Below are 103,036 nucleotides of genomic sequence, written 5' to 3'. Positions count from 1 at the left end.
ACAGTCAAAGGGTGGACTGTGACAGAATAGATCATAGGTCGGCAATAGGCGGCCCGCGGGCCAGATGCGGCCCGCAAGCAAGAAACATCTGGCCCGTGAGGTTGAACTATAATGAAAAAAAAAATCGGACTGTCCGTCTCAAAAATGCTCTTTATTTAGAAACTTAATTTTCCAAAACAGAAAAATTTATTAAAGATTTTTTGATAGAGCCACGGGCTGTTAGATAACTGCTAGCTTCTTTATTCTGTTATTTTTTTTTTATTCGTTTTTTTTATTTATTTAACAAACAGGTATATCATTAATAGCGCCCCCAATGGTCAGTCCACAGATTTCACCCACATCAGCCCACTTGAATGTCTGCTTGTCATTTTAAGAGCGCCCTCCCGCCACCGCGCCCGCCAATCCCCCCCCAAACCCCCCCCTCCCCCCCCCCCCCCCCCCCTACCCATGTGCTTGTGGCCAGCCATGTAATGGCTTGGAAAAAATCTGGCCCGCGGCCAAACTTAATTGCCGACCCCTGGAATAGATAGTTACCGGGTGGACAGTGACAGGATGGACAATGACAGGATGGATTTTAACAGGGTGGACAGTGATATAATGCACAGTGACAAGGTAGACAATGACCGAATGGATAGTCACAGGATGGACTGTGACAGAATGGACAATGAAAGGGTGGACAGTGACAAGATATACAGTGATAGGATGGACAGTGACAAGTTGGACAATGACAGCGTGGATAATGACAGAATGGACAGTGACAGGATGGACAATGACAGTGGGGACAATGACAGAGTGGACAGTGATAGGTTGAGCAATGACCGAGGGAACAGAGACAGGGTGTAAAATGATATGGTGGACAATGAAAGGGAGGACTGTGGCAGGGTGGAAAGTGTCATAGTGGACAGTGTAATTGTAGACAATGATAGGGTGGACAATAAAAAAGTGGCCAATGACAGGGTGGATAAAATTTTATATAAACATGGTATATATACAGTATTTCTAACACCTTTTTAATTACTGTAGTAATTTACCACAACAGGATGGACATCTGAAGCTTTATCTCAGCTAAATATGGATACAATATGAGGTATGAGATATTAAGTAAAATTATTATTTTTTTATTATTAATTGTTTACGTACAGGATACAGGATATACATACAGGCTATTAGAATCATAGCATAAAGATATAACATAAACAAACTCTTTAGCTCCTTGAAGTCAGGTACTGTGTAAAAGCAATGAATAACGGTTTGGGACCACTGGATAAATGTGCATTTATGAATATGATATATGCCATAAAATACTTATCATCATTGGAGTTTTCACAATCTTGGGCTGAAAGGGTGGACAGGAAATTCTTTAAAAATGTTTAACTAGCTTGATTTTTTTATTTTATTGGCTAAAATAATAGTTTAAATGCTATGTTTTAAAGAACATCTACAAAAAATATTGTGTATTAAATTAAAAATGAGTATGATGTGATAATGTAAGTCAATTTATCCTGATTATTTATTTTTTATTTTCTACAAACATAGGAAGGCGTATCAAGTTCCTTTTTTAATATACTTTAAATTCTTTTGGGAATAACTTTTTATAAAAGTACCAAAATTCTTTTAACCTTTGCTGGCACTATTCCTCATGTGTCACATTAAGGAGTTTAAGATAAATACCCAAAATCCTTTTTTTTTATTTTGAATGTCAAAGCATATGACATGGTGTTACGCCATATGACGAATCACACCACACAACAATCTGTATGCAAAAATCAAAAATCTGTATTAGCTGCATTTAGCAAAAAATCAAACTTGGTTTGGCAAGTGACTGAAATCATTTTCAGTTACAGCAGAATCATTAACTAATACAGAATACATTATCTAATCCACTTACTGTATTCAATAGATGTTGCACTTTTTGTTTTAACCTGTCAATTGTTAGCCTTGTGTTTATAATATATGCCTCTACTGGTTTTGTGCTCAAGCTGGATGTTTAGGTGTGCTACAGTGGGCCGCAACTGGGTCAGACTGAACTTTTACTTTCGCGTTTAGGAGTAACTAAGTCTGAGTAAGTAAAGTGAGTTAGCATGAATGACTGAGTGTTGCTGTATAAATATAACATTTGTAAATAATATACTATACAAATGTGTTAAACTAAAGAAATATTTAAAGCACTCCAAAGGTCTCCACACAATAGCCCATTTTAAAAAAAGGTTATGGCGTCACACCATATGACATTCATTTTTGGGACAAAATGTTTTAGTTAATGGTGGCTTTAAAATATTATCTCCAAACTTTTAGCTAAGCAGATTCACAAGTACAAAGGAACACCTGGATTATCAATGTATGATTGATTAAACAGAAAATAAATTAATTTGCTTGTTTTTATTCAAAATCTAACTTGGTCTAAATTAGTCACGCCATATGATCTTTTTCTTGCTTGACTGAAAATTGTAAAAAAAAATATATATATATAAAAATAAATAAAATGTTAATCCCATGAATGCTCTGTAAATTCATATAATTTATATAACATTATGCAACATCTCTATAAGAGCTGTAACAATGTGCCATACACTCAACAGCAGCATTACTGGATTGTCACTGTCTGGTCACACATAAACAAATATATTAAATATACATACGTATATAAACATAGATATAATGATAATGATGCGATTTCTATATTCCTCGTATGCAGTGTAAATGAAAACAGACTTAAAGTGGTCTCAGAATAAGTTTCTATGAACATTTTAAATTCTCTTTAAATCCTTTAGCTTTGTTCAGTTTCATTGACACAAAATGAAATAAAATGTCCTCCTTAATCAGAGACAAAGACACAAATTCGTGCAAACTACCATAAAAAAACTATTTTACAACCATCACCATCATTTTACACCACCAAATGCTGTTTAAAGCCTGTCCACTAGATGGTAGTGTTGTGTAATTAAAGCCCACAGTTTTTACTGCATAGAAATAGATTTTACAAAATTGATAAGGTGTTTTCGTGCTATGATAATACGTTTTTTTTTTAATTAATTTAAACAATCACAAATTATCTTATTGCTTGCTGAATCATGCTCCCTTCAATTTATTTACGAGATTAGAGCACATGAACACGACCAATGTAAAGCTTGTCCATCCCAGCAACAGGGATAGAACACGGAACATCAGAGGCGTGGCGACGTAATCGCAGGCGGTACAGTTAGTTCAACCTAGCAACCGTTGCTCAGCACGTAAGCTGGTAGTAACGGTAGTAAAGTTAGGATAACACAGGGACTTTGAGGTGATGGAGGTAACGTTAGCTCTATTACATGAGAATGATGAGCAGTGGCTGATAAAATAGCAAACGGTCAAGACTGAGAAGTGTTGGATGATCAGCAAGTGTATATTTTAGGCTACATCATTTTATTTTAGATATGTAGGTTAAATGTGTGTTGAAAAGCTGCATAGTTTGAGTTCGTAGCCTCTATGCTGTGGCTCAACATGTTTTAAAAAGCACTAAAACAAGTGAGATAACAGATTTTAAAACTGATAAATGATGAGTTAACTTAAATGCCCACACTGAATAAGAGTAAAACAGTGTCAAATGCTTTCAAGAGATAGTTGCATACTTTTGGGCACTTTGCACAAGGAGAAGCTGTATGGGAGAGTGATGCGAAATAAGCCATTTCTGCAAGCACGCCACAAACAGAGTCGCCTGAGACAACTTTTTGTATCCTTCCCCTGAAAAACTATGTTGAACAATCTTTGTTTTTAGATCATTTGAGAGTTGTTTTGATGAGCCCATGATGCCACTCTTCAGAGGAGATTCCCCTACGGTGGCCGAGAAAGCCCAGCGCAGTGCAAATTGAAAAGCGCTGCAAAAGCACAAAACACATCCATCAAAATTACAACACAGGCGCAGCAAATAGAAAAACGCGCTGCAAATAGAACCACAACACAACGGAAGTGAGTCACAACACAACGCAATTTTCCCGGGGGACCTTAAAAGATGCTGTACCAGCTGTATACAAAGGACAATAAGTGGCAAACAAGCTTCTGAAAAGTAAGTTATGTTTATTACCTGTGATTACCACGGTTGTGTGCATATTATTAAAAGTTCTGCTTCACAAAACGCCTTGTTTGCCACTTATTGTCCTTTGTACACATAGTGAAGTCCGAGACGTTACTGAAGACGCAGCTTAGCTGGTACAGCATCTTTTAAGGTCCCCCGGGAAAATTCCGTTGTGTTGTGACTCACTTCCGTTGTGTTGTGGTTCTATTTGCAGCGCGTTTTTCTATTTGCAGCGCGTTTTTCTAGTTGCTGCGCCTGTGTTGTAATTTTGATGGATGTGTTTTGTGCTTTTGCAGCGCTTTTCAATTTGCACTGCGTTGGGCTTTCTCGGCCACCGTAAGATTCAAATAGGAGAACAACTTGCAATTGGCCACCTTAAATACCTTTTCTCATGATTGGATACACCTGGCTATGAAGTTCAAAGCTCAATGAGGTTACCAAATTAATTTTGTGCTTCAGTAAGTCAGTAAAAATAGCCCACTAAACATTAGACGTCTTATGGACGTGAAGATCATGTCTATATTGCGTCGGTCGGTCCAAGACCAATTCTGTACGTCTACACGACGTGCAAACTAGGTCCGCTATTTGGACGTCTAACTATGACCCCACTTGGACGTCAATATGCAGTTAAACATTTGAACGTCGGACTAGGTCACTTTTTTGGACGTCATGGGGACGTCTAATACAGGTGCAGGAAATTAACATTATTTAAGAATATATTTATTTTTAAATGTATGTCAAAATTGTTGTTATCAATATTGTTAATCACTATGAATATAGATTATTTATGATTAAGCATCATTTATTTCTAATTATTTATTTGAGTATTATATTTTTTATCTATTTAATTAATTAACGAATGTAGGTATTTATTTACGTATGTTTTTATTTTTATTTGGAAATGCAATTTATGTGGAAAATTGTTAAGTTGATTTCAACCAGTCAACGCCACTCTGATTTGCTGAGACCGCACGTCATCATAAACTCCACTCTGATATGCCGAGGCAAAACACACTCAACATTTTTTGGCTGCTGCAGTAGCTCAGCTCAGCTCATTCAGTTCAGCTCGCTCAGCTCAGCTCCGCTCCGGACCGGACTCAGCTGCCAAGCTATAAGGTAAGACGATATGTATAAGTTAATGTATTTGTAGTGTTAGTTGTTTTAGCTCTGTGGTCTTAAATCATCTGAACCTGCTGGTGTTGCCTCTCTTCCCAGGCAGTTAGCTAACTAGCTAGCTAGCTAACGATAGCTAAACAGTGGCCATAGTTAAAATGGAATTGGAATTACTTTTGAGAACGACCGTAATGCAAATAATATTTACTGTAACCGAAGCTTTAACGTAGAAGCATTGTCCGGTCATTAAGTCAATGCACTAACCAGAGCTAGGCTGATAAGCCAATCTAAGCTATATCAAAGAACCGTCTTTGGCTAAATTCGCTAAGCTAGCGTTAAGTTATATAAGTTTGTGGCACCCACAATTAGGCAACTGGGGGCAATATCAAGTGCATTTTGAATAGCCTGAAGAAGTAAGTTTATGTTAATATTACATAAATAAGGCAATTTAAAATAGTTTGTTGTGGGAAAACATTTATTAAAATAGCTTAATATGATGTGTGAGAATTAAAACAGCACGATAATTCTGGTCAGGTGTTAAATGTGTATTCCTGCCTTTAGCTTAGCGTTAGCTAAGCCATAGCATGAAGAAGTAAGTTTATGTTAATATTACATAAATAAGGCAATTTAAAATAGTTTGTTGTGGGAAAAAAAAATATTAAAATGGCTTAATATGATGTGTGAGAATTAAAACTGCACGATAATTCTCGTCAGGTGTTAAATGTGTATTCCCGCCTTTAGCTTAGCGTTAGCTTAGCGTTAGCTAAGCCATAGCATGACGAAGTAAGTTTATGTGAATATTACATAAATAAGGCAATTTTAAATAGTTTGTTGTGGGAAAAAATTAATTAAAATAGCTTAATATGATGTGTGAGAATTAAAACGGCACGATAATTCTCGTCAGGTGTTAAATGTGTATTCCCGCCGTTAGCTTAGAGTTAGCTAAGCCATAGTGTGAAGAAGTAAGTTTATGTGAATATTACATAAATAAGGCAATTTAAAATAGTTTGTTGTGGGACAAAAATAAATGGCCATCTTCAACATTTTCTGAGATTTCTAATTTGTCTTTTTCTACTTGTGCAGATGGAGTCATGAAATGTGACGGGACAGCCACCGAGGACTTCATACTTCGGAGCATCTCAAACATGCACCACAAAGACGTGGAGGACACACCGCTGTCTCTCAGGACCTAGAATCTTAATGAAAGTATAATGATGTTAAGGGAAGGTGTAATGGAAAGGGGTGATAGTGTTGAGGGAAGGTGTAATAGTGTTGAGGGAAGGGGTAGTGTTAAAGGTGTAATAGTGTTGAGGGAAGGTGTAATGTTAAAGGTGTAATAGTGTTAAGGGAAGGTGTAATGCAGGGGTCTCAAACTCATTTTTGCTGAGGGCCACATTGACATATTGGCTGTCCTCTGAGGGCCAGATGTAACTTATAAATATAAGAAAATGTAACCAGATGTAATACAAAATGAATGTAATTACTCCTTAATGTTAAATAACTCTCAATATACTATTTATTCAATCAAATATTACAGTTGCATGGAAAAATGTTTGCTTGTTGCTCTATTAACATAAATCCTTTTAATTTGTCATGTTATGAAATCCAAAAACTCCATCAATCAAGAACCAAACTATTCAAGTGAATAGAAATTACATCAAGTACAAGTTATATTAACTTTGATCAAAACGTTTGATACTGAAATAAGGCTTAATAAATATAAAATCAAAAATTGTGAGCTGTGACAGATTTAGCATTTCCTCAGATTTAGCAGTTCCTCATCCAACCACTAGTCGGAGCTGCAGCTGCAGCACCACAAGCCCGCAGTCTTTGCTTAGTCAGAGCTACAGCCCAGCCACGGGCTACAGGACTCAGCTGAGCCAGTCTGGAGCGTTTTGAAATTTTTTAAGTTCTTCTGTGTATGAAATAAAATAACCCCACTAACCGGATAATACAGCTCTCTACAGTTCATCTTTCAGCCCAAGCAGCTAACAACAGCAGTTTAGAGCAGCGTCACGGAGTCACTGCTCGGATTACATTATAAACAGGTCAGTTAGCGCGCTGCTAACCTCAGGATGTTTATAACTACGGAGTTTAGTGGACACACCACGGCTGCAAGGTTAGACTGTTGAAGGCTACTGAAGACTACTAAAGCAGGCAACGCAGCGTAAGCAAACAAAAAACACACACACCAAAATACAAGTTAAGATAAAATATGAAAACGAACATAATAAAGCATAAATAATTAAATTGAATTGCGGGCCAGATGTATGTTTATTTTGTTAACCCGTGAGGGGCCGTATGAAACCGCGTGGGCCGGTACTTTGAGACCCCTGGTGTAATGTAAAGGTGTAATAGTGTTGAGGGAAGGTATAATATTGTTAAGGGAAGGTGTAATGTAAAGCTGTAATAGTTTTAAGGGAAGGTATAATATTGTTAAGGGAAGGTGTAATGTAAAGGTGTAATAGTTTTGAGGGAAGGTGTAATAGTTTTGAGGGAAGGTGTAATAGTGTTGAGGGAAGGTGTAATGTAAAGGTGTAATAGTGTTGAGGGAAGGTATAATATTGTTAAGGGAAGGTGTAATGTAAAGCTGTAATAGTTTTAAGGGAAGGTAAATGTTTAGTGAAATTGTTATGGTGTGAATCTAAGGTGTATGTTATGTTGATGTAAAATAAAGGCATTAAACCCAAATGAGATTTACTCATTATGTTTATTATTATATTAATGTTTCCCCAAACAGAAAGGGTCAATTTAAAATCAACAGTGGTAAGATGGGGGTAATTAATTTATCCCTTGCTTTTACTGGTTCTTTGCAGGTTGACATGTTTTGGAAAAAGTGAGAGGGTTGAAATGTAATTTATTTGTAAAGCATATTGTGTATAACTAACGTGCATAACTAGTTCCAGAAGGTTGTGAACCTAATTGTTTGGCTTAGCTTTGTATGCGTTTCCAGTTATCTGCTGAAGCTGGAACAATGGAACAGTTGCCACCGTCTGAAATGGCTCTACAATTATGCAGGGAGCCTCAAAGTAGTTGGTCTATAAAAGCGTATACATGTAAATTTCACGTAGAAAAGACGTCCACAACGACTTAATTTAAACTAGAATTAGCCCTTATCCGGAGGTCTGGGGGACGTCAATACTGGACGTGCAGAAGACGTCAGAAAAAAGACGTCGTCTGGCGTCACAGTCTGCACCTTCAGGAGACCAAAATTGGACGTGCAAAAATGACCTAGAAAAGACGTCGTTTCAACGTCTCTTTGTTTAGTGGGAGTTAGGAGTATTCAAATCAATAAAATGATAAGGGTGCCCATACTTTTGCACCAGTCAAATTTTGGTTTAATGCATATTGCACATTTTCTGTTAGTACAGTAAACCTCATTTCAATCCTGAAATAATATTGTGTTCAGTTATTAAATATATCAAACTGAAATGGCTGTTGCAAACACCCAAATATTTAGAACTAAAAATGATTAAGATTAATAGGGGTGCCCAAACTTTTTTTATATGACTGTATCTTATATAGTGTTATGGGCAATAAAACATAAAAAAAAAAAAAAATAAGAAAAGACATGATGTCCATTGTAATTTATTCAGGGTCTAAAATGAAAAAAAAAACAAAAAAAAAAACAATGGAATGACACCTTTAACCTGCATTCACCCCTGATTCTTTGGCTGTTTGTATAGACCCCCTGTCCCTCAATAGCTCTATTTGGCATCCCACTGAATTACTTCAACTTATCTGACTATAACTTTAATGTTTTATCTTTTACATTGGAACTTTCTATTGTCGACGTCAACCAGTGACTTCAAGGCCTCGCCCACCGAGTCTCCAAGTCTAAGATAAGAGTTTATTAGCCGCTGGGGGTGTCTGGGCTTGGCTCTCGCCATTGTAACTTACACTGGGGCGGGTAGTCTGGGCTCTCTGCTCGTGCCATTGATAACATTTCTCGGCCGTAGGAAGAGAGAGCACCGCCGCCCGGGCGGGTAGTCTGGGCTCTCGGCTCGTAGTGTTGATAATGTTTCTTGGCCACGGGCAGGGCTGGACTGGTAATCTGGCGTACCGGGCGTTTGCTCGGTGGGCCGACAGTCCTCAGGGGCCAATGCTGTTGGAAATAGTTATAAATAGAAATAACAGATTTTAAAACTGATAAATGATTAGTTAACTTAAAAAGTAAGTGTATACAATATAAAAGTAATATTAGCAAAAGCTAAGCCCACACTGAATAAGAGTAAAACAATGTCAAATGCTTTTAAGACATAGTTGCGTTGCATGAATTAATAAAACAGCCCGGTTTGTAGCCTGATACAAATACATGTTATAGCTGTTTAAAGGAGGAAGCACATTTAACTTAAAGAATTTGAATTGAGCTGTTATATCAGAGAAATTCAGAAAATACATATTAGATATGAATAAAAAAATACGATAAAGAAACAATTGAATTAAGCAGAGCAGACAAAAAAATGGTGGAGTTAACAATAGACAAAACAAAAGACTAAACTTCTTATATTTAACATATTTATATATGATGCTTCTCTGTAACCTCACATACAGAAATTACAAGTCGGTTGGGCTCCGCTAATTATGAGGGGCCGGTCTGAACCAAAAATGCCAGGGCCGATTTATTGTCCTAGTCCAGCCCTGGCCACGGACAGAGACAGTGCTGGGCTCTGAGGTAAGCGAATTTTAAGGGTTAACTTTATCTAGAACTCAGTGCTATATCTTTATAACTAAGGCTGTATCACTGAAAACATTTTGTCGTTTGAGTTTTAAAGCTGTAAAATTGACTTTGGGGGAAGGCAGGTAGGCGTTCTCTGCTTCAGTGCTGTTAGCCAATCAGAGGCGATATATTTGCATGTATGAACATTTATGAGCAAGAGCCGAAACCTACCTTTTTTGAGAGACCTAAAATTTAGTGAAATATATAAATATATATATATTTACCACCCCTAGTGGTGGTGGTGGTGGTAGTGTACTGAGGGGGCAGGGCAGGCTCTCTGTACTCCGCCTCTGGTTGGGTTGGGGCTGAGGAACTGTGAGGTGACTATGGCACTTTCGGTTTCCTCTTTTAACTGTTGGACACGGGCGTTTCCTACCGGCTGACCTCGACCACAGAGCCGCGGGTTTACCGGCTGTGTAAAGTCCCTGCGCTCCTGGTTTCTCTGGTTTTAGCTCGGTTTCTCCGTCCCGATGTCCGGAGCGCGGCTCTACGCGCTGCTGATCTGCCTGGCCGCGCTGCTCAGCCTGAGCCACAGCCGCACACGGACCTACCATATAGGTATCCGGGAGGAGGAGTGGGACTACGCTCCCGGAGGAAAAAACTTCATCAGCGGTCTGGATATCAGTGAAGATCAGTGAGTTATAAACTGTTTAATTAGTTAGTTTATTAGTGTCTGTATAAAAGAGTGTGTTTTCTGAATGAACAGGACTGTTTATAATGAATTATGAACTGCTGTAGTATTCAGTACAATCTGATCTTTATCTAGAGAGAATGAATCTTTTTGGGCTTCCTAAACTTTTGCCCAAAATCTGATTTATCTACAAAAAATAAATGAATAAATAAATAAAAAACTTCATACACAGACAGTACTGAACTCCTCTCTGAGTTCCATTAGTTTTTGTTGTTTCTGGTTTCTGTTTTGTTATTCAACGCCCTAAATTTGCAGTTTCGTTTTCTAGAAGTCATAATGAAACTGTGTACTGTGAAGAAAAACATATGGAAGTATTTAGTAAACAAAAAAGTGCTAAACAAACCAGCATATGTTTTATATTTTAGATTCTTCAAAGTAGCATCTCTAGCTTAGATGACATCTTTGCAGATCTTGGCTGGATTTTTTCAGTCAGCTTGCTTCATGAGGAATGGCTTTCAGTTTAACCACTGCGCTGAAACTTGTCAAGAGTTAATTACTTGAATTTATTGTCCTTCTGATGTGTTTAAGAGCATCAGTTATAAGAGCATGGTTATATGCAGAGTTGGTATACAGTCAATAGCCCTATTTGAGTAATGTTTTAAAGACCCCTTCTACCCCGTGCATTACTTGTCTGATCTGATGTCCTCTGGGAAATGCTTCAGGTTAATCACATTATGGACAAACGGATTAAAGAACAGCTTCTACCTCAAAGATATAAATGAACTGAAACTGCCAAACACCCACACTGACTGTTTTGGGAAACTGAGTAAATATCTGCCCCCTTTCTTTTCTTCTACAGTTTACAGTTACTGAACCAATACCATGGTAGACATTTGATCTGGATTCTTGTTTTTTCTTTTTGCACAGCATTGTGTGTAGTAGGCTTTTGCGTTAGCAGGTATACTGCAAAAAAATCCAAAATCTAAGGACATATGTGAAAGTACATATGAGAAAAGTGTGCTGTAGTGTGTGTGTGTGTTTGTGTGTGTGTGTGTGTGTGTGTGTGTGTGTGTGTGTGTGTGTGTGTGTGTGTGTGTGAAAATGCTTTTTTGTTCAAAACACTCAATGTGGGTGTTTGGTAGTTTTCAGGTTATTTATGGCTTTGAGGTAGAAGCTGTTCTTCCATAATGTGATTGGCCTGAAGCATTTCCCAGAGGACAGCAGATCAGACAGCTGATGCATGGGGTAGGATGGGTCTTTGAGTACCGGTATATTGTAGAGCTGCATGATATTGAGAAAAAATTCTATTGTGATATCTTGTCATCCCACAAAATACAAAACTGGAAGGAAAACATAGGAGAATGTAGGAAAACAAAGACTCTGGTTCAAAGTTTGTTTTAAAATGATTTATTAGTTATTTTTCTGAAGAAGTGTGATCATGAGATGGTTGCATGTGTCATCATCACAAAGCCTCATTAGACTATTCCAGATGTGTGACCCACAGACTACTAAGAAGAAGTCTTAATAGAACAGTCTTATTGTGGGCCCCTCTGCTGCAGCCTATAGACTTTGGAATGCAGCTACTGTATTGTCAGCATGTATGGAGAGCCTATTGCAGGGTTTCTACACGTGGAGGCATAATCAGGGACTTTAGCAGATCTTTAGCAGGTGCATTTGATAAGAAGTGCTCAGAGGTTAACAACTTACCGGTTTTTAGTGTCAGAAGGACAGTTTGATCTGTGAGTTTTGCTGAGACTGGAAATGCTGTTTTACTCAGGAAGTAATAAGGCTGGGTATCACCACTAATTCTTGGGTCCCAATTCCACTTAATATAAATTTATCTAGGAATATTTCTGTTATAATTACAGGTTTTGTTCAGATATGAATGAGATTTTCAAATAACTAATGTTGTGATTATACAAGTAGCACTTGGAGCCCCATACTCAACAGAAACAAACCAAAGCACCAGGAGGTAACACTTTTACTTGGATGGTCCATTTGATGGCCTTTTCATTCAACTAACATTCAACTAAAGGTCTTTTAACGGCAACTTAACCATATGTTGAATGTAAATGATTCAAAATAGAAGATAACCCTACACCTAACCCTAACCTTAACCACCTAATCAACCCTGAAATAAAACACGACACTTAACCCTAACCTTAACCCTTAATCAACCCTAAAATCTAACCCTACACGAACACTATCCCTTACCTTAACCGTTAATCAACCCTAAAATCTAACCCTAACCCTTAATCAACCCTAAAATCTAACCCTAACCTTAACCCTTAATCAACCCTAAAATCTTACCCTACACCGAACCCTAACCTTAACCCTAAATCAACCCTAAAATCTATTCCTACACCGAACCCTAACCATAACCTTAACCCTTAATCAACCCTAAAATCTAACCCTTACCTTAACCCTAAATAAACCCTAAAATCTATTCCTACACTGAACCCTAACCATAACCTTAACTCTTAATCAACCCTAAAATCTAACCCTAACCTTAACCCTAAATCAACCCTAAAATCTATTCCTACACGGAACCCTAACCATAACCTTAACCCTTAATCGACCCCAAAATCTAACCCTAACCTTAACCCTTAATCAACCCTAAAATCTAACCCTACACCGAACCCTAACCTTAACCCTAAATCAACCCTAAAATCTATTCCTACACAGAACCCTAACCGTAACCTTAACCCTTAATCGACCCTAAAATCTAACCCTAACCTTAACCCTTAATCAACCCTAAAATTTCACCCTACACCTAACCCTAATCTTAACCCTAAATCAACCCTAAAATCTAATCCTACACCGAACCCTAACCTTAACCCTTAATCAACCCTAAAATGTAACCCTAATCTTAACCCTTAATCAACCCTAAAATTTAACTCCACACCTAACCCTAATCTTAACCCTAAAATCTAATCCTACACCGAACCCTAACCTTAACCCTTAATCAACCCTAAAATCTAACCCTACACCAAACCCTAACCTTAACCATTAATCAATCCTAAAATCTAACCCTACACCTAACCCTAACCTTAACCATTAATCAACCCTAAAATCTAACCCTACACCTAACCCTAACCATTAATCAACCCCAAAATCTAACCCTACACCTAACTCTAACCCTAACCTTAACCCTTAATCAACCCTAAAATCTAACCCTACACTGAACCCTAACCCTTAACCTAAACTTTAAATCTAAATCTAAACTCAGTTCTAAAATGTTAAGATTGGAGTTTGGGTTAGAGTTGGTTGTAGGGTTACATTCAATAGAGAATTATTTACTTTTACGCTATAGATCAATTGCATTTAAAAGACATACATTGAATGTTATGTGAATGTTAGTTGAGCATCATCAAATGCAAGCAGGCACCAGGCAAAACCTGTTGTGCAGTGAAAAGCTAGTGCTGTGTTTTGTTTCATTTTAATGTCGTCATGATGTCAGGTCTCTGGAAACCACCTGCTCTTCTCTCTTTGTTGTTAGGTATGCCTCTGTGTTTCTGGAACACAGTGAAACACGAATTGGCAGCAAATATAAGAAAGCTGTGTATCGGCAGTACACTAATGAGCAATTCACCACTGAGATTCCTAAGCCAGAATGGCTGGGCTTCCTCGGACCAGTGATCCGTGCGGAAGTGGGTGATGACATTGAGGTGCATATGAAGAACTTTGCTTCTCGGCCTTATTCAATTCATCCACATGGCGTGTTCTATGAAAAAGACTCTGAAGGTACAGTTCTCCTTTTTTACTTTTACTTATTCTGTAATATATCTCAGAGTTGAAATCTCTCAAATTTATATTTTAATATAACTAATCATATAGTAGCTTACTTATATAATGACCTACATTTACTGTTGTGGCCAATGTTTCTAACCCAAAGATCAGTAAGTGTCATAAGTATTGCGTATGTTTTTGTTTTTCCACGAGAGCAGGGATTTAACAACCATATAATGTAAAGTAATGTTCAATGCTTGTATGTGCTAGCTGCTTGTAATTCTCTTCAGGTTAAAATATTAACAGTTAAGCTTATGGTAGGAAGTCAGTGTGAAAAATTATTATAGAGTAACATTACTTTGTATTACTCTGAATGTATTATTTTTATTATTATTATTTAATATATAATTATAAAATTATATAATTTTATATTATATAATATTGTCATGAATCTAAACATTATACAGGGTGTGTGAAAAGTTGCAGGACACCCTTTCATTTTAGTAACGCAAGTGAAACTAAACGAAAGGTTATTGTAGGTCATTTTGTATAAACCAGAAATGTAAGACATGAAAAAACAGCAGCTCTCCAAAACTCATTATCACACACAGACTTTAAATCCCATTTATGCAAGAAAAAAAGCTTATGTTGAAAGAAACTATAATGGTTAAACAATTTAGTTACATATTCCACGCTAATTATCTCAATAGCATCACCTTTTGAAATCCACACTACGGTTTGACTTCAGCCTTTGTCTGATCTCTTTTGGGTTAAAGCCTTTCCAGCCTCTGCATATATTGCCATAAGATCTCAATCTCAATGTAGAGAAACAACTCCAGAACATATCAGACCCTCGCTTTTGGATACGTTGCTAATAAGAGACTATTTGGTTTTGGTCTTTGTCTTGGTCTGGAGCACACAGAATCAGAGCAGAGTGTGAAGGTTCAATTAGCAGGGTAAGAGCACAGTTCTGCTCAAAATATTGCAATGCACACAACATTATGGGTGACATTTAAGAGTTCAAAAGAGGAAAAATTGTTGGTGCACGTCTTGCTGGCGCATCTGTGAACAAGACAGCAAGTCTTTGTGATGCATCAAGTGCCACGGTATCCAGGGTAATGTCAGCATACCACCAAGAAGGACCAACCACATCCAACAGGATTAACTGTGGACGCTGTAAGAGGAAGCTGTCTGAAAGGGATCTTTTACTATACCAATAGTCCATTTTACATCAGAGTTCTCCTTTAAAATGTTTTAAAATGTAATGATAGATAACTGCTAATGAAATTTGCTACTGGTTATTACTGTGTTTTCTAGGCGCACTGTATCCAGATGGCACATCTGGTCAGAACAAAGCTGATGATGCTGTGGCTCCAGGTCAGAGCTACACGTACAAATGGAAGGTGAAAGAGGAGTTTGCCCCTATGGAATCTGACTCCACCTGCCTTACCTGGATCTATCACTCACATGTGGATGCGCCTAAAGACATCGCAGCTGGACTCGTTGGTGTACTGCTCACCTGCAAGAAGGGTAACTCCCAGACTCACTCTTGTTTGCACACAAACAACATATCCCTGGTAGGGCTGTGCCATATTGTATGATACGCAATAATATCGCTAAAGCTTTTGATTATTGTAATCGCAAAGATACGCTGAAAAATCGTGGTCATATGGACCTTATGGACCATCAGGGTAGAAAATTTAATAAGTTAAATAATATCTAATAATATCTATCATTATCATTTAATTATCTACAGTCCTGGATATATGAATTTCATTCTTAGTATCATGACATCATGAAAATTGCAATTATGCGTGTCATGTATTTCCTGTAATTTTTTGGATATATAGTTTTATTATTATTTGTTTATATATTTATATATTTTCCTGACCTGTTTCTCTGTCCTTTCCTCTGAGCTGCTGTAACATTGCATTTCCCCATTGTGGGATTAATAAAGGATGGTCTTATCTTATCTTATCTTATATTGTGTTCAATAGTATCTTAAAAATATTTAAATATTTAAAATAAAACTTTCAGATTTTGTCATATTGCCAAGAATATCGTTGTCACAAAAATACCTTGAAACATTGTGAAACTATTTTTTGGCCATATCGCCCATCCCTATTCAGTGGGATCCTAGACTCCCATATCTCCATTTTTGAAAAAACTCTGGCTATTTTTTTTTTTACATTTGTTTTCTTTACACAACAGAACAGTACAAGGTTACTGTTCTTTTCATGGCTTTTATTGGGAATTAATGAGGGTACCCCTGATTTCCCTCAGTTTCACACTTGCACACAGGCACATGCCATCAGATATATATATTCAATATCGTAATCAGCATGATGTATTTTTGTTTTTAGGCACTCTAGACAGCTCTGGACTAAAACGTTCTGATGTAGATCAAGAGTTCTTTCTGATGTTTAGCGTGGTGGATGAAAATCTCAGTTGGTATCTTGATGACAACATCAACAAATCCTGCAATGCCACTGAAAGAGCATTTCTGGAAGAAGATGATTTCCATGAATCCAACCTCATGCACTGTAAGCTTTAGTTATTTTATTAATTCAATAACTGTATTATTATTATTATTATTATTATTAATATTAATAAAAACTAGTAATGTTAATTTCCTAAAAGAAATGAAGAAGGCATGTGTGTGCATTAGATTGTTGCTAAGGTGTCTCCAAGTGGTTGCTGTAGTGTTGTAGGTGCCATTTGCTAAGGTATTCCTGATGGGGTTGCTCAATAGTTGCTATGATGATAATGAGTGATTGCTGCGGGTTTGCATGGTGGTTGCAAAGACGTTTTTATGGTATGTTTTTTTAGCAAACCTGTTGTGATACTTATGTTATTGAATAAACAATCAAGCACAATAAATATATGTAATCTTAAAGATGCATTAAGGATTTTATGTTCTGTAGTAACAAATAACATGATCGGGATTTATCTTCAGATGTTAAGGAAACATGCTGAGTTTAGGTACTGGCAGTTCTTGTCAACAGAGCTTCAGTCAGTATTTTTTTTATGTGAACTGTGTAGTACGCATGGAAATCTGTGTGGGATGTAGCTTCTGATTCTGCCCACCGCAATTCCTCCAGTCCCATTTCCACAATCAGGGTTTCCTGGTATAGACAGCAGAACGCAAACAGTGTGCTGAAACCATGAAAACGCGTGAGCTGGCTATTTTTCTGCTGAACAGGTAATCACTGAGTTTTAGTAAGGTAGCTGGGTCATTTTATTACCACCATAAGCATAGTAGAGATGGGCATTTTGGACATTGAAACGTATATGTTCACTGATCAGCTACAGAGTAAGGCTCATGTCACTTTCCACTAGGTGTCAATCTGGCAACCCGTGTAAGAAAAATCTATCCAGTGTTTGGAAATTCGTCTGTAGCCATTTCACACACGCAATCCCATATATTAATGATATTTTTGTAAGAAATTTGTAGGAAATCGGTAAAACAGAGTGCACTGAAGTGCTCTTGGAGTTAACCATAATAATGCAGAACATAGTTTAGATAGATAAATGTATTGGCATTTTTAGTGTGTACTATGCGTCCTTCCTTTTTTTGACTTCACAATAGAGTTTCGCTAATTTTCTGTATTCTCTTCCAGCAATAAATGGATATGTATATGGTAACCTGCCTACATTGTCTGTATGCATCGGAAAACCTGTGTCTTGGCATCTTTTTGGAATTGGAAGTGAAGTTGACATCCACTCTGTCCACTTCCACGGCCACACCCTACTCGATCGTGGTCATCGTAGTGATGTCCTGAGCCTTTTTCCTGCTAGTTTTGTCACTGCAGAAATGGTTCCCAAGACACCTGGGAAGTGGATGCTTAGTTGCCAGGTCAATGATCACACAAGAGGTAGGTGTGTGTGTGTGTGTGTGTACTCTGCATGCAGCAGTGAAAGTGATTGATGAGTGATTGATTGCGTGATTTTGAATTTATGGAAATTATGGTATTTACCTCCAATATCCTGTGTGTTTGGGTGCGCCAAACCATGATGTCTATACAGTAAAAAAGTATTAGGACACCTGCTCATTAGGGGTGTTTTGAGATCTTGCACAAGATTAAATTGGCACAATAATTCTTATCAGGTTTTAAATGTGTCTTTTGAGACTTATGCACGGGTTGCCAAACAGCATCGCTGGTCTGCTTACTCCCACACAAACACGTTGTTCTTTGGTCCGGCGATCTCACCCACACATTCCCTACTTTACGATTTAAACTGCAGTGCAACGCAGAATTGCAGACACATGCAGAGGCAATGTATTGAGATTCGGTCATAGGTTGCCAGGTCTGTATAGAACCCTTAAAGGGGATTATCAGATGAATACAAAACACTCACAGGGGGGATTCTTACAATAGTTCTAAGGTGTGAAGAGACTCGTGTGAGCTGCAACCCTTGCATACTGTTCAGTGTTTTACTACATGTGATAAATCGAATATAATTCATAATCACAGAAACAATAGTTTGACATCCGTTACAAGGTAAGTTTTTGTCTCATTCTCGTCTCCTGAGATCCAAAAGATCCTAAAGATATTAAAGAGGTTTATCCTACTTTTGCTTGTACCTGTTTCTTCTGTCTAGAGAATGCTTTCTGTTACATTTTTAAAAGATTACTGTGAGTATTTGTTTGCAGTCAGTGACATGAGCATTATTGAGGTCACGGTGTTGGATGATCACCAACCCGTCTTATGCCCAACCTGAGTATCCAAAAAGTCCTGGGTGGAGCACCATAATTTCAGAGAAAACAGTTCCACTGCTCCACAGCTGTACACCGTTATACCTCTCTAGCCCACACCTTGCATTGTATGTGATGGTTTATGTTTATCAGCTCCAGAGTGTTCTATTCTATTCTATACAGTAACACTCTGTAGGCAGTATACAGGCTGTGTGTGTTTAATGTTTTGTTTAATGTAACACCGTTTCCTATCATTTTTTGTTTTGTTGTTTTTGTTCCCTTTACAACCTCCATGATGAGCAGCAGGTATGCAGGCCTTCTATCAGGTTTCCCATTGCCAGAATCTGTCCTCAACCACAGTGTCCTCTGGCCACGAGAGGCATTACCACATCGCTGCGGAGGAGCAGATGTGGGACTATGCCCCTACTGGAAAAGACGCATTCAATAACGATCAAGCACTGAATACAACACACAGGTTAATATACACATGCAGATTTATTATCTTACACTTAATAAACCTGACAGTTTATCACACAGTTGTCTTGTTTAGTGCACACATGTTTGACTGAATGACTGAATATCATGACATACTATCATCACATACGGTAGGGCTGCACAATATAAAAAAAAATTACATTGCACATGTTCTTTTTTTGACAACATATATCGCGATAGTAAACAATGCAGGGCCCTTGATGTCACCTGCCCTACCCCACTCGCGTCCGGACCGATCAAGAGCTGAGTCAGTGGCAAGCACTCAAAACCTGTGGAAAGCAGCAAAACAACAGTAATCGGCATTTCAATCAGGCATTTAACATGGCTTTCTAAAAGGTAAATAAGAGTGTTTTCTGGGATTAAAAGCGTAAATTGGAAATATCTGCGCTGCAAAACTGTGCTGGACTGAGGTGCACAGCTTTCGACACGTGCGTTTACAAGCACATGCCCAACCATGTGGATGGAGGCCATGCGGTTACCTCGTGTTTACTCCTGCCACCACTTGCGCTCCCCCTCCACCTCGCGCTTCTCAGGCAGCAGCAGCCGGTCACTTACACAGACACAGAGACAGCGCTGTGTATCTACTTCTTGTGTCAAGAATCAAAACATTGATACATGACGTGTTTCATTGCCTTAAGTGACATTGCACATCCTGCGATATGACTATTGCACATGCGCACATCATGATGACGATGCTTAAACAATATATCATGCAGCCCTAACAAATGCTTAATCTGAAACTTTATTGTGTTAGTTTTTTATGCAAGTTAATCACTTTATTAGGTTTGGCCCCAACTCCCACCTGTAACTCTTTATTTTTACAAAGTTACATTTACACTGAAATCAAATATTTCTCTCATTTTTGCACACACACACACACACACACACACACACACACACACACAGCTGCTGGCATGTTTTCCAAATTGGAACATGAATCTACACTAGTGTTTTTTCTTACATTAAAGCTTCCTCCTGTTTGATGCTAAAGCTCTGTGTTAAACTTTTACTCATTTAGATTATTGATCATGATTTTAATCCAGATTATTCACAGATCATTGTTGTGATTGGTAAATATTTAAACTCATATTTTATTGATATTTAAATATCCATTATTAAAATCTTCAGTCCTAAGAAAGAGAAAAGTGTGATTAATCACTGTGATTAATCTGATTCTTTTCTGAACCTTCAACTTGCTTAAATTTGGGTTGCCCAAACTTTTGCATGCCACTGTAGATATTTAGCTCGTACATCTAAATGCTTTTTATAGCCAGCTGGGACTCTTTTACTTCTTGTTTATAAGATTTCCTCCATTCTTACACAAAAATGCCTTCAAGTTCTGCTTTCTTGCTTGTACTGTTTCTTTTAAATCTTTTAAATTAGATATTTCATGAAGTTCTGTTCTAAGATTGTTTAGCAAATATATCGTTATTTGTTATGGCCAAAAATACCAGTTCATCCACTCCCATACCTTTGTAAATGTTGTTTACAAAGGGTGTTTTTACACCAGCACTAGTTAGTCAGGTTAAAATGGACTCTGGTTTGTTTGCGCTCTTAGTGCTGTTAGTTTCAGTTAGTGCGAAAACAGTAATCACACTCAGGTGTGGACCAAAATAATCGCATTGAGACCTGCTGGTCCTTAACCAACTGTTTGTTTGTAATGAGAACGTGATCTGATCTTTATCTGACCCAACTGTATAATGCTACTCATGTTTTAGTTAAACAGCTGTTCAGGTGCAGTTTCACCAGATTTATTACCCAGAAAATTACTACAGCTTTAAATAATGCCACCTCTGCTGCTACTCCATGCTAAATTACACTAAAATATGTGCTAGTCCTGAACACAGGACATTCTTACTGTATTTATATATTATTATTATTTATATATATTGTTAACCACACCTCAAACAGCTCTGACCAATAAGCAGAGAGAACATGCTCACAAGGTTGTTGCTCAGGAACTTTTTTTATTTTAAGGCTCTTTTACATTTTTTTACTCTAAACTTATCTGAAAAATAAGGTAAAGCATAAAAAAACCTTTTCGTAGTTACATTGTCCTTTGGAGATCAGTTCATCTTTTAATCCCTTAACTGTGTTTATTCCTGTAAATCTGCTTTGTAACAACATCAATTATACATAACATAAGGGCAATATGAATAAGTTTGGTTTGATGTTGCAAAAACTCCCTTTCACCCTTCTTTTTGCAGTGACTCCGAAGAATTCTTCACAAAAGAAGGGGGAAAGCTGGGTGGAAAGTATTTGAAGGCCAGATACGTTCTGTACGCTGATGACACGTTTACAACTAAAATGCTGCCACATGGTTCAGAACAACACCTCGGCATTTTGGGTAAGGTGTCTGGGTATACAGAGTAACAGCAATCTTTCCATTTTTCTATTTTGTATTTTATTGGTTGTTATTTGGAAGTATATTGTTTTTGATGTATGTTTAATGCCTTATTCCCATTGCAGAAAGACACTGAAACCCATAATGGCCCACATAAAAAAACACTAAAAATCTGATCAAAACCTGAGCAATAGCTTATACAGTATATAGTATAGGTTTCTGTTGATTTTTATGGTCAGCATCATCAGCTCTCTCAGCGCTCAGATCCGTATGTAAAGTGTTTGATGTTAGGGTTGTTCTTACCAATGATTTTTTGGCTCTTGCTGAGGAACAGTATCACCATTGTCTCTTTGTTTAAGAAACTTCCCTATATCTGGTTAGTTTGTTTTTCTGAGATTTCTCAATCTGATGCTGTTAGTTTATTTTGCAGAAGTACTTTGTACTTTGGCAACATCACGGTGGAAAAAAGGTCACTGATGTGCACACTAGCATGGCAAAAAAAGACAAAGCACCCTATTGGCTGGCCTTCTCATAAGGTTAGAAGTAATCTTATGCCTGTGAGGTTGCCCTGTCTTGCTGTATAGAATAATGTGCCCTCTAGATCAAGAAATTTGTATAAGTGTCAAAAGAATTTCCATTCATTACTCAGGTAGAAGTATAGATACTAGGGTTTAAAATACTTCTGAAGAAGTTGAAGTATCAACTCAATAATACTCAAGCAAAAGTATTGGTTTCAAAACAACTTAAAGTACAAAACTAAAAGTAATGTAAGGGGAAAAAATACCATTAATGACAAAAGCTTGCCAAAGCTTCCCTAAAACACATTTTTTTAAAGCCATAATAACTATAATGTTATATTAAAATGTTAATATTGAAAATTTTAATTATTTTCTACAGGTGAAAAAATATTATGAAGTGTCCATTATATTATATATTATATATTATAAACCTATTCCATCCATGTAGGTTTTTTCCTGTTTTAGACACACCCCCTTTTAAATGTACAGGCCTTTTGTTGTACAGTAGGTGACCTTTTAAATTATTTGCCCCTGCCCTTCAAACAGCACGAGTACACAACTATAAGTGGCAATGAATGGAGTCCAAGCCAGCAGATGCGTAGGGTCATATGATATAAAGTTCTAATTATAGAAACTTTTGGACCTCCTGGTTTGGCCAGACACAGTCAATCAAAGAGCAGCTATCCTGCTGTCTCCAAATAGACCACTGAATCATGTTGTCATTTTGTAGTCGGAGCCATGTTATTTATGCCTATATGCCGCACAGTGGCAGGAAATGGCAGCGGACTCGATTCTGCACTACACCAGCGAACTCTGGCCAGGTCACGTTTTGAATTATTCTTCTTTTTCACAGAGGATCATTAAAGTATTTAAACAGATGAAAACACTTTCAGTCTGGTGATGTTGAGCAGTGTAGTCTGTGTTCGAGTTTTAAAAGGCAGATAATAAGGGAGGTTCTCAGTTCAGGAGCAGCTCTTCCACGCGGGATTAGGATTTAATTGCGGTCAGTGGTTTATACTAATTACAGCACATCTGACCCAAATAATCAACTAACAACTAACTAATCAACTGTCGCTAAGGCGAGCTGAGTGATACAGCAGGAAAAGTAGCAAGCTAGCCCAGCTAACCATAGAGTCTAAAATACTTAATGTAAAAAGGCTTAATGTGTTTTTTTTTAACGTTCTCTCAACTGTAGCTTAAAGCTAGCATTTTTCTCATTACGACTTAAACAATCTTGTAATTCGGAGGATCCAGTGTTTTTTAGGAGGTAAATGTGCACAGAATAAAACGTATTGGGGTCTGAACATATTTATTTACCACAGAATGTGATAGAGGCCAGTTTTTAAAAGCCTATTAATTTTCCTCGTGGGAAAAAACGCTTAGACATGGAAGCCTACAGCAGGGCTCCAGACTGCGACTAAAATGGTCGCAAATGCGACCAAAAATATTTTTTTGCTATTTATAAAATTAATTAAGTCGCCAGTGGCGACAGGTGGCAAAGTAGGGGTTTTTGCGTTTATTTATTTATTTGTTTATTGCTTTTTTTTGGTTGTGTTTATCGGCGTAACTATACTACGGCGCCCAATCATATGGACGTTTTTGCCTACCTCAAAAAAAGCCTTGCTTTACCTAAAACGTAACTACCACAGCAGCGTAGCTAAGCTGAGCTTTTATCCATTGGCGCGCAGTTTGCACTGGAAAATGCAGACGAAGATGAACATCCAAGAAAAGTACACACAGACATTTCAAAACTTCTTGGCTGCAGGAGTTTGCGTGGCTCAGGTATGACAACATAAAGCAGACAATGTACTGCGAATTCAGTTCGAAAGTAAGCAAAGATATCGCTGGAAACACGGATTTTTAACCAGGAACGCATCGTTTAAAAAAAAGAAAAAACACGGAGAGAGTCGAAAGCATAAAAATGCACGCGACTGTTTTTTAGTGTGCTCCGACAAAACCTCCCTTAGCTCGCGCATGTGATAAAACTGAAAAATGAAATTTAATAGAGCCTACATGCACGTGAGAAACTACCCCGTCTTGTTAATAATAAAAAAAATGGACTGGATGTGTCGAAAACGTATGATAATGACTCAGCTTGTGCCGAGTTTGTAGGATGTAACGTTATAGCAGACAACGTCAAAGCGCAGATCGTGACAGAAGCCCAGAAAGCTAAGTATATCTCTGTAATCACTGACTGTGGGACTGATGTGCCCGGCAGTTTTACGTAATCGCTTATTGAAGACACGTTTCTGGTGGTCTACCGGTGTACCGGTGTTTTGTCAAGTTATGCTACCCATCAATACGTGCTTCCTAAGGCACTGCGCAAGTGCAAACCTACACGTTTTCATAATTTCTCGTGTTTTTTTATAACAAATCTATTTTTTTGTGCATAAAACAACCTGGACTCACTGTCATTGCACAAAAGTGTAAATACAAATTTATAATAATAATAATAAAAAATACAATAATTTATTAATTATAATTTAAATACAAAAAAGCAAAAGCAGTTTGTAACGAACTCTCATTGCCTTAAATTTACCATGATACAGTGATTTATGTTATAAAAATATACTAACACTACATCTACTGGGGTCCTCTACTGCAAACATGCTCTAACATTGAGCTTCTTTTGAGTTTTTATCGTTAAATATACACTAGGGTAGCACGGTTTGACAAGGTAGCACAACTCGACAGAACAAGGGGCACTCTTTAGAAGTGAGATAGGAAAACATATTCTCTCATTTCATTGTTTGCCTCAAAGACTGGAACTGGCAATCCTGAACACTCAAAAATCCCTTCCAATTAGCCCCAAAAGCAAGCCTAAGCTGAAAGCAATGGGTGTGGAGTTGGGGTGTACCATAAACACATGTGCACCTTCTGCAGTAAAGACTTTATTGGCATTATTGTTTGGCACTTGGAAAAAAATATTGGCGCCCAAATTATTTATTGTAGGAGCCACTGGCTCCTTAAACATTTTTTTTGTCTGGAGCCCTGCTACAGAGGACTACAGAATGACGCACTTCAGTGGTCTATAGTCTATTTCCATGCCTTCCGTCTGCTCTGTTTAAATAGCAACAGTGTTTGTGAATATATATACCGATGAGCATAGTAGTCTGGAAATGAGGTGTGTTTAGGAAAATTTCTTGTGTATTGCTATCTTGGCAACGAAAAACACAGGTGCAGCACTGACTGATTTGAGCCCTGACAATAGTCAAGCGTCAGATGTTTATTGCTATCTTGGCAACCAGGTGCAATGGGCGCACTCAACGTGCGTACACCCCTGCTCATTACACATACACACACACAAGGACATACAGCAGGGTACAAACCCAACTTTACTTCAATAATTAACAGAATACAAAATAAAGCAACATTGCTGTTCCTGTAAATTAGCTGATCGCGCACCTTCACAATGTGAATGTGCCGGTCAGTTTTCTTTGCTGAGAGAAGCACAGAAGCACTGTACCATTAAAATACCAATCCGCGAAAGTCAGATCATACCTGGTTCTTAAAGGAAATAGCAAAAGACACAGTGATTGGATTATTTTATATTATGCCCAAAACACACCTGTCGTTAATTAAGAGAATTAGTATATCCCTTTTGTATGTTTAGAGCTAGCAAAGACATACTGACACACCCTAAATCAAGCTGGGTGGTTCATGGTTCATCTAAAGATTGCAAGAATAGGGCACAGTAGCGCAGATGAAGATATCTCTTGTCTGTGTGTATGTTTTTATACTGGCCTTTTAACAGTTGCATCTTTTCTACCTTCCACAGGTCCAGTCATCAGGGCAGAAACTGGAGATGTCATAGTGGTAACATTTAAGAACAAAGCTAAGCGTAATTACAGTATGCAGCCTCATGGTCTACACTATGATAAAGCTTATGAAGGAGCCATGTATCAGGATGGTGAGATATAGACACACACACACACACACATGTACAGACCCAGCCAAAAGTTTGGACACACCTCTTCTTATGTTTTCTTCTTTTTTTTAATGATTTTTTAGATTGTAAATTTAATATTGAAGACTATATTAAATTAAAAGAATTATTCTCTAAACAAAAAGTTTTTAACAAAACAGAATATGTTTTATATTTTAGATTCTTAGCACATTTATCTTTGAGGACAGATCTGTACACTCTTGGTATTTTAATCTCCAAGAGTGTACAGATCTTAAAGAGTCTTCATGAGGGAGAATGTGGAATATGGAATAGTTTTCTCATACTCTTAAAAGAGTTCAGTTCCTGGAGGTTCTGAACTAGTTGCTGCTTTTCCTTCACGCTGTGAAGCTCCAGCTCATCACAGTTCACCATCTCAGTTGATTAGGTTTACGTATGTCAGCGGATTGTGGAGCCTTTGTTTGTCTTTACTACGTAATTCCATATGTGTCCCTTAATTGATTTCATGTCTTTAATATTAATCTTCAATGTATAACATAAAGTAAATGAAGAAATGTAGAAAAACATTGAATGAAAATGTGTGTCTGTCCAAACATTTGATTGGTACTTTAAACTACCTAAGTTTACTGTTTTTATAGCTTCATTAACATACATTTTTAAAATGGGAACAGAATTAACATATGAATCAAAATATATTCTGTTATTTTGAGTACTAACATAAAATATCGAAAAGTATCTGAATTCTTGAATGCAATAAGAAGTAACACCTCCTTAAGCAGCACGTAACATAATTCAGATGTTTTGGAGTTGGAAGCATTTTGACCCATTTACAAGTTTGCGGCCGTTATGTCTGTCTTTTTTATTGAATGAATTTCAGAGTTCGACTTGGCCTTTTCAAAATGCCGAATCTCTCTTTTAACTTTTTATTTGTAGACCTTCGTTTGCTTATGGTGTTATCTTGATGCATGGCCCATTTGCACTTCAGTGCATATTGCAGATGCTATGACATTCTGCTGTAGTTTGTTTGTAAAACCCGCAATACTTAGTTCCAAGAGTGATAGCAAGACACTGGTACCTCAACAAAATATCTTGTGTTTGTAGGTTTGTAGACACCTTAAGGGATCATACAGAATAGATCAGATTGATTGGCCGCTAACCATGTCTTCATCACGGTGTGTCGAGTTCAACTAAACGATTTATGCTACTGCAGTTTAGTTTAATGTTTTTATGTATTTTTCATGATTTATACAATCTGAGCTTACTGACACGGCAACACAGACAAAAAGAACTATTTCACCAGTAAAGAAATTGCACAAAAAACTCACAAATAGCGTATTAGCTTTGATTTAAAAAGCCTGTCATATGTTTTTTTTTTAGCTTAGCTACCCAGCTACCAATTTGGGCTCTATTGAATACCAATCGTTCTATCATTAGAAAATCTGCATATATGCTTTTATTAAGGCAGCTAGCCATAAAGCTGTTTATTTTCTATGTTTACAACAGGTGGTTTACTTACAGGTTTAGCAAAATGAACTGCAAACCACACAGCCTTAAAAAACAAAATTATTTGGGATTAAAAGCTGAAAATGAAAGTTTTAACCATCTAGAAGACATTCTAGCCAACCAAGGAGAGCACCCTCAAAGAAAATCCCCCAAAACACCACGGGACTCGACAACCGAAAGTTGAAAGTTTTAATGGATAAGCTTCCTACTGGGGAATTAAGAGCTAATTTGTTATGCTTAGTTATGCTAAGCTAATCGCCTAGAAAGGATTCTTACTGCACAAGCTAAGCTTTCAATTCAGAACTAAACACAGGCTGTGTTAGTGATAATTAACTAGCTAGCTATTCAGTCGCTGAATTGGTTCTCAAAATGGTGGCTGTATATTCAAACTAATTTTAGCAGCAAGCTAGCTAACATACTAATTTTAGCAGCAAGCTAGCTAACATACTAACCTTAGCAGAAAGTTAGCTAACTTACTAACGTTATCGGTGAGTTAGTGATAATTAACTAGCTAGCTATTCAGTCGCTGAATTGGTTCTCAAAATGGTGGCTGTATATACATACTAATGTTAGCAGCAAGCTAGCTAACATACTAATTTTAGCAGCATGCTAGCTAACATACTAATTTTAGCAGCAAGCTAGCTAACATACTAACCTTAGCAGCAAGCTAGCTAACATACTAATATTATCAGGGATCTAGCCTTACTAACCTTAGCGGCAAGTTAGCTAACATACTGACATTAGCAGTGAGTTATCTAACATACTAATGTTAGTGGCAAGCTAGCTAACAAACTAACATGAGCATCAAGTTAGCTAACATACTAACATTAGTGGCGAGTCAGCTAACATACTGATGTTAGCGGCAAGGTAGCTAACATACTAACATTAGCATCAAGTTGGCTAACATACTAACATTAGCGGCAAGTTAGCTAACATACTGACGTTAGCAGTGAGTTAGCTAACATACTAATGTTAGCGGCAAGCTACCTAACATACTAACATTAGCGTCAAGTTAGCTAACATACTAACATTAGCGGCGAGTTAGCTAACATACTAAAGTTAGTAGTAAGTTAGCTAGCTTACTAACAATAGTGGAGAATTAGCTAACATACTAACGTTAGCATTGAGTTAGCTAACATACTAATTTTAGCGACTAGTTAGTTACATTACCAAGGAGAGAACTAATAAATTATTTTCTATCAAAGAAATTATGACTACATTTTTAGGTCTTCAAATATATTTATTGAGGTCTTATAAATGATTAAAAAGCATTAAATTTGACATTTAAAATGGTGCAAGAACCCTGATATATTATGATATTATATGAAACCCTACAGTAGATTAAAAAGCTCTGCCTTTGTTCTCTTCAGGTTCTCAGAAGAGAGGAGCCAGCGTGGCTCCAGGTCAGACGTTCACCTATCGCTGGCGTGTGATGGAGGGTCCGTCCCCTAGTGACCCGCCCTGCTTGTCATATCTGTATTACTCTGCTACAGATCTTGTCCGTGATACCAGCTCTGGTCTGGTGGGACCTATACAGGTGTGCAAGAAAGGAGTTCTGGATGAAAGTGGTCGACAGGTAAACAACATTACCCCTTAACATAACCTTTAAGGTCTAAATAGCTGACAACACAAGTGAGTACCTCACATTAAACATGTCCTTTGCTTAAATGTATAGATGTATAAATGTATATATGCTTAAATTTACCCAGAATAACAGTTGTTGGAAACCAAAATCATCAAATCAATTCATAATGTAAAGCAGTGTAAAATATGCAAATTATAACCTTATTCACTTTTCTGTTAATGACACACTAGTAACTCACTAGAGGTCACTTTTTAGGATTTTGAGGCATTGCTCCTCCCGTTCCTCCCATCACAAAGTGGTAGAAAGTAAAAGGTTCTGCTCTCCTTATATAATGGCCAGTGTCCTGGTATCTCCTCCATGCTTTTGAGACTGTGCTGGTAAGAGCTGGACCATTTGTGCAACCTGAAAGGGCTGCAAGTACTGCCTCATGCTACTGGTAATGACAAGGACTAGAGATGAATTTTAAAGGACAATTCTTTACAGTGTAGCTAAGAAATACAATTGTCCTGGTGTTAAAATGTTGGCAGGTTAGGTACTCTTCTGAAGGAAAAAATAACTTGTAAAGTGTTCTCTCATATGCCCTTTCTAGTGAAAAAACACATTGCAGTGTTCTTGCAATACCCATCTTTGGGTGGATTTTCCCAAAGTGGTTGCATTTTGAAGCAAGTACTAATAGTATTGTAAATAAAAAAAATGGAAGCTTCATAGTTACAATGTGTTTCCTAGAAATAGCCTATTAATATCATGTTACTCTTAATCATGAAGACTGTTTTACCTTATATGGGGCATATAAGGCAAGATTTCGGGGCCCTGTACTGTGTACGAGGTGCCCTTTTTATTTTTTCTTTGTTACATTGTATACATTTAATCCAGTTAGTTTTGGTTTCACATTGCAGTTTAGTGAGCTGACTAAATAAATCTATTACATCCTGTTGTCATCAGCTACATGGACGGAGTCTCTTTAAACCTCATATTAATATTGGTTTGTAAAATATTAGTTATGAGTTCAGTGAGTTGCTTTGCCAGGTGTTGTGGTAAATTCCAGAAGAATAAGGTGTGGTGGGGAAAATAAAATTACTGACAGAACAAAAGTCTGGATCAAGCTGAGTGAGTAGCAATTATTTAATTGGAGAAAAGACAGAATACAGAATAATAGTATTTGTATCCATTTATTCCCCCTCAGGCTATTGCCTTATATGGTAATGAAAGTCCACGTATCCTTGCACATCACCTGTCCGGTCTCGACTGGTCCGGTCCTGTGCATTCCTACAGCCTGGGGTGAGGGTGAAGCTTACACTTTAGTGACACGTAGCTTCCAGAACCTTCCAGAACAGATAGTGCACTGGTCAGTAACTTGTGCCACGTATGTTTTATGGTTGATGCCTGAGGGATGTGTTCGTGTGGTCACCTGTCCCACACGCCCATGTGAGCCACGTACGCACATTCTAATCTCTGCAGCTTGTCACGTATCTCCAGTCCCACTTACATACATGATTAAGGAATAATTTACCCTCCTTGTTGATTATGAATCACCTTAAATACATACATTTCCATCACAAAGGAGAGCGTATTTGTCTGTGGCACCACCTGCAAAATCATTCTGTTTTTGTGGGATTTCTTGCTGTTGCCTTTTTGCCTCTGACTTGCACCAAAGCAGCGCAATCACTTATGGTCCCTAACTGTGCAAATTGATATACCTTAAGTTTAATTGACTTTGTGTCCCTACATTATTTGTAGCAGTGCAGTGTAGCTCACTTAATTAGGCTAAACAACTCGAATGTATTTCTTTAATTTATGTAATATGACCTTGCTACACAAAAGTTACATGTGCATATTTGTGTGTGTTTGTGTCTCTAGCATCTAGGATCTGAGGTGCAAAAGGAGTTTTTCCTGCTCTTCACAGTGTTTGATGAGAATGAAAGTTGGTATTTACATGATAACATTGCACGATTTGGGAGCAATAAGACAGACCCAGAAGACGAAGGATTTATGGAGAGTAATAAAATGCACTGTAAGAAGTTGATGCTTATGTTTACTTGTGTACTTTTGTGCCTAATTCCTCACTTTGTTTTGCACAACATTTTGTACAGCATTATTTTTGTATTTTTGAACTGTCTTTGATCTACTTCTGTTCATCCTGTATGTGTGTGTGTATCTGTGTGTGTGTATCTGTGTGTGTGTGTATCTTAGCGGTGAATGGTTTAATGTATGGGAATCTTCATGGACTGGATCTGTGCGAGGGGGACCATGTCGTGTGGCATACGCTAGGCTTGGGCACTGAGGTGGATCTCCATGGGGTCCATTTCCAGGGCAATACATTTCAGCGTGATGGCACCACTCGTGACACACTAAGTCTGCTCCCTCACACCAGTGTCACTGTTTCGATGATTCCCAACAATGATGGTAAGTGTCTCTGCCTATTTTAATCCCTTGCCATTTTCTTTACTGCAAAGTGGGACATGCTGGCTAGAAACTGCCAGTTGTAACACAGAGTAGTAACTCTGTGCTGGATTAATTTTGTTCATGTAATATCTTAAGTAGTTTTTTTTAGAAACAAAAACAAATGCAAATCTTCCTTTAATAACTAATGGTTAGACATATTGAGTGACTATGAAAAATTGTATTATCTGAATACCCTAGGGAAGGTAGTCCTGGTAGGCAAGACTGATGGTGAATTCGTGGTGGGTGAACATGCCCATTACGCCAGACACTAATTGGAAAGGTAACTGGAATTCAATAAACAGGAGATGCTCTGTAAATAGCAGTAAAAATATAAAAATAATGGCTGCCGGCTAATAACTGTAATTTTACAGGACATTTTTTTTACAGTGTATCTAAGAAACAAAATTGTCCTGCTGTCAAAATTTTGGCAGGTAAGGTAGGCTTTTGATGGAAAAATGAAATTTGTAAAATGTTCTCTTAGATGCCTTTCCTAGTGAACAATTATTATTGCAATATCCTTGCAACAATCATCTTGGGATAAACTTTCCCAAAGTGGATGCATTTTGAGACAAGTACTAATAGTATTGTGAAATCAGAAATTTAAAGGTTCATAGTTCCATTGTGTTATTAATATCATGTTATTCTTAGTCATGAATACTGTTTTATCTTAAATGGGGCATCATAAATGTTAGCACACTGGTGGGGCCATGTACTGTATACTAGGTGCCCTTTTTATTTTTTCCTCATTAGATGGTTTACATATAATCCGGTTATTTTTTGTTTCACATTGCAGTTTATTGAGCAGACTTAATCAATTTATTACATCTTGTTGTCATCAGCTATTTGGACGGAGTCTCTTTAAACCGAGTGCTAACCCTTCGCAGCACAATGAGGGTTAAAGATTATTCTCCATTTTCATTCCATTCAATTTGTTAAAAAGTAAGGGTTAATCTATTGTTAAAGTAAATAAATTAACTTTCAGTTTAAGCGTTTGTGTTCTGTGTAATGCGCCTGCACACTAAGGGGAGTTGAGTTTCAGCAGAATACCAGTTCTGTCTGGAATGTTCTTTTGGATTAAACTTAGGTCCACACCGGATAGGTGTGAAAGCCCCTTTAAAAAGAAATGAAGTCACAAAGCAGACTGTGGAAGGAAGAACTCCCTCAGAGAGAGAGGAAGAGAGTCCCTCAGAGAGAGTCATTTAGAAGAACTGAAACTCAAATATATAACCTCCTTTATTTGACCACAGATAGCAAGAAACACACAAAACTAAACTGAGCCTAATGCTGACTTCTGAGCATTCAAAGTTTCACATAAGCTAGTATTATATTTCAGTAATTCAGTATTATTAGTATAGTTAGTATAGTTCATTATAAGTATTCATTATAATTAATATAGTATAATTAGAGATTGAATCTATATTTTATTATGTTTCAAAGAGTAAATGTATGATACGTATGGCACACCCCATGTACTCACTGCTTCAACTGTGAGTGTTTTTCAGTCAAAAACATGGCTATAACAGCCCACACTTGAGGTTAAAGGCAGGAACATCCTGTTATGCAAACCTTTTGTCATCTGTTTCCAGGTGTTTTTGAGCTAAGCTGCCTTACCACTGATCACCACCGTGGGGGAATGCGGCAAAAGTACACAGTCAAGCAATGCTCACCGAGTCCAGTGTCAAAGGCTGTAAACACTAAGCCTGACAGGACTTACTATCTGGCTGCAGAAGAAGTAGAATGGAACTATGCCCCAAACAGGACATGGGAGTTGGAGAAACATAATACCACTGAGGAGGACAGGTTTGTACCAGTGCCAGTGTGAATATAACAGAACCAAATCATTATTTTTTTTACTTAAAAAACTGTGGTGCAGAACACTCAGCCCCATACATATATCTTTGTCTAGGCTTCTATTAACTGCACGTCTCAAAATTAAGGGAATGCATCACAGTATAACCCAAAGTCATTTATGGTATAAATGAGGTGTGCTTAAAAGAGAATACTTTAGCAGTTGGTGCCAAAATGAGTACTCTCACCTAATCCTTCCTGAATAATTATTCTCTAGTAGTGTCCTCTGCTAATGTCCTTCTCACTTCTAGAGAGAATGAGGTAGAATGCGGTTTTATTGTCAGAATTCTCTGAAATGTGTCTTGCGCCCCAAAACGGCTCTAATACAAGTATCATCAATATCATACACGTCACATTATACAGTTAAACAGTTAAAAATAAAATATACAATCACACCCAAATAAAAAATCAACACCATGTGTTCTGTCCATTGACTCACACCTTTGATTAAGCTTGATTAACCTGTTCAACCTTTGTGTTATTTTTGGTACTCTATGTCGTCTGTTTGAAGGTAAAAGTACACATTTTTCATATAAAAAGTGTTGAATCAGACAATATGCTCCTTGCTAGTCTTTCCATTTCTTTCTTGTGGGTTACCTTAAAGTGATCCTCTAGGGACTGACCTACAATTCTGGAGCAAATTCATATCAGTCTGAACAGTGTAGTCTTCAACTTCACTTGTGTGCTGTTGCAAGTTCACAGGACACACAGGCCATTACACAAGAGGCCTTACACCCTGTGCTTATTGATATCTTACATCCCAACAACATCTATTTTCACCTCTTACATGTGTGCTGTTTAAATAGCAATTGTGCTTGTGATTATGTCTATGCCAATGGCTGTGGTGGTCTGGAAGTAAAGCGTGTACAGGTAAATTTCTGCTGTATTGCTATTGTGGCAACGGAAAACACAGGTGCACCACTGACTGAATACAACCTAGACAACGATCAACAGTTAGATGTTCATTGCTATCTTTGGTTTCGCCCAAGACAGAATCAGTACAAGCTTTTTGTGCATTTTGTGTACTTTTCCAGGCATTACGATAGCAAAGACACACTGGCACGCCCTAAATTTAGCCACACACTGTACGGTTTACGGATCGCCTACAGATCACTAAAATAGGGCCCAAGGCGTGCATCTTTTAATCAAAGTGTCAGAAACAAACTCCATGAGAGCCCAACATCCTCAAGTAGCCTCATTGGTGCCGATTGTCTTCACAGATAAAAGCTGGTCCACATTGAGCACATGTGACAAACATGAAAGGTTCTGGAGATGTTGTGGTGAACATTATGCTTCCTGCAACACCATCCAGCATGACCTTTTTTTGTTGGAACAGTGATGGTCTGGGGAGGTTTATCCTACAGTACCCTGAATGCTGTTCATGCTGTATCCATTGTCAGACCTTACACTGGTGCAGTGGGCCCTGGGTTCCTCCTAGTGCAACAATGCTGGGCCTCATGTGGCCAGAGTGTACATGACGTTACTAGACAATGAAGACATTGATGCCATTGACTGGCTCTCGTGTTTCCGTCACTTTATCAGTATCAGTGAGTCCCTGATACTGAACACCGGGAAAACATTCATTAGGAGACCATCCACCATTAGGAGACTGTCTCATCAGAAGCATGCCCAGATATTGTTGGGAGTGCATACAGTCATGTGAGGTTGATACACTACTGGAACATCATGAGTTTCTGTGATAAAATTTGAATAGTCTAGGATTTTTAGTGTTCCAGTCCTCCATGGGATGATGATTTTGATTTCCAGTAACTGTCATTATGTCACTTTGTTCATAACTAATTTAACAATTGATTTCAATTTGTGTTATTTGATTGTGTGTGATTTAAGTGTTTTAATAGAATTATTTGACAGACATTATGACTCTTAAACACTAAATTCAAGTTTGGTCTCCCTCTTTCTTTCCATTTTATTTTATAGCCTTGGTAAAGTTTTCCTTGGAAAATCAGATCATCAAATTGGCCCTGTGTACAAGAAGGTGGTATTTCGCCAGTACACGGACAAGACCTTCACAACTAAGAAGAGAAGGAGTCCTGAGGAAAAGCATCTAGGGATTCTGGGTACTATGCAACCTCCGATCTGTAATCTCTTAAGTGAAAACATAGCTGTTGTTATTTATGTGCATGTAATAGGGCTCCGTTTGCTGCATCCTGTGGTGCCTTATGCATTCATGGGTGGACGTCTGCCAGCTCACTTTTACAGAATTGGTCAGTCGGCACACTCCTATAAGAATTTAATAATTTAATAATCAGAGGTTACATATTGACATTGCTCACTGTCAATGTGTAACACAATAATAAGTTCTATTCAGATTAACAGTGAAATACAGGTTATGCTGGCAAAGTCTTAAGGTATTAAATTCTCTCAGATATTAAAGGACATACTGTTTAGAGCTTTCAGTCAATACTGTATTGTTGTACAAAGTATATGGAGGAAAGCAGCAGAGGTGTAGTAGCTGTGGTGGTTTTCTCTCCTGTGGTGTTCTGATCATTGTAGAACAGGGTGAAAGGAGAAGAATAATAAAGTATACAGAGAAACAGATACAGAACTAAAGTCTGTAATTATAAAACTACAATAGATGAGTAATGAGTTGGTCATAACATTATGCTAAATCAGTGTATATCTATATCTACGTGTGTTTCATGATATTCTGTATTTTTTTGTGCAGGTCCCATCCTCAGAGCGGAGGTTGGCGAGGTGGTTCAGGTTGTATTTAAGAACAAAGCCAAACAAAGGTGGTATTCAGTTCATGCTCATGGAGTGAAGACCAGTGAGGCTCATCTGAAACCTGTTTCCCCAGGTACACAGCTATATTACTTAAATTTTGGCACTAGGAGTGGAACAAGGTCACCCAAAAGCAGTGTGAAAGACTGGTGGAGAGCATGCCAAGACTCATGAAAGCTGTTATTAAAAATCTGAGTTATTCTAACAGACATTGATTTCTGAACAACATAATTTTTTTTGGAGCTGTATGCATGATGTGTGTATATGGCCAGGGCTGAAGCTTGTTGGTGGGGTTTGGGGATAGAAGGTTATGTGGTAGAGCGCCTCCCTGCATTGAGTTTCTGTAAAACGGGTTGTCTGTGACCCGAGAACTATGTTCGTTATATTTTGCATACTATGCATTTTTTTAATCAAATCAAACTGTTTTATATACATCTTTTTACATATTTTTTATATTTTTCCTACTTTTCCTTCCTGTTTTACATGCTAAAGAATATGTGTGTGTGTGTTCTAGGTGAGGAAATAAGTTATAATTGGACTATCAGTGCAGGTCCTGGCCCAGCTGAATCCAACTGTACAACCTTCGCCTACTACTCATCAGCTAATTTCGTCAAGGTATGATTCCAGCTCCATAATTGGAGCACATAGACTGTAATGTTGACAACTGATTGTAATGTTGAGAACTGTTTAAATCTGTTACTAATTTATTACTTATTTTGTTTGCTTAATGAAATTGCTCTATTTTCCCCACTAACACAAAGCATGTTACCAAGATTTATCATTATACAAAATATCTAGACGTTTCATAAACATGATTTGATTTCAGCAGTAGCTGATATTACATTTTAAAATACACCACCGCCACTATTGCTAACTTGGAGCTGTAACAAGCTGGCAATTTCTGTATTGTCGCAGGTAGAAGTTTAAATTACTGTACCGTTATTCAGAAATACAAAGTTAATTACAACATTTATTTTTTAAACACCTGGTTTCTAAAGCTGATGTAGTCTGTTACTCACATAAATGGCTTCATAGGTTGAGTGTTTGACCAACAGTCAAAGCTCATAAGAGTTTCAAACCTTATGTTACACCTCATAAAATAACTGTCATAAAAGTGTGCCATTTAACAATGCAGTAATTTACTGTACAGAAATATCTAGGTGACTTTGATCTTGGTGGAGATCTCAAGACTGCTTTTTTTTACTAAGGAAAAAAACACCTACAGTGAACATATCTTCATATTTGAACGCAGGTAGATGTTTGCATACTTTCAGAACTGTTCTTAAAAGTTAGTACATCCCACAAATGTTTGTATATATTTTTATTATATATTTAAAATATATAAATACTGTTTTATTATATATTTTTCATGGGACATCGCTAAAGACATGATACTTTGACACAATGTAAAGTAGTCAGTGTTCAGCTTGTATAACAGTGTAAATTTGCAGTGCACTCAAAATTCAACACAGCTATTAATGTCTAAACCGCTGGCAAGAAAGAGAGTACACCGCTAAGAGAAAATGGACAACTGGACAGTGGATATTCAACATGGTGGCACTTAATTGCAAGAAAACTCTCTGAGGATGTGAGAAACAGAATTCTTGGTCTAGATAAAAGTGATCTAGACTTTAAGGAGAGTGCTAACACCCTGAAACTGAGACCCAGTACGATGGGTAAGGTTATACAGCAGTTTTTCAGGATGGGTTTCACTCAGAACATAAAAGTAAAGAGATCGAGTACACATGCTTAGCATAATATTCAGCGACTGGCTTTAAAAAATAGACACGAGCGCTACCAGCATTGCTGCAGAGCCTGAAGAATTGTGAGGTCATCCATACACCACACACTGCATCAACTCTTTCTGCATGGCACTGTGTTAGAAGGCAGCCTCTTCTAAAACTGACGCACAAGAAAGCCTGCAAACAGTTTGCTGAAAACAAGCAGTCCAGTAGCATGGATTACTGGAACCGTGCCCTGTGGTCTGACAAGTTACAGATTTACTTATTTGGCTAAGATGGTGTCCAGCATGCCCTGTTGAGGAATACCAAGATAACTCTCCCTTGCTTAGAGTCAAGCATGGTGGTGGTAGCATGATGGTGTTAGACTGTATGATTGCTTCCACTACTGGGAAGCTGACCTCCTACATGTACTGTGATATTCTTAAGCAGAGCATGATTCCTCAGGATCCCTCCAGAAATTCAGCTGCAAAGCAGTTTTCTGACATAATAACAACATCAAACACACCTCCAAGATGACAACTGCTAAAGCTAAAGGTAAAGATGACCCTATTAAGCATCTGTGGGGTATTATCAAACAGCAGGTGGAAGAGTGTAAGGTCCACCAGCTTCATGATGTCACTGTGGAATAGTGGAAGAGGATTCTAGTGAAAAATAATGCTGGACAATAATGGTGGCCACACAATATATTGATACTTGAGCCCAGTTTGTCCATTTTTACCTAGGTGTGTACTTACTTTTGTGGGCAACAGTTTAGGGCCCTATCTTATTCCCTGCCCAAGATGCTCATTGCGACCTTACACCCTGCCAACAGTCTATATTCACGCCTTCTGCTTGCATCCTTTAACCCTTGTGTGATGGACCCGTTTTCATTTTTCATCAAATGATACTAAAAAATATTTTTTCTAACTCAAACTCATTGGCATTGGCTCATTTTTTGTGAAAAACATATATCAAAACACATTTTCAATAAACACACACTGTACACCCCCCATCCCCACCCCCTAACAATTTATGTTACATACAGTATGTTTGGCCAAGGGCTAATAAACATTGCTTCATTTGTAAATTTGAAACTAAACAAATGTTCAACTCATATCTTGAGTTTAATTCATTTTCTTTTACATTTTATTAAAAAACTAATTAAAAAAAGAGTAGCACTTTTTGAAAGAAATGTAACATAAGAAAGGTAAAGGGCAAATATTAACCATGTAAGCTGTTTATATTGCTTGCAATTTAGGTGAAGCAAGCATGTGTAAAGCATTTTAATGTAAAATTGTTTAATTTTGCTGAATTAAATACAAGTAACAAAGTAAACGAGTAACAAAAATATGAACACCACACAAGGGTTATATAGCATCGGAGCTTACAAATATATCTACTCTGATGGCCATCGTGGTCAGGGCCTGTGTTCTGGTTAATTTCTGGTGTATTGCTATCTTGGCATTAAAAAACACAGGTGCACCCTTCACTGAAATGAACCCAGACATCAGTCGACTGTCGGTCATTTATTGCTATCTTGGCAGGTGCACTGAACGTCATATCTTTAGTGTTGTCCCATGAAAAAATATTATTTTTTTACAAAAATACCGTAAGATATATGTCTGTATATATCTGAGTTTAGTCTAATTTGCTTCTCAGATCTGATCTGTTGAGACGAATGTCAGCACTGTTATTTGCAAGTGATCAGACCAGGTTTTTGTATATAGATCTCACAAATGGGGTTGCTGTGGTTTCTGTAATCTTCCCTGTTTAGCTTCTTCATTGGTCAAGAAAATTGCTTCACAACCAGAAATCAGAAATTCAGTTTGAGCATTCAAACCATCCAGGCTGAGACACATCTGTACAATTGTGACCTTATTCACATAATCACATTTCCAGCTAGCTCCAAACATTACTTGTGGTTTCTGTTCACACAATCAAAAGTCTGGATACAATGTAAATATGCCAAATATCGTATTTGGGCTGGCAGGCTAAACAAAGCCTATTTGGTGTAGTGCTGTTTTCTATTGTTGATGTGTTTATCTGTATGTGTGTGTTTACTGTTGACTGGGACAGGATTTGGCGAGTGGTCTGGTTGGGCCATTGGTGGTGTGCCGTAAAGGGACTCTTAAGGAAGAAAACCGACGAAATGACGTGGATAAAGAATTCGCTTTGCTCTTCATGGTGTTTGATGAGAATGAATCCTGGTACCTGAAGGAGAATGTCGATACTTATATCAAAAATGCCCCTGAAAACCTCACTGATGATGAAAACTTTATAGAAAGCAACATGATGCACGGTTAGTTTTGTATGTGTGTGTTATAAAATAGTAAATTAAACATATATACAGCTCTAGAATAAATTAAGAGACCAATATCAAGTATGTGAACCCTTTGGGATTACTTGGATTTCTGCATAAATTGGTCATTAAATGTGTTCTGATCTTCATCTAAGTCACAACAATAGACAAACACAGTCTGCTTAAACTAATACCACACTCAAAAAAAATCAATGTTTACATGGTTTTATTGAACACAACATGTTAACATTCACAGTGCAGGTGGAAAAAAGTATGTGAACCTCTAGGCTGATGACTTTTCTAAGAGCTATTGCTGTTTTTAAGAAGCATTGCTTGATGTGAATCATGCCTCACACAAAAGAAGAGCTCTCAGAAGACCTACGTTCAAGAATAGTTGACTTGCATGAAGCTGGAAAGGGTTACAAAAGTATCTCTAAAAGCCTTGATGTTCATGTGTCCTCGGTAAGTTCAGCACTGTTGCTACTCTACCTAGGTGTGGTCGTCCTGTAAAGATGACTGTAAGAGCACAGCGCAGAATGATCAATGAGGTGAGGAAGAATCTTTAGTGCCAAAGAGTACCTGGATGTTCCACAGCACTACTGGCTAAATATACTGAGGACTGATGAAACCAAAATGTAGTTGTTTGGAAGGTACACACAACGCTATGTGTGGAGAAAAAAGGCCCAGCACACCATCATCAAAACCACATTCCAACTGTGAAACATGGTGGAGGGGGCATCATGTTTTCGGGTTGCTTTGCTGCCTCAGGGCCTGGACGCTGTCATCAACAGAAAAATGAATTTCCAAGTTTACCAAGATAATTTGCAGGAAAACGTAAGACCAACTGTCCACCAACTGAAGCAACTGGACAACGACCCAAAACATAAAAGTAAATCAACAACCGAACGGCTTCAACAGAAGAAATACTCCTTCTGGAGAGTCCTGACCTCAACCCAATTGAGATGCTGTGGCCTCAAGACCTCAAGAGAGCGATTCACACCAGATATCCCAAGAATATTATAGCTGAACTGAAACAGTTATGGGAAGGGGTTGTGACTGTTGTGCAGGTCTGATCTGCAACTACAGGAAATGTTTGGTTGAGGTTTTTGCTGCCAATGGAGGGTCAACCAGTTATTAAATACAAAGGTTTACATACTCTTCCCACCCCTCGCTGTGAATGTTAACATGTTGTGTTTAATAAAACCATGCAAACATATAATTTTTGTGTGGTATTAGTTTAAGCAGACTGTGTTTGTCTATTGTTGTGACTTAGATGAAGATCAGAACACATTTAATGATTCATTTTTGCTGAAATCCAAGTAATCCCAAAGGGTTCACATACTCTTTCTTGCAACTGTACTCCTGGATAGTTCTGTCTGAGCACAAGTGACTTTGTCTCTTATTTATAGTAAGGGCTGGAATGACTTTTTGCGCTTTTAATTAATAAGGATTTATAATGTTTTTAATTTTATATTGTGCTGATTTAGGCATTAATGGAAAGCTCTATGCTAACCTGCATGGTCTGGATATGGATAAAGGTGATCGTACTGAGTGGTATCTAATAGGACTGGGGAATGAGATGGATATGCACACAGTTCATTTCCATGCTCAGAGCTTCGTATACAGGGTACATATTCATTACAGTCATTCACATCAGAATTTCCTCAAAACCTTCACACATAAGCATCTCCCTCTATCATCTCCCACATTCTCGTTTCCTTCTTTTTACAGACAGACCATTCCCACAGAGCCGACGTGTACGACCTGCTGCCTGGAACCTTTCAGACTGTGGAACTGGTGGCAGGAACCCCTGGGACATGGCTGCTCCACTGTCATGTGACAGAACATATACACGCAGGCATGGAGACCACCTTCACCATCCACGGTCAGCAGCGAAGCCTCTTTCAGAAATCTTGTCCTGGGCTTTTGTATTGATTGGAGACAGACTTTAGAATTATTTAAAATAGGAACACTGCAGTCAGCAGTAAAGTAGGACAAGTTAAATAAACAGAATTCAATTTTAGAGTTAGAGTTAATTTAACATTGTATGGGGTCATATGTTAACATAGATTGACAAATTTTACCTCCAGCGTCTACAGTCTGAAAGTGTTAACTTAAAATAACATACAACATTTATAGTTTATAAGTTCAGGCAATTTTAATTTTAACTTATTTTGTATATATATACTTTTTATGAAACATTTGTTAAGTTACACCCTATTACTTTCCTTATCCAACCTCTAAACCACAACCAAGAAGAAATAACTCCACAACCAAATATTATTTACCTACAAACACACACACATACCACAGCTTCTGTGATTGTCCAAAGGGTGAAATACATTTTCATTTGACCTTTTTTCTCTCTTTATTGCAGAAAAATCCTCCGGAAATGGTAAGATATTTGAACGTGTTTCATCGATGTATATTTGTGGCTTTATAAAGACCTGCAGTAGGAAATATATTAAATATATAAAAATACATAACACACACATATAACCCTCGCCCCTCATCAAACAACATAACCCCCCCCTAATAACCTCAAACAATAAATGAAGGGCAGCTGCAGTGCATGTAGGTAGTGAAGCAAAATCATGACTTTGAGCATCTGAGAGAGAAAACAAATAATGTTTGCTTTGAAAGCAATCTTGGTGTATAAATATGCAAAACAGAGGAAATCAGGAGGGGGTTGAAAATAATTGACCAAAACTGTAATTTAATGTGAAATTAAAAATTGACATAACTACAACAGACAGACACTGCTGTATTGTGGTAAAAAAAAATCTCAGCTTGTTGTGTGGACCAAGTATAAATTATGGGATGCATATGCTTTTATGCAAAGTGAAATTTCCACTTGATCAAATAACTGTTACATCAGTAATCCTCAGCCAACAATTAGGCTACGTGTAAACAGCAGGTGAAAGTAGCCATAATCCGAATTTTTTGCCAAATCTGATGTTTATTTCTCTTCACAGTATGTTTTTAATATGACCTTTGTCTGACATGCATCGTACAAAACAGAACTGTTTCACATGAAGTTTTAGTTTCATCCTTGTCAGAATCTCAAGCTATAAATGAGCTCGAGCTGCACCTGAGAATTATTACTGAGAATTAGCTCAGGCCTTGCAGTAAAATGGTTCATTTTTCAGCTACAGACAGCCAGTCATTTCTATAAACTTTGTTATTAAGCTTTTTATTTAACTTTGACACTGTCTTGAGGCTGTGTTTGACCATTTAATTAGTAACACCGTGTGGTTAGCCTTAGAGCTTAACCTACATGTTGTATTGCATAGCATAGTGTATGCATTGTTGGATGATTTGTAACAGACATAATATTTATCAATTATGTCTGAATGTCTGAATAGTTCAGGATTCTTCTTGACCATTCTTCTTGTATTGAAGAGGAAAAGATACTATTCTGGAACATTTAAAGAGCTTCTGTGATTGTCCAAAGAGTGATATATATTTTCATAACTTTTTTACTCTCTTCATTGCAGACAAAGGAAATATAACTCACACAAATTTATCTACATTTCACTCATGTACTCGTGTGGCTTTATAAGGATCTGCGGTAGAAAATGTATTAAATAATGCTCCACCAGTGGGGCAGCCACAACAAACCTGTATTTACCTACACAAATATAACACAACACACACACACACAACCTCAAAACAACATAAACCCCCCTGAAATTTATAATTGATCAAATCACTAATTCAGCAGTAATCCTCAGCCTGTTCAGAGTACCTTTGCTGAGGCACCAACACCAATTGGCTACGTTCACACAGCAGGTGAAAGTGGCTCTATGAATACATAACATTCATTTTAACCATTTCATACATCTACTTTTCATCCATGTACTTGTATTTCTTTATAAATACCTGAAGTATAAAATGTATTAAATGTATACTTTTTTCTGTTTTTTGCAGGTCTGCAGTTTTGCTGGAAAACACTGCTGTTCATCATAGTGGCGATTTGGCTCCAGTGAGTCAACAGAATCCAAAGATGGCTGAAGCTGGAGACCAGTCAGACTCTACCCTTTATGTAGCTCTACGATAGATATAAGTAGTGAAAATAAGAAATGGAAACACTACTTCTTAAATCAGAATGCTCTGCATGAAACCCTATATAGTAACACAGCACAGGAACAGTCCATCAGTGCATTAAGACACTGATCAGAGGGCTTATCGCATCTAACTTATCTTATACACTAGTCCACGCTATACTCATCAGGCTTAATGCACCTTCTTCTTTTTCTTCTTCTTTATCCTCATCTGAGTTTTAGGAGCTACAAGCGTAATGTGAATAATCAATAGTAAATTCAGTGATTAAGATTTAAGACTTTGGGCCCTATCTTACACCCTGCACAAGACGTGTCACAATGCTCATTGTTATCTTACACACCACAACAGTCTTTTTTCATGCCTTCCTTCTGCATTGTTTAAATAGCAACAGAGTTTATGAATGTAATTACGCTGATGGGCGTAGTGGTGTGGAAATAAGGTGTGTTCAGGTACATTTTTGGCGTATTGTTATCTTTGCATAACACAGGTGCGCAACTGACTGATTTGAACCCTGACAACAGTCAGCGTTCATTGCTATCTTGGAAGGCAGGTACGCATGCACGCGCCCCCGCTCTTTACATACACAAGGAGGTGCTGCAGTGCATAAAGGAACTAATACATAAACAGGAGAATACTAAATATAATAACATTGCTGTTCTTGTGAAGCACTAAAATAACAGTCTGCCCAAGGCAGAGCACACCTGGCTCTTAAAGGGAATAGCAAGTGACACACTGATTGGTTTATTTCACGTTACGCTCAAAACACATCCATGACATACCCATGGTTAATTTACAGAATTAGTACATGCTTTTTTAAGCAGCGCAAGGTGTACTTTTCCTGTCGTTATGATAGCAAAGACACACTGACACGCCCTAAATTAAGCTGCATAGTGCAAAATAGGACATTTTATATCTTTCAAGTATTAAATAGATATCTGTGAATACAAAGCACTGGCAAAAATCTAGATGCTGTTTGTGTAATGTAGTGTTGCTGAAATGATTTTATATATTTCTCAAATGGATCAAATGTCTGAAATATGTATTCGGTTAGATTTAATTATATTCAGCTTTATTGCCATTGTTCAAAGTACAAATGTAGAGCCAGTGGAATGCAATGATCAGCAAAATGTGCAAAATGCAGTATTATTTACATGCTGTACGTAGGCATATTTCTGCTTTTATTCAGGTAGTTTTTTGAGCATATTTGCTCTGCTGTGTTTTTACTTCTTTTTGCATATTATTATTCAAAATGTTACATTTTTGTTCTGCAGTAACTCATCTTTCCAGTGTTTTTCAAAAATACATAATCTGACCCAGATTACACTGTTGCACACTTCATTATTTGAAATTTCATACATATCTATTTACACAGATATTTGCATAGCACCATTTTAATATGTCCACACCCTACATGCATATGGCCTCAGAACACACATACACAAGAACAACTAGTTTGAAGAACAACTAAATATTCATTAGTAATGCTACTGTTGTTGTGATTTTAGTGCTCAGGCTTTAAACTATTTATTTTTAAACTGATGTGTATATTGAAACTGAATGTTTTGTGAATGATTGCACTTTCTGTCTGTATTGTGATGCCTACTGATTTAATCCTGAGACATTTCAATAAAAAGTAAGAAAAAACTACATAAATAACAGCCTTTAAACTATATTATTATTGTGTAATTTGTATGATTGCATTGTATAATGTATGATTTGTATGATGTTCTTCTGGATTTTAGATCCAGAAATAAATGTATATACAATTATGGTAATTTTTTTAAACACACCCTCTCATTTAGTGTTTTTACTTACTGCTGAATGAAAAGAACACAAAGGCACATTTCACATTTGCCAAAAAAACATCTTGATGATCCACAGGATTTTGTGTTTGGACTGAGGTGACAAAAAAGTGGAACTTTTTGGAAGGTGTGTGTATTGTTACATCTGGCGTTAAACTAACCCAATTTTAGAAAAAGAACATCATACTGAATGTAAAACATGGTGGTGGTAGTGTAATGATCTGGGTCTGTTTGGCTGCTTCAGGGCCTGTAATAGATAGAAGCAGGAATTCTGCTGTTTATCAGAAAATCCTGAAGGAGAATATCCGGTCATCTGTTTGTGACTTCAAGCTTAGGTGTACTTGGGTTCTGCAGCAGGACAATGACCCAAAGCATACAAACAAGCCCACCCCTGAATGTCTTCAAAAATTTAGGTTTTGGAGTGGCCTAGTAAAAGTCTGATTGAGATGCTGTGGATGAAACAGGATGTTTATGCTGGAAAATCCTCCAATGTTGCTGAACTAATACAATTCTTTAAAGATGTGTGGAACAAAATTCCTCCACAGTGATGTAAAAAAACTCGTTACCAGTTATCAGTAAAGCTTGATTGCAGTTGTTGCCGCCAAGGGTGGAAAACCGAGTTATTAGATTTAGGGGCAAACACTTTTCACTTTTTCACTTTAATAAATAAAATTATTATTTAAAAAGTGTTTTTTATATTTACATAGGTTATTGTTGCCTGATATTAAAGTAAATGTTGTGATCTAACTGATGTTAAATGTTACTTTAGACTGTAGACTGATTAAAACACAGTGGATCAACACCAGCAAATGACATGACTTTCCAAACCATCACTGATCATCAGTAAACTTTATATTTAATTTGTAAATCAAGGAAGCAGAGTCTGGAGGAAGAGTGGAGAGACACACAGTTCAAACTGCTTGAGGTCTAGTCGAGTAATGTGAAGTTTCTACAATCAGTGATGGTTTGGAGAGACATGCCATCTGCTGATGTTGATCCACTGTGTTTTATTATCAAGTCTAAAGTCAGTGCAGTTTTGTTTTCCCGCAAAATCTTACAGCACTTCATGCTGAACCTCTGCTGACAACTTTTATAGAGATGTGGATTTCATTTACCAGCAGGACTTGGCACACTGCCAAAAGTACCAATTGGTTTTATATTATATTCTCATTTTTGGAGATACTGATTTTTGGGTTTTCATTGGCTGTAAGTCATACACGTTCTGTGTAATACACCTTTATATTACATTTTAAACTGAATTACTGAAATATTTTTTATAATATTCTAGTTTTTTGAGGCGAATCATACAGTCTATGGTTGAACACATGAGCGGTGTTATACTGGTCCTGGTCTGTAGGCGGCGGAATAGCGCAGTACCCGTGGAGAGCGGGAGGAACGGACAGAGTTGCCAGGTTCGCGGGTTTTCCGCCAGATTGGGCTTGTTTTAAAATTCCGATGTAAACAGATTACAAGGTAACAATTACAATGTAACCAGAAATTGAAGGCGATAAAAAAAAGGTTAAAGAGGAGAGAAGAGAGTTTATGAGGAGAAAGAACAGAAATTAGTAAGTAAAAGTTTGTTTTTGCTAATTATGTTACTATTAACGTAGAATGTTCTTGACTGGGATATAAAAGGGTTATAAGAGCAATATTGATAATAAATCCCTTATATACAAAAGACTAAGTGTAACACTCATAGTTGTTTTGTCTCCTTTGCTTCAAATGTAAGACACACATATATTTTGGGCTAGTTTAAGCTTTTGAAGGTGTTTTTTTAGACTGACTTTGAGCTGGGTAGTTTTGTTGGACCTGGCAACCCAGATAACAGGAAGGTAAACAGCTGTGCTGAGCTGGGGGTCAGTCCGCGGTGTGTGTTGGAGCTGCCGGGGTAGTTTCTGTTTCAGTTTACTGATCTGATTATTAGTTTATTGATCTGGTTATTAAGTTATTGATCTGATTATCAGTTCAGTCCCCGCGGTGGAGAGATGGCTATAGCCCACGCGGCCACGGAGTACGTGTTCTCGGACTTCGCGCTGAAGGAGCCGGGCTCTGAGAGCCGCTATAAGGGGCTCCGGCTGGATCTGGCTGTGGATAAGATGGTGACCTGTATCGCGGTCGGTCTGCCGCTGCTGCTCATCTCCCTCGCCTTCGCTCAGGAAGTGTCTGTCGGTGAGTTAAAGCTGCTGTTAATAGGTGTTCTGTCCGGTTATGCTACCCGTCGAGATCTGCCGCCAACAAAAGCAGTATTCAGCCCCCCACCCCCCACTAAACCACCAACCCAGCACTGTACGAGGCTGAAGTTAGCTTCTTCAGATTATCCGTTCCACCTTAAAAATTCGAAATACCAATAATGCGCCGGTAAAGAGCGGGTTTGGGCCGAACGAGACGAATTTAGCATTTAACCCTAGCAAATCCGTCATATAATACAATGTTCATAATGTTTTTTCTTTATTTTTAGATGTTTTTGCTGCACAGAACACTATTTGAGAGCTGTTGTCCATTAAAATAGACCATGAACCTGACAATGAAGTTTGGAAAAACAGTAGTACTTAATTATTATATTAAATATATTACTTAAATATACTTAGCTTAATTATTAGAGGCTATTTTTGCTAAGTTATTGTGATCTGAAACACTTTTAATCATGTGTTTCGGGATGGTTTATGAAATAAAAAGGTCAATAAAAAATACTACACATAGGCTTACAATGCAGCAGAAATAAAAAAAAAGTAATTATTTTAGGTAATTTAATTTATTTGCTATATAGATTTTATAATATATTATTAGAGTCTCATTTTTTGTGCATTACAGACAGAAAACAGAATTCCTACATTTTTCCCATCACTGGAGATAATTCAGGTCTGAAAGGGTTAAGGAATGCTCTGCATATTTCTAGTTGGAAAATTCCAGTAGGAATATTACTGAACCTCTTTTTAATTGTGACACTCTGAACTTTGCATTAAAAAAAATTAAGATAACAAGGAGAGTATCATAATAAAACATGATACAGTAATATTCCTCGTTTTTTAGGCTAGTCTAATAGTTATGTTTTCATAATTTGGTGTCAACTTCAACAGACTATTTGATTGTCTTGAGTTAAGGCAACTGGAAATACGCAGAACATTAAGTTTATTCTAAATGTAAATTTCTTTACCTTTTCAAACCTGAATTATTTTCCGGTTATGGAAAATATATGAATATATGAGTCTTCCGTGCAACAAAACATTTGAGAAAAAAAAAAAAACAGGATGTTCATTGTAACTGAGGTAGAGTCTGAAAGGGGTAAATGCCAAACTCATCTTGCTCGGCCCAATCCCACTCTCTACTGGTGCATCATTCGTATTTTGACTTTTTTAGGTGGATCTGATTAGGACACTGGCGATTAAGAAGAACTTCAGCCTCTTCCATACTGTTCAGATAAGATTTATTTATATATCTCAAGCTAGGATAGTTAAAAAGCAGCTGTACAGAGATTTAAGCTACAGGCCCAAGCTTCTTTAGAGTAAACACAAAGCAACAGCAGCAGGGAAATCTCAGGTCCCTCAGAAGAAATCATGAGTGGAATCAAGACTCAATAGTGGAGCCACAGTTATATAATAAAACTAACACCTAGACATGCAGACTGCTTCTACTAACATTAGTGAAAGAATGGTCACTCTCAGGAGCTCAGTGAATTCCACCTATGAAACAAATCCTGTCTTTTCTTTCTCCTCCGACACTTGTGAAGTCAGCCACCGCCTCTTTTTGACTTTTTGATTACCCTGCGCGCTCGGAGGAAAGCGCAGTGACTTGGTTCCGATACATTAGCTCACAGATGCTTTGTGTTGATCGACATCACCCTTTGGAGTGATGAGGACAAAGAACACCATCTACACACCCAGAGAGATCAAGGCAAAGGTGTTATGCTCTCTCAGGTCTCCAGCAGCAAATGGTAAGCTGCATGATCGGGATTCGAACCAGCAATCTCCCGATCATTGTGGCAGAGCTTAGCCCACTGGACCACTCGGCGACCCACATGTCCAGTCTTGGATGAGGCTGTGTTTGGTGGTTGCCAGGAGAAATGTACTTGTAAAGTTTGGTGGAGGGGGGATTATGGTGATGTTCTTAGTTTTCAGAAGTTGGAAGGACTTGACTGGCCTACAAAAAATCCTAATCTTAACCTAATAGAACATCTTTGGAAATAAATGGAGTGGAGAATGTGAGCCAAACCTTCTCTTCCAAAGTCAGTGTCTTGACCTCACAAATGTGCTTCTGGAAGAATGGTCAAAAATTCCCATAAACACACTACTAAACCTTATGGAAAGCCTTCCCAGAGGAGTTGAAGCTATAAACATATGTTTTATTCAGTATATAGCTTAAACACTATTTACAAATATTTTCAGAGAAATTGGAAAATATTGATTAGCCAACTAGACTAATGACTAATGACCATTTCTGTCATGCCCTTCAGCTCTGCTCCCTATGGGTGTGTCTCCTCTTCTAATGCATGTTTTACCTCACCTGCTTAAGTCTGCTTACCTGTGAATGTCACCCTGTTGCCCAGTCAGTACTCTATCATAACAAAAGTTCCCATAGCAAGTTACAACAGTGAACTAGGAAACATAGTTACCAAAGCAAAGCTTGATAACTTAACTGTATCTGTAAATACAAGTTATAAGAGTAAAATCAAATAAATAAATTACATAATACCAAAAACATGCAAGTAGTCTCTAACAATTAAAAAAAAAAAAGCACATGCAGTAGTCAGTACCCTCCGGCTACCCAAAATCTTATTGTCTGCCCCAGAGGCCACTCCAAATATATAGTCACATCATTAGATCTGGCCTTGGTGTGGGTCAGGTGTTTAACCTCTTTGCTTTCAATGGGATTTTGCTATCCTTCAGAATCTTGACTCCCCTTTTCTTTGCATTTGTGTTCCAAAGTCCTTATAGACAAGTCTGTTCACTCTATGGGATGTTAATTTTCAATTGCGCAAGACAGTAATATCTAGTAATTCAAAACCAGCCTCAAATTGGAGAGCTTGTTTTGTCTAATGCATTTGCACAGAGCTCCAGATGAAGGAGATCTTTCCCTTCTAGCATGCTTTTACTAATGCATAGCTTACACTGCTGTTAATTGAGTCCCAATTCTGATTTTTTTAAACCGCAAAAACACATTGAATCTCATGTTTTTAACTCCGATATCATCTGCTTCAGTATGGGGTACTCCAATACAAATCCTATTTGTGACAATGTGACTCATGTGACATTTACAAAAAGGAGAAGAAAAAAGGCTGTGAGGAGAAGGTAAAATGGATGTGAGTTGACAGTAAAGCGCACAACAGTTGTAAATAAAGGTTTCAGTGGTGGGATAATGTGATAACAGAGCTCGTAAGCATTTAGACTGATATCTCTGTTGGAATAATATCAGAAGACTTGTGTCGCAACCACTTGGTTGGACAAGGCTGCTGCATCAAAGGAAAATAAAATGCTAGATAATAAAGTTTATAGAATGGACTGGCTGTCCATTTTGAATATAAAGCCCTATTACAGCGAGGCTTGAGTGAATTTTTGGTGATGTGCCCAGTAGGGGTGGGCAATATTATATCGTATATAATATATCGTGACACATTAAAAATCCATATCGTGATAATAGAGATGTTCTGTCTTAAAAGTAGTCTATTATTTACTGTGAAGCTTTAGGTGTATTTATTGTATAATTGTTTTAGTTTGCAGTTTATATGCATTGCATGCACTAAATATTCTGCAATATTTTTGCTGCATTTTATTATTTTATGCTATTATTTATTTGGCCACATTATGATTATTCTGTTTATATAGTATTATACTATATTCCTGAAATGAATGAATTATTTTAGTTTTCCTATATCGCCAAGTATATCGTTATCGCAAAAATAGCCTGAAATATCAGTTTAACAGTGTGGACTGTTCAGACAAATGTCAGATATGAGTCACATTAAAAACATTCTATGAACAGACAAATAAACATCAGATTTAGTGAGAAAATCTGATTTTGGCCACTTTCCCCTGCTATGTGAATGTAGCCTTACTGTCATACTAGCCAGTTCTTTTCTGTGTTCCTGGTCTTTCAGATCTCACCTTGACCTTCACCGTTCCCTTGTAGTGTCATCATGCCATCTTAACATTGTGCATTCATTGCCTTTCCTGTTTTTGCTGTTTTATATCTTAATATAGTTGCATGAGCTTTGCAATGCTCACAGGGGACACTGATTACTTTTTTAATAGTTTTATGCTATGGAAGACAGAGAAAATGAACTTTACGACGTGTTTGTTTAGGTCCAGAGACTGTGTGCTCTGCTTATCAATTTAAAAGACTGTTTTGTTCCTCAGGTACTCAGATCAGCTGTTTTTCACCCACTGCTTTCTCCTGGCGGCAGGCGGCCTATGTAGATTCCTACTGCTGGGCAGCTGTGCAAAGACAGGAAACTGGGGGGCTACCGCTCTCACTGCACAAGGTACTTTATTCAGACAGCTTGCTCAAACACACTTTAATCTTTAAAGCATTTACATACCAGTGGAAATATATACTTGACTATACTCCTTTCACCCTGTCCTTAAATGGTCAGGACCCCATAGGATAGACCACCACTGAACATCTATTATTATTTGGGTGGTAGGTGATATATTATCAGCACTGCACTGACTGTACTGTCATAGTGGTGGTGTATGAGGAGTTGCTGGTACGAGTGGGTCAGACACAGCAGTGCTGCTGGAGTTTTTAAACACCTCACTGTTACTCCACCATATAGATAGTAATTTCAGGAGGATAATAAAGTATGTAGAGAAATAGAAGGGGGGGACATTGCCCCACATTTTTTAAAATTAGTTTGTGTTGCTTCCAACCTGAGCTGTAAAACCTACAATGCATTTTATATTGTTTGGTATAAACAATTTTTGGTAAAATATTGTTGATTAAGAAAAACTCAAAGCATCCAAAGTTTAAATGCATTTTGCCCATATTTATCTGATCTAATCAGTGAAGAAAGACAGTTTAAATAATTAATAACATATTTATTTATTCTCTCTCTTCCTTCCCCCAAAGTTTTTCCCATATATTCTTTTATTAGTAGCAGTGCTGGTGTATCTTCCAGCTTTGTTTTGGCGTTTCACAGCTGCTCCCGTTCTCTCCTCTGACCTGACATTTATTATGGAAGAGCTGGACCGCTCCTACAACAGAGCTATCAAACTGGCCAAAAGTCTGTATTCCAGTCCCACACGCCTTGACACTCAAAGGTATAAACACACACCAGCCTCCTCCAGCTGTGCAAAAACACAATGTATACACACCTACAAACATACACATTAATACACTGCATTGCAATGTATCACACCTTGTGTCAGCAGATCCATTGAATATGAATTAGATCTAGGGCTGCACAGTATGCCATTTCAGCTTCATTGCAAGGTTGGTATTGCACATGGTAGGATGTGCAATGTCCAATGCGGCAAATTAAATCATACACAGCGTGCTATAACATGTTTGAAAATCTGCATTGATCTCATATTCCTTGTTAACTTGCGGTTTCTGCTAGTAACTGACGAACTTACCCTGTGCAGCAGAGGCAACTCTTGGTCTTTCTTTCCTGGGGTGGTCCTGATGTGAACTGGCTTAATCATAACGATTTTTATGGTCTTTTCAGCAGCACTTGAGGATACTTTCATGATTTTTTTAGAGTGTTTTTTCATAATATATATTAGAACATTAGCCAAATAGGGCTATTCACTGTATACCAACTCTAACTCTTCACAACTTTACTACTACAGGAAACGTTTGTTTTTTGCTGCCAAAGGAGGTTCAACCATTTATTAAATCCAAAGGTTCACATACTTTTTCCACCCTCACTGTGAATATTAACATGTTGTGTTCAATAAAACCATGCGAACATATAATTATTTGTGTGGTATTAGTTTAAGCAGACTGTGTTTTTCTATTGTTGTGACTTAGATGAAGATCAGAACACATTTAATGACCAGTTTATGCAGAAATCCAAGTAATCCCAAAGGATTCACATACTCTTTCTTGCAACCTAGACTTTTGTGCTTGATGGCATTTTTCCCCCCTTACATTACTTTTACTTTTACACTTTAAGTAGATTTGAAACCAAAAATGTTTCAATGTGATTTAACTGTAAATTTAATTGGGTTTGTGTGTGTTCCTTTTCACTGCAGCTCTATGCCTGATCTGACGGAGCACTGTTTTAGGTACCCTCTAGTGGAGCATTATCTGAAGACCAAGCACTCTAGCCGGGGTTTGCTGGGCCGCTATTTGCTGTGCAGAATGGTCACCTTGTTGGTGCTGGTGCTGGCCTGCATTTACCTCTGCTACTATATCCGGCTCTCTGCAACGGACGAGTTCTCCTGTAACATTCGCAAGGGGGTCCTTCTGAATGACACCTCTGTGCCCACAGCTCTGCAGTGCAAGCTGGTGGCTGTGGGGGTGTTTCAGCTCCTCAGCTACATTAACCTGTGTGTGTACCTGCTGCTGATACCCGCGTGTATCTACGCTACATTGACTCCTTTGAGAAGCTCGGCTGATTTCCTGAAACCCTATGAAATGCTGCCTACACTTGGGGTGATGGGGTTCGGAGCCAGAGCCTGGGATGATCTGGCCATGTACCTGCTGTTTCTGGAGGAGAATCTGAGTGAGCTGAAAAGTTATAAGTGCTTAAAGGTGTGTGTGTGTGTGTGTTTATGCAAATTTTTTTATGAAAATCTCAGGAACAAATGTAAATAGACAGTTCACATTTGAATATACTTGTGTGTGTGTGTTTATGTGTAGGTGTTGGAACACCTAAAACAAGGCGGAGAGGATTCGTTTGATATATTGGCCATCCTGCAGTCAATGGTCCAGGTTAAAACAGACGCACCTGATGGAAGAATGCAGAAAGTTTCACAGATTTCAGACACCAACGAAACCAAAGACGAGGCGGACGGCCAGAAAAACTGCATGGAGATGAAGGGTGAGGAACAGAATGTCTGTAACTAGGCACTAAGAGTGGGCAATATGGCCCTAAAAATTGTATATATATATATATAAAATTATATTATGTATAATATAATTATATATATATATAATTATATTATATTATATTATATCCAATCTGAGCAAAAAATCTGATTTGAGCAATGTGAACGTAGCCATAGTCTATTTTTGACTATGAATAACATTGCTTTAATAAGTGAGCCCAAGCCTAAACAGTTTTTTCCCCAGTATGTGTGTAGGCTTAGCTACATAGTGTGTGTGTGTGTGCGCGTGTGCGCGTGCGTGCGTGCGTGTGTGTGCGTGCGTGTGTGCGTGCGTCTGCGTGTGTGTGCGTGCGTCTGCGTGTGTGTGTGTGCGTCTGTGTGTGCTTGCGTGCATGTGCTTGCGTGTGTGTGCGTGTGCGTTCGTCTGCGTGTGTGTGTGTGCGTGTGCGTGTGCGTATGTGCGTGTTAGCCGTACTATTTTATAATACATAAACCTACACTAATTAAGGGGAAAAGCTGTTGTTACAAAATTATACTTGCTGTTTTTGAATGATGTTCAGCTTATACAGTTTATTTGTTGTAGATATTTCACAAGCTTGGCTTATTGTTTTTTTTTTCCAAGCTAATTGTATCTAATTTGGCAGACAAAATACAGCTTTTTCTGCAATAAAACCTATAAAAAAAATACTACACAATAGGCACCTATTGAGTAGTTAAATTATAGTTGATATCAGTATCAGTACTCTGTATCGGCAAATACTTGAAAATATGATTTGAATTGTTGTGATTAAAACAGTTTTTTTAAGCATCAGACATTACTAATCAAAATATAATTCCAACTCTGTTATTTTCTGTGATTAATTTCACTAATTTAAACATTTTATTCTTAATATTTTTAAATATTACTGTGGTTTTATCCTAGCTGTGTCCAGCGAAAGAGTGATCATATTAATTTGTGTTTTGGCTTTCCCAGAAATATCTCCTCTCCTGCCTGACGCACAAATAAAAGAGCCTGGGGTTCTGCGCCAGAGGGTCCTCTAGTTTGTTTACACACACACTAATGTGAGTGAATGGTGACGGAGAAAATGTGACTGTAGTCTGGAGAAAACTGGATTAGGACTTCTGAACTTCTCAGATGTGGACAGATCAGGCCACGACATGCTGGTTCTGCACTGCATGTCTGTATCTGTATGTGGATTTTTTTTAGGAGTATGATAATTGAAATACAATGTGCATATACATGTTATTTGTATGAGCTGCTGTTGAGACTCTTATGCCACTCAGAGTTTTATATTTTTTATGCTTGTGTGACTTGGGAAATGGTCATGAAAAGCTATTTTCTGTATATGGTACATTGGGGTGTTATATACCACTACTGACAACAACTTAGGGTATTGAGTGGAACCAGCAAATGCAGGGGTTTTTAATCTGGGGGTCCTGACAACCAAGAGGTCCTGACATTGTCGTTGCTAGTTAAGGCTGTTAGATGAGGATTTTATCCAGAGTTATTCGTTCAATGAATCACATTGACTTACTTACTGTTCTACTTGACTCTTTTACTTCACTTGATTCAGATTCACTCAGTGCACATTTTGGATCTGCATGTCCAGCTTTAAAGTTGAGGGTTTCTTAAAAGGTAGAACTCTAAGCAGGAATCTAAATCTTTCTCAAAAGCAGTGCTTATATATAATGAGTGAGTGTAGACACAAGGGGGTTGTCATAATATTCTGGTTGGACTGTGTAGTAAATGCAATGTGAATAAATGTGAATTCTGTCCGATGTGATACAATCAGTGTCCTACATCAGTGTATCTGAACAGCTGAAAAACGCTGAAATTTATTTCTCAGCTCGATTGTGTTTAGGATGGAACCAAATTTTTTTGTTTTTATGGGATTATGCCTAGTGTCGCGTAATCACAACACAGCATTTTAAATGGAGATTTTTGCCATTGAGAGGAAAACATACTAAATATACTATAGGCTTAAGCTTTAAACCAAAGGTGTTTAAAAAAACTGAAAAAAATATTATACAGCAAACAAGAATACATCTTTTCTATTGGCTCCTGGCATCATTTATTTATTTATTTGCATTAAGGGGCATTAAAGTCCCCACACCCATAACTCACCATCAGTGTGCAGTGTAGCCAACCAGGCTTCACCTCCCTTGAGTATTCAACTAATACCTGAGAAAAGGGATTAGCTTAAAGGAGAACTCCGGTGTAAAATGTACTTTTGTTGTAGTAAAACATGATAAAAAGTATTTACTATTGATGAACAGCACACCTCCATTCTCCTGCAGCGTTTCAAGATCCAGAAATTTTAACAGTTTGTCCAAACACCCTTCAGACTGGGTGACGGGGCATATTTTGCCCTGATAAATCGCTTTTTACATAATTATCCAGCTCAAAGTAGCTCCACAACTCTTTTCTAGAATCCGGAGAGCCCTGACATTTAAAACGAGGCATTAATAAACGTGCACAAGAAGCTAATTAAAAAAACACTGTTTACATCCTATAACGCTAGCTTCAGCTCCGAGCGCCGCCATTACTGAACTGAAATTGTCATAGACATATATATACATAGACACCGCATGGCATAGCAGCTGGATTATGCCCCGTGTCACCCAGTCTGAAGGGCGTTTGGACAAACTGTTAAAATTTCTGGATCTCGGAACGCTGTGGGAGAACGGAGGTGTGCTATTCATCAAAGGTAAGAACTTTTTATCATGTTTTATTACACCAAAAGTCCATTTTACACTGGAGTTCTCCTTTAAACTTGAAAGTCTGTTAGAAGATAGAGCTGGAAGTGGGAATGTATAATATAATGTACAAAAACGTGCAACTCCAAAATTTCTTTGTCAATCAGGATTTTCAGAACAAATACAGAATCACCTCACTATACTCAGTCGCAACTGTTCCTGAGCCTGTTATTAAGCCATGTGTGAAACAGCGATGTGCCTCAGTTCAGTACCAGCCATCACATTAGGTAAGATAAGTAAACTTATCTAATTATTGTTCTCATGTGTTTTTTTTTTTTAAATAATCGAAATCTGTACTTCAGTACTGGGGGCAGGGGTCTGCACATTTAAAAACAGATTAAGAACCCCTGTAGTAATGTATTGCTGGTTCATTACTTTATGAATATAGGAGTAAAATGTTCAGTGTTTACCTTTCCTCAGTAGAACAGACTGAAACACATCATGTTCCGTTTAGGTACTGTCATCCAGTAATCCTTTTTTTTCTTTTTGATTTCCAAGACAATCCTGTTGATGTTATTTAAATATGTCGGAAATGTTCTGCCTTTACACTTTACTAAAAAAAAAAAAAAAAAAAAAAAGATTGTACTCAGGTGTTACAAATGTTCTGTAATTGCAGCTGCCAATTTTCTTAACTTTTTAATGTTTTTTTTTTTTCTTGTTATTCTTGGAGTGCATGTGTTTTTTTCTTTTTAAAAGGTACTGGTTACATTTTTGGTATGTTTTCTTAATAAATTTTGTATGGGATAGGTAATATCCCATACTAATACTAATACTAATTGTTACTACTTAAATATCTATACATATTTTTCTAATTCTATATATTTCTATTACTTTTTTACTTTTTTTATATTCAGCACAGGACAAAACATCTGAAAATGTGATCTGACCAGATAGGTCCTTAATGAGACAAGGCTAAAAAGAAAAAAAAAACAATTCATTTAATAATTAGAATACTAAAGAAGAAAAAGAAGAAGTAAAAACACATAGGAAAACCTCGAGAAAGTTACAAGATAAGCCAACTTTTTGGAGTCTGGTTGATTAAGGAAGATGACAGCATAGCTAACTTTCACTATATTGCCAAAATTCACAAACAAATTTATGAAATTGAATGACATCACATTCTTAATCCATTTGTGTTTTATGATGTTGGCCCACCCTTTACATCTATAACAGCTTCAGTTCTTCTGGGAAGGCTTTCAACAAGGTTTAGGACTGTGTCTATGGGAATTTCTGACCCCTGGTTCTTCCAGGAGTGAATTTCTGAGGTCAGACACTGACATTGGACGAGAAAGCCTGGCTTGCAATCTTCACTCTTATGAACCCCAAAGGTCTATCGGGTTGAGGTGAGGACGTGAACCTTGTTTTGTGTTCCTGCAACATTAGGAGCATGAAAATCTCTTGGTAATCTAAAGCATTAAGAGTTCCTTTCACTGCAACTTCTGAAAAACAACCCCACACTCTAATCCCCCTCCTCCAAACTTTACACTTGGCACAATGTAGTCCGGATTGCCAGACAGAAAAGAGGAATTTATCACTTCAGAGAACACGTCTCCACTTCTGCAGAGCCAGTTACTCTCACTTGTAACTGGATTAGAACGGGGAGTCCAGCTGGTTTGGTTGAAATCTGTATCCATCATGTAGGTAATCTGTGTGTATGGAAAAATCAGGTTTGAGCAAGAAGATGGGTGCTCTTCTGATGTGGTAATGATGTAATAGTCTGATAGTATTTCTACCTCAAACTACCAGCCTAGTAGTTGTTAGGATTGGGATGGGGTTGTTCTGTTATTATTTGTTTTATTCTTTTCTTTTCTTCTTATATTTCACTGCTGGATATTTATATGATTCCTTTTAATAAAATTTGCAAGCATTTAGTGAACCGAACTTCGTTTCTCTCTTGGTCCTCATACTTTTCTCTGGTTGGTTCCCATTGTGTTCATTGAGTTTGTAATGGAGCCAACAGAGATTCATCATATAAAAAGTTAATCTGCCATATTGACCTAAACAATGTTTATGCCCAACTAACCTACTGCAATGGCTAAATGATCTTTCTAATATAATTTTTATTAGACTGCGCATCTGCATACTGAATAATTGTCGTTGTAATGGTTAAATGTATTCGGCTCCAGTGGTTAATTTAGTGCAGTTACTGGAAATTGTGTGCACTTTGTGCTTAAATTATCAGCGGAAAACAGTGCCCTCTGGTGGTGAGTCTAGATACAGCATGTGCTTTGTGTAAATGATGCAGATCTAGGTGGCAATAGTTTATCAGTCAATCGGGGAAACCAGATTCGTAATTGTAATATAAATAAAAGCCTGTTAATGGAAATTAAATCAGCCTACGTAGTGGTTAATTTAAACATCAAATGAAGCCCAACTACACAGCAGGTAGACAGTAAGAGTCAAGTTTGGGCACACCCTCTTATTCAACGTTTTTCTTTCATTCTTTATTAATTTATTTTTCTACGTTGTAGATCAATATTAAACACATAAAAACAATTAAGGGACACATGTAGAATTTCGTAGTAAACAGTAAAAAAGTGTTTCGCCTCCACAGTCCCGATTTAAACCTGATATCCTGAGATTGTGATTTAAGGTGATTTTGGGGTGAGCTGGAGCTTCACAGCGTGAAGGAAAAGCAGTAACTGTTGTTCAGCACCTCTAGGAACTCCTTCAAGACGCTGAGAAAACTCTCTCTCATGAAGACACTGAGATTAAAATTCCAAGAGTGTGCAGATCTGTCCTCAAAGATAAATGTGCTACTTAGAAGAATCTAAAGTAAAAAAAAAACAGATTGTGGTTTGTTTTACACTTTTTGTTTATAGAATAATTCTGCATGTGTTCCTCTATATCTTTAATATAGTATTTAATGTTAAATTCACAATGTAAAAAGGTCATACAAAGAAAAAAAAAACACATTCAATGAGAAGAGGCGTGTCCAAACTTTTGACTGGCACTGTATATCAGTTATTAGTTAGTGTAAAGGCAGAAATTGCAGTAATGACAATGCTGAACACTCACCCTCAACTCATCTGTGCATAAATCTATCTATAAATGTGGTTATCTATCTCACCCCAAAACAGGAACATGCATGGCTGGACACACAGAGAGTGATGGAAAGAGGTGCAGAACACGAGGATGACCAGGAGGTTGATTATTACTTCTAACATATTTGAACATTTTTTTACATTATTCACTACTTCCGCTGGTATTTTTTTTTTTAAACTACAACATCAACAAAAAATGTTTTTATAGTTTTATAAGCGAAAAGTTAATACACACTGCACACATTATTACAACATATAAAATATGATTATATATTATATTTTATTTATTTAAAGTATTAAATATCTCTGAGAGGTGAATTTCATTGGAATGCCCTTATAGACAATAGTCAATGGGAAAAGCATGGTTTATTCCTTTTAAATTCTGTACCTCAAACAAAGATAAATAAATACGCTTTAAGATTACCTATAACATCTATGGAAAACCTGGTTCAACTTTTATTTAATTGCAGTGTGGTCTATAACTTTTAGAAGGAATTCTCCTGTGTGTAAATGTTGTTTTGACATCAGAGACATAATTTATTACTTTGAAAAAAAAAAACCCCACATCTCTTGAAACTGCAGTTTTTTTTTTATTCTTACTGTAAAGTATTACATATATTTGTATTATTATTATTTTAGCTGAAGTAGAATATATCATTAAAAAGTCATAGATTGAATTGCCTAAATATGCAAAATTTCTATGAAGCTATGATGGAATTTTTAACCAACGAATGTGAAGAATTAAAGCAGGAAGCAGTGTATTTAGATGTTTTTTCTTTGTTTATAATAACTAATAATTTATTAGAATATATATATATATATATATATATATATATATATATATATATATATATATAAGTAAGGTCTAGGGTTGTGTAATACAGTTGGTGCTGGGTTAGACGGAATGTGTAAAATAAGCAAGGTCCAGGGTTTATACAATAAAACTAATAAAATATATCTTATCTTATTTGTTTTGTATTGTTGTGTTATATGAGATGTACACAACAATTTTTTGTTGCTTTTTTAATATCGTTTTTTATGTGTGTGTGTGTGTGTGTGTTTGTATAAAACGTCATTAGTGTGCGTTTCCCCCGCTTCGCATAGCTTCGCTTTACTGTGATCTAATATACCAAGCGCTGATCTACAAATCATCTGCGTCGACGGTTGAAGTTCACGGACTCGTTAGGAACCCACAGCTCCGGCGTACACACAACAAACACGCGCGGTTTACAGATCAGCGGTCAAACCCAGCGACCTAGCTTGGAGCTGCGTTGGTGCATTGTGGGAAATGTAGTTTAGAGGAAATTCACTTAAAGCAATGTGCGAATGTTTTTGTCACTTAGTTACAGTAGTGTGCGTTATTACTCAGTTTAAATCGGTAGTAATAAATCTGCAGGCGTGCTGTGTTGGTGGTGGACGTGTTTGTTTGAGAAATGCGTGATTTGATATCACAGAAGACTACATTTCCCGGCTCGCTACGTTTCTACAGAGGAGAGGGTACGTCCCTGAGACAGTGCAGGCAGTGGGTCTCGGTGGAGGAAAATAGCTAACCGCTTCCGTGTTGTTCTGTGCGGATCATAACAGCGAGCTAACTGCGGGATTACGGGGACTAGCAGCGGGCTGGAGGATGTGTTTATAACCCGCGGAAGCAGGGAACTCACCGGTGAAGCCAACATGTCGCAGACACAGGGGACAAAGAAACGAGACAAGCGGATTTTATCCGGTATCTGCCCGGATTCCAAATGCCAGGCGAAGCTCTTCTTCCCTCCGTACGGATCCATTAGCATCGAGTGCACCGAGTGTGGTCAGCGCCACGAGCAGAAGAACCTCCTGAACGTGGAGGAGGTGACCGACCCCGATGTTGTGCTCCATAATCTGCTGAGAAACGCCTTACTCGGGGTTACTGGAGCTCCCAAGAAGGGCACGGAGCTGGTGAAAGTGATGGGTCTGTCCAACTACCACTGCAAGCTGCTGTCACCCGTCCTCACCCGCTATGGCATGGACAAACAAACGGGGAAAGCCACCCTGCTGAGGGAGATGAACCAGGGCGAGATCTTTGACTGCTCTCTCCTGGGTGGAAGGGCCTTCCTGATCGAGCAGGAGCATGTATCTACAGTAGGGTATGGTAAGGACCGGTCTGGAAGCCTCATATACCTCCATGATACTCTGGAGGAGATCAAAAAAGCCAATAATAACAAAGAATGTCTCATTCCTGTCCATGTCGATGGAGATGGCCACTGTCTAGTCCATGCAGTGTCTAGGGCACTAGTGGGTCGCGAACTCTTCTGGCATGCACTTAGAGAAAACCTTAAACTCCACTTCAAGCAGAACCTGGACCGCTACAAAGCTCTTTTCCAGGACTTCATCGACAATGCAGAGTGGGAGGACATCATCAACGAGTGTGACCCTCTCTTCGTCCCTCCGGAAGGTGTCCCACTTGGCTTAAGGAACATCCACATATTTGGTCTCGCCAATGTCCTGCACCGTCCCATAATCCTTTTAGATTCTCTGAGTGGTATGAGAAGCTCAGGGGACTACTCAGCCACGTTCCTCCCAGGTTTGGTGCCTGAAGAGCAGTGTAGAGGAAAAGACGGCATCTTAAACAAGCCCATCTGCATCGCTTGGAGCAGCTCAGGTAGGAATCACTACCTGCCCTTGGTGGGTATCAAGGGCATGCCCCTGCCTCGACTGCCTCCCGCTCTGCTGCCCAAGGCGTGGGGCGTCCCGCAGGAGCTCATCCGCAGGTACGTGAGTTTGGAACCCTGTGGAGGATGCATGATCGGGGGAGACCGAGGCCTGCAAGAGAAGTACCTGCTGCGATTGGTTGGTGCCATGGAGGATGTTTTCATGGAGAAGCATGGCATCCACCCTGCTCTCGTGGCTGATGTTCATCAGTACGTTTACAGACGCACAGGGGTGATAGGCATTCAGCCTGAAGAAGTTACAGAGGCGGCAAAGAAGTCGGTGCAAGAGAATCGTCTGCACTGCTGCCTTATCTGTAATGCACTGTCTGAACTCCACGTGCCACCTGAATGGCTGGTGCCTGGTGGAAAGCTCTACAACCTGGCCAAGTCCACTCACGGCACGCTTAGAGGAGACAAGAACTACAGCTTTCCCCTAAACAATTTGGTTTGTTCCTACTGCCCTGAGAGGGACACATTGGTGCCTGACTACAAGCTCAGCTCCCTCTCAACCTGCACCTGGTGCCACGGAACCTCTGTGCGGCATGTCCGTGGCGACGGATCTGTGGTGTACCTGGATGGGGACCGCACGACTACACGCTCTCAGGGTGGGAAGTGTGGATGTGGTTTTAAGCATTACTGGGAGGGAAAGGAGTATGACAACCTTCCAGAGGCATTTCCTATCACGTTAGAGTGGGGCGGCCGTGTAGTCCGAGAGACTGTTTATTGGTTCCAGTATGAACCAGATCCTTCTCTGAACAGCAACGTCTATGAAGTTGCGATGCGCCTAGTCACAAAGCACTTTCCTGGAGAATTCGGCAGTGAGATTCTGGTGCAGAAGGTGGTGAACACCATCCTGCACCACACAGCCAAGAAGAACCCAGATGAATACCACCCAGTGGCTTTAGACGGTACTCACGTTCAGGGCCAGGGGCAAGCAGCAGCAGCAGCAGGAGGAGGAGGAGAGGTGCTGGAGTCGGACGCAAACCCCCCAACGAAGATCATCCTCACCGGTCAGAAGGGCCGTACTCTGCACAAGGAGGAGCTGGTCATGAGCCGAGCTGAAAGGAGTCTGCAGCACAGCATAAGTGAGCAGGCGGCTCTGTCCCAGCGCAGGCGCACCCAGCGCACACGCATGCAGGACCAGAGTGGAGAGCCACGCCCCACCTCCCCTGCATCATCCTCTTCCTCTTCAGCTCCACCCACACCTACAAAGGTCCCCCCAGCTAGTGGGGAGAAGAAGATCCGTGTGACTACGAGTGATGGGCGCCAAGCCATGCTACAGCTGCAGGCCCACACCACCTATGCAGATCTTCAAGCCGCTATTGCCCAGGCCCTCAACCTGCAGCCCCACCAGCAGTGCATCCGGCACGGCTTCCCCCCAAGGGAGCTTCCACCCCCACCCCCAGAGCAGCAGGACCTACCTGTGCCCCTGCAGCATGGAGACCGCATCACTGTGGAGGTGCTGAAAGAGAAAGCTCCGGATACGTCCGTCGACTCCGAGACACACACATCAGATGCTCATAATCGCACCCTTACAGAACCCCGCTTCAGGAGGACCGCCAGCCGAGAGATGCAGGACAACATTGACCTGGAGATGTCATCATTATGTCTCCTGGCAACACTGATGGGTAGGGTCCACTTTCTAACGTATGTTCTAATGTATGTTTTTTTACAGAAATATAAAAGTATGAGAAAAACTATTACACTATGCGAATATACGTCAGCTAGAAGATGAAGATTATTTAAATCTTTTATTGTTGTGTCTCCATCTCACAAGTGCTGTGTTTAAACACTGCTTGCTTATTTCCACTATCATGGTCTGTTTTCATTTATGGACAGAGCTAAAATCCAGCTCTCTTTATCAGATCTCTTAATCAGGTATTTAGACGTTATTCTGATCTAAATTGACTACTTGAATGCTCGCAAAACTTGAGTTATCTGTCTAATCTATCTAATTAGATTATGGAACACATAAATGCACTTATATGAGTTAGAGGAATGTCTTTTAGGATTTTAGGAGTTTTCTTTTGCAATTAAATTGATCATAATCAATTTATTCCATATTTTAAATTGCTTTATATTGATATTTTTAAACAGAATGTATATGATGCCAATTTAACTTGACCTACTTATGAGGGGAACATAAAATCTGGTTGAAATATTTTAGTATTTTAATATTTTTAGACTAAAGAGAATACTATCAGGGTTCCTTTCATAGACAGGAATTAAACTGGACTTCAAAGCATTCTGAGAAATGCTATCAATTCTCTGTTGAAGGGAATTTTCAGTTTTAAACATTTCAACAACACTATGAATTGGAAATCATAGTGCACATATTCCATCTTTCTAAGTAAAGTGTAAGTGTAAGCAAACGGGAAGTTTTCACTTGGTGACAGGTGGGTGTGGTTAGAGGAGTTCATATTATCTTATCATATATATATTATCAGTTATAAAATCAGCAATGTAGAAACAAACACAAATGTTAAAGCATGAATCATAAGCTAAGATAACCTCATTACATCAGCCCAGGGCTGGACAATTATTCAATAATCAATATGCATCACAATATAAAATGTTTCAGTAGCAGTGATGTGATTTTTAAACACATTTCCAATATTTCAGTATACGTTACATTTACATTTAGAGCATCAGTCACTCGACAGACGTTTATTACAGTATATATTACATGAGTTGTCAAATGAATTTTTCAGAAGTGTGTAGGCTTTTATATTTGTCATATTAATTATGAAGGAGATGTTATGATTTAAAATGTGCCCGTTTTGTCCAGCACTGTATCAGTGTATTGCTGTGCTCTCTGATTACAACCTTCTCCAGAGAGGTTTCTGATTGTGCTCATTTATTCTCTCTCTCTCTCTCTCTCTCTCTCTCTCTCTCTCTCTCTCAGGTGAAGATGTGTGGTCCTATGCTAAGAAGTTACCTCATCTGTTTCAGCAGGGAGGAGTCTTCTACAACATTGTCAAGAAAGACATGGGTAAATTCTCTCTCTCCTTGTATATCTGTATAGGCATATACAGTGCCAGTCAAAACACACCAATGTTTAATTTTCTTTTTTCCTACATTGTAAATGAATACTGAAGTCATTCAGATTATGAAGGAGCACATAAGGAATCATGTAGTAACTTAAAAGTATTAAACAAAGTGTTAAGCCGTTGACTTGCAGTTTCTGAGGCTGGTAACTCTGATGCACTAATCCTGTGTAACAGAGGAAACTCTTGGTCTTCCTTTCCTGGGGTGGCCCTGCTGAGAACCAGATTCATCATAGGGATCACACATGAGAATACATTCAAAGTTCTTGATTTTTTTTGGATTGACTGATCTTACCTAAATTAGAACATTACTCAATTAGGGCAAGAAATTCAAATAATTAACCCTTGATCATTCAGCACAGCTGTTAACTGAAAGCCATTTGGTGACTCTACCTCATGGGGACTCTACCTCATAAAGCTGACTGAGAAAATTCAGCCAAGATGAGCAAAGCTGCCGTCTAAGCAAGAGGTGCTACTTTGACAAATCTAAAATATAAATCATATTCTATTTTGTTTAAAAAGCATAATTCCATAATAACGGTTTTGTTTCTGGGGCAGAATGAGTGTACAACATGCCGACCAGCCACTTTATTAAAACCACATTCCTGTTTGTACATTTACTGTCCGTACCTGTTTCCAGATAGGAGCACTTTGCAGTTGTATAATTAGAGACTATAGTCCTGTATCTGTTTCTCTCCATACTTAGTCAGGACCCCACAGAACAGCTATTGTTTGGTGGTTTATTTTGGTGAGTCATTCTCAGCACTGCATTGACAGTAGCATGGTGAACTTATATGGTAGGTGAAGCTGACAAAACGGACAGTGAGCTTAGAAACAATGAGTTGGCTGATCAGTGTATCTGCAATAATAAAAAAAAATCCAGAATTTGGTGCACAAAAACAGAACAAAAATGATCAATTCTATCAATATGACAGCAGCAACAGCATAATTCTGTTGTGTTAACATTAACAATCAACATTGTGTTAATTAACATTGTGTTGTTCAGCAACACTTACTGTGGTTTGGAATGCTGCAAATGCAACAAAATGTGTCACACCATGTGATCATTTCAACTCTGCTTATTGGTCAGAGCTGTCTGAGGCGGGGTTAATAAAGTAAATACAGGAAGAAGGTCCTATGTCATGGAGTAGCATGTATTTCATCAAATGTTGCATGGAGCTGCAGCAGAGATGGCATTAGTTCATAGCTTTAGTAATAATATGTCTAACAAATCAGTTAATCTGCACCTGAACAGCCGTTTAGCTATAAGTCTATAAAAAATGGAATGAGAAGAAATTAGATAATGGATGGAAAAGATCTTCAGGCTTGTGTGCGTAGGTCATACTGAGCAGAGGTTACAGGCACATCATTCAGAAAGGCTCACTTCTTCAGTTTCAGTTTTGCCCAGCGGCTTTCAGCAGAAATGAAACTGATCTCTATGCCTGCAAATTATAAACATCATCCACCAAACAATCTCTAGTTCATGAACAGTCATTGTGACACATCTCTGCACAAGAAAGAAACTCTTCAACACAGCTAATAAAATTACATATAATGTGTCCCTGATATTTAGTAAGTAATATGATTGAAGTGTCAGTTTGTCAAAGCAGTCTATAATGAGGGTGTTCAGTGGGAGTGGATTGCTTGAGAGAGAATTGAGTAGTGTGTGAGGGGCGTAGACTCTGATATTTGGCCTCCCAGTTTTGATCCAAAGCATGTCAAACATGTAATATGTTATTGTGTACTGATCAGCGACTCAGTCTGAGTGTGTCCCATTAATAGCCAATGAAAACTGATCTTGAGAAAAAAAAATCACGACAAACCCTTTGTTGCATAAAATATTAAGAAAGTTCTCTCTGAAAATTATTGCCATTACACACGTTTTGTTATGCCCATATTTGCTTACTTTGTGTGTATTGGAACAACACAAAAAAGCAGAAGGAAAAAAAATATATATAATTGATTTAATATCACACAAAACTAATAATAAAATAAAGGAAAGAAAATAACTGAAATCAATCACTTCCTATTAGGGGTGGGCGATATTGCTCTAAAATAATATCACGATATTTCAGGGTATTTTAGTGATAACGATATACTTGGCGATATAGGAAAGCTAAAATAATTCATTCATTTCAGGAATATAGTATAATAGTATAACCGTATAATCATAATGTGGCAAAATAAATAATATAGCATAAAATAATATAATGCAGCAAATAATATTGCAGAATATTTAGTGCATGCATATAAACTGCAAATTAAAACAATTATACAATAAATACACCTAAAGCTTCACAGTAAATAATAGACTACTATTAAGACAGAACAGCCCTATTATCACGATATGGATTTTTAATATCATGATATTTCTGTGTCACGATATATTGTATACGATATAATATTGCCCACCCCTACTTCCTATAACCATCAACAAGCTGTTATGCCTCTGAACTGAGCTGGTTCGATTGAGTAGGTCTGCTGTGTGATATATGATGATGTGTGTGTTTAGGTGCCCACCAGTTGAATACATAGGTGCCCTCACATTGGTATAGACTTTATTTAATTGTACAAGACAGAGTAAATTGTTGGGAATGATGTCACAATATTTATTAAACTAATTTTAATTCCTAAACTTGCATCTATTTTATGCATTCATGTTTAAAGTTTAAGCCACACCCCCTATAGAATGTACAAACATCATGTCGTGCTGCAAGGGCCCTTTTTATTTTTGTGCCCCGCCTTTACAACACAACAGAACATTCATGAGCAACACCCCTGCACCACATAGAATTTTTGTTGCATTTACAGATGCTTAAGTATTCAGGTGTATTTATTTTGCAGTTTATTTTGCAGTGGAATGACTCCAAAAAATTAGGAAAAAAAAAGTGAAATGGAATAATATTCCACACACAACTAAATTATTCCTTGTTTTTAATTTGTGAAAAATAAGTGTCAGTATAGGTATTTGAACAGTGCAAGTTTTGTAATTTGGGGTTTAAACAGGTTTAAAAAAATATATATATTATATTGTAACAGAAAATTAAAGTTCCTTTATATACTGAGGTACAAATGAAACTAAACAAACTAACCTTATGTAAAAACAAGAATGGATTTTAAAATGTTAAATGTTGGTAACTGCTTAAGGTCTACAATATTGCGACATCACAAAATGGGTTTCCACTATGAGATGTTTTGCTAGGCCTTTACTGCAGTCGCTCTCAGTTGATGATTGTTTCTCGGTATTTCTGCTTCAGTTTCGTATTAGGAAGTGTTCAGTTAGGTTGCGGTCAGGTTACTCTATAGACTTTTATAGACCCTATAGACTCTGCCAGCGCTCACATCATTAATAAAGCCCAGTGACTCAATTCCATACCACCATATCCACAGATCAGGTGTAAGACTGTCATCAGCTCTTCTGATCATATAGGACACTTTGTAGTTCTATAATTACAGACTGTAGTCCTGTATCTGTTTCTCTGCATACACTGCATATTATCCTCTATTATCCTCACCCTGTTCTTCAATAATCATTATTATAATAATAATTATTATTATTATTATTTGGGTGGTGGATGATTTATTCTCAGTACTGTAGTGTCTGTACTGGTATGGTGGTGGTGTATGAGGTGTTAGTGTGTGTTGTGTTGGCACAGTGAGCAGATCAGATAAAGCAGTGCTGCTTGAGTTTTTAAACACTGTTTACTCACTGTTCTACACTCTCTTCTATTACACACTCCTGGTGTACCTACATCTGCTCCACCTTGTAGATACAGAAAAAATCAGAGACAGAAGCTCTTATTTTTTTGCTGCTCTTGGTGTGTTGGTTCTCTAGTCCTTCATCTGTGATCACAGGACACTGCCCACAGGACACTGTTGGTGTTTAACCACACCACCACTGGTGCAATTACTGCAGCGCTGAGAAAAAGGACCCACCTCCCAAATAATAATGGCTGCTCTGTGGTGTTTTTCTGTCCTGTGGAGTCCTAGGCATTGAAGAACAGGGTGGAAGAAGGATACTAATGAAGTAGTCAAGTCAAGTAGTTTTATTGTCAATACTGCATATGTACAGGACATACAGAGAGTTGAATTTATGTTACTCTCCTTCCCTAATTTTACAGCAAGTACAGATAATAGATATAATAATGCAGTAGGCAGAGGAACAGATACGGGACTACAGTCTGTAATTATTATAGAACTACAAAGTGCTTGTGGAGCAAAGTGATCAGTGGAGCTGTGAAAATGTGTAGTGGGTGTAGAAACGTGAAGGTAGTCATAATGTTGATGTGTGTAAAGGTATATGCTGATGCTATAATAGTGCCTGCTGTTTGACAGTTGATGTGGAAGGCTTCAGAATATTACCCCTCACCCTTCTCTTTGGAAGCATTTTTTTTTATCATCAGGTTGCACCTAAATTAAACGCATAATATTTGATGATGTGTATTAACTATAGATTTTGACAGTAGTATGTCTACGTCAACAAAAATCTACTTGACTAGATTTCTTTTAATTAAGTGAAAGGACATGTAAGTTCATCTTTGTTCAGTGGTCTGCACTAACATGCAGAGTACGTACCAAAATGAAATGCAAAACCGCTATTACATTACATCTCACTGCACTTGATCGCTTTAATGAAAAACAATACACCAGAATTTACATTTTCAAAAAGTACAGATTTTGTATCAGAATTTGTATCAGAACTGCATTAAAATCTAATCAGCTCAACTGCATTGTATTACACTGTGTGATGCTGTGAATGTTCAAAAGCAAATCACAAAGCACAGGATTTCATTTCGTCTAGGAGCAGCACGATATTCGTGCCAAAATGAAATGTAATCACTGTCCAATTGGAACCCACTACTGAAATTGGGGCAGGGCTGAGAAACGAGTCAAGAGTGAGCATGTATTTTGTAACGGGGTTAAAGAGAAAATAAACACTCTAATACTATAAATGAAGGCTTGCCGAGGTGTCGTGGGTGTGTTTGGTTCATTTTTTTAAAGTGATGCTTCCCCTTATTAAGTTTTACTCTGACTGTTTTTTTTTTGTTCTTTTGTTTCGATAGTGGGGTCTGATTGGACAGTGTTTAATTTTTTTTTTTTTTTTTGGCACAAATTCTGTGCTGTTCTGAGATCAAATGCAATCCCATGCATTGTGATTTGCTTTTATCATTCGCAGCATCACACAGTGGAATACAATGCAGTTGAGCTGATTGTATTTAAAGTGCAATTTTGACTCAAATTCAGCGTTTGGTTTTAAAAAGGTAAATTCTTGTGTATTGTTTTTCAATAAAGAGGTGCAGTGAAATGTAATGTAATAGTAGTTTTGCATTTCATTTTGACAAACATTCTGCATGTTAGTGTGGAAAAGCAATGCATTTTGTGGATTGCATTTACAATTTTAAACGGTAGTGTTTGCTTTTCAATTTGGCACTAATTCCTCTCCATATGATTACTCCTGTTAAATTGCATGTAGTGCAGAGATTTTATTTAAATATAATTGTAATAACAATTAAAAGGCATTACTAGTGTTTTGTTTGCAAATAGACTAGAAAGAAGTGGATAAAAGGATGGATATCATGTATTGTGAAAATGTTTACAAGTGTCATGGTATAATGATTTTATTTAATTTTAATGCTATAGTCCCAGTCCGGACTATTTATTTAGACTATATATTCAATTCAATTCAGTTTTATTTATATAGCACTTTTTATAGCCGAAGTTGTCACAAAACAAGTCCACACCTCTTATGAGCAGTACCACAGAGATGCTAATTATTGTGGTGACACAGTGGCAAAGAAAAACATCAAGAGGAAAAAACCTTAGAAGGAACCCCCTCCAGTCGACCAGCTCAGTGCAAAACAAATAACAAACAAATAACAGAACAAAACAACAGTACAGAGAGATAATGTGAAGCTAATGTAACAGGTATTCATTTATGAAAGTAAAAATGTGATGGTCACATAATGGAGAGATATGGATAATATAGAAACTGGTACTAATCTATCAATGTGAAAAGGTGATGAGCACATAATTGATAAAGCAGAGCTATAGCTAATGTAGAAACAGGTTCTGAGTTATAAGTGTGAGTGGGTGATGAGCACATAATGATAATAAAGAGCTGTGGCTAATATAGAAACAGATTCTGAGTGTGTTAATGCTGAGTTGTAGAGCAGGGATACAACACAGCGGGCAGTGGAGAGCCAGGCTGAGCAACATCAGGAACAGGGCATCTCCATACATGTAGAAGAGATAGATAGAGAAATCAGAAAGGCAGAGAGATTGAATAAGTTTTGACTGGATTTATGTAAAACAGAGAGTATAAAACATTATCAGAGTGTGGTTATCTAATGACTCTGGCCGATCTGAGTAAAACAGCCTAACTAATGGCAGAAAGCCAGAAGGTAACATAGACACGGAGGCTCCCTGAAACACCAGCATCCACCCACTCCACCGCCCACGAACCTGAGTGACCGTTTGCAGTGGGTGAAAAAACAGCACCATCATCTCAGTTTACCCACAATTCCCTCTGTCCATGAACCCCTGGATCTGCAGCCTTATCTAAAGGGAAAAAACATAAACATTAACAAGTAAGTTTTCAGTCTAGATTTAAAGATTGAGACTGTGTCTGAGTCACGAACATAATCAGGAAAGTTATTCCAGAGTTGCAGCACTTTATAAGAGAATGCTTTTCCTCCTGCAGAGATCCTCTGAATTCAGGGAACTACTAAGAAACCAGCACCCTAATAACAGGTCTAAATAATAGGAGATCATAAGTTCATAGGAGTTTAGAGTAGGAGATGAGGTCTCGCAAATACTCAGGAGCAAGCCTGTGTAGGGCTTTATACAATAACAGGAACATTTTGTAGTCTATGTGTAATTTTTGCAGTGCTGATAGGACTGGCTCATAATATTTTGTATTATGTGTATTAAAATGTGTTTTATTATTCTGAATTCTGAATTTAGGTCTGCTGGACGGGAAGCACTGCACTCTGCCGCACCTGACCGGTAAGACGTTTGTGTTCAACGCAGCGGAGGAGCGCTTGGAGCTGTGTGTGGACGCTGCAGGACACTTCCCTGTGGGTCCTGATGTGGAGGACCTCATCCAGGAAGCCCTGTCCCAGCTCTGCAGTGAGACCTCTTCTCATAGCCGCGAGGGAAGCCCCGCCCACAGCCTTAAACTGGGAAGTGGAGGGGTGGTCCGGAAGAAGGAACAGACCGTCACTGCCTTCCAGGGCAAAGGTCACTCTCTGGGATCCACCCCTCTTGAGCACAGGCCAATCAGGCGGCAGCACAGTAGCGGGGTGGACTTGAGCGGCAGCGCCCGCGGGGAGGGTCTAGCTTTATCAGGGGAAGACCTTGTGCGTGTGGCTCCGGGCATGCTCACCCTGCGTGAGGGACGCGGGGGGGTGGAGCTAGAGCCATCGGCTGTTGAGGCTCAGAGGCGCCGCCTACAGGAGATGGTGTCCAATATACAGGCCTCTATGGACAAACACTTACGACAGCAGGCCGCATCTGACGCCGCCACCACTGCCGCCGCCGCCGCCACCACCACAACCACAACCACTAAGAATGAAGTGAAGGAGGAGGAACCAAACGAGCAAGATGAGATGGAGAGCCAGGGGGCGGAGCCTCCGAGCACCTCTGAGCCTATGGATCAGTCCTGATGAAGTGTCGCCTGCAGTTTGTCACGTACAGCTTTCTGATTTACGCAACACGTACACATGGATAGAAGTGTTGTTCACGCACACTGAAACACATCTTCTTACTAATCGATAACAGTGTGCTATGTGTGTGTGTGTGTGTGTGTGCGTGCGTGCGTGCGTGTGTGTGTGTGCTAATTGCATTCCTGAAAAATTGTTCAGTCTTAAAGGCTTTGTTTGGAGTTAAGCAGAAGTTCTGGCAGAAAATGTGTTTGTCGCATTTAATCATACATGCTTTACACATACACATGCTTCACACACCCATGCTTCACACACATACATGCTTCAGTGCAGAGCACACTAAGCAAGCTTACAGAGTGTGTGTGTACGTACAACTTTTACCAAACTAGCTGCATCTGAAGCCTCCTGTAGCAATTTATACGCAAATCAATAGGAAACGCATCAGACAAACCTTCATCTGAACTGGAGTCATTGTAGTATTTGGATAAGTTTGACGAGTTTTTATCTGATCCAGAGCTATAACTCGGAAGGTAATCAGAACAGTACTGATTATTAAGAGGCTCTGTTTGTGTTTGGCTCGGTGATAGTAAATATTCCTAAAGGTAGGATTTGGCTTGATGGTTTTGGCTTGATGGTTAAACTTAGCACTTCCAATGGAGATCCTTGATTTCCTCATTTTGTTCTTTCATGGCTGTGTTCTTTTTTTTTTATTTGTGTGTTTGGATAGGATATCAAAACTCAACAACTCTACAAACACAGTGAAAATGCTACAAATACTAGACAAAAGTCATTAATGTCTAATGTCATCAGCAGCCAGAGTCCGAGAAAGAGCGTATAATGGCCATACCCTCCAACCTTATCACTCCTAAAATATAAGTAATTATGTTCAGCACAGGCATCTGTTAGCTGATGTATGAGAGCTGGGGAACTGGCTCCTTCCTCCAAACGCGACGACTGCTTTGTGATGCTGCATCTGCAGCAGCTCTAAAAGAGACGGAATCTGACTACACACGTATCAGAGGAGGCATGTGCTAGTCTTCACCTTCCTAGTGATGGGGGCATTACTAGTAATAGGGAGAGTGTATATGAACAAGGATTGGGTTTCTAAATTAGGAAAGAAATGGGATGAATTTTTTTTTTTTAGGTGTTAATTTGGGCTTTAAAAGCCAATAGTCATTTTGAAGATTTTGCAGATGAAGTTGATTAGGTTTGATTATGTGGTTAGGAGAATGCTGATGTTTGTGCAATACAGAGCTTTTTAATTTGATTAACAATGTGAAGGAGCAGATTTAAAGCTGTACTAACAGGCAAGTGTTTTTTCCAAGCTGGATTCCTGACCTCTTAGTGTTCCTACTGTCTCAGAGTGGAACGGCCTTCTCTCCTGATTGGTTAATCTAAATGATAAGGCAGTTTCCGCCAGACAGGGATGAAGCCTAGTCTTGGAGTGCATGGCATTTTGAATGGATATTTTCCATTTTCATTGACTAGGCTTTATCCCTGCTGGAAACTGACAATCAATTTTAGTTCTGTCTGTTATCTCCCGGTTTAGGTTTAGGGTGTACGGTTGATCTCAGTGTGGATCTCCTAGGTCTGGATTGGAGATGCGATGAAGTGAACATAGCTTCATTCTGATTGGAGGTTCGAGTTGAGGGAGGTTTACATACGTTTACATTTGCCACTGGCATGGCAGTCTTACACACAAACTGCTTTTGTCTCCAACACACACACACACCACATACACCACATACACACCCATGCAGCCTTAACAGTCATTAAGTTTTACCTATAACCAATGCTACACACTCTTAAACACACATACACACACATCCTGCCCGAACCCTTGTTTAGTTTTCTTTTTTTTTCCATACAGAGTGATCTCTCTGTGTCTTTGGGTGGAAAGAGGAGTGGACGAGGCTAAGGGGGAGGTGTCTTAAAAATGGAATTTTGTCTAGGTTTAGGTATGACGAGCATGATGATGGGCAAAAAAAAAAAAGAAAAGAAAACCTATATAGGAGGATGTTATTTTCCGCTCAATGGCTTTGCACTGTCAGCACTCGGGACTGGGAAGAATAGAGTAGAATGATTATTAGTACTGCTATTAATATTAGTAATGATTGATTCAGATGAAATCTGAATTTCAGACAGACATGATAAGTGCAGTGTGTTGCTCTCTGGCTGTTGGAGTGGTGGCCTGTAAGTTGTGTATTATAATAGTATATATTGTACTATACTTTATCCTGTACATATATTCTGGTTGTTTTTTCTTTCGGTTTGTTCTTTCTCTGCCAATAAACCAGTTTAAAGAGCCCACACAGCTGAAGTGTTTGCGGTTTGCATGTGCAATGAATTTTCAGCATAACAACCGAATAAAGTTGATGCCTCTCTGCAAAGCGTGTGGTCACTGGCCTCTGACATAAAGCTTATCAGATAGGATCACTCTTAGGGGCAGGTTTCCATTCAGGGATTAATCCTAATCCTGGACTATATATTGATATGAATAGAAATTCCTAATTGAAATGAATATGTGGTCTAGAATACGGTTTAATTTCTTAGATGCAGTTTTCCAGACATGGATAATCTTAATTGTAGACTAAACTTTCTTTTCAATTGAAATAATCTCCATTAAAACCTGTGTAGTCAAAGACTAGATTAAACCCATCTCTGGGGAATTGCCCCTAAGGGTTTTTTCTGGATTATAAAGCGCTGTGAATAAATATTCTCCATTAAAATAAAAATATATTCTAGAATAAGGGTTAATCCCTATCCAATTAACCAATTCGATGATGTTTTACAAACAGGGATTAAGCCTAGTCCTGGACTATATATTGCTATGAATAGAGAGGAATATGTAGTCTAGGATTAAACTTAATTTCTTTGAGGCAGTTTTCCGTACATATATATTAAGCCTAGTTGTAGACTATATTTTCCTTTCAATGGAAAATATCCAGGCTTAATCTATGTCTGGGGAACTGCCCCTAAAATTTGAAAATTTGAGTACCATCACTAATTGTGGAAACTTTACATTAGACTTTATGCAGTTTGGACTGTGTCTCTCCACTCTTCCTCCAGGCTCTGATCCCTTAATTTCCAAATGAATTGTAAAATTTACTGATGATCAGTGATGGTTTGGAGAGACACGTCATCTGCTGGTGTTGATCCACTGTGTTTGATCAAGTCTAAAGTCAGTGCAGTTTTGTTTTCCCGGAAAATCTTACAGCACTTCATGCTTCCCTCTGAGGACAACTTTTATGAAGACGCAGATTTCATTTTGCAGCAGGACTTGGCACACTGCCCACGCTGCCAAAAGCATCGGTCTCATATAATATTCAAATTTTCTGAGGTACTGCCTTTTGGATTTTCAGTGACTGTAAGGCATAATCATCAACAATAAAATAAATAAACACTTAAAATAGACCACTCTGTGTTTAATACATCTATATAATTAATGAGTTTCACAATTTGAACTGAATTACTAAAATAAAGTTTCTGTCTCTTTCTAGTTCATAATGCACCTTATTCATAGTACCCTTTTCATACTGTGTGTAAATCTGTGGCCTTGTTTAACCAGTGATCTTTCAGATTATGAAATATGATATAATTTTTTTGATCCAAACTTGGAAATACACAATAGCAACAGAAACGAAACAACGAAGGCAATATTTAATATTACATTATATTGCATAGAAAATAGAAAATGACAAGCCAAATGAATTGAAGGAAATGTATTTAATTGTTTTAAAATTGTATAAAGTATATGAAGTCTGATTAAGCCCTGTGCTCAGGCCTTTTTAGTGTACACATACCGACAAGGTCATACAATGTTCAAATGGCCAATGAGCAGCATTAAGGATTAAGTTCCAAAAAGAATCAATTTCTGTTTTTATTCCCAGAGCACAAATGCCCTTCACTGGACATGCCTCTAGGTACATCAAAAGATTAGATATTGTCCTGATTTTAACAATAGGAATGCTTTTAATTACACCTCTACACATCAACACAGTTACACTGTGTGCATCTGAACATTAGGTAGGCAATGACAAAATACTTTTATTGATTAGCGATCAGAATTTACTATGAAAAAGTTTACAGAAATATACTAATTAGCTCAAAAATATATATTTTTTCATCATCAATATAAACATCTTTCTTTTTCTGAAACAATGCAGGGTGGTCATATTTAATTTATTTAAAGTTGTTCAGAAACATGTCCCGTTGATATCCTGTGCCCGCACACGTGTTCAGAACAGCTTCATGGAAGCAGCAAACAGTTCAGTCAGATCTTCTTCAGTGTGATATCTGGGGGCTAGTTTTGTCACCCTCTCCTGTATAGAAACAGCATAGAAACACACACATATATAAATATTAACTGAAGACACACATGCTAAAAAATAAGCACCAAGGTGCATACACCAAAACTGAGAGTTGAGCTACACATACAGAAGTAGAGTGTAACACATCAGTTGTAGAGGTTCCTAATGGAGTTCTTCTACTTTTGGAACAGTGCAGTAGAGTAAGCATTGAAAAAAGGTAGAGTGTCTAGTTGCAGGACCTCATTAGCATAACGTCGGGCTGTCAAAGTGCCTGTAAAGAACACTAAAGGTGATCTAGGATCATACGATTTCACACACCACTCCATTACATCAGCCCTTTCAGGACAAACCGTTTATCTCCACACACAAATTTGTTGGCCGTCCCAACCGAGACAAATGTCAAACTTGTCACTAGGCCTGTCACGATAAGATTTTTTTGTGGACGATATATTGTCCCAGAAATTATTGAGATACACAATCTTTTTGTAATTTTACAAAACATAATGATAACAAAATAGCATAAAAAGCAATTATACACTTTTTAAAGACAACGGAAATTTGAATTAATCATTTATTTTAATTAGTTTGGGAATTATATAATTATTTCTTCACATACTTTTGTCCACACTGTGTGACAGTTATTGAAGCATGACTGGCTAAAATAATGTTCACTGTTATATATGTAAACAAACATACAAATAAACACAATAGACTATATCACGATTATTAAAAATTATCAAATATTATTGAGGTCATGTTAATTTATCGTACAATAAATCGATATTGCAATCATTGTGAAAGGCCTACTAGTCACTAAAGATGACCAACTGACTACCGAGCAAGTATCATTCCTGTCTGTTGATTCCATCTGGGTGCAACAAATTTTGACAATGATTGTACTAATACTGTCTGTAACTGTATAATTAATGCTGTGATGATAGCTGTGGGCTAATAAACAGTGTACAGTATAGAGATTAGAATTTATGAACCTGAGGAATGGTTCCCTTCACCAGAGCAGGAATATCCTCTTTACTGTAGCCAACTGCAGCCAAACCGTCTTCCACCTCCAGATCAAACAAGATCTTCCTCAGTGTGTCAGCCAACACAGAGCCAGCATCCGCAGCCTTCACGTTCCTCACATCAGCACCTGATCACAATAACAGTAAACACACCTGCTTTATTCGCCGTAACAGTTCTGCATTTGTGTTAGAAATTTCTGTTCATAATAAATGGTTTATGGTCGTATGGTATAAAGTAAATGCAGTCTGAAAGTCTGAAGTAGCTACTGCTGTGGACACCAGAGCGTGAATTACGGGGTGTGTATCTTGTAATACAATTACAAGCAATTACACAAACTCTCCTAAAGTGGATCATACCATTGCTTGCCTCTCTCATTGGTCACGTGTTTTGCATCTTCATTAAGGTAGCACCTGCACAAGCCGCAGCACTACATGTAAGTAACTGCTACCTATCTTTCTCAAATACACTTTGTTGCCTTTACTAAATCAATTACATGAAGTTAGATTCTTTGAATTTACCATTCCACCTTAAATAATGCTGCAGATGTGTTTTTAGGCACGTCTTTAGCTTTTATGGTGGAACAGAACATTCAAATAAGTATCCAAGTAACGTAAGCAGAAATGTTTAAATCTCATACAGTGCTTCATTTCTACTACAGAACATGAGATGTTCTACACTCAAATATTCATCTAGTAAATCACTGCATTGATGTATAATCTTAAGCTTATTTTTTATTTTTGTAGGATATGAAAGTTTTATAGACAACAGTTGCAAGAGTATAATGCAGTAAACAGACAGTGTTTTACTATCCCTTTTAAATCCCACCCACATCCACCCCACCCCGCCCACATCCATCCCACCTTGCCCATCCACCACACATATCACATATTCATATATACATGAAGGATATGAATGTCATTTTTTCTGGGCAAGAAATCTGCTTACAAGATTCAGATTTTTAGGTGACTTATGTCTTTAATATTACTACATTCATAGTGACCTCACAATTGTAAGAGTTATGCTTAACCAACCTTCATTTAAGCTACTTAATCTTATTTACAACTATTTACAGCACTTTTAACACAGAGGCATTACCCAGTATCTCTGCTGCTTCTAGATGGCGCTCCGGGCACATACTGGCAGTGAAGGCAAAGACAGCAGGGGATGTAAGTACCACTGAGAGACCATGCGGCTTAAAGGAATACACACACACACACACACATTGTATAAATAATTTAAATGACAACTTCAGTTATTTTCAGTTCTTTAATACTTTTAAATCCATAAAATATACTGAAAAATGCATGTTGAGTTTTACCCAAATTTGTTATTTTGCATGCTGTGCTATTCAGGAGTGTCTTACCACTAATGCATGGTCCACACTGTAGCCTTTAGCTTTATGGGTCTTCACATTGCCAGCAATTGGATAAGACATTCCGTGACTGAAATGAAAAAAAAGAGAAGTGTTTTCTATTTGTTTTTCTTACTATTTATTTCCAAATTTCTCAACTTTTTTTCTCAATTTGGAAGGCCAATTACCACACCCACTCATTAGTCCTCGACCTAACACTAGGAAAGCTTCTGACACCCTGCCAGCTCTGATAAATCGGCTAACAGATGCCTGTGCTTACCAGCATAAAACTATGAGTGATGTGGGGAGAGAGCTCCATCTACCTGTCCAGAGAGAGCAGAGCCACTTGTACTCTCTCAGACTCTGGCTGCTGATGGCAAGCAGCATGATCCAGGGTTTGGATCAGAGTGGCAGCGCCTTAGTTTGCTGGAGCACCCAGAGCCCTAGTGCTCACCATTTGTGAAAAGATGACGTCACCTAATAGTTTACTAAGCAGAGTTAATCAATAAAGCAGGGTCTCTATCTGAAATCTCTCTCTCACAGAGACATAACTAACAAAGCAATCAAAAAAAAAATTAAGAAATTAAAATGTATGTGTCATGTTATATAACAACCTTGTACATTTGGACAGAAGCACTACAAGTGAAAAACAAAGTAATTTAGAAAATTACCATAAATGAACTCCTGCGTTGCCAAAACCGATTCCAGCAAATACGCTAGCCAGGTGCATGCTGGAGCGCGCCTCCACGTCATCAGGGTCCCGCACCGCTCTGACATACACCGAAAAAAAAGCCAAAAAACACACACAACACACATACATAAAAGGGTAAGGTATGGCCAAAAATGGACATCACGGTATTTTTCAAGATTCTGGCGGTTTCATGGTACATCACAGTATTTTAATTTTTTTTTGTTTAATATTTATTTTTATGGCTGGGCTTTAATATACGTTTGTGAGTTACTGTACTGTTAGGAGTACATATAATATAAAACACTAAGGCTTTAAATTAAGGCTTTGATTAGTATTGGGTTTTCTTTGTCCCATAAAATTACACAATATATGAAGAAATCAGACTTCGTTAGCAGAAAAATAGCTAAAGAATGTAAACAATAGACCTTAAAAAGAGATACGCTAACAAATTTAACACGGCTTCCTTCACAAAGTTAAATATTTTAATAAATAGTTTAATATAAATTGACTATATGTTATTCCTGAAGCCATTAGAGGCATTACAGTATTTAAATCAGCTACAATTCCCTTCTTCCTCCAGCTAACAAACACATTCAAATCAGCCTTTAAGCTACAGTATTAATATATTTTAAAGGGCTCTAGTTACAGCTCTATTTTACTGAGATAAAAACATTCGTACAGTAGAAACGGCAGCAGGAGGTGTTCTGATTTCTCTGCAGGGCGGAGTTAGACCAGCGTTTTACTCTCTTCTTTGCCGGTGCTCTTCCGCACGGCGCTCCACAGCGCCCTCTAGCGGTGTGGCGGTATGACAGAAACGCATACCGGTTCGAATTCCCCCCGCGGTATACCCAATGAACCGATATACCACCCAGTACTAGTATGTGGTCACCTGACTGCACTGGCAGACTCAAGGGGGAGGCAGGGGGGCAGCTGTTTTTAATTATGCTTAAAAGGTCGTAAAAACTCATACCTACTTACATCTCCTTTAAAACGTACAGGTCCTTAGTCCACCACCACCTGACTATCACATAGTCCCACACGTTTAAACGTATAGAACATCCCATTTCAAACTGATAATGATCCTCCTCCTCCAAACTGTACTGAATACACATCTCACTGCTGGAATCCTAAACATTACCCCAGCTGACTCCCAGCATTGGGCATTGTGATGTTAGGCTCATACCACTGGATTTGCTTTTTACTTAGCTATGTAAATCAGTTTCAGGCAGACAATTTTATACATTATACTTCAAAAAGTATCACAATAGCACTTCCAGTTGACCAGTACTGTTTCAGTCTCCAAGTTAATCATGTCCAATGCCAAGAATCAGTTACAGAGGACTTTAGCCGTAAGGGGCTGTGAAATAGTTCAACTGTGATTTCTGCACGGGTTGAGCAACATTTAAATACCTCTGGAGTGCTATTTGCGATCCAAAGCCAATAGTCTCATGTCAGTATCTGATATTCTGTTCAGTTCATTTAATGCTAACTGTAAGTATCAGAAAACATACATAAGAATAAATAAAAGAAACATGAAATTAAATTTGAGGGCACAATAATAAAGGCTTACTAATAAAAACCTTCACTAATATTTTGTGGCAAAATATAACCCAATTGTTATAGCCTTTTTTTAATATACGTAAAGTAAATGTAAAAGGCATTATAATGTAAAGCCTTTCCAAGTGATTAAATGCAGTAACTGTAGAGAAGGGGGAAGGGCAATGCCCATATTTGTATTCTTCACTACAGAGAAAAGACTGGAAGACCAAGGTGACTGAAACTTACAGACACAGACATGTAGCGATCCATAAAAGTAAAAAAATAAATGTAATAAATACTTAATACACTTGAGCAGAACTGGACTTTCTCTCATACACTGATGTACCGTTTTAAATACTTGGCAACCATGCGGAGGGCATGTTTTGCCCAGACATCGCTGACTGGGTTGCTGCCCTGGTAGGCAGGGCGGTTGATCGGGTTGGTGGGGCAGGGACTCCGCATGGTGTAAGGCAGTGCAGTGTAGGATTCCAGTGCATGGCTATGGAGAGGAACAGAGGGATACGGAGATGCAATGAGAAATCTGCATCTACAGCAAGTAGTGTTAATTCACTAAGTAAGTTAGAATACACAAATAGTGGAACTTCAATCCTGCACTTTTATTAAAATATTTAATGCCGTATCATTATGATAATACTGTGCCTTTTGTCTTTTACAACCATAAAAATCTGACGTCAGACTATGCAGAAATAATATTTTCCTGCTTAATCAAGCTTTATTTTCACTTTTTAAAAATTTCCTGTCATGCATTGCATAGGTCCACCTTTTATGGCCAGCTGCACAACAGGGTCGACAATGAAAGAGTGGACAAATTGAGGTAAAGCTTAAGCTGTCCACCCTAAGTACGGATAAATATTAAGTGAAATTCATATTATTAATTTCTGAACATGAAGAAAGTGACTTCTGTCACTTGAAAATAACACAATAATAAGATTGTGAGGTCACTGAAGGTTACTTTCTTAAATTGGAGGGGTTATCTTAAGTTGTACCACAGTTAGTTCTGACCATGCAATGTGATTGGCTGTGAGGCGTTCTGTGAGTGCCGTTATCAGCCGATAATGCACTGTAACCGAAGCTCTTCATGTAGCGCTTACAAACCAAACAAACAGAGCAGCTATAAACTGAGCAGCAATGGAACTATATTAACTTGCGGAATTTTTATAACCAAACAGATCTTATTTTTCTCGTCTTCTTTAACTCAAAATCTTTTAATAAACATTGATAATGGAACTGTGGTATAATCACAATAATAAAAATAAAAAAGCAGTGCCAATATTACACATTATAGCACGAACCTAGAGTGTATTATTGCTTAAATAACAGAGTGGATGGGGAATTCTTGAGCATGTTTAAATAGCTTGCTATTTTCATGAAAATAGCTAAATCAATAATTGAAATACATAAATTATAAAAAAAACGTAAAAAAAAAGAAAACAAAAAGAATGTTATTTAACTAGAGATGTATAGTAACGAAGGAGAACTACTTCACTACTGTACCGTAGTACTAAAATTCTGTATCTAATGGAGTATATATTTTTTTAGTTTATTACTTTTACTCTGATACATTGTTTATGTGCTGCATCATTACTCGTTACAGTTATAAAAATGATAGGAGTCACTGGGTTTGATGAAGCTCTTTATTATTGAGTGACACTAATAAAAGTACTTTTACTTTCAGTACTCCATTACTACATTTTAAACTACATAAACTACTGAAGCAATACTTAAGTACCTTTTTTAAAAACATTTTAGTACAAATACTTAAGCGTGGAGATTCAACAACACTTCAACTGTTGATTAAGTCTGGGTTTCTAGTACTTTATACATGTCTGTATTGAAACTAATGGTTAATAAAGTATTAACCTAATACTCTATGTGTGTAATAATGTTTTCAATTAAATCTTGAAAAGAAATATTTTTACACATTGTTTGTAATGGCACAGAAGGAACAATATATTTTAATATCAACCTATAAAAGGCCTATTTGTTTATTCTCAACAACCCAGTCATACCAGTACTTCAATGACCACACTCACACAGTGGAATGAGTCTTACCAGAGCACATCGAAGCCACTGTTGGCAGCTACTCTGGCTGGCATGTGCAGGGTGTGAAGTGGATCCACCATTCCCAGAGTGGGCCTCAAGGACCGACTAGCTATGCCTGAAAAGAGAATGTGTTAATATACATGTAAACATGTACACTAGACAACAATTTACACTACAAGTAAACACCTCATTCTGCTGCTGTGGACACTGAGCGTAAAGTAGCTATGCTAACTCAACATTCTATCATATAGCTAGCTAACTCATGCCCACCACCTCTCAAAGAAGGGGAGCTGCATCTGTGGTCGCAGACATTCAATTTAAAACATCCACCCAAACGCCCATATGTACATGATGTGCAGGAAAAACTCAATTACAACGCTCTGGTGAAACAGATGATTAGGAGCCATGAGCCATTTCTTTCTGTTTTGATGTTTTTTAGTTGGTTTCTCATCCACAAAATGGTATGAGCGGACTTATGGATGTTTGGATGGATGTTTTACGTTTATTTTTTGGTTTCTCCAACCACAGATGCAGCTCCCCTCCTGTAGAAGCTGATAAATGTAAGTAAAAACTTCCAGTTACTGTAATATCCTGTAACTAGCAAAATATATTACATGACTCGTTCTGTGTGTTTATCATCACTGTGGGTGTATTCTATATTAATGGTCCACTAGTTCACCTGATGTTCTAACACATAGTAAACAAATGTAGCCCCCTGTATATCATCATACAAAATAAGGTGGATAGTCACACTTTACACTGATCACAGAGCTTTAAACTTCCATTATCCTTACATTTTTAAAATTATCACCATTTATCCTTAGAGCCAGTTTGACCACAGTTATTTAAAACAGCAGAAAATGCAGAAATAATGTTGATTAAACAATTTAATAAAGTCTGGGTCTCCAGAATGTTATTTTTCTTTCTTTGAACTTTGAATTATTAGTTCTAGAATTACTTCATAGTGTTGTTAAGTTACATCATAGTTATCTTAGTATTATATACCCAAATGTGTGTGAAACATGTATTAGATAATTCTAATAATTAATGAAGCAAGCTAAAACAGCCTGGGGTAAAACCAACCCATCAAATAACATTTTAAAAAATCTATAACATTACAAATTTTAATTTTACTTTTACTTAAATTAGGAAACGTCATTAAATATTAAATATGAAGGACAATAATTATGTCAATTATGCCAATCAACACCGAATGGGGTCAAATAGACACTAAAGATAATAGGAGGGTTCAAAGCAATGACACACCACACTACAGCTAAAGTACTCTGTAATAGACTGTAATGTTGTGTTCAGGCGTTTGGTGATGTGTTTGGTGCTTGAGGTTTCTGAGACCTGTTTTAGCCTTCAAGTCTTCAAAGTCAAAAATGGCCACACCAGTAGTTTCACTTCCAGTGCCTGCTGTGGTGGGAACTATCACACACACACACACACACACAATTATAAAAAAGCATCCATTTTGGTTATCTTTGAGTACAAACAATTTGAGGATTTCTGTTAACTGTTTAATTGTGTATATTAATTTATGTTGTGTCATGTTGGCTGTTTAAGTGTGTATGAGTACCTTTTGTTCAGAAGCTAAAGTGTGTATTAGCCTGTGCATGTGTGTGTGTGTGTGTGTGTGTGCGTGAGGTTATGTAAATACCAGCAATAAGAGGCTTCAGCGTTCCAGTAACTGGCTTTCCTTTGCCGATAGGTGCGTTAACAAAATCCAGAAAGTCAGCTGTCGGGTGACATGCATAGAGGTTGGCTGCTTTACAGGTGTCGATCACAGAGCCTCCGCCCACAGCTACGTATGCATCAAAATCCCTCTTCTTCGCAAAATCAATAGCTGCCTTGAAACTAAAAAATGGGGGGAAAAAATTATATCGTCTGTATTAAATAATACAAAATGCTCTGAATACTGTTCTCTGCATAGACTCATCATAATAAAACAATTGCACCCAGAAGTAAGATGAAGATTATCAGAAACAATAAATGGTAAAAAATAAAAAATATATAATATATAAAATTTTTTTAAAAATAAATAAAAATCTCTTTTTAAGGGCGCCGAGTGGTCCAGCGGTCTAAAGCGTTGCCACTATGAGCGGGAGGTCACAGGTTTGAACCCCAGCTCATGCAGCTTTGCCATCAGCTCCCGGCGCTCAGAGGGAGCAAAATTGGCCCTGCTCCCTCCGGGTGGGTAGATGGCGCTCTCTCCCCACATCATTCCTAGGGTAATGTCTGCAGCACAGGGCGTCTGTGAGCTGATGTATAGGAACCGAGTCGCTGCGCTTTCCTCCAAACGCGCTGTGATGCTAGTCGGTAATGCTGCATCAGCAGCAGCTCGAAAAGAAATGGTGGTTGACTTCACATGTATCGGAGGAGGCATGTGTTAGTCTTCACCCTCCTGGTGTGTTGGGGCATTACTAGTGATTAGGGAAGTCCTAATGAGTGGGTTGGGTAATTGGCCGTTCAAATTGGGGAGAAAATGGGAAAATATCAAATTTACCCACCATTCATGTCGGTTGATTCATTTTGGGGGCATCTATTTTTTGGGCAATGAATTTAAATGCACAAGCTAAACAAATAGACACACACAAACACAAATACACACAGACACACAAACCTGCTATCTGTGGGCTCTACCCTCACTTTATCATAGCATTCATATTTCACACCATGTCTAGCCAGCGAATCCAACACTGCAGTGACTGGCGGCAACCTGGACAAGTTACTGTCAGTCATTAGACACACATTCCGCACACCGAGATTCTGCAGGTCCTGAATAAACAAATGAAAATACACATTATGCACTTCCTTTAACATACATTTCCTACTGTATTTAAAAAAAAGAATTACAAAAAAAACAACTAATTCATATTTAACAATGAGCATGGTTTTGATTACCACAAACAAACAATGACTATATGGTTTCAAAGATGCCTTTATAATTGCGCTATCATACAATAATTTTCAATAAATATTATTAAATATAGTGCCTCCAAATTATGTTATAATCCCACCTCATCTCGGACACTCATAGACAAATGGCTGACAGACTCATTAGTACCTAAAATGTAATTACAAATCTATATCGGTCAAAGCCACGGCCTTGGATGTAATGAGGGCGTGGCTTGCGCCGTAAGGAGGGCCCACGCTGGATGAGGGCGGAGTTAGATAGCCAACCCCGCCTTCCTACAGGCTGCAGCGAGAGGCTTTTGTCAAGTTGTTTGGCTGTACATATGAGTAGGGGTGGGAATCACAAGGCATTTCATGATACAATATTATCACAATATATTATTACTCTACACTTTACTGTACGTCATACAGCTCTGGAGAAAAATAAGAGACCACTTTAAAATTATGAGTTTCTTTGATTCTTTAGATGATTACAAGCCATCAAACCAAGCTGAACTGCTTGAATTTTTGCACCAGGAGCGGCATAAAGTTATCCAAAAGCAGTGTGTAAGACTGGTGGAGGAGAACATTACAAGATGCATGAAAACAGTGATTAAAAAACAGGGTTATTCCACCAAATATTGATTTCTGAACTCTTAAATCTTTGCATAATTTGAAGTCTAAAAGCTCTGCATCTTTTTTGTTATTTCAGCCATTTCTCATTTTCCGCAAATAAATGCTCCAGATGACAATATTTTTATTTAGAATTTGGGAGAAATGTCTGTAGCTTATAGAATAAAACAACAATGTAAATTTTACTCAAACACATACCACATAAATTAATAGCACAATCAAAGAAACTGATTCAGAAACTGAAGTGGTCTCTTAATTTTTTCCAGAGCTGAACAGGGGGTTGGACAATGGAACTGAAACAACTGGTTTAAAGCACAATAATTTATTGTGGTGACGGACAGTTCTGGTGGAAAAAGGAGAGTTGAGGTGTACATTGAATTCTGCCGTGATTTGAGCAGCCGTGGTTTTATGTTTGTTGGATACAATCCGGGTTAGCACCCGAACATCCCTTTCAGACAGCTTCCTCTTACAGCGTCCACAGTTAATCCTGTTGGATGTGGTTGGTCCTTCTTGGTGGTATGCTGACATTACCCTGGATACCGTGGCTCTTGATGCATCACAAAGACTTGCTATCTTGGTCACAGATGCGCCAGCAAGACGTGCACCAACAATTTTCCTCTTTTGAACTCTGGTATGTCACCCATAATGTTGTGTGCATTGCAATATTTTGAGCAAAACTGTGCTCTTAACAGTAAATTCAGTCCAACTGTGCGGCAAGTCCTGGGGAGCTTAAATCACACATGTGTTTCTAAAAATATATAGATTTTTGATGGCATATATGGTACAATTTTAAAGCGTTATTGATATTTTGTCTCAATCCTACTTACGAGTTTTATACAAGCTTATGATGGTCATTATAATTGTATTACGTGTGCAATATAATGAATCATAATGCATTTTGAATACAGGAGTCTTAGGAAGTGTTACTCATTATATTTGCTGAACTTTATTTAAGGACTACAAAAACATTACCATGCCAATCTCTCTGGTGACGCCCTCTCCGTATCTGATATTAGAGCAGGCCATCTGAAACACACAGACAGACATCATCCGATCCAGCACAGACCAATCAGAATTCAACTGATAAAAAAATACAAACTAAACCTCTTTTCACAAGCTGCCTGTTTGATACCGGTCTTTACCAGAGTTGCTGTGTTTAGAAGAAACTCATTGTAAAATGATGAACAGCAATATGCAAGGAAGTTTGGCCAAACCCCTGGTCAAAATACGCATATTGTATGAAATGAAAAATTTTAGGCAAGATCAGGGTGTTATTTTTTTGTGCAATTTTACAGTTAAAAAAAGTAAAAAAATAACTACTGTGCAAACAAGATCTCAGAGCTTAGCTTACAGGGCTATGGTCCTAAACTCCTAAGCAGATGTCTACCACTCTTAGAATAAAAAAGTGCATGTAAAATTTTTTATCAGTTTTCATCAATTCATAATGTAATTTGGAGAGTTTCAAGAATTGAGCAGGTCAAGCGAAGGTCTGGAAAACTACTGTAGTAATCTATAGGCGAGATGTGCAGCTTGATTAAGGGGCTGTCAGTGTGTCTTTGCTATCATAAAGACAGGAAAAGTACAATTTGTACAAAAGTACGGGGGTGCCGTCAAAATACTGTGCATATTTCCTTTCCAGAGTCAGCGCGTGTCGGGGTGTGTCCCGATTCACAGGCAGCATACTCTGAAGGATGCAATCCACTGAGATAGGCGGTGTATTACTGCGCATCTGTGACGCAATCTGCCTTCGAATACAGCCTCCGAAGGATGCGGCCCCTAAATTGGGACACACTGTAAAGTTTTTTCCCCACGCGATGCACCGCGAGAGTAGTGTGAAGCGCTCAAGCTAGCATGGAAGACTGCAGATTCAGATAACTCTGAATCGGAGCCATTAACTTCTTCATCCAGGGGTAGTTCAGCAGTGAGTGTAGCAGAGTATTTCACTCATTTGAAAAGTCAGCAGCTTTCGCGCTAATTGTAAATCCCCCCCCCCTCTCAGCACCCCCTCCCAACCCCCCATCCGTTTAGCTCCCTCTAATAAATAAATGCAGAGTATATGTTTTTAATACATTGCAAACTGGGGTGCCTTGACATTTTGCATACTTTTAAAGGGTGTCGTGAAAAGGTTGAGAAACGCTGGACTAATCGACTAATCAAAAAAATAATCATCAGATTAGTCGACTACCACAATAATCATTAGTTGCAGCCCTAGTGTTGTGTGTGTGTAATGAGCATTGTTGTAGTTCATTCTCTCGTTCTTTCTCTACCTTTGCTCCAGACAAGTTTTTTTTATGTGTGCACACAGGTAATGAAATTTGAGCTTGCTGTAATTTAAGGTGTTATTGCTTCTCACTCTTATGATGTGTATGATGTGTTGTTGTAATTTTTTTCATCATACATGCCTTATAGCCACAGTATCAGATATTCTGACCAAGGGTCATTAAACGTTTGCATCTCACTGTATATAAAGATATATATTATATGTTACTCACCTCAAAGGCATAGTCAGTTTTTCTTCCACAGGTGTGTCCAGTACCTGAACACATAGGAAATATGATGATTTCAGCTCCATGCAGTTTTACACTTCTCACTTTAACTTCATATGTGGATTTTTAAGGATCAGCTCTCTGAGAATAATTTTTTTAGAAGTTTGCACCTATAGTACATTTGGACCGGCTGAAGAGAAACATCGGTGAAAGGTACCTGGAAGATAGGTGTGTGCAGAATTCACATGGGAGTGAGCTGGGCATCTGCATCTGTTAAAAGAGACATAAAATACCCAGAGATTTCTCCTTTTTACTGGAAATTTGGACACTTTCTGGTATTTAGAGAATAAGTCAGATTAATCTATCAACAAATAGCCTACCTATGGAAAAAAGTAAGTAGACTGCATAAACAACATACCAATAGATCCTGTAAAAAAGACTCTCTACCAAAATTGGATTAAAGCTCTCTCTTTTCATAAAAAAATCATGAAGTAAAAAAAAACAGTAGACCTCCTTCAGCTAATGGTAGACTTTATGTAGTATAAACAAAAAGTAATAATTAACATCAAACATAAGAACTCTGTAAGTAAAAGTGTAAGTGTTTTAATACATTAAAAAATATTTTTGTTTATACTGAATTATAATACATAACCTTTATAGTTGACAAATTAAAAGCTTACAAAGAAAATTTTAACCATGGTGCTCAATCAATTTATTCATGAACATAAAAGAATAAGATTTTAAGACCCGATTTTTAGACAGAAATAATATAATATATAATAATATAATAATAATATCAATATTATAGGGAAAGTTAACTGTTGGAATTATTTGGACACTAGAGATAGAAAGACAGTTTAGAAGAAAAAAATTAGGTGGTAAAATGGGCGGGGCTGCAAACCAGCCACCAGAAAAGCTGGAAACAATAATGTAAATTTTTCATGACTGAATTTAAAACACTGAGAGAACAAAATGTATTCTTTTAACTTTTAAATTAAATAAGCATTAATTTGGCAAACCTTTTTTTTTATTGACTATTTAATGTAAGGGGGTATTGGTACTATCAAAAAAGCATACATAAGCCATCACTAATAATATACTACCGAATTTATTTATCAAAGTACTTCCATGTTATTGGCTAATATGTATGCCAATTTAATCAGTAAGGTTATTAGCTTACAGTGTAGCACTGTTGTTTTTTATTCTTGTATTTTGGTAACTGGAAACAAAAACTTAAAATGACAAGAATAAATTAATGTTTTTTAAACGTTTAATGTGATTTACAACAAAAGTTTACAAACTAGGAACATTTTCTATCATTTTACAAAAAAGAACTGTTAAAATAATTAAAACTGCACAAACAAAACAGAGCAATCCTGTTATATTTTGCTATTTTAAAGGTTTGTCACAATGGATACCATGATGCTTTGGAGTTTGTAATCACTCACTCTAGCTTGTTTCTAACTGGAGGAATTCAAGGTGTTACAACCGTCCCATGTTACAACCGTCCCGTGTCTTCTAGTTTTGTTCATTTTTGTTATTTTCTGTTGTCTAAGAGATGTTTAAGAAGGTCGGCTGGAATTTTGGCGTTTGGATAGTTTAAATAATCAGCATCATGAAAGGACACTAAGCTGAGACTATAAACTTTAGTGGGCGTGTCCATTTAAGAGACGCCCCTCAAGAACAACATAATCTTTTTAATAAAAGAGCTGAGTGATGTTCATGTTTAAATGCTGTTGAAACCTGTTGTGGTTGATGTTTAAAACAGTCTGTTGGTATTCATTATTTTATACTGAGTACTAAAGTAACTCTTGTACTAATCTAGGTATTAATGTTAGCTGGCGTAACTAGTTTCTGAGCCAATTTTAACAGTTAGTTAGAGTAGTAGCTAAAGATCAGGGACAAATAAAGTAAAGTAAACTTTCAGGCTTTACTCACTTGCCACAGCGGTAAGTTTGAGTAATGGGCCTGATTGTAAAATAATGGAAATTGTCTTAAAAATTTAAATTGATACTAATGATTAATGTTCTGTTTTTGTTTTATGGAATTTCCAACCTATCCAGCCTTCTGATTTTAGACAGAATTAATCAGTAAATTTACAGAAACAATATGTTTTTTATACATAAAAATTATAAAATAACAGACTTTTTCCAGGTAATGAAACTACCTGGAAAGTGACTTTTAAACAGTGTATGCATTGAAATATGCACTACCTAGTGAAAGATTGGACACATTATTATTCAGTGTTTTTATTTTTTTCTACATTGTGACTGAAAACCACAGTCATTCAGACTATGAAGGAACACATAAGGAATCATGTAGTAATTTAAAAGTGTTAAACAAACCAAAAAACTCTGAAGCATTTAGATGCTCTTATCTTGGGAGGATACTTTTAAAGGTCTTGAAATGTTTCAGATTGACTGATCGTCATTTCTTTTTTTTTCTTTCCTTAGTTTAGCAATTCTTGTCATAATGTGGATTAGAACATTACTCAAATATAGCTATTATCATAAAGCTGACTGAGAAAATACAGCCAAGATGTGTGAAGCTGTCATTTAAACAAGAGGTGCTATTTGAAGAATCTAAAATATAATATTCTGGTTTGTTGAACACTTTTTTGTTTACTAAATAATTCCATATGTTTCTCTTCATAGTTTGGATGACATTGGTATTAATATACAATGCAGATCATTTTAAAATAATGAAAAACGCTGAATTTAAGGTGTGTCTAAACTTTTTACTGTTATTCAGGTGTACATGCGCAGTAAGATTCAGCGAGTGTGGGTTAGACTGGTGTTTGCTGTGGGAGCAGCTGTGCAGTAGTGGACTGGAGGAGATAAATGAGTGTAAATTAACCTGTGTCTCTGTCTGTGCAGCTCATATATACCTGTGCAGTGTTAGTGTTAGTGTTAGCGGTGTTTATTAGACTCACGCGGCGCTGGTGATCTGCTTCAGTAAGTGCACTACTCTGCTGCGAGCTGCCATTACTGCAGGTCTCTGAGATCTCCTCTCACTGCTGCTCCTCCCACCCAGGAACACCACCACCCCACAGCAGGGGGGGGGGGGGAGAGGAGCAGCACTCACACACTGGAGGAGAACAGGAACACGTCACTTCCCTACAAACTGAGGCCGCGTCCCAATATATACTATACACTATAACTGAGGCTGCGTCTCAATTACATATTATACAGTAAAACGGAAACTGCGTCCCAATAAATATCATAGACTAAAACTGAAGCTGTGTCCCAATTAAATATTACACACTAAAACTGAAGCTGTGTCCCAATTAAATATTATACACTAAAACTGAAGCTGTGTCCCAATTACACATTATACACTAAAACTGAAGCTGTGTCCCAATTAAATATTATACAGTAAAACTGAAACTGCGTCCCAATAAATATTATACAGTACAACTGGCTGTGTCCCAATTAAATGTTATACACTAAAACTGAAGCTGTGTCCCAATTAAATGTTATACACTAAAACTGAAGCTGTGTCCCAATTACATATTAAACTCTAAAACTGAAGCTGTGTCCCAATTAAATATTTTACACTAAAACTTAAGCTGTGTCCCAATTAAATATTATACACTTAAACTGAAGCTGCGTCCAAATTAAATATTATACAGTAAAACTGAAACTGCGTCCCAATAAATATTATACAGTACAACTGGCTGTGTCCCAATTAAATATTACACACTAAAACTGAAGCTGTGTCTCAATTAAATATTATACAGTAAAACTGAGTCTGTGTCCCAATTAAATATTATACACTAAAACTGAAGCTGTGTCCCAATTAAATATTACACACTAAAACTGAAGCTGTGTCTCAATTAAATATTATACACTAAAACTGAAGCTGTCTCCCAATTAAATATAGAATAAAACTGAAGCTGTGTCCCGATTACATATTATACACTAAAACTGACACTGTGTCCCAATTAAATATTATACACTAAAACTGATGCTGTGTCCCAATTACATATTATACACTAAAACTGAAGCTGTGTCCCAGTTAAATATCATACACTAAAACTGAAGCTGCGTCCCAATTACATATTAAAGACTAAAACTGAAGCTGCGTCCCAATTAAATATTATACAGTAAAACTGAAACTGTGTCCCAATAAATATTATACAGTACAACTGAGATTGCGTCTGAGGCTGCGTCCCAAATAAGTACTATACACTAAAACTGAAGCTGCGTCCCAATTAAATATTACACACTAAAATTGAAGCTGTGTCCCAATTACATATTATACACTAAAACTGAAGCTGTGTCCCAATTACATATTATACACTAAAACTGAAGCTGCATACCAATTAAACAGTATACACTAAAACTGAAGCTGTGTCCCAATTACATATTAAACACTAAAACTGAAGCTGTGTCCCAATTACATATTATACACTAAAACTGAAGCTGTGTCCCAATTAAATATTATACATTAAAACTGAAGCTGCATACCATTTAAATATTATATACTAAAACTGAAGCTGTGTTCCAATTAAATTCTATATAGTAAATCTGAGCCTGCGTCTCACTTAAATACCATACACTAAACCGAGGTTGTGGCCCTTAATAAATCCTTTACGATAAACTGAAGTTGCATCCAAATTAAATGCTACACACATTAAAACACATGGCTTTGACCCAATTAAATGCTACACACTAAAACTGAGGCTGCTTCCCAATAAACGCTTCACTTTGCAAACAAGGCTGCCTCCCGAATAAACGCTACAAACTAAAACTAAGGCTGCATCCCAATTAAAATCTACACAATAAAACAGAGGATGTGTTCCAAATAAATACCACACACTAAAACAAAGACTTAGTCCCAATTAATCTCTACACACTAAAACCGAAGCTGCATCCCAATTAAACACTATACACTAAAACTGAGTCTGTGTCCAAATAAAATATTATACACTAAAACTGAGGTTGCGTTACAGTTAAAAAATATACACTAAAAGTATGGCTGCATCCCAATTAAATACTTTACACTGAAACTATGGCTTCATCCCAAATAAATTCTATACAGTAAATCTGATCCTGCATTTCACCTAAATAACATACACTAAACTGAGCCTGTGTCCCAAATAAACGCTACACACATTAAAACCTTGGCTTTGTCGCAATTAAACGCTACACTCTAAAGCTGGGGCTGCGTTCCAACTAAACGCTACACAGTAAAACTGAGTCTGTGTCCCAGTTGGATACTACACACTAAAACTGAGGCTGCGTCCCAATTAAATGCGACACACTAAAACGGAGGCTCTATCCCAATTCAATCCTATATGATAAACTGAGGCTGCATCCCAATTAAATGCTACACACTAAAACTGATGCTGCATCCCAATTAAATGCTGATAACTGAGCCTATGTCCCACTTAAACACTACACACTACAGAGGCTGTGTCTCAATTTAAGGGTACACACTAAAACTGAGGATGTGTCACATTTAAATGCTACAGAGTAAAAGTAAGGCTGCATTCCTATTAAAAGCTACACACTAAAACCAAGGCTGTGTCCCAATTAAATGCTGCACACTAAAACTGAGGCTGAGTCCCAATTAAATGCTACACACTAAAACTGAGGCTGAGTCCCAATTAAATGCTGCACACTAAAACTGAGGCTGAGTCCCAATTAAATGCTACACACTAAAACTGAGGCTGCGTCCCAGTTAAATGCTACACACTAAAACTAAGGCTGAGTCCCAGTTAAATGCTACTCACTAAAACTGAGACTGTGTCCCGATTAAATGCTGCACACTAAAACTGAGGCTGCGTCCCAGTTAAATGCTACACACTAAAACTAAGGCTGAGTCCCAGTTAAATGCTACTCACTAAAACTGAGACTGTGTCCCGATTAAATGCTGCACACTAAAACTGAGGCTGAGTCCCAATTAAATGCTACACACTAAAACTGAGGCTGCGTCCCAGTTAAATGCTACACACTAAAACTGAGGCTGAGTCCCAATTAAATGCTACACACTAAAACTGTGGCTGGGTCCCAATTAAATGCTACACACTAAAACTAAGGCTGCATCCCAGTTAAATGCTACACACTAAAACTGTGGCTGGTTCCCAATTAAATGCTACACACTTAAACTGAGGCTGCATCCCAGTTAAATGCTACACACTAAAACTGTGGCTGGGTCCCAATTAAATGCTACACACTAAAACTGAGGGAGTGTCCCAATTAAACACTACACATTAAATCTCAATTAAACGTTACAAACTAAAACTGAGGCTGTGTACCGATTAAACGGCATACACTAAAACCTAGGCTGCGTCCTGGGTAAATGCTACACACTAAAACCGAGGCCGTGTCCCACTTAAATAGCATACACTAAAATGTGTCCCTTAATTATTTTCATGTCTTTAATATTAATCTACAATGTTGAAAATAATTTAAATAAAGAAATAAAAAAAAGCATTGAATTAGAACGTGTGTCCAAATTTTTGACTGGTACTATAAATAATACTACATACTAATCTTAATAGTGTTTTTAAGTTTGAGATTAGTACACAAAGTAATAACATACTAATTTGTTTTGTACTACAAGTAAAAGGAAGCAATACACTTTCTCCAGTAGCTTTTTTACCTTAATTTATTTTCCTCACTTTTTTCTTTACATACAATAAGCATAAGGTTTTCTATTTTAAATGTTTGTATATGTTGCTAAAACTTTTTATTTGCTATTTAGTGTTCACCATGAAAGCCTTGTTTATCAGTTTACCAGAAGACCATGTCCATGTCCCCCAAACACAAAGCCACCTGGGATTATTAATTAAATAATGTTTTAACGTGTTTATGTTGATGCTTTCCACAGGACACTGACCACAGGACTCTGACCACAGGACAATGATCACAGGACAATGCTCACATAATGCTTTTGGTTTCTGAGTAGTTGAATGTTCTTAGTCCAGAAGTGATACTGAGGTGTTTAAAAACTCCACTCGTACCAACACAACACACACTAACACCTCATACACCACCACCATGTCAGTGTCACTGCAGTTCTTAGAAAAAATCACCCACCATCCAAATAATCATAGCTGCTCTGTGGTGGTGGTCTCTCCTGTGGGTCCTAATCATTAAAGAACAGGGTGAAAGAAGGATAATACGTACAAAAAGAAACTGCCACAGTGTCCTACAAAGTGTCCTATATGATCAGCGGAGCTGAAAAAATTGATAATACGTGTGAAAACCAAGAGGTGGTTCTAATATTGTTAATTGACTTTGTATTTAATGAATCAATTAGTTATAATACTTATGGAAGACACTGTATGTACATAATAATCTGGTCACTCTGTGCCTTACTTTTCAAACATTTTGGTTTCCCTTGGCAATAAGGAAACAACAATGAAGGGCTGAAGGAAAAAACGAATCCCAGGAAAACGGTCACTGTGAACCAGATATGAAGTGACATGGTGGTACACATATGTGTGTGTGTGTGTGTGTGTGTGTGTGTGTGTGTGTGTGTGAGTGAGTTGCTTGACATAAATATAGATCCTTTTGTAACACATTGTGTTTATGGGCTAGCCTACAGCATTGTTTGGGATGTGACTGTATGTATTTTTTTAAGTTCCACTTTTCTGTCAATTTGTTTTATTTCAGGGTTTCCGGTGCAAAATCAAGATTTTTCTTCAAATATGTTTTTGATCCTTGCAGCAGTTTTCTGAGTTTGAAAGATCTAAGAATAAAATGTAATGTCACCAGGCCTTTCTCTCAATTTTCTCTCTCTTTCATTCTCTCTTATGTTAGACACTGTGAACCTGCTTTGGTTGTGTTTTCAGGGAATATTGTAATATGTTCCCGCCTATCCCCTATTTCTTTAATATATAACATGTTTAAATAATGTTGTTTTTTTGTGGATTTTTGTGTTAGTCTATGGAAAAAAATTATGATTTTGGTTTAAACCTGTTTTTTTTAGTTTGCCTAAAAGCAAATATGTTTCCCGTTTTAACAAATTAAAAGAAACAAATTGAATTATATTTACTTCAAGCCAGAGCTCATAAAGCGTGTATTGACAATGAATGGATGGATATTCTTTCCAATGACTCCTGGCATCACTATTTACTGCCAGTGTGAGGTTATTTCATTCTTGCTGCCTTCTCTTATATACTAAGCAATCATTAATGTAGTTATGGTTTGGGGTTACTCAAAGGAATTATTAGTCTTTTTAAACTATTCTAAAATAATGTAGTAGGGTTACACTTATGAAGTAAATATGTACTGAATTAGAAAATGAACCTGACAAACGTTTATTAAATTAACTAAATTAGAGTGATGTAATTAGTTTATTCAAAAGTTCTGTACTGTACTTGGTTGTACAAGTAAATAGGTTTTCCAAAAATAAATAATTATTTTTAAACTTTTAAAAATCTATTTTCTTTGGTCCTTGGGTAAATTAATATTTGGATTCATTTTCAATCTAAGTGTAAAATTCTAAAGCATAAATATAACTTCAGAAAAACTAATGTAGGTGTAACTAATTAGAGCACTTTTTAGGTTGTTCCAGTTTGTTTTAGTGTTACTTCCATCTTCTAAACAGAGGAAAACACCACATAAAAAGCATAAAAACCTGATCCCATCTGTGAAACACGGTGGTGAAAGTATCTTGGTTTGAATCATGGTTTGCATCTGGGCAAGGGTGGCTTAATGGATTAATGGAACAATGAATTCTAAATTATCTCAGAAAATTGTGACATAAAATCAGGACATCTGTCTGTGAGCTGAAGAGAGAGTTGTTCATTCAGCAAGACAATAACCCTAAGCACTTGTTTTCCGAAAGAATGGTTAAAGAAGAACAAATTTATGTCTTGACCTTAGTCTATTAGAAATGGTTGAAGAAGAAGTTCCAAGCTGGTTGTACAGAACTCAATAGTTTCCAGTTTAATTGTAGTTATTGTTGCACGCAGTTTACATGTGTTTGTCCATGAAATTATCATTTCATAATAATGCAAATACAGTAAATGATCAAGTCTAATATTTTATCTACTTTCAGGACTTCTGTGGGTCCACAACTGTATATATTTGTAGCAATTATAGCTTTTTGTGTTTGTATTCATATTCACAGATGTTGTAGTTCTATATACAGCATATCTTTGTGTGGAGAGGGAAGGAGAGACTGACTATAATTCACAGTGATGTTTTCATCGTCTGCTGGGGAATGTTACTGATCCAATACAGATATTCTGCATTGATAAAGGTCAGCCCCGTCGAGACTGGAGCGCGGTGTGTCTGTGGTCAGTAGGGCTGCTTCCTGCAGTTTGTGCAAAAGTTTGAAGGCTCAGTTGGACCTTTATACACAAACATACGGGAAGGGGGGTGGTTGGGGTGTGTAGGGATGGAGACAGAGAGTGAGAGAGAGAAAATGAGAGAAAGAAGGATGGAGAGAGAAAGATATGGAGAGAGAGAGGGATAAAGAGAAAGCGAGAAAGAAAGAGGGAAAGAAAAAGGGTTGGAAAGAGAGACAGAGAGAGAGAGCTAAAGAGAAAGTGATAGATAGAGAAAGAGATTGGGAGAGAGAGAGAGAGAGAGAGAGATGGGGAGATGGAGAAAAAGACAGGGATGGAGCGAGATAGGAGGGGTGGAGAGAGAAAGTGGGGTGGAGAGAGAAAAAGAGGAATGGACAGAGAGGATGGAAATGGAGAAAGAAAGAGTGGAGAGAGATATGACGGAGAAAGAGGGATGGAAAGAAAGAGAGAGGGAGAGGGAGAAAGAGGGGTTAAAAGAGAGACTTAGAGAGAAAGCGAAAGAGAGATATGAGGAGATAGAGGGGTATGGAGATAGAGAGGGATGGAGATGGAGACAGGAATGGGGGATGGAGAAAAAGAGAGGGATAGAGAGATAGAGATTAGGAGAGAGAGGGGGTATGGAGATAAAGAGAGAAGAGGGATGGAGAGAGAGAGAGGGAGAGAGAGAGAGGAATGAAGAGCGAGTGAGAGAGAGCAAGAGAGAGAGACAGAAAGGGATGGAGAAAGAAAGAATGATGGATGTAAATGAAGAGAGAAAGAAAAACAGGGTTAGACAGAAAGTGGGGGGTGGAGAGAGGGAGAAGAGAGATATAGGGATGAGAGATGGTTTTGATATCTCTAACGCGTTCTTAGCAACTGAAGGGGCAGGTGCACGGGCAAGCACGGGGAGAAACGCTTCAAATACGTAAAATTGCAATTATGCAATAGTTATATTATAATTATTATTGCCTGCACGAGAATCAGTTTTATTACTTAATATGGAATTTGAGACTGTTTTAGAAACAGTGATAATGGCGCGAGGTTCCGGTGCCAGGGCGCACTAATCGTTAGCGTTAATTAGGGACCTGTTCAACAATGCGCAGAAAGCCCAATTAACGTAATTGGGGGCGTAAACTGCAGTACGGAAAAGCCAGTTAAGCTCCTCTGTGTCTCACTGGAGATGAAGACACTCGTTCACATTCAGGTGCTGCCAGTGTTGTGCTAAAATGTGTACGCACATCACGTACTAGTTCCTGTGTAAAAATATATGTTAGTTGTTCTTGAACATTCATTTACAGTAAACAAAAGAACATTGGCTGACGATTTTGTTTTATTTAATTTAACAAACTATTAACAAAAGATTAAAGATTAAATGTAGTTAGGTAGTCATTCAGATACATTTGCATCATCAGTTTTTTAAGAAACCAGGATTCCCATGTCTTCAGCAATCTCTAAAAAAATATGGCATATGACTCAGACTGTTTGAAGGGCAGAGGCAAAAAAATAAAAAGGGCACCTACTGCACAACATGGAGTGTTCTGGGGATGTGGATAAATCCAAAAACAAGCAGTATCTCACAAAAGTGAGTACACGCCTCCCATTTGTGTAAATATTGCACTATGTCTTTTCAGGGGACGACACTGAAGATATGACCCATTGATATAATGTAAAGTAGTCAGTGTACAGCTTGTATAACAGTTTACATTTTCAGTGCCTTCAAAATATATATAAACACAGCTAGTAATGTCTAAACTGTTTGCAACCAAAGGGTACACACATAAATGGCCAAATTGTGCCCAAAGTGTCAAAATTTTGTTTGGCCATTATTATTTTCTTGTGCAGCCCCGACCATGATGCTACCACCACCTTCCTTGACTGACACGGAACAAATTTCTTGTTACTCCTCACCAGGGTGCTGGCATACATGCTTGACACCATCTGAGCCAAACTATTTTATCTTGATTTGGTCAGATCACCGTACGGTGTTCCAGTAATTCATGCTTATGGTTTGCTTGTCTATATAAAAACAGTTTGTGGGCTTTCTTGTGCATCAGCTTTAGAAGAGGCTCCTTTCTAGGACAGTGCCATGCAGACAGAGTTGATGCAGTGTGTGGTGTACGGTCTGATGACCTCCCACTTCTTCAAGCTCTGCAGCAATGCAGGCAGCACTCATGCTTTATTTTTTAAAGCCATCCTCTTAATATTACCCTGAACACGTGGATTTAGGCCTGTTCTATGTGAAACCCATTCTGGAAAAGTATATGTCTTTGGCCATTGTGCTATATCTCAGTTTTATGGTGTTTACAAACTATTATAGGATAGGACACCACATCACATCTCATCCACTGGTATAGGCATTTCTCAATGGGAGGAGCTCCTTTTTGGCAACTTCCATCATGTTTTCTAACC

The 103,036-nt window shown here is 37.8% G+C and overlaps 4 protein-coding genes across 4 annotated transcripts; 3 read left to right on the top strand and 1 right to left on the bottom strand.

Moving 5' to 3' along the window:
- Positions 1-9,656: 9,656 nt before the first annotated feature.
- hephl1a (hephaestin-like 1a) lies at positions 9,657-46,040 on the top strand. The gene is made up of 20 exons (XM_049476810.1): positions 9,657-10,518; positions 14,015-14,259; positions 15,562-15,774; positions 16,608-16,787; positions 17,865-18,119; positions 19,244-19,415; positions 21,643-21,782; positions 26,076-26,207; positions 29,075-29,280; positions 31,147-31,300; positions 31,480-31,692; positions 33,318-33,531; positions 35,518-35,657; positions 36,266-36,397; positions 36,836-36,936; positions 40,119-40,341; positions 41,829-41,968; positions 42,073-42,226; positions 42,719-42,736; positions 44,272-46,040. Exons 1-20 carry the CDS (start codon positions 10,355-10,357, stop codon positions 44,328-44,330), a joined length of 3,255 nt encoding a protein of 1,084 aa, XP_049332767.1. The 5' UTR covers positions 9,657-10,354; the 3' UTR covers positions 44,331-46,040.
- Positions 46,041-48,041: 2,001 nt separating this feature from the next.
- Positions 48,042-58,703, top strand: panx1a (pannexin 1a). Its single transcript, XM_049476811.1, has 6 exons — positions 48,042-48,377; positions 52,559-52,683; positions 53,271-53,461; positions 54,398-54,899; positions 55,008-55,188; positions 56,169-58,703. Exons 1-6 carry the CDS (start codon positions 48,194-48,196, stop codon positions 56,234-56,236), a joined length of 1,251 nt encoding a protein of 416 aa, XP_049332768.1. The 5' UTR covers positions 48,042-48,193; the 3' UTR covers positions 56,237-58,703.
- A 3,790-nt stretch (positions 58,704-62,493) lies between these two features.
- vcpip1 (valosin containing protein (p97)/p47 complex interacting protein 1) lies at positions 62,494-76,778 on the top strand. The gene is made up of 3 exons (XM_022679267.2): positions 62,494-65,308; positions 66,586-66,672; positions 73,691-76,778. Exons 1-3 carry the CDS (start codon positions 62,671-62,673, stop codon positions 74,389-74,391), a joined length of 3,426 nt encoding a protein of 1,141 aa, XP_022534988.1. The 5' UTR covers positions 62,494-62,670; the 3' UTR covers positions 74,392-76,778.
- A 1,321-nt stretch (positions 76,779-78,099) lies between these two features.
- Positions 78,100-94,429, bottom strand: adhfe1 (alcohol dehydrogenase iron containing 1). The gene is made up of 14 exons (XM_049478403.1): positions 94,313-94,429; positions 91,598-91,650; positions 91,387-91,430; positions 89,867-89,920; positions 87,990-88,144; positions 87,027-87,223; positions 86,717-86,794; positions 85,373-85,478; positions 83,646-83,798; positions 81,741-81,839; positions 81,082-81,160; positions 80,814-80,910; positions 79,688-79,845; positions 78,100-78,710 (listed from the first exon to the last, which is right to left on the bottom strand). The coding sequence occupies exons 1-14, from the start codon at positions 94,363-94,365 to the stop codon at positions 78,627-78,629; spliced, it is 1,410 nt and encodes a 469-aa protein (XP_049334360.1). The 5' UTR covers positions 94,366-94,429; the 3' UTR covers positions 78,100-78,626.
- Positions 94,430-103,036: the final 8,607 nt, after the last annotated feature.

This window comes from Astyanax mexicanus, chromosome 4, assembly GCF_023375975.1.
Source record: "Astyanax mexicanus isolate ESR-SI-001 chromosome 4, AstMex3_surface, whole genome shotgun sequence".
Lineage (NCBI taxonomy): Eukaryota > Metazoa > Chordata > Actinopteri > Characiformes > Acestrorhamphidae > Astyanax > Astyanax mexicanus.
This window is presented reverse-complemented; position numbering and strand designations above follow the sequence as displayed.

Coding starts and splice junctions, on each gene's coding strand:
- adhfe1 (XM_049478403.1), bottom strand. CDS start 94,365: ATGGCAGCTCGCAGCAGAGTAGTGCACTTACTGAAGCAGATCACCAGC. Junction 86,795..87,026: donor GCTGAAGCCTCTTATTGCTG/GTATTTACATAA, acceptor TGTGTGTGATAG/TTCCCACCACAGCAGGCACT. Junction 80,911..81,081: donor GTGTGGACCATGCATTAGTG/GTAAGACACTCC, acceptor TATTCCTTTAAG/CCGCATGGTCTCTCAGTGGT.
- vcpip1 (XM_022679267.2), top strand. CDS start 62,671: ATGTCGCAGACACAGGGGACAAAGAAACGAGACAAGCGGATTTTATCC. Junction 65,309..66,585: donor TCTCCTGGCAACACTGATGG/GTAGGGTCCACT, acceptor TCTCTCTCTCAG/GTGAAGATGTGTGGTCCTAT. Junction 66,673..73,690: donor CATTGTCAAGAAAGACATGG/GTAAATTCTCTC, acceptor TTCTGAATTTAG/GTCTGCTGGACGGGAAGCAC.
- hephl1a (XM_049476810.1), top strand. CDS start 10,355: ATGTCCGGAGCGCGGCTCTACGCGCTGCTGATCTGCCTGGCCGCGCTG. Junction 19,416..21,642: donor GCACTGAATACAACACACAG/GTTAATATACAC, acceptor TTCTTTTTGCAG/TGACTCCGAAGAATTCTTCA. Junction 40,342..41,828: donor AGAAAGCAACATGATGCACG/GTTAGTTTTGTA, acceptor GTGCTGATTTAG/GCATTAATGGAAAGCTCTAT.
- panx1a (XM_049476811.1), top strand. CDS start 48,194: ATGGCTATAGCCCACGCGGCCACGGAGTACGTGTTCTCGGACTTCGCG. Junction 48,378..52,558: donor CGCTCAGGAAGTGTCTGTCG/GTGAGTTAAAGC, acceptor TTTGTTCCTCAG/GTACTCAGATCAGCTGTTTT. Junction 52,684..53,270: donor TACCGCTCTCACTGCACAAG/GTACTTTATTCA, acceptor CTTCCCCCAAAG/TTTTTCCCATATATTCTTTT.